This window comes from Miniopterus natalensis, chromosome 21, assembly GCF_054644295.1.
Source record: "Miniopterus natalensis isolate mMinNat1 chromosome 21, mMinNat1.hap1, whole genome shotgun sequence".
Lineage (NCBI taxonomy): Eukaryota > Metazoa > Chordata > Mammalia > Chiroptera > Miniopteridae > Miniopterus > Miniopterus natalensis.
In genome coordinates this window covers 17,707,621-17,850,370 of record NC_142101.1, presented here as the reverse complement: position 1 = coordinate 17,850,370, position 142,750 = coordinate 17,707,621, and the positions used below count along the sequence as shown (strand labels likewise).

At 45.8% G+C, this 142,750-nt stretch overlaps 5 protein-coding genes across 8 annotated transcripts; 3 read left to right on the top strand and 2 right to left on the bottom strand.

The window, feature by feature from the left end:
* Positions 1-45,210: 45,210 nt before the first annotated feature.
* CDC73 (cell division cycle 73) lies at positions 45,211-89,703 on the bottom strand. Its single transcript, XM_087828950.1, has 17 exons — positions 89,573-89,703; positions 86,952-87,057; positions 84,537-84,606; positions 82,124-82,186; positions 81,991-82,043; positions 80,707-80,795; positions 79,383-79,599; positions 76,288-76,386; positions 74,888-74,966; positions 73,271-73,335; positions 57,423-57,480; positions 56,267-56,302; positions 55,908-55,995; positions 53,067-53,228; positions 52,258-52,358; positions 47,847-47,988; positions 45,211-46,971 (listed from the first exon to the last, which is right to left on the bottom strand). Exons 1-17 carry the CDS (start codon positions 89,701-89,703, stop codon positions 46,935-46,937), a joined length of 1,596 nt encoding a protein of 531 aa, XP_087685076.1. The 3' UTR covers positions 45,211-46,934.
* Positions 62,778-69,766, top strand: B3GALT2 (beta-1,3-galactosyltransferase 2). Its single transcript, XM_016221200.2, has 2 exons — positions 62,778-62,863; positions 67,076-69,766. The coding sequence occupies exon 2, from the start codon at positions 67,200-67,202 to the stop codon at positions 68,448-68,450; it is 1,251 nt and encodes a 416-aa protein (XP_016076686.1). The 5' UTR covers positions 62,778-62,863; positions 67,076-67,199; the 3' UTR covers positions 68,451-69,766.
* Positions 89,704-95,136: 5,433 nt separating the features above from the next.
* Positions 95,137-98,457, top strand: GLRX2 (glutaredoxin 2). Of its 2 annotated transcripts, none has more exons than XM_087829014.1 (4): positions 95,137-95,300; positions 96,649-96,712; positions 97,256-97,432; positions 98,241-98,457. In XM_087829014.1, the coding sequence occupies exons 1-4, from the start codon at positions 95,212-95,214 to the stop codon at positions 98,379-98,381; spliced, it is 471 nt and encodes a 156-aa protein (XP_087685140.1). In that variant the 5' UTR covers positions 95,137-95,211; the 3' UTR covers positions 98,382-98,457. The 2 variants fall into 2 exon arrangements, with proteins under 2 accessions (XP_087685140.1, XP_016076642.2); XM_016221156.2 differs by lacking the exon at positions 95,137-95,300 and adding an exon at positions 95,958-95,976.
* Positions 98,458-103,119: 4,662 nt separating this feature from the next.
* RO60 (Ro60, Y RNA binding protein) lies at positions 103,120-113,098 on the bottom strand. 2 transcript variants are annotated; one of them, XM_087828959.1, is made up of 9 exons: positions 113,080-113,098; positions 110,104-110,703; positions 108,726-108,946; positions 108,257-108,403; positions 107,891-108,028; positions 107,094-107,210; positions 106,252-106,365; positions 105,832-105,978; positions 103,120-105,022 (listed from the first exon to the last, which is right to left on the bottom strand). In XM_087828959.1, exons 2-9 carry the CDS (start codon positions 110,681-110,683, stop codon positions 104,870-104,872), a joined length of 1,617 nt encoding a protein of 538 aa, XP_087685085.1. In that variant the 5' UTR covers positions 110,684-110,703; positions 113,080-113,098; the 3' UTR covers positions 103,120-104,869. The 2 variants fall into 2 exon arrangements, with proteins under 2 accessions (XP_087685085.1, XP_016076696.2); XM_016221210.2 differs by lacking the exon at positions 113,080-113,098 and having other exon boundaries at positions 110,104-110,992.
* Positions 113,099-113,486: 388 nt separating this feature from the next.
* On the top strand, positions 113,487-122,731 carry UCHL5 (ubiquitin C-terminal hydrolase L5). 2 transcript variants are annotated; one of them, XM_087829066.1, is made up of 11 exons: positions 113,487-113,596; positions 115,918-115,981; positions 117,521-117,626; positions 117,961-118,086; positions 118,167-118,228; positions 118,307-118,437; positions 118,911-118,974; positions 119,320-119,422; positions 120,242-120,349; positions 121,184-121,282; positions 122,068-122,731. In XM_087829066.1, exons 1-11 carry the CDS (start codon positions 113,521-113,523, stop codon positions 122,110-122,112), a joined length of 984 nt encoding a protein of 327 aa, XP_087685192.1. In that variant the 5' UTR covers positions 113,487-113,520; the 3' UTR covers positions 122,113-122,731. The 2 variants fall into 2 exon arrangements, with proteins under 2 accessions (XP_087685192.1, XP_087685191.1); XM_087829065.1 differs by having other exon boundaries at positions 120,239-120,349.
* Positions 122,732-142,750: the final 20,019 nt, after the last annotated feature.

Below are 142,750 nucleotides of genomic sequence, written 5' to 3'. Positions count from 1 at the left end.
AATCTCTCTTGGAGAGTTTATTCCACATAAGGAGCAGGTCTCTGGGCCAACAAGGCCTCAGGAGGCAAGTGGCCGGGACCAAAACCAAGACAGAAACCCCTCGGACTGGGGTGGCCCGTCGGGAAAGAAAAGGAGGAATCTGTCCACCTTCTCTCCATTTGTGCCCCTCATCTGCGCAGCTGAAAAGCCCCTAGAGCCGCCTCCCCTCCATCTTTCTGTGTCCCCCCGCTCTTTTTCCTTTGCTCGCCTCCTGGAAGAACAGAATTAGACGTCAAACGGGAAGAGACAGAAAGCGACACAGAAAGAGTTCACCGAGTTCCTTCCCCGCTCGAACCCCGGCCCACCCGTCCCAAAGGCTGACACCGCTGCGCGTCTCGCTCGGAGATAAATTACAGGCACAACATGAAACCACATCCGCAAAGAGCAGCAGGGCGGCCTGGAGAGAGACTTCGCCACATGCCGTGTGCGTGTCACAAGCAAGGAGCCCACAGGCCGACGCAGAGAAGCAATTAGGTCCAAACCAGAGGGAAACCATACTGTTTTCAAACGGGAGCGCTAATAAATATGGAAATCCTGACCTATAGCTCAGGGGTGCTGTCGGAGCACCGCGCGGCTCGGGCCAGGGCGGGGGGAACCCGGGCGGCAGATTCCAGAAGCTCTGTGGAAAGCGGGGCAGGATTTTCGGGGAAAACGGCCTTTTCCTCCCGCAACAAGTCCGTCTCTGGGGACCTTCGATGAGGCCCTTTCCACCAGGCCAAGGGCGCCGACGCTGGATACTCACACCGCGGGAAACGTACGTGGAAAAGAGACTCTTCGGCCCCAAAGGACACAGATAAATAAAAGAATAAAGCTTTGAAGCGTAAAAACCCGAGGCTCCTTCGAGTCCCTGTCTCATTACACGTATCCCTCTTCGAGACGGTGGCCCTGATTAAAAGCGGCGATTAAAAGAGAATCGGAAGGAAACTGGGAGGAGGCCGGGGACTGGGGGTGGGGGCAGGCGGGACACAGAAGCAAGGAGGGGCCCGAGGCTCTAGAACAGCAGAAGGGGAAAAGCCCCTGGAAAACACAGCAGGTTTGGGAAACAGAAATTTAGCAGGAACAATGAGTGTGGAGCGAGGGGGGACCATGCGGATGAGACGCGTAGGGGAGGTGGGAAAGGGCAAGAACCGCGACAGAGGGAGGGGGTCACACCCAAAGGAAAAGGGGACTGAGAAGATGCTCCGGAGAACTCATCGAGGGAGGAGGTGCACCTGAGTGGAATATGACGGTCTGACCACCACGCTGCGCAACTGAACCTAACACAGGCCAACACTGAGCATAAACGGTAACTGAAAAGCAAAAAAATATATATATATATTTATTCAGTATTTGTGCAGTTGCTTCTTACTCTAAACACTGACTGAATCACCCACTCTGTTCCCCGCTAGGGGTCAGCACACTGTGGCCCGCAGGCCAAGCGCAGGCCGTAAATAAGATTTTCGCAAGTGAAGTTTTATTGGAGCACAGCCTTGCTCAGTCATTGCTGCGTCTCCACGGCTGTGTTCACACTACCGCCGTGGGACAGAGCAGTTGAAACAGAGATCGCGCGGCCCACAAAGCCTAAAATATTTACTATCTGGCCTTTTATAGAGAAAAAAAAATCGCCAATTCCTGCTCGATGGCATCACTTTCCACCTCTGAAGCAAGCCTATGGATTCCGCAGAATCCTAACGGCCATCGCGTCGGTTACTCTAATCCCACAGGTTCATGCGAAGGGACCGCCTCCACCAAGCCTCACCTTAGAGGCTCCACCTTTTATGTTCCAAGAAAGGTCTCTGGTGGGCTTCTCGGATTCTGCCCCACACAGTGAAATATTTACTTCCCATCACAATAGAACCAACAGTCACCTGCAAAGAACACTTAGTCCAGCCGCCCCCTCAACAGCCAGCCGCTGGTGGGCACCCTGGACTCCACACCAAAAGGTCACTCTGTCCACCTCCCAGACTCTCTTCCTGACCATCTGGACTATGTCTTTATTTCACCACCATTTTAAAGTTATCAAAACTCTTGGACCCTCTCTCCTAGGGCCCTATTCCAATAGCATTTGCTGGGATTTTTTCTTAGGAAAACCATGGAAAGAGAATTGAAATTAAACAACCTGGACGTGACCCATCTAATGGGTGTGTGTGCCATCAAAGTTCTCACTTTGTAACAGGAGGGGACTGTACCAACTGCTCTCGGCTATGCCTTGCAAATTGGATGGTGGGTGATTTCCTGTTCCTTACCTTTACATCAAGGCTTTAAACATCAATTTTGGGTGCTTACTTGGACTGTAATATTTATTTATTGGGGGAATGTAAGTGGATTTTTAAAGTTCTACAACAGCCACAAAAAATACCATACCTGGCTTTCGTAGGCGCATATATACACAAAATATATATACATACACACATATATATGTATATATAAAAAATAGGCAACTATAAATTGACACCCATTGGAGGAAATGGCATCTTTTCTCCCTTCTAAATCCATGAATCCCTGGCAAGTTACATCCCATTACCATTTCAATTCTATACGACTCTGTCACTGAAATGGAGCTAGTGAAATCTGATGATGGCTTGGCCATCGGCTCGCCTGCGAATGACTGAGGTGTCCCCCCGGGTGAGTCCAAGAACGGAGCCAACTGCCTCGCTACCATCATAAATGACTCTCAGGCAGCGCCGGGCGGAGAGGGGAGGGGGGACCCGTGGGGCTCTCTCGGTAGCACAGATCTGGAAATGCCCCAAACCGTCCTCCACCTTTGTTATTTTGCATTTATATAGCACCTTGAATGCAGCTCAAGACCCGTACAAATCGGAGGCACCGGAAGATGCCCGAGAGAGCCCTGAAGGGACAGGACTCGGAGCGGGACACGGGAGGAAAACACGCCTACGGTCTCGCAAACACGCTCAACTGCTTTCCTCTCCTATGTCTAAGTCCACAGGCACATACTCTGCAATAAACCCAGTGATTTCGAGCAAAGGCATCAGAAGGTCGTCACGTCAGACACACAGCAAGGATGGGCTCTTAAAGCCGTGATGAATTGTCACCACCCCAGGGGCCACGGCTTCCTGCAGGTGTCCTTGAGCAAACCGACAGCCGCTGTAGAAGTAGCGGCTTCAATCTATAAACGGCTTCTTAGGTACTAGGCACCATCCCTAGTATTTTGCACACGGTATTTTATTTAAGCCCAAAGTCCCCAGTTGTGGCGATCTGGAAGCTTGGGGGGTTGGAGGTGAAGGCTCTGGTCGCAGTGACGCCGACAAGAGACACACGGGGCCCGGAGCAGACCTCAGGTCCACCTTCTTGGCTCAGGAGAGCGATGATTTTCTTCTGCTTTTAGGGGGCTCGCTTGTCTTTCCCACTCCCCGACCCAGTGTCGCACCTTCTCCAGTGACTCAGCAGCTTCTTCCTAAACGTCAAGACCGATGGATGGATCAATGTGCCTCAGCCTCCCCTCGAGGCCTCTCCTTTCTAATGCCGCTCCACCAGGACCAGTGGGGAAGAGCCGGGAGCTGGGGCTGGAGGCTGGGCTTTCTTCGGAATCAGAAAGAAATAGACAAACCCACAATCCACATTCAGAAAGCTTAAAAAAAAAGGTAAAAACAATGCTATCTGATTTTTCATGGCTTGAAGACTCTCAGAACATTGATTTCAAGCAGGATACATAAATATAATTTTTGCAAACTGCCGTATGGACCTTTTGAGCCAGAGACACCTAGTAATGAGAGAAATGAGGGAGGGGGAAAGCACACACCACATTGTTAGAGCCTGTTTCTAATGGAAAGCCCAGTTTTGACAAGGCGGCTGCCTGCTCTACATCACTGAGCTGAAGGAGGCCGAGAGGAGGACGGGGGTGGAGGAGAGACACTGCTCATAAAATATTTAAGAGCGTCAGGAAGAGCCGAGTCAGGCTTTTAGTTTACCCAGAAATGGCATCTTCTTCAAGTCTCAGCCAGCCAAGATTTACTGTGTTAATAAAATCACCTTCGGATCGTAAAGGTACAGAAAGAGGCAGAAAACGCAGGCAGACGGCCTATTTTTAAAACCTGGAACCAAAGGACAGGACGTTCCAGAAGGAAGGCAACGTGGCGCCTCCTGCTCTGGGCGGCCGCGGTAGGGACGCTGACATCACCCGGTGATGGGCGCTGAGTACCGATGCTCTAAAATCACCTAGGAGCCCTATTCTAACGGGGCGGGGACGCCCGCGGGATGTTACCGGAGATTCAGCATCATCCTTGGAGCAAACAAACAAGCAGAGGTGCCAGCGTAGTTGAGAGTCTGAACCGCGCGCCTCCAGGGCCATTGTTGCTATTGGAGATGGAAGACGGATGGCTCCCGGCGCAGTTTCCCATTTTTCCAACGTGCGCTTTGCCCGAGCACACGCGAGTAACGAGGGTCCCGGAGAGCCACGTGACGGCCGATCCGTCGGCATTTTTCTCTGCACCTGACTTGCACTCCTCTGCACGTGGCCGCTGCGGAAATGATGGAAGCGGAGTTGAAAATACTTTTATTCCCCAGGTGACTCTCATTGGTGACCGATAAGCAAAGGCAATTTCCCCCGTTGCACTAACCAGGCAAAGACACCCCGGGACATGAGCGAGCTTGATAAATGCAGGGGAGGGGGACCCCACTGGGGGCGCCAGCCGACTCCAGGAGGGAGAAAGGGGCAGCTGGACAAGCGGAGTCTGTCTCCCCCCCTACACATCCTGAGAAAGTTACTGGGCACCCTCTCTGAACATAAAAAGTGTATTTCATTAATTCTGGGGCCTATTTCCTCTATGGCGGGATGAGATTAAGGGAAAATTCTGTGCAGTGGCCTTGCACTAATGTAAAGTGCTGCGAGAGGCCCGAATGGTCACCTCGGGACCTCTCAGCTGTCGCCTCCGTCGGCCTTCAGCCCACACACCAAACCAGTCGGTGTTTCACAACGGGCCATTGTTTTCTTTCGGGTGCCTACTATTTTTCACCCACTGCGGAGGGGACTGCGGAGGGAAATTCTTAGGAGTTTTGCAAGAAAATGTGAGCTGTCAGCCTCACCCATCTGCAAAAGATCCTTCCTCAATCTCAAACTATTTGCTCTTTTTCCGGGTTGTTTTAAATGGAGAAATAACGAGAAGGGAAAATGTTTTAAAAACACAACCTCGGGTTTCTTTCACGCTGTATTTTTTTTCTCTCTTTCTTTTTTCTGGCAAGGAAAACTTAATTATGTAAAGTGGTGACCGTTCCCCCCCAGATCTCTCCTGGATCCTCAGCACAGATAAGCAATCTGGGGGCTGTTACACATTTGGGGAGGACACTGCTCACCACTAGCCCGGGAACCGCCCACAGAGAGAGGGCTCTTGGCCTTATTGGATGCACCTGCCAGTGACAGGGGTTTGCAAACACTCCCAAGGGCAGAAGCTGGAGGGAAAAAATAACTCTCAAGGGCAACCATGCAAGACTGACGCTCTTTCCTAAACCACGATACTAGCGGTGTGGTAATATCCTTAGAAAATAAGGGAGAGGCTATTCTTATCATTTCAGAAGAAAAGGCGTAGGAAGCAGGATCTTAGACGAGATGAAATCTCTACACATTAAACCACGTCGCTGAAAAATATCTGAGTATATACACCGCAGCACTCTTTAGAAATAATAACGCATCCTAAGAGTATGTTTGACTCGGGCTGGAAAAAAACGCTTCCCCGCTTTTGATCCAGCTCATGGCAAACATGGTCTCAGGTTGGTCCCTACAGGCACAACGTTACCTGACTTCTTCACACTATGCTTGAGAGCTCAGCTCTCCCAACTTCCAAGTCAGGAACGTCTTTGGACCACCTAACATTTTTAGACTTTGAGGCACCTTCTTGCAAATAATCACTCCCCTCTCTTATGAACTCACTACCGAGGTTAGTGCGCTGACCTTGGCTCCGCTGTCCATATTTTGAGCTTTCTGACAGCCTTATTGACCGGATCTCTACAATAATAGGGGACTCATTTGTCCAGGAGACGCTACAGGGAGAGGAAATAACCCCCAGGCTCTCCTTTTTCACGTCGGAATGTGCAGAGCCCAGGCAGCGCTGAGGAATAGGAGGGCCCCCAGGCCTGACGGGACGCCCACCGAGAGCTGTGGATTCGGAGACAGCACATCGACCAGGCGTCTGACGCCGGGGTCTGTGCCGTCCAGCCCAAGGGGAAAGTGTGGCTACAAGTAAAAGGTGTCAGCGAGGTCACCAGCTGTGATCGCGGGTTTCCAAAAGGGATTGTGACGGGGAGTGACGCATCTCCTTAGCATCAGTTCCCGGGAACGTGTGGCCAAGCATTCACCTCGGTAAGATTCAGGAGAGCACCGCACACATTTCCGTTAAGAGTCACATGCAGTTTTAATATCTAGGTTTGCCTGGGTTTCTTTTTTTAAAACATATTTGCTTACTTGTTATATTATGTGTTGCCAACAGAAGAAAAGTTAAAGAAATGGGCACTTTCAGGAAGTCCTTTCCTAAAATAAGGCTTTATTCCAGCCATCACCTAGGTTTCCAACTCTACGAGGAAGGGTCCGAATGGATAAAATTAAACAGTTCATGCCCGGCCAGCGTGGCTCAGTGGTTGAGCGTCGACCCGTGAACCAGGAGGTCACAGTTCGATCCCCGGTCAGGGCACATGCCCGGGTTGCGGGCTCGATCCCCAGTAGGGGCCGTGCAGGAGGCAGCCCGTCAATGATTCTCTCATCACTGATGTTTCTCTCTCCCTCCTCCCTCCCTCTCCCTCTGAAACCCATAAAAATATATTTCTAAAAAATTAAACAGATCGTGTATGAGAACAGCAGCAGCAGGGCCCACGGACTTGGGATAGATGCCTGGGTTTAAATCGTCCTGTTGGCACTTAATGCTGTGTCTGTGGTAGAGTTATGTAACTTATCTGTGCCTCTGTTTCTCTAACTACAGGACGGTGATAATTAATAGTACCTAATTATTAGTAGGATTAAATAAGTTTGTTTTTAAAGTGCTTAGAACAGCGACTGGCACCTACTAAGTGACATGAAAGGTTTGTTTAAAATAATAACTTACACCTGCTCAGTTGGGTCAACCTGGGGACACATTAGATTTCATTACCATTTAAATGCTTCCAGGCAGACGGTGCCCCAGAGTAAGGTGACCCAGACTGCCGCCAGGTGAAAAGATAAAATAGGCCGTTTGGTTTGTCAAAACCCTCCCTCCCCCCAAAAAAAGTGTATGAATATTATTAGAAAAGTCTTTACGTCCTACTCACCCCCTCAAGTAAACCTGTGAAAACCTTAAAAAAAAAAAAAAAATTCGTTTTCCTATGTCTAAGAACAGAAAACACGAGCACAATCCACCTCCTTCATTAGCCGAGATCCACCCTCAGGTGAGCCAGCCTGAGCCACTCCCCCAGCCACCGATGCTTGTGTATTGGGGAGTGCGGACCAATTAATTAACTGGAGCAAACACGAAGAAAACGGTCAGTCTCCCGGGGGTGAGAAACCACACAGCCTCTCCAGAGGGATTACTCCCGGGATGAACCGTGATCCCCACTGATCCCCCCCCTCCCCTTCTCGGTCCGGGTGGCCCATCGAAAGCTGACCGCACGCAGTTTTTATATAATGCTCAATGTTCCTGAAGGATGTGAGAGACGCACAGAGCTAAATATGGTCCCGTTAAAATAGCAGCCAGGACGATACACCGCAGGAAGGAAGGCGATAAATGAAAAAAAAAAAATATGATGAGGAATGAAAAAGATTTAAAGATGAACTGAAACAAAAACCACTTACCCGACTGGAAAGTGAAAAAATAGCTGCAGTCAGGAAGAGCTATGTAATTTGCGGGGTCCAGTGCAAAAAGCAGGGGCGGAGGTCCGTGTTCAAAGCTCATTGAAAATTTCAAGACGGCAACAGCAGGGCCCTGAGCCCGGCCCGAGGCCTGCGACGGGTGGGGCCAGGTGAGCCGCACAGGTCTCGCGCCCAGGTGGCCAGGCCTGGTCAGGAAGCTCACGGGTAAAATGAGAATGAACGAGCGCCTGCGTTCAGGTGAAGGGGTGGGGTGTTTGACGTAATGAAAAGGGGGCCACTGGATGACCTAAGAAAAGGTGGAGCACTGAACAGATAAAGGAGACCAGTGAGAAGACGTGTCTGGCCCTGGCCGGCCTGGCTCAGCTGGCTGGGCACCGCCGGGTGCACCGAGGGGCCACCGGTGGGATTCTCGGTCGGGGCACATGCCCAGGTTGTGGGCTCGATCCCCGGGAGGGGGCGTGCAGGACGCAGCCAACAGATGTTTCGCTCTCACATCAATGCTGCTCTCTTTCCCTTCCTCTCTCTCTAAAAATCAGTAAAAAATTTTTTTTAAAAAAGAAGACAAGCCTGAGTCAGCGCCACCTGCCCATGGCACCATCGAGATCTGGACCCACAGTAGCAATTCCATACTGGGGCCTCCTTATCAAGCGACCAACAGGTAGGTACTGCGCCCCGTCGCCCCGAGGAAATGACTCCGGCTACCCAGGAGCCTCGTCAGAAGCTGGGGAGGAGGGATTGAGAAGGGGGGGGGTGACCAAGCCTCCGGGAAAAGCTCTTTCAAAGTCGCCTGGGCAGGAAAACATCTGAATGCGGGGTCGATGTGTTTTTCAGAATAAAGAGGGCGCCTGACCGTGGAAACCACCCTCTCACAGCTGGCTTTTCCAGAGATGAGAGCGATAAGGCTCTTCGGCACGAACAGACAAAAGGATTCATCGTGCAACACGAGTTGACAGGGAAATCGGGAGCCAGCTAGCCGGCTGTTACAGAACGGGGACCTCGAATGGCCCGCCGGCCACTCCACGCCGCCGGGAAGAACAAAGGACAAGCTCGCAGAGCACAGTTGGCTCGCGCGTGTTTGTGCTGCGAACGGGAACCCAAATAACCGCCCGCTGGCTGAAGCAGGGGCCTTGATGCTGAGAAAAACCCCAGCGTACGCGTGTGCGTCCAACGAGCTGGACCGTTGCAAGTCCATTGCCGTGAAAAATTATACCTGCAGCCCAATAAAGCTGCAATTGCTCAAAAAATGTTTGGAGTCATCTTTTTTCCCAGATTATTTTTAACCCCCAAGAGTTCCTGAGTCGTTCTTTTTTTAATCAAAATCCGGAGGGTAAGCTGTCAGCTGTGAAGGTAAGGCAGAGCGAGAGCTCACCAATGGGCAGGAGTGATGGCACGGCTATGGAGTGAGCCGCGAGGCTGACCCGCTCGGGTGCTCATCACATAAATCTATAGGCAAAACTTGAGAACTGCAAGCCGTCTTAAAGACGATGTACTCCAGCCCTGGCCAGCGCGGCTCGGTGGATAGAGCATCGGTTTGCGCACTGAAGGGTCTTGGGTTTGATTCCAGGTTCGATCATCGGCCCAGGCCCTGGGCCTGTCGGAGGCAACCAATCAATGAGTCTCCCTAACATCAATGTTTTTCTCTCTCTCTTTCCAACCCCCCTTCCCTCCCTCCCTCCCTTCCACTCCCTCTAAATCAGTGGAAAAAAATATCCTCGGGTGAAGATTAACAAGACAAAGGTGATGCATTCCAGCCTGTAGTTTCCTATTAAACGGATGGAGAAACTGAGGCCCCAATACACCTGCCTGAGGTTCCACACTCGGCTCAGGGGGAGGTCTGACTACACCGTAGCTCCCGTTTCTTCCCACCCGGTGGTCTTTCCACACCACTGGGAACCACTCGCCAAACCTGTGCGACCTTCCAGAATGTCGCTGAGGGCCACAGGGGTCGGCTGCCAACAGCCCGGGTCCTTCCCGTTGCTGAAGGGCAGGCTGGGCGGCCTTGGCTGTCATGGCAATGGCTCTCACGCTCACAGCCCGGCGCCGACCCAGACAGGGTCAGCCCGTCGGAGCAGCGTTCTGAACATGGCAGGCCTCACCTGGCGCGCCCGCTCCGGGTTCCAGAACCCCGGCGGCCACTGTGATGTAAGTTCAGTTCAGGTCTCTCAGCTTAACCAATCCGGGAGATGTTCTTCTTCGAACTGGGGGTGCAGAAAAATACAAGAGCGGTTGAGAAAAACTGAACCCAACACTATCAAATCGAAATTTAAAAGGTTACTGTATGTGCATTAGCGCAATCACACACAAAAAACCCTAGAAATAAACAGTGAAATTCTCATATTAAATCCCCTCGCTAAGAATCAATGCCAGTCCCTAGCCTCTTACTCCTGTTCACCCTCCCCCCCGTTGCCCACTTTTCCCTGACCCCTGCTGTCCTTTCCCCGTATGCGGTGCGTGTCGTGGCCTTTCCTGCACGCGAGCACCGGCACGGCTCACGTCCGCCATCACTCAGAATTCACGTGCAGAACCACAGAGCTCTGCTGTTCCCTACGGAGATATTTCGCCTTCCAAGGTGCGATCCGGGGGGGGGGGCCGAAAAAATGCCTATAACCAGCTCCTAGAAATGTGTCTGGAAGGCACTGCTCCTGACTCCCACCTTGCTTCCACCCCTCGAGCTTCTGCAGCCACACGGATGACTCGTCCAAAACCCGGGCTTGCCAGCTCTTGGATTTTCCTTTCACACATTCCCTTCTACCTGAGCCACCCACTCCCGTTGTGACGACCGAGCAGAAACGGTTTGTTGGTATAAAAACCTGCCAAGCACCGCCCTGGGTTATGTACGGTGAGAATTCTACTACAAAGCCAGCTCAGCGCTTCCACCCAGGAGTGTTCAGTCAGCTCGAATGGGATCTAAAGAGAGAAAGAGCTGAATTCACAAGAGGACCGGGGAGGAGAAATCCGTAGGCACATCTGTTCTCAAAACGCTTGCACCTCGGTGCCCGCGGGGCTTAGGGTGAGGCTGTGGTGGGGCCTTCGTGGTCGTCGATGATTTAGATGGTTTTTTACGATTTAGTGGTAAATTTCATTCATGCCCCTAACAAGCTAGTTGTTTCGAAATATTTTTAGCGGCGTAACGGGAACCGTATCTTGCTCACTGCAGAACAAGGAGGGATAGCTCGTGGGCTCCAGACGCCTTCTCGGTCTTTACATCATCGTCTCCCCCACTGTCAAAGCGCGTCTGAGGTGGGTATTTTTAACACTCCAATATCACAGAGCGCTGCTTAAAGCCCCGGCCTACGCCTTGCTCCACAGACATCCCGTTTTTTATGAAATGAAAAACTGAATCTAGGGATTTGCCTGAGGCAGCAAGATGGGGGAGCTGGCTGGCCTGGGTCTGTGAATAGAAATAGAAAGGATCTATAGGCACAACCCAGGGACCCGGACAACAGTGTGGTGAAGGCCGGGGGCAGGGGCGGGGGGAGGGGGTCAGTGGGGGGCAAGAGAACCTCGGCCATGCTCAGGAGCCTTTAACGACATCAATGAGCGCAGAGGAGCCTCCATCTAAGGCAGGGGAACATCACCTGTGCTGGATGGTTTGTGGAAGGCAGCCATCGGTGGGAAAAGTAACATTCTAAAGATGCTGCCAAAATAAAATTATGACTCAACAGCCTTGACCTGGAGCATTTGAAAGCAATCAGCGGCAATAAAGTTAATTAGGTGGTTAATGGCGAAAGATGAATAGCTATTTATATTTAATGCCAAATAAAGTGGATTCGTTGGCATCTAAGAAGTAGTATATATTATATACTGCTCAAAGAACTATCCAGACGGTTCCAAGTTCACGGTCTGATTCAACAGGCATAAAAACCAGACATCTCCCTGGCGTGCCTGTAGGTGTACCGGCGGCTCTCGTGAATTGCCTTTAGAGACCCGGCTGCTGTCTTGAAGGGCGTTCCTTTCTTACTGTAGTTATTACATCCTGCCTCCTATCACCAGTTACCCAGGGGTGGGTACGAGGGGGTTTACAGGTGTGGGTGTGTGAAACACAGAGTTTATTCTTATATTATTATTTATTAATTACTGTATTATCTATAATGAGGACTATTAACCTACTTTTATATTTTATATTAATATTTTTTATTTTATATTAATATTTTACCCCTACCCTTTCCCCCTTTGGGGGCTTCATGACATCAGCAGCACCTATTAAAATGCCTTCCCCGGAGCAGTGACAGAGCCGAGAGTCCAACTGAGTTGAGTAGGTCCTTTCCACAGTCAACCGAACAGCACCTCGATGCCGGCTGCAATGCGACAAAATTTCACCATGCGCCCCTGAGCCACCTTCCCCTGATCTCCTGGTCTCCATGATGAGCTCTCCCTGTGGAACCATCATCTCTGGATGGCAAGGACGGAGCTCCGGTTTTTTCTGGGTGTATCTATGCAACCAATTTAATTCCTGTTATTAAAACCCTACTACTCTCTGGCCTTCTGGCCTCCCAATGGCCTCGGTAACCTGCGCATTTGTAATTTTGATTAGGCTTGAACCCAGGTGGCCTGGATATGACATACAATTAAACTTTATTAATTTGGATAAACTATTTCTGATTCTGCCTTATTCGGGTGGACAATTAAGCTTGCTCTTTGGCGCTTTAGGAGGAAAGATTTTATAAATAACTCCAACTCTGACCTACATCACCTAATTTGTATTTTTTACAAATTGGTTTAAGGGACAGACAGCTCTCCAAATCGCCAGTCTCCTCGCCCAAACGGGGAGCTCATTAGAACCATCTGGGCAGATTTTTTAAAACACAGATTTCCTGCCTCCTGTCCAAAACCTACTGAATTGGAATAAAAATCTCGAATTGATCCGCGTACAATGTTCCCTGGTACATCTTGTAATTAACCAAGATTGGGAACCACTGGACTAATTTTTTATTTTTATTTTAAGCTCCTTTATTAGTCAAGGTAGCCTAAGTTAAGCTGTGGTAACAGATTACCCCCAAATCTCAGTGACTTACCAAAAAATAGTCTATTTCTTCTTCGCTGTGCATTTACACTGGAGTCCAGCTGAGGCTCTTCTCCTTTGTCAGCATATCGGTGGAGCAGCCTCACTGGAACTTGGCTGCCCTATGGCCGAGGTCTTTCCCTGCCCCGTAGAGCGCTATGGGAACCACGAGCCAGGTCACAGAGCCTGTGCTGGGAAGTGACATATGTCAGTGGCCACCCCCAAGTTCCACAGCATAGGGGCTGTACAACCTTTGCCACAGGGAGAGGAAACCAATAATATTGACCAATAACATAATCTACCCCGGGCCCTTCAACTCTAGAAACTATAGAATAAAACCACAAAATGGGATTTGGGTTTGGGGAAACCCTAATGTCAACAAGAGAGGCTCCCACAGCCTTAGTGATGGCGTTAGTGCCGTATGGTCTCCCCACAGGGACACAGAAATCTAAGAAGACGTTCAAGGATGGGTTTGAGTTGTACCTTGCTCTTCCTTACCTCCAAACTCCTCATTGGGACCTCGATGTTCTTGTCTCTGTGAATCATGAGCAAACCTGTAGCAGAGATGGGCACCCTGCCCATCTCGCCCCTTCCTACGTTGACCGGTCAGCAGGCTCTGGAGGAGGGAAAGATGGCATAGCCTCACTAATTGTTTCCTTTTCACTAAAAAAATAACTTTTGCAGCTTCCCCAGCTTAAATTTTTTTTAATAGAGGAAGGGAGAGAGAAATGGAAACATCAATGATGAGAGTGTCGTGGATCGGCTGCCTCCTGCACGCCCCTCTTGGGGATCGAGCCCACAACCCTGGCATGTGCCCTGACCAGGAATCGAACCGCCACCTCAACCGCTGAGCCATGCCAGCCTGGCCCCAGCTTAAATTTTTTATCTCCAATTTGAACATCAGCGTCACTAACCAAATGTTGACCAGACCTGGTGTAGAGATGCTGAGTGTAGCTCTAACTGATTTAAGCGAGAGTGAACTCCGGGTCTCCTGGGGCTGACCCTTCCTGGGCAGGCGTTCTGTCTGCGGCCCTGGCCTGGTCCCAGCCTTTCTCCTTCCTGTCTCCCATTCCTTGACCCTTAGTCAGCTTAGCACAAAAATTAGACCAAACGGCCAACCCCCAGGGAAAACCAGATGAACGTACCCTGCCCTCTCCCACGGAGAAACGCATCTCTGACTCCCAGGTCAGAACTCAGCAGCAGGGGGCAAAGAAGAACATTTTCTCTTTTCCACGGGAAATGAGACCTTAAAACTGTGGAGCCCCTGAGTGCTTTCCTAAGATGACAGGTTTACAACCCAGACATCCTTTAGCCAAAAGCAACTTCTTAAAAGGCTCAGGAAATCTGACGGCGTGCGAGATGAATTTATCTCAGCTCTCACCGATGACATTTAGATTATGCAAACTTCCCTGAGAGAGGCTCTCCCGTGAGCACCGAAGTGCTGTGGATCAGAAATCACCAGGGGCCTGTGCCCGGAGTCAGAGCTCCCCCACTGCGTAACCTTGGCCAAGCTCTGCAACCTTCCACAAAGCAGCAGCGTCTTCATTTGCTCCATGGGGATGATGGCTGTGTAAGTTAAACATTTAAATAAGAATATATAGATTTGGTGCCTGGCTAGATTTGCCTTCAGCAGAAAAGCAGAGAAACACTCTGATGTATAAATTATAAAGGTCAAACAGAAGGCTGAGAAAGGACTTGAGAAATTAAAGGATCAGAAGTGCTTAATTTAGTCATTGCCACATCTTTAAAACGTGGCCCCCAGATTCTTTGAGATGCCTCCCACTGCGAGGTGGGGGTCTGTGTCCCGCAGCACCGCCTTGATCAGGAGTGGGCTCATAACTGCTTTAGGGCAGAAGCGACACTCTGTGACTTCTGAGGTCACAAAAGGCCATACAGCTCCTGCCCGGCTACCTTCAAGTGCCCGGCTGGGACCACACCCCTTGGAGATGCTCCCCTTGGGAACCCAGCAGCCTCAGAGCAGCCCGGGCTCCAGGCCCTCCCAGCTCACAAAGGAGAGTGAAAGGAGCCCCCACAGATTCAGCCCAAGTGTTGTTTCTGAGTATTTCCAGCTGAGACCTCGTGGAGCAAAGAAAAGCCACCCCACTGTGCCTTGTCCAAACTCCTGCTCTTAGAATCTATGAGCATAATGAGAGGGTGGTTGTCTCTGTCACTAAGCCTGGGTGATTATGACACAGTAATACATAACACGAGCAGCAACACCAACAAAATAACAGAAATAGTTCAAAGGCAGCAGGGGCCTGGTCTCAATCATAGTCGATACTCAGAAGTTAAGGGCAGATAACACAAAATCATCAAGATTCAATAGCTCAGGTCTTATAAAATGGTCCCACCCCAGTTCTGGAAGGTTTTCCTCTCACGCTCTATAAATCATCGCCTGGGTTTCACTGGGGACTCTGCTCCAAAGCCTCACCATCGTCATAATTCCCTTTTTAGGTAGATAAGTTTCAGTGGTGTAGGTTACAGGATTAACATTTACGCAGTGAAGCAAAGATTTCAGTGTCTACACTGCTGGTGCCGATTTGAGAGTTTTAAGAATCACCTCGGACGCCTTTTGAAAGTCTGACTCGAGGGCCGATCTGCAGGAATTCTGATTCAGGAGACGAGCGTCTTCGATGGGAGATTCTCACACTGTTGGGATAGGAGTCGTTAGGAAACGACTCCTGGGGGGAATGATGGGGCCCACAAAAGAGGTGTGTTTCTGCCCCCGATAACCTCATGTGAATCAACAGAAACGGTACTTGTGCAAAACAATATGGAGGCAGCAGTTTGCCTTCAAGTTGTGTTTTGTGTCCTAATTCTCAAAAGCCAACACTTTTCTGCTTTAATTTGAGCTGCCAGTTGGGAGAAAGGGCAGACCCAAGACTGTGAGGCTTCTCCACCTGGCAGGAGAGCTGAAGCAATCTACTTAGTGATGGATCTAATTAACACAGTTCGCTTCCAACTTATATGAGCCATACATCCAGTAGATTAAGTGAAGCAGTAACTGTCTCAAAGTTTAGTGTTACTTTCCACAAAGATTAAAGGACACTTCTGTGTTTCACACCGAAGGACTAGCCCAAGAAGAGCTTTGGACTGAACTTCCAAATGAGCCACATCTGTAATGGCCCGAACACAAGAGGCGTGTATAACTCACACAGAAGCTCGAGGAAGGTAGGACCCCTTGCATATGATGATTCGGTGTCCATGACCATTCCACCTGCCAGTTCTGCTGTCCTCTGGTTCACCACTGTCATCCCCAGACCTGTGGAAGGAAAAGGAAGTATCACAGAGGAAGCACACCTGTTTTCCTGTTGCGAAGAAATAAAAGCTTTGGCCCCAAAATAGTACTCATCACGTCTGCTAACATGACACTGGTGAGTATTAGTCCTGTGGCCATGACCATTATCACAAAGAGCTGGAAGGTAAGGTTTATCATCTATCAGCTTTTTCCCAGCTTCAGGCCCAAGCCGCACAAGAGAAGGATGGATTTTGGTGGCCACCTGGCCACCACCGCCACACACTAGGGCATATCACTGTATTTCCAATCACCTGAGATAAAGAGCAGACTCTGAAATCTTCCAGAGAAGGAAAAGGAAGTCACTTACAAAGGGCCCGTCATCTGGATGCCATCGGAATTCCCAAGAGGACACAGAAAGACAATGGGGAGAAGCCTATATGATTCCGAGGGAAAGCGGTGGTCAACCCAGGATTCCGTACCTAGCCAAACTGTCCTGTGTAGAGCTACATTTTGCAGACTTGCCCAATCTCAAAAGATTTACCTCCCAGATGCTTTCTCGGGAAGTTACTGGAAGTGTGTTCTACAAGTAAGGGAAGAATCCAGAAAACAGAGGATCCAAAATATGGGAGTGAAATGGACTGAATTCCAATCGTGGTGTTGAAAAGACACTTGAGTCTGACAGCTGAGCAGCAAATCTAGAGAGCAAATTCTGAGTGGGGCGAGAAGATGAAGGTTTCCAAATAAAAAAACAAAAAATAAATAAAAGTAAATTTAAAAAAGAGAGAAGATGAAGGTTTCCAGGAAGGAAACACCCCACGCACACACACACACACACCCCGCGTGCACACACACAGGCATGTGAGCACACACATAAACTAACGGATTCTTTGGTGTGTCTGACTCCACTGGAAGAAGTTGCAGTGCTTTGTCAGAGAGCATGAGCTTATGAGCTCTGGTCTCACTGCTGGCATCAAAGATTTACCTGTTGCACAGAAATAAAGTTAAAAACACAAAGTCGGGAGATAGCCAAGAGCGTGCATGGAGAGGCTGTGAGACATGCTGGACGTCCTTGTAGTGGGGATGAGATGTTCACCACTTTATGGGATAAACCACAAGGAACCACCGTGGATTCTTAAATAGTAAAGTGACCAGATGAGGGGCACGTTTTAGGAAACTGGCTTGGTAGCCGCGGTACAAAATGATCGGGGAGGGAACGGATATGAAGGTAACGTAAGGCAGTGTCTCACCAGGATCCCACAGGTTCCCTCCCCGCAGAATAAGTGAGTCCCCTGCTGGATTTGGACGAGACCCATGCAAGTGTAGGCACTTGTCTGCTAGGAGTCCAATCAAGACGAGGGAGGCCACACAAATGAGCGTATTACCTATTCCGTATTTAACCAAACACGACACTTCTCACCTTCCTTTTTGGCTCCAGGCCCTCCTGCTCTTCCATTGCTCACAAGCTTTTGTTCTCAAGGGCCTGTTTCCCAGCCTGCCCGCCCTTCTCAGCCCAACTCGTGCCCTGCGAAGGGGGAATATCTTTTCTTTATTTCCGATTCTGTAACTCTCCATGCCTGCTGAAAATTCTAAGTGATAAGAAACTACTTTGTAAGACTTTCCTCTGCTAGGGGAAAGGAGAAATGGAAAAGCCTCACGTCCCATCAGGGCCGGCCAATCCTCCCAGACACAGCAGTAGTTATCTACGGCTCTTTGAAGATAATGCTTCGATTTTAGTGATAGAGAGAGAGACAGAGAGAGAATCGGGGGTCAAGAAGAGAGAATTAAATGAAAACAGGACGGAAGCCATATCTTTACCATGCAGCCTTGGAAAAGATTAACAAGTCAAAATCACAGGGACCTTGGAGCTGAAGCTCGCTGGTCTGTCTGTGTGCTCAGGACGCAGAACCAGGTCAGGGTGTCCTGCTGGGGTTTATCTTTCCTGGAGTGAAATTACCCTGGGTGACACTAAAGGCGTTTCATGAAGGGTAGAGACAGGCAATGGTAGGAGAGGCGCCTCCGGTTCGACCCTTAATTCAGCCAAGCTAATTAAATTAATAGAAGATTATCCGGAGCTGTCCCTGTGAAAGGCACATTCAGATTTCCCTGCCTTCTGGCTGCAGTTACACCGGGAAGTGGAAGCTAAGAAGACTTGGGGGTGACCCATCCTGTGACAGTAAATCTCCAAAGGAAGGCAGCAGGCCACGGAGTGGGCACGAGTACACTGGAGTGGGTCAGCGTTTTTCCTAGAGCGTAAAGGTGCACGTCTTTTCTTAACTGAAATGGAAAAGGAGCACTCGGATTCAGTTCAAGGGGGTGTTATGATGAAATCTAAAGTTTTTTCAATGCTGCCTAAAATTTTGGGATGAAAATCCAAAGACAGGAAAGACCAAAAAGCTTGTTTGTGTGCTGACAGGATTGGGAATGGCCCAGGGCACAGGGAGAGGTTGACAGGAAGCCTGGGGGTGGGGGTGGGGGGGGGACGTCCAGAGCACAGGTAAGAGATAGAACTTGAGGAAGGGCCAGACGGGAAACAAGGTGGTGTGGACACAGGTCAAGGCGCAGAATTACTGCAATTGCTTCCTCTCAACCTCAGAGTCTCTGAGCTCCTCCCTCATACTCATTCCTCTTTGCCTCCTGAAGCTCTTTCTAGATTTAAGCCACTGACACATCCTATCTGCTTTAAAGCCCGTAAGAGTTCCCTGTAGATAACCGCTTATTTTCCTAAACACGCAAGCGTTTGCAGAGACTGTACTGCCAATTCAACACAGACAGGTCTTTGTGACAGAGCAGCCCTTTAACTTTGTTTACGCCATAGAATGTGATACGCAAAGCATTTTGTCACGCAAGATAAATTAAATAAAGGTGGCCAAAAAAGGGGGCGAGATCCAGAATCACCGCATCGCGTTTTCCATGCACTGCTCTCCCCAGCGTCTTTCTATTACCGGGGTCTCGAAGCGCATCTCTCCCGTCTACCTCCACCTTTCGTATCCGTGCGGCACTCACGTTGCTTCTTGGATGGAGCGTCCCCGATGCCCGATAATGTGTGATAGCATGTGTCTCTGAAAATGTGTGAATTTATATATTCCTCTACCCCGTCGCTGGCTTCCCATTGCTAAATTAAGAAAGAAATGATAGGAGATGCAGCATAAAGCATGTCACTGGATATGAGAGATCATTTTCAAATACAGCAGCGAATGCTGTTTCGGCACAGAAAAGTGTTTAACTTTTCAAACCCAAATGCGCCGAGTTATTTTAAGCCCTGCTGCCATCACTCAGATGCCGGGCATGGAAGAACCTATAACTTAGATAAAGCTGGAGCGGCCGCAGTGATCACCACAAATCACCGGTTAGAAGGCTGCTAGCGGTGGGGATGCTGGCTGAAAGCCCCCCGCGCCCCCCAAGAAAGACCATGAAGAAGTCGGTGTGGGTGGTGGTAGAGCTAATAGTTCACGGCTGCTCACGCCATCTGTCATCCATCCCACCGGACACGCTCCACACCAGAAGCAGATGAGAAGACGCTCATCTTTCATGTTGACATCACACAATGTCACTCTCATATTTATTTACAGGCACCGGTAAATTTCACTTGATATCAAAATTAATCCCGAAGTTCCTAAGCAAAAGTAGTAGTGAGAGAGTTTCAAATAAAGTTTGAAATATCTCTGAAGGAACTAAAACCATCCAAACCTTAGGGTGGTTTCTAACCTTGGACTCCTTGGATTATCCTCATATCTCAAAAGAGTTGATGACTCCAGGAGGTGTTTTTTTTTATGTTTTTACTGATTTTTTTAGAGAGAGAAGAAGAGAGAGGGGTAGAGAGAGGGAGACATCGATGGGAGAAATGTCATCCATCGGCTGCCTCCTGCATGCCCCCTTTACTGGGGATCGAGCCCACAAACCAAGTGGGAATGTGCCTCGACCCAGGATCGAACCGTGGCCTCCTGGCTCCTAGGTTGATGCTCAACCACTGAGCCACACCGGCCAGGCGAGTATTTTAAGAAGAAACACACTGCCTAGGCTTGCTGCTTGAACCATCCAGTCTCTATGGGACAATTCTCGTTTCCTTCCTATTAGAGGCCTTAACTATCCGGACAGGTTCAGGAGCCACCACCCCCCCAAAAAAAAACCAACGCGTGGTGTCCACCTCACCGTGGTAAAATGCACTCGCCGGACAGAATAGAGTTTGAAATCGTCGCTGCTAAAAGCGCTGACTCCCATGCGTGGGAGGCCGTGTTCATCTAAGACATGACCTTCTGTAGCTGCACCAAAGCTTTCAGAGGACTATGCTCCGGGCACGTCCCCCTGCCCCGGGATTTCAACGGCGGAACCCTGAAATCCCTGCCCTCAGATTGGCTCTTTTAGAAGCGATTCTTCCTGGCTCTTCCAGGGAAAATAGATGTTTAAAATCCGTAGTCATTTCCCCAGGTACAGAAGGAGCAATCCTCCCAGAGCATGGGGAATGCAGTTCATGGGCACGGTCTCCCGTCTACTGCGACCAGCGTTCTCTCTCACATTGTCTCTAGACGGAGGCAGAAATAAATTATTAGAATTAAACCCAATCACCAATCCGTAAACCAAATCATTAGAGGGAGTTTTCCGATGTCTCTCTAAGCTGGATATTTAGATTCCCTTTGTTCAAAGTCACTTATGTTTGAAATGGTTTAAACACGTTTGATTTCACAGTCCCCACTCTGAGACACACGTCATTGCTCTACCAAGCTATAGAGGCTGATATATAAAACTGTGTCGCCTAATTAATTTGGAAGCCATCAGAAGGGTTGTTTTTTGTTTAATTTTTATTTTACTTTTCAATTCAGTTGACATTCAGTATTATTTTATATTAGTTTCAGGTGTATAGCGTAGTGGTCAATTACGCATTTTATGGCGTAATCCTCCCCGAAAATTGCCGTACCCACCTGTCACCATGCACAGTTATTACAATATTATTGACTATAGTCCCTGAGCTGTACTTTACATCCACAGAGGGTTACTGTTTAAAACAAGAGAATTACACCCTACGAATGGGGCTTTAACTTCATCTAACGCAAGGGGAAGCCACCTCCTTGTAGCAAGTACAGGTGGAGGTGGGCTGGGAGGAGGCCAGGAAGGGGTGACGGAGAGAGAAATGGAGCCACCACCCATGAGCTGGAAACCGGACAGAATCAGCCAGGTGGGGGTCTGTTTTGGAGAGAATTAGTGGCAGGCGATGATGCCTTCGATCAGTGAGAAACCCTGGAGAGGAGAGAGAAGCTTACACAGCTCAGGGTGACAGAGAGATTTAAAAGAGAGGAGACGGGGTGCCAAGGAGAGCCGGCGATTTTTAAAGCCGTGGGCGCCGGCGAGCGCAGGAAGCGTGATCAATCTCTCACTCCTCACACCTCATTCGGAGCTTTCTCCGCGCTGCTGGAACCACCATGTTACTTCCCAGTCTCTGAGCCAACCTTAACGATGAGCTATTTTTAAAGCTGCCCCTCAAAGACTGAGATTCCAGTCGATGGCATAATGGGAATAAACGCTGCTAAAAGGACACTCTTATAATGAGTTTGGAAATTACATTATTTCTCCCCTCCAGAGGCAGCCGTACTTGACAGTCCAGATGGCAATGCTGACCCTGATTAACACGAATAAATTGCACATATCACCTGAAGAAAAACAATGAGCGTTAGGCAGCCCAGCTTCACTCAGAAGTTTCTTCTCTGATCAGAGAAAGAAAACTCACCGGAAAAGATCAATCTAACCCTCCCGCGTGGAGATCTGAATCGGCCATGTCATTGCTGCATGATTATAAAAATATAATTTTGTATCAAATACGTGTTGGAGAAAACCCAGTTAAACTTACTACTCGGATTTGAACTGCTTTGCAGAAAGATGTCGCTAGTACAATAGGACGGCTCAGGACGGTCAAAATTAATCCAAGTGAATAAAGGGTGGTATGTTTGAGATACTTCATTCGTGAAACCCAACAAGTGAAAGTTTTGTTTAAAGTCATAAAGTTCTCTTTATTTCAAATTTTTAAAAACACACTTCAGTGGGATAATAATTATGCTGCAAATTATTCCTTACAGAGTCGGAGGTGAGAAGCTCTAGAGAAAGAACAAAAGACGACAACATCTACACAATTAGCAACATGAACATCTCAGAGTCAAGCCAGATGCAAAGACAAGTAATTCTAACTATGTAGCCAGTTTCACACACAAGTCAGGAAAGTGCCTTTTTCCGGATCCAACCTGCTGTACCTATGAAACACTGACAATATCTCGGGACAGCCTTTCTGACGCACCCACGTTTTTTCTTTCCCTCCAAAGGTTGAAAGACAATGCAGTATCCTGCGCACACTCTTTTTCTTAGAGCTTTACTTTTCAGGTGCACTTTGACCAAACAAGAAAGCGTGCCAGTAATTTGTTTTTATTCTTGAAAGAACAAAGGGTTTTTAGCTAGATGATTTCATAATGGAGTAATAAGTCTAACATTAAACGTATAAAAATAATTGACCACTGTCTTCCATCACTGTCAAGTTACTTAGGGCAGGTAATGTTTTATGTAACGTTGGAAAGAATGATTTCTTGAACACGCCTGAAAGCAAAAAACCAGTAGAAACCTCTGCGTGCAGGGGCGCGCACACACACACACACACACAGGCAGACTTGGTCAGAAGTACACATGTCTGGGTGCAAAAAAAACTTGCTACACTTGACTGATTACAACTAATCTGAACAAATAACAGATAATTGGGATCAATTTCTCTCTAACTAGACCGGCCAATACCCAGAAAGTAAGTAAATTTGACTCATGGTTTAATAGGTTGTGTTTATCCAACTGTCCATAGCAATAAGGTTAAAAAAATATTTATAACACTCAACTACAAAAGTACAGACCAGTTATCATTAGAGTCAGTTCTGGCGCTGGTGAATAATTCTCTATTTTATCTCGACCAAGTCGTATTGATCCAACAAGAGCTGAAATTTAAAACCAATCAACGCCTGATTCCTTTGTTCGGGGACCCACAATAATGTGGGTCACTGAAGTGAGCGGATGTTTTGTCTTAAATTCAAATTCCTCCTCCACTAAACCTTTTTATCAGAAAAGCCAATAAGCCAAACCACAAGACAACCTGAGCTACCCCCCTGCTTTCTGGTTGAGATGCTTAATTAGGGCGCCCTAAATACAGAAGCAGAAGAAAAGGAATCTGCACCATCCAAAGAGTGCCCTTAAGCTAACAGCTAAATTATTGAAAATCAGCTACATTCGTCAGAGTATGAAAACCACACCACTTTAACAGAATAACTATCAAACTTGCAGAAAACCACTGAGCTAGGTCCAGAATAAAGTGAAACCAGAAAAACCACTAAATTTCACTTGGTTTTCGTGGCGGAGTGAGTTTTAACTCCATAAACTTCGGCCTTACTTTCCTCACACATTTCCTCACCTGCATGTGTTACCCCCAAGTCAAACTTTAAGAGTACACACAGCACTGACACACGTTCTGCAGAATTACACCGGCCCACAACATGGTTGTTTTTATTCTTTTAAAGTATGTTTTATTGATTCTTTTAGCGAGAGAAGAAGGGAGAGGGAGAGCGAGAGATAAAAACATCAATGATGAGAGAGTCATTGATCGGCTGCCTCCTGCACGTCCCCTACTGGGGGTCGAGCCTGCAACCCGGGCCTGTGCCCTGACCGGGAATCGAACCTGTGACCTCTGGGTTCATGGGTCGATGCTCCACCGCTGAGCCACGCTGGCCGGGCACAACATGCTTTTTTAATTCCGCGGTGAAACATCCCTGTCACGTCAGTTCAGAGAAGATGTTCTGTGACGATTTCCCTCTGGCACAGGGCCTCCGACAGTGGCCGTCCCCACTGCCTCGTCTGATGTAACGCGTCCTGACTGGTGTGATCCAGGAGGATCATCTCCGGGGAGCACGCTGCCAACAACGCCCCGTGGGAGGTCACTTTCTTCATGGGTGATGAATGTGTTGAAAACATAAGCTACAGTTCATGTTCGTCCGCATGACACAGCCTGGAGCCACGGCCTGCAAACCTTCTTTGTCCAATTATTTTATTTTTGCCATTTGGCTAGTGAGTAATTCTATAAAAATATTCTCCCGTCACAGTTATATAACTGTGCAAAATAAGTAGGGCATGGGTGTGGAGTGGAGGGAGAGAGAATTATTTGAAAAAATAGTGTATGTTCAAAAATGTTGTAAAATGCTTTCTAACCCCTCAAAGACATTTTATATAATATCTCAGACAGTTGGAGTCAAACAAGCCAAATTGCACGTCTCTGTGACCCAAATTCATCAATAAATACTCAGATCTTCCATTCATCCGCTGTTTTAATTATCTGTTGCTGTGTAACAAATTCCCCCACAATGTTAGTGGCTTAAGATGATTTCATTATCTCGCAGCTTAGCCAGGTGCTGCCTCTGTGGGCGTCACTCATGGCCTCAGTCGCCTGGGGGTCCAGCTGGGAAGGATTCACGGCCAAGCTCGTCTACGTGGCTGTTGGCAGGACTCAGGCCTCCGCTCCTCATGAGCTGCTGGCTGGGGGACCCCTCCATCCCGTGCCCGAGGGGCCTCTCCGCAGAGGACCTCACGACAGGGCCATCAGCAGGACAGCGGGAGAGACTGCTGGCCACCCAAACCCAGAGGGATGGGGTGTCATTTCTGCCTTTTTCTGTTCAGAAGCAAACCATCAAGTCCAGCTCAGACTCAAGGGGAGCAGCGAGGGGGTCACGATAACATGAATATCGGGAATTGGGGCCTGTCGGGAGTCGCGTCGGGAGCCGCCCACCACGTGCACTCGCGCCTTTATTATTAACACGAACAGGCACGCTCTAGAGTCCAGGGCTTGGGGCTTGGGCTAACCGACATTTATTTATTTCTGTGCCATTCTCTGAGGCGCTCTGCACTTCCATGTCCTCGTGAGCGGAGTCGGGACAGTGATCACGCCATCTGCACGGTGCTGCTGTGAGCATTCACGCACGTCCCGCCCCGTCCCATCCAGCAGCTCGTGATCTTCTCTGCTCACCAGGCCCAGACCGGTTTCTAGGGGATGGGAGGTTCCCAACACCCCGTATTCTCCCTCCAGGTTTTAAGCACAGCCCTGCCAAGCATTCGCTGTCCCCAGTCGCAGTTACTTCCTCAGAGGCAACTCTCGCTGAGCACAAGACGACACCTCTTCGTCTTTAGCCCCAGGTCTAGCACAGAGCCTGCTTGAGAAATGAAATCTCAAAAGCAGAGAATAAACTCTTAGGAGTCTTGGGGGCGTTTTCCCTTCTAAGGGGCTTATTACATTCTTGTTGGGGAGTTTGCAGCTCTTGGGAAATGTCTTTTTCTTTTTTTTATTTTCTTACAAACTATGCCAAAGAAACAACTCAAGAGCTGAAGAACAAACTAAATTGGAACTTAAGGGGTTATAGCTAATACTCAGACTCAAGATTTTTCCATAGTCCTTCTACTCAAAGTAAAATAAAATAAAAAATAACTTTGGACTCTTGATACCACAGAGTTCAAAGCACAGCACGGTTTGGAAAAGCCGTACTTGACAGAGGGTTTCTAAACAGTCTTTCCACCCCCCCTCCTTGTGTAAATAGGCCGTAAGTGGCTGCCATTCTCCCTCGATGAAAACAAAGGGCGGGCGATTTGTTTTGCAGACAGAAAATTGCTGAGAGATACTGTTCAGCTGCGTGAGGTGAGGGCGCCGAGCCGACAGGCCACACGGCAGGTGGTCAGCAGCGAAAACAAGCGCCAAGGACGGGCCCAGGAGGGGGCAGGGCTCTCGGGGGTGAGTGGGGCGCGGAGATCTGCCCTCTGTCGGGTCACTGCGGTTCAATAAGCACTTCGAGGGCCTGAGTCACCCCCCATCAACAGGCGCAGAACATTGTCACAGCTCCAGCCGTAAAGAGAAGCATTTTTGACCCAAGACGGACCAGGCCGCTTTCTGAAAAGATGGCTTGATTCTTATCTTCTAGGAAGACACACTCTGATTTCCAGCTGATTTTGCCGGTTTTATTTCGGATGAGCTTGAGCTTCACCCCACAATCATGAGGAAGACACGGGGGTATGAGCGGCTCCATTTCACGGGGACTGGGACAGGCTGACCGTCACGCCCGGCGTCGTGTTTTAAATTAGTGCTGGGGCCTGAACTGGAGACAGATGTGACTGGCTTCCCCTTTATTGTCGCTCGCCTTCAAGACATGTAAGGCTGTCGTCTCCCCCCAGTCCCAAGCCCTATCTCCCTCCCCCTCCGCCCGGGCTCTGGAAGGCATTCCTGTTGCTAGACGCACCCCTGCAGTCTGGCCCCCACCCTCACCACTCGTCAAACTGTCTCAGAAATCACCAATAATTGCTAAGCCCGCAGCCTCCCACCATCCTTCTGTGCTTGGCCCTGTTAACTACAGTTCGCTTTTTCTAAAAACTCAGACCTGCTGGATCTTCAGCAGACAAAGGCTTAGGAAAATGACAGGATCCGGAGACGTTTCAGGCTTCGAATAACCCTGGTAAATTATTTTCCGAGGGCGGTTAGCATCGTCTTCTGTTTTCCAAGCGAGGGCTAGGTGATTTCACCTGTTCGCTCCCATTTGCGTTTCACAGTAACCCTGGGAAGCAGACACTGCCGTCTGATTTTACACCTGAGAAGGGCCGGATGCGGAGAAATCGAAAAGCCGAATCCGATGCAGCAAAGCTGATGGGGGGCCCCGCATCCCCATCCTGGTGCTTCTACCTCCGCCTCCCGGACACATCCCCCTCCGTAGCCTGGCAGGGGATGGGGTGCTTGGTAGAAATTTATTTTCCAGAGAACAGAAGTTTTCCAGCAAAACAAAAATTTTAAATAAGAGATTTTTTTTAATCTTTTTTTTTTTCAATTACCTTTCCCAAAAACGTGTTCTTGTTGCACGACCGTGAATGTAATTTAACTTCTGAATGCCGCAGTCCCACTATGAGCATCTGTTGTTATATTTCGAGCAAAAAAATAAAGTCCTGCGTCCACTGCTTGTGTCTCTGCTCCCTTGTTCAGCACGCGGCTCTTGTCAGGTCCTGCAGACGTTCTCGCTTTTTATCATGATTTCACGCTACATCTATTCTCCATAGTTGGTCTTTCAAAAACCAGTAAGCGGGTAATAAAATAGCCAAAGTATTAACAACCACTTGGAAAATAGAAGTCAACCCCCTTCTGCATGAGAACGTCGGGGTGTTGTCTGCTTCTGGCTAGGGGCTGCTCCGAGATGGGTTTTGGGGGGGTTGTTAGTTTGGGGAGATGTGTTTTGCCCTGTTTGGCATTCCTTGGGCACTAACGCGTATTCCGTGAAACAGGAATTGCACGTGCAGATATATTTGGAAAATGCTGCACACCATTCCTTAGCCTTAGACGTTCTCAAGACACTGGAGCTGCTTTTTTTAACTGTGAAAAACAGCCCAGGGTTGCCCAAACGTACGAGACCGCGGGACCCTGTCCCGTCTCCCAGGAGCCGTGCAGGAGATGGTCTTCCCCCAGTAGGGAGCTGTTTCGAGGCCGACCGCTGGCTACGACCGACACGAGAAATTCAAGCCATAAAGAATAGTTTTAATGCTTATGTGCCTTCCGAAGGAAAAAAAAAAATAAAAACAATGTCTTTCGAGCTCAAGTAGCAGTTTCTTGTTATTATAATCAGTGAGTTTTGCCAGATTTTGTCCCTACGTGGTCCATTCCAAGGGCCTCTGCGTGTTGAGTGGTGTACAACTAACTGTCTGCCTCGCTATCAGTGGCCGAATGGGTGACGGGCGGAGACGTCCGCGCAGACACGGTCGCAGACATTAGGGCTCCTGTCTTACTGCCTCCTGGGAATGGAGTCTCGCACGTATTTTAAAGTCAATAGATGCTAGTTACAGATTTATATTCGATCACCACCGAGCAACGAATACTTAGACCGTTTTTCACAAAGGCAGCGAGGACGACGTTTGAAAACATTTTCTAGCCATCAAACCCGGCCAGCCCCCGGCGTGTCTGTCACCTCAGTACCCGCCACTGTCCTCCTGGCGCCGCGAGGCCTGTTACACGCAGGCCTCCGAGGCCAGAATATCCATCGTCCAAGTCGTCCCACGAGCAACGACAGCGGGTGACTCAGAACAGTGACTTTCCCACAGGCCGGCTTTCTAGATCGGATCTGAATGGAGTTTTTTCTTGTTTTTTTAAAGTGAAATTCAAAACGACACACACTACCATTAACTGTTTGAAACAAAAGAAAAAGAGACCGATACAGGATCGGACTTCAACTGTGCTTCGTCCAATTGATGTGAAAACCTTGCAAAACACAATGCTTTTTGCAAAGGACATGAAACAAAAATAAATATTCTATTTGCACTTCAAATGACACTCGGTCCTTTATCTTAATTTTGCCAGGTGAAGCCAGAGCTGGGCTGTGATTCTTCTTGTTCCGTGCAGCCTCGCGAATGAAAGGCAATTACCTGTTCCATAAACAAGAAGGCCTCGCATTAAAGGGATTACACTTACTGACTTTCTTTACTGAAGGCATAATTGGAAAATTGGAGGTTTCAGGAAATTCTAAGAATAGTCTCTTCAAAAATCCCTGGGCCTGAAGTTCACCTAAGTGCTCATTAGCCCTCTTTCTAATTTGTTCACCCAAACCTCACGGGTGTTTGCGGCCCAGTCCCCAGACGCCAGGCCTTTCTTTTCCCAGAATCTACAGGGGAAGACGGGGTACAATATGGAGGCAGCTGGAGCCCCAGGGCCTGGGAACACCCCGCGGCGGCCCCGGGTGCAGCCTGGGCCCTCTGCACGGAGACTCAGGTTGGGGTCTTTGTAAGGCAGTCCGTGGATTCCTGCCAGGTAGGGAGGCCTGGTGCACATGGTCACCTTCCAGATGGGGCATGAGAAAGATGTAGGTCTTGGAGATGGCATCAAAGGTGGCGGCCTTGGCAAAGTTGCCCAGGGCAACGGGGCAGTGCCCTGTCCGAAGTGGAGTAGTAGCTTCTTGGGCCCCAGGAGGCAGAGGCACCTGCCAGCACAGACCCACGGTGGCCCGTCACCTTGCAAGGGACAGTGTGGGGCTTTCTTATCTTGTTTCCCCGGTGGCCTTACCGCACAGGGCGAATGGATAGCTTGGCCAAGATGTTGACAACCTCCTTGGAGCACTTAACACCCAGGTCAACGTGTCTGCTGTCAGCCCCGACTGTGACAAATGCCTTGATCCTGGTCAGCTGGCCGGCATGCTTTTGCAAGGGCATAATCTTCAAAACCTTGTCCCCAGGAAAAAGTCAGTGATCTCAGATTCCCTGATGAGCCGAGAAAAGAGATGGGTCTCCTCCAAGGACTTGATCTTCATGTCCTTGACCGGGTGGCCCATTTGGGTGACAAGGACCCACTCATGTCCTAGGCGTTGCCTCCACGAGCTCTGTGGCCTCGGCCCCAGGCATTCCAGGGCCTCCAGGGCCTCCGGGATCTGCCCACCATCGGCACCTGATTCTTATTTGTGAGAGACATGAAATCACCCAACTTGCTTGGTCTTTCCTTACATAAAGAACAAATTTGGGGGGCTTTCTTGCTCTGTTTTTGGTCACTCCCTTCCCCCACCCCATTGGCTTGTTCAACTGATCCCGAAACAGGTTTAATTACATATTTATTAAATAGCCTGCATGGTATTTGTGCTTAAAAGTTCACAAAGGGAACAAGAGAAGGTGACCATAAGCATTAAGAATACAAAATTTAAATAGAGGAAACCAGAGTTTGGCCTCATGGGTGGTATTAGCTGCTCCTGAGGCATGTGAAAAAGGGGGTGGGGGTCCCCCCTCATTGCTAGAAGCACCTGCAGGCCCTTGGGGTAGGCCTCCCTCCACGCTGCATCGGATGCTGGGTTCCGTCCCATGTTTTTTTAACTCCTGTGTTTTCATTTACCTATTTTCAAGCTGAATCTAAGAAACGGTTGGCCGTAGAAATAAGAGGCAGTCTCCGATTCAACCCCGATTCCCAAGAGATTTTTTTTTTTTTAATTAAGTCAGGATCGGATGAAAGTAAGTTCTTTTTTTGACAGACACAAGAAACAAATTAGCCACTTTTGCAGTAGTTTTAGATCAGATTTAAAACATGAAAAACAACCTTTCCTATTTCCAAGCATTTTGCTTAGTTACTTTTCTGGGCAAGATTTCAGGATTTTGTAGCATCTATAAAACTCCCCTGACACCAACTTCATTTTCTTTTAGTTACTTAACTTTTTAAAAAATCTGATGCAGTTCTCACTTGACAGAGTCCATGTATCACTCCAGCCGATTCTGCATTTATTGCTTTTACTTCCCACCCATTTGCTTCCCACCACCTCACTTTGCTCTCTGGTTTTCCACGACCTTTCGAACCTGCTCCCTCTTCCTTTTGGGGTGCCTCCAAGCCATTCTTATGGACAATCTGTCCTGTGGTCTGATTCTACACCCCCCACCTGGGTCCAAGTCTCATTTACCCCAAGGTCGCTCAAGGGCAGTAGAACCTGCGATTGAGGGACTTCCCGCAGGAAAGATCGGGAAAGAGGTAAACGACTCAGAACTTGAAACCCAACGAAGCTTGATAATATTGCACCGAACAGTGCCATTCGTGCCAAATAATACTTTTCGGGGAGAGAGGCCATCTTTCGGTCACCGGGTTAATCTTTCAAAGAGATTGCAGAATATAAGCTTTATAGAATTATTTACAAATTGTAGTTACGACTACACATTGAGCGTCTTCGCCTGTGAGCCTTTTGCAAAGCACGACCACAGAGGATTAACCACGGGCTGTGCATCCGTGTCCTGAAACGCAGAGGGCTGCTTCGTGCTCGGGAAAATCTAGCCAGAAGACGCCTGGCTGAGAGATACTCCTAATTAATGTGGAGTCGTCCCAACTGTGACAAAAACACATGAACGAGAGTATCTCAGGGTAAAAGCCTATCACAGCTGAAACCGATGTAAGTGGGAAGGCAAGAAAACAGCCACTGCTTCTCCTGGAAGACGTAAGGTCACAAATGTTTAGGAAGAGGCTGGCTGCAGGGGAAGGTGCGAGCATTGCTGAAATTCCCAGAGATGCAGTTAATCTGCCTCTCAGTTTTGCAGTCGGTGCGATACACAGAGTGAGGCAAAGTCCATTCCCAATTGTCCCAGATTGTTCTAGGAAGGGGGACTACCGGAGGAGGCCACCTGATTGCAGGCGTGAGGCACAGGGATATGTATGAATCCTTCGGCAGAAGGAAACCATTCTACTTAACCCCATTCTGTTTCGGGGATGTGGCTTGACATGGCTAGCTCTTTGCCAATGAATAATTTATGAAGCTCCAGTAGCCTTTGAAAAGCATAATTTAAACCAAAGTCATTACGGAATAAAGGGAAAAAGAACTCCCTCTGAGTTCTTCTCATTTCAACGTGAATTACCGCATAGTTCTGATTTAAACTAATCTAATCTCCATTTTGGTTCACTGCACGGGTCCCAGGTAAACCGCCGAGTACGCGGCCAAAGGGCTTCATAGAAGTTGGAGTTCAAAGGAGCTTGGTGTGGACAAGCTAATCCGAGCCAAGACCCGGTGCAAGTCCATCTATGAAATGAGTTGTATCAGACGTCGGTGCGTTTTCTTTCTAGGACACGTTCTGATTCGAGATCAAAAGGGAAGGCTTAAGTACAGACAAGAATGAAAGCGGCCAAACCACCCAAAAAGCCCCGCAGAAAACAATGGACTCTCATCATTTCTGTTTATTCTGTCAGAGGGAACCCCCTTTATGGCACCGACATTCTCACTTGAAAGCTACACTGGAATCCCATAGATACGACAGTCTTATCATTGGTCTAGAATTTTCCCTAACAGGCCTGTGCCCTGGCTTTCTACCCTCTGACAAACAAAGCAAGCCGCGCCAAAAATAGAAGCAACCGGTCGGTCTAGCGCCTCCGCAGTCCCCCTCCTAAGTGCATTTCAGCATCGCCTTTCAACATCTCGCAGGGGTTTAAGCAGTTTTTTTGCATCAGTGCCATCTCTGCCCCTTCAACATACTTCAATCATCACACTTGGATACTGTATGAAATTAAATTTGCTTACACGTATAGTATCTACCTCGATTAAACACCTAGAGGTACACAGTACACAGCAAGTGGCACACTCGGAGCCGCCTGTGAGTTGAAGAGCTAGTCTTTCTTCTGGAGGGTGGGGAAGGAAGGAGTGGGGAAGGAAGCGAGCCCTCGAAGACCCCGAAGAAGGCAGAAGTGCCCAGGCCTGAGCGAGTAATAAAAATAATTTCCAGGCCATCTACTGGCGGTTTATCGGTTGGCTGCTGTCTTGGGGCTGTTTTTATATTTATGTGATGTGCTCCTCCCATATTAAGGCTGTTGGTGCTGGGTTTCTTTTGACAGATCCCAAATAACTACATTATTTACTACATTATTATGACTGCTCTACAACTCCTGTCACCCTCCGTGACTTCCTTCGCTCCCTTCTTCTGATGTCTGCGTCACAAACCAACCTCAGAGAACAGGAAATAAGTTCTGGAAAGGAAGGAGAAGGGAGCCTGTCCCACCGCTAGGCTCCCCGCCGGGGCCTTGGCTACAGCCCCCAACTCAGACCTCTGGCAAGCGCGGGGCTCTCCCTCCCCTTTTCCAGTTGAAGGCGAGAACTACAAAGGTGAGGCCCTTATAATGGAGGGAAGAAAGCCTGAGAAGGGCCTCCATCCCACTAGAATTCAGACACCGAAGCCTTTCAGTGAAAGAATCAGGAAATTAAAACCTTGGCCTGGTACAGGCCCCGAGAATGTAATCTCCCCGACCCACCCGGCCTCTCCATTTCCACACCTTCTAATTGTGGAATTTCCTTTCACTCCAATTCTCCCCCGGGCCAAACTCTGATTAAACCAACACGTAGGGTTTCTAGGATTTTGAAACTGAGCTCCCAGGGCAAGAGGCTACTTATACAGTAAACCAGTCAGCCCCCCCATACACATACCCCCCCCCCCCCCCGTTTTCTCTGCCTGAAATAGATGGGGCAGCACCCGGGCAGGCAATTAACGGACCCAGACTCCCTTGCAGTTTTCTGTCCTGCGCAAAGACGGGACAGAAATCCTCCTCTGGCAACTGCGGGCTGGGTGTCGGTTTACAGGGAGCTCAGCACATTCCAAGGTAATGCACTTGGCCTTTCAGAGTGGAGCGCGACGTTGAGGTATTATTTACATCTCGAAGATCACCTTACTTTTTAAAACTTATTTGAAACTTCCACTTTTTTTTTTTTTAAAGAAAAAGCACTGGTTGCCACTTAGGTAAGATTTATAGAAAGCAGCCCTTTCAAGTTGACACCCTGATGTCTGGGAGGGACGGCAGCTGGCAGGGAGGGCCAGGGACGCGGAGACTCGCACGTCCATAGAAATAACAAAACCACTCACGCTGGCGCCTGCCTTCCTCCCTGGTCACTGGAAACGGACGTTTCCCTGCCTCCCTCGGCCTGTCCCCCCGCCAGCCTGGGGCTCGTGAAGCTATCGGCCTCCTGCTTGCTTTCTTCTCCCTGGGTCAGCTGGGAGATGGAAAGGTGCAAAAAGTGGGCCGATTGAAGAATTTTCTTAGAGGCAGAGCTGTCTGGACCAATGACGGATTGCATGCAAGGAGTGAAGAAAAGAAAGACAACAGGGACCGAGTAACCACTGACCTGAGAGGACCAGACACAGATCTGACTCAGAGCGGAGTTGGTTGGAGAAACCAGAGGTGTGCTGGGGGCGTGTCAAATATGAGATTCTTGTTAGACATTGGTGGGGAGCAGGAAACCCCCCTTGACCGTCCTAGGTTCGTTTGACTAACCTAATAATTAAATCTACATGAGACAGAGTAATAAAATAACCAAATTTCATTACATACGTACATACGGGAACCCAACCTACGTGAGGATAGTCAGAGGCCGCCATCCATGAGAGGGTCAGAGGCAGGAAGGTAAAATGAACATATGGGGGAGCTAAGCAACTCCCCCTGAACCACAATCACGTATCCTGGTAAAGTAATATCTACACTTGAGGAGACGTATCCATATTTCCACTTTAAAGTTTAAATGTACTTAAAAGTCAACAGGGTACGCTCTCAAGATATTTTGCAAATTTCCTCATTTTATTAATCTTCCCAGATAAAACCAGGAAATAAGAAAACTTTTCTTGCCGCTAAACACCTGTCCTTAGGCAAACCCCTCTCTCTCAATGTTCTCAGCTTCGTTTACCAACATGGTAATGTTCCTTTACTTGCTTCCGGGCTAAGCAGACCCGCCTTAAAACAACACTGAGGCTGGGCTTGTAGACGACACCCCATTAGTCACGTCCCCAGTGGCTGTAGGGACATGAAACACAATACGCACCTGATTGACCACAAAGTAAAGAGAGGTGACAATAATTCTGAAAGACCATTAATCTGCTGCTTCAAAATATCAACACACTTAGAAACCAAGATGTCCAAAGTCAACCAACACTGAGTAGATTAGAAAACCGTCAGGTTTCTGTGCCTCCTTTCCTTTTGTTGAAAAGGTGGGACAGCGCTGAGGGGCCTGGAGAGGATGCTGCTGAGTGAAATAAGCCAGGCAGAGAAAGACGAGTGTCCCAGGATCTCACTCACCTGTGGAATCTCATGAACAAAATAAACTGATGAACAAAATAGATCCAGAGACGCAGAAGCATGGAGCAGACTGAGGGATCTCAGAGGGAAGGCGGGGCTGGGGAGAGATTAACCTAAGAACTTATATGTTTATAAGCACAACCCGGGGACACAGGCAATAGTGTGGTGAAGGCCTGGGAGGGCACAGGTGGGGGGGTGGAGGGGGTCAATGGGGGGAAGAAAGGGGACATCTGTAATACTTTCAACAATAACAATAAAGATAACTTTTTTAAAAAGGTGTGAGTCAGGCCGGGCGTGGCTCAGCGGTTGCGCGTTGACCTGGAGTCCAGGCGATCGGGGTTCGATTCCTGGTCAGGGCACATGCCCGGGTTGCGGGCTCGATCAATGACTCTCTCATCATTGATGTTTCTCTCTCTCTCTCTCTCTCTCTCCCTTCTCCTTTCCTCTCTCTGAAGTCAATAAAAATATATTTTTAAAAAATAAAATTAAAATAAAATAAAATAATAAAATAAAATGGTGTGAGATCCTGCAGGGGGTATTTGTCTTTTTCTGGCTGACTTTCACGCGGTATCACGCCCTCTCGGTCCATCCAAGCCGTACACGTGACATTGTTACCTGAGTCCGCCCAGCAGCCGGCACTGCTGCCTGATACCTTTCAGGACGTGTGGTGTGTTCCTCACAGGTCCCTCTCTGCCTGGAGACCAGATGGACCAGGGCAACGGCCCCGTTCGATGGCACCCTGACATTCCCCTCCCCTCCCCGCCCCTCCTTGCCCCTCCCTGGCCCTCCCTGCCCCTCGAGGATCTGTTCCTGGATTAGCTTTGACCGATTCCTTTCTGAGCAGGAAGTCGCAGCCACCAGACCACTGGTTCCCCTGCACCAGCACACCCAGGTTTACGCTCCGCTGGCCTCCCTAGCAACTGCCCCACCCCGTGCCCGTGAATCCTGTAGCCCACAGGCCTTTGAGTCAGAGCAAAGATTGAGCAGCACTTGGATTATCCTGTGAACTGAACAACAAAAGATGCAATGCGTCAAGGAGTAGAACCAAAAAGCCCAGGTGCCAACCAAGGCCACCCTGCCCTTGAGTTCGAAGGAATAGACTGGAAGACCCCAGAGCACCCCTTTCTCTTGCCGCGGGGAGGCCGGCGGCCCCACGTCTCTCTGGGGAAAGGCTTGCTTTTCTCCGAGCCACACCTGGCCCCAGCTTCCCCTACTCCCTCCATTCGTCCCACTCGGGGACCTCGCCGCACAGCATGGGGCCTTGTTCTCGCACACTACACCACCCCAGTCTTTACACTCCCCAAAGTGCCACCAACATGACGTGCCAAGGGCTTGCTAAAGGCCGGGAAGGAAAAACAAGGGAAACAGACGATTCAAACCAGGCTGTGAGCCATAGTGACCACACAGCAGGCGACCGCCTTAGAAAAATAGCAGTGAAGCCCTGGCCGGTGTGGCCCCGTGGTTAGAGCGTCCGCTAGGGCACCAGTGGCTCGCAGGGTGGATTCCCCGTCAAGGGCACGTTGCAGGTCCCATCTGGCCCAGGTCAGGGCGCGTGCCCGAGGCAGCCAGTCAGTGTGTCCCCACATCGATGTTTCTCTCTCTCTCTCCCCCTCCCCCTTCCACTCTCTCTAAAAATCAGTGGGGAAATGTCCTCACTCCTCGGGTGGGGGTGAAAAAATAAAAATCAATGGAAAAAGAGATCCTTGGGTGACGATTAACAAAACAACAATAAAAATCCCAGTGAAATATAAATAAAACAGCCCATCTTCCTCTGGTTGTCCAAGGCTGGCCCTTTGAAGGTTTCTATTTAGAAGCCTGGAAATGTCTGACCATTTAAACATCGTGTGGTTTAAACACCTTACAATCTTATTTGTCAATTACACCTCAATAAATCGAGGGGGAAAAGATTGGGAACATTTCCAGGATCATTAAAGAAATCCCGTGTTTGAAAAACTGCCCGAAACTATAAATATCCTTATTTGTACAATAACACCAGGAGAGGTAATCACTCTGAGGTGAGTAAATGGCAAACGGGAGATTGGTAGAAAGTTCCAGTGTCTAGGACAATGACCGACAGCCTCTGGCCTGTGGTCTGTTCGGCGGGGACACAGTTGCACCCTTTGGGTACTGGTTATAGCCACCTTCCTGCTACAAGGGCAGAGCCGAGTGGATTAGAAAGAGACTGTGATACTCCACGCCAATTATATTTACTACCTGGCCCTTTACTTCTCCCAGGGCCTTTTCCACTCAGCGTTTTCTGTATTACATCCTAGGAAGGCAAGATTACAACGTGCACAAGGTTACACGGCTGCACCCTCAGGTTTAGGTCACAGGCAATGCCAAGCTCACAGCAAGTACAGGCTGAAGGTTTGTTGAATGAATAAGCGGTTATTTTTCGTCTATTCCTTCAAGGCAGAAACCGTGTCTAATTAATTTCTACAGTGCCCAGAATTTCCTGCACTAAGATAACCGAACACCTATCTGATGTGTGCTCATAATAATGTGTTGAAATATATGAAAATTATAATTAAATTAGATTTGGTGGGTATGCAAAATAATCAGTGGATTTAAATTTTATCCCATTATTCTAATAACCTGCGTTTCTCATTTGATTGGAAAGCTAGCTTTCTGTTATAAGGTGAACGCAGAGGCACAGAAATGCTCTTCCTCGAGTCTACTGCAAATCAGAGGCTGGCTTCACGTTGTGTTTTCGTAACGCACACATACGTGAACTTACTCATCGGGTTCCTTAAATATCATTACTCAGGATGAATCAAGCATTTGGTTGTTCTGACTGACTCCTTGTTTGATAGAAAATTGAATTTGTTAAAAAGGCTGTTGAATTACAACTCAATTATTTCCTCGGATATCGTCGTATGAACGTTCTTAATTTTAAATTGCCAGGCATTGTATTAAATGACAACAATAAAATTAATCTGAAATTGGCGAACGCTTCCAGATTTTAAAGTAAAATGCTCCTTTCAAGATAACCTCCCCGGGTATTTAAACTCATGAAGGGAGTGCTTATTTCAAAAGGACAAAGAGCCCTGGCGGGCGTGGCGCAGTTGGGTGAGCGGCTTCCCATGAACCGAGAGGTCAAGGTTCGATTCCCAGTCAGGGCAGAGGCCCGGGTTTCGGGCTCGATGCCCAGTCGGGGGCACGAAGGAGGCAGCCGGTCCATGGCTCTCTCATCATTGATGTTTCTCTCTCTCTCCCTCTCCCTTCCTCTCTCTCAAAAAAAAAAAAAAGGAAGGAGGGAGAAAAAACCACAACTGTCTGAAATGTTGCTCCATTACCTAGAATATCCGTTCGCCTCCTGAGCTGGGGGAACGGCTCAGGATCCTGCTCGATAAAGCCGGGTGTTAGATGTGTTCCCATCTTTTATCTGCTCTTCTGACACTTAGCGCTTGTGAGAAATGTCATAACACAGGAGGCATTTTATCGTCAGTGGAAATTTAAGAGGAACCGCGGGCACGGCACTGAATCCCATTACGTTAGCCTAGGAGATGAATTTTCAAGTAAAGAAAGAAAAAAGGTAGACACAGGAATGAAATGATAGAAAAGCAATAATAGCAATTTTCTAGATGAGCGAAAAAGGCAACACTTAGGCAGCTGACCTTTGGTAACTACTTTGTGTGCTGGGTCTGACGCTTCTCAAAAGTCCCTTTTCATCACTTGAGCCCCTGGTCCCGGGGGCCTCCGGGCCCCCCCCCCCAAGGGCCAGGCAGCAAATACATTTCCCCGCAGGTCACTGTCCCAACCACTCACCTCTGCCACGGAGACTGCACAGCAGCCATGGGCACCATTGTCAACACATGGGCGTGGCTGTTTCATTAAAACTTTATTTACAAACATTGGCCCAGGCAGCAGCCTGGACTCGGCCTACGGGCTATAGCTGGCAGACCCCGGACTTGTAGGCGAAAAATAAAGCCCAACAGGACTTCTTTTCTCCCGTTTGAACCAAGTTCTGCTCATTTCGGCATCGTGCGACCTCCTAATGACATACAAGGCACAGCCACACATGGGAGAGATGACTTTACCTTCCAGCTCGCAACACCGCGACCGAAACCACAGTGAGATGCCCGGCCAGGCCTTTGGAGCCCACTGGCCTCGAAGGAGCAGGTCCACGAATCCTCGGCGCCCATCCGGATGACGACCGGCCCCAGCTTTCCAGCCTGCGGGAATGAAGCCCCTGCATCCGTTTTTACCCGAGCCAATCACCTGCCACGCCTGGGACAGGGACCGTACCCAGGGCGCCCGGAGCCCCAGTGACCTCGAGGCCCACACCTGTAAGAGCCAGCGTTGTGCCCGCGGGCCCTGGCCGCGGCCCGGCGGTCTCGAGCTAGGGTACCTGCGGCTGCCTGGCCTTGGTCTCCACGCCGGGCATTCCGAAACGGAACGTCCAGGGAGGTGAAGCCGGGCAGCCTGCCAGGTGCAGCTCGGCCAACTGACACAGCCACCAACTGACAACTGACGACCACCAACTGCCCCACCCACCGCAGCTCTGTCCTGCACACGCCGGGAGGGGCGGGGCCGCAAGGACGCGCCGGGGACACGCTTCACGCAAATACTGTTGGGGTGGTTGCGTTGGAATATAATTGGTGAAAGTGTTGGTTTTTTGTAAAAGCAGCAGTGATAGGGTTTTGTCGGAGGTTTTCTGGGTGTGTGTGCTTTTTTGTTGTTGGTCTGTTTGTTCCTGTTTTTCCTATTTTGCTATTTCATTCCGTTCTTGACCAAAGCTTCTCTTTTAGCTGTTTATTGTGGGAAATTGTCACACCAACTTAAAAGAAGGGGTGGGGAGGTCTGGAAATGACTAAGAAATGAAAATACTGGATATGCAAATAAAAAACACACCTGGCACTTGCCAGAATGGCCGTCATCAAAAAGACAAGAGGCGAGTGCTGGCGAGGGTGTGGAGGAAAGGGGACCCCGTGCGCTGCGGGTGGCAATGGAGACTGGTGCAGCCACCGTGGGAAGCAGCATGGGGAGTCCTCGAAAAATTAAAAACAGAACTACCACACAAATCAGCACGTCCACCCCTGGGTACTGATCCAAAGAAAACAAAAACACTGACTCCAAAAACACGCCTGCGCCCCCATGCTCACAACAGCAAAGATTCACAATAGCCAAGCTATGGAAGCAACCTGCGCCCACCAACGTAGGAGTGCACAGAGGAATTTTGGAATATTTAAACATACATATATATATATACATATATATCATTCAGGCATAGAAAAGTGAAATCCTGCCATTTGCTACGGCGTGAATGAACACTGGGGGCATTATGCTAAGTGAAGTAAGTTCAACAGAGAAAGGCGAGTACTGTATGGTCTCACTTATGTGGAATCTTAAAAAAAAACCACCCGCAAACTTACAGAAAAGAGGTCAGACCGTGGTTAGCCGAGGAGGAGGGGAATTTGGAGGCCGGGGGTGAAAAGGTGCCAGCTTCCGGTTAGAAGACAAATGAGCCCTGGGGAGGTAAAGCACCCCGACGAGAGCGGACACTGCTGTGCGCAGAGGGGAGAGCTGTTGAGAGCAGAACCTCGGGCTTCTCGGGACAAGGAGAATTTTCTTTTTTTTTTTTTCGGTTTTCTTCCTTTTTACTGTATTAATCTGAGAAGACAGATGTTAGCTGGACCCACGGCGGTCAACATTTCTCAACGTGTGTAGATCACACCGTCATGATTAACCTTCCGCAGGGAAGTGTGTCAATTATTTCGCAACCAGCCCGGGGGAAAGTTAAACGTGGGCTGCAGGGACGAATCTGTGCGCTTGGGAAATCTGTTTCCACAAGGGCCCGCTCTTCCGTTCTCTCTCCCACCAAAGATTTCAAGACCTATCTCTGTTTTAACTCCCTTCTTCAGGACAGAGGAAGGCGACTTTTCTTTGGAACGACGTTCCCGGCACTTTCCAGTGGCTTCGCTGATAGGTGTGATTCTTGACGATTGCAGACTGGCTGCTGCTCCATAGTCTTAAGTCTTGATTACGTTTCTTCCCAGAGCAACCAGGGGGATCACCTGGAATACTGCAGGGAGGGCACAGGCCACTCGGCTTGCCGGTTCGTGCCCAGTCACTCCCTGCAAGGCCGCGGAGGCCCCGGTGCATTCGGGAGTTCAGGTTATTTTGTTCTGGATTTGAGAGAATACGGTGCCTACACTATTCATGAGGTAACACCCGGAGCGGGGCCTAGAAAAACACCGCAGAATGGAACTCGTTAAGGTTTCTGCAGCAAAACATAGAAATATTCACACCAACCGTGATAGATAAAAAACCCGCCCGACATGACCTCAGGCCAGCTCGGGTCAGGGCTTCATACCCAGACGCAGGCCGGTGCCAGACTTAGTGAAACACTCGCACTTTTAGGGGGCTTCTAAGTCCGGAGCCGCAGGGAAGCCACCGCGAACCTTCCTGGCCACGTGCTTTTTCCTCACGGAACCGGAGCCTTTGGACGTGGGTCGAACGCGGTGTGAGAATCATGCAGAGCCGGACTGGGCGTGGCTCCGAGGCTGAGGGTTGACCTACGACCCAGGAGGTCACAGTTCAGTTCCGGGTCAGGGCACAGACCCCAGTCGGGGGCGTGCAGGGAGCATCGCATCATTGATGTTTCTCTCTCTCTCTCTCCCTCTCCCTTCCTCTCTCTGAAATCAATAAAAAAATATGTATTTTTTTAAAAAAACTCAGAGGCTCTCACCTTGGTTCCAATTCTGGATTTTCTACTGAATAGATGACCCTGAACACACACTAAACTGCGTGTGGGTGCCCCAGGCAGCCCACAGGCTGGGTGTGAGGACCACGTCAGCTACGGCTTAGAGCACTCAGAACTGAGCCTGTGTGCAGCGGTCACTCAATAAATGCTGGTTATGATGATCAAAATGTATCTGGAGGTGCCTAGAAAGGGCAGTTCTGCATATAAAGCATAAATATATTAATTATATATTTAATTTACATATAAAAATATATATTTATGTGTTGCTTATTAATATAAGAAATATCTCAGAGCCTACAACCCCTGAGCGGTGACTCTGGCTGCGTTTCCTAGGGTGGTACAAATCCACGTTCCAGCCCTGACGGAAGTCACACGTTACTTCTCTGCGTGTGCCCGGCGCTCGCTCGGCATCTCTCTTCTCCTGAATCTAGAATGGAACGATTCAGAGGGTGGTTCTCCCTAGAACGGCCTTTTGTAGTTCCAAGGTTGATCCTTACTTAGCCTTTTGGACTAAAGCTGACGCTTCCTCCAAGAAGTCTTCATAGATTCCCCACCCCACGAGAAAGAATGAAATCTTCCCCATTTGCGACATGGATGGGCCTAGAGGGTTTTATGCTCAGTGAAGTAAGTCAGAGGAAGACAAATGCCATGTGGTTTTACTTATATGTGGAATCTAAAGAAAATAAGCAGAACAGAAGCAGACTCATAAGACACAGACGGTTTGGTGGCACAGCACAGGGCACACGGTCACCAATACTGCGGGGACCATGCATGGTCCCCGGTGGGTACTGGAAATATCGGGGGGACCGCTCTGTAAAGTAGGATTGTCCGACCACTGTCCCGTGCACCTGAAACTACCGTAAGATACTACTAAGCGTCAGCCGGGGCTGAAAAGTGAAACCCAGGTTAGACGTGTTGGCATCAGACGCTCAACTGTACGCATCAGGTAGCCGCCTGCCCATGGCGCTCTCGCAAGAAGGGGACCCAGTGCACCGAACTCGCTCGTTTTCAGGGTGAAACCGTCCATGGCACTGGCGGCGGCCCGGCACAGCCTGGGCCCGCACCCCCTTTCCCGGCTCCGTGGGGACCCGTCCTCCCCGGCCGGCGGGCGCGACAGAACCGGTGACCTGTGTGGAGCCTTAGGAGCGACACCCCCCGCACCCCCCGCATTGTCCAAGGATGAATGTGTTTCCGAAACAGCCCTTCTGCTCCTGGAGCACCCCAGGGCCCCCCTGTGCAGACCCCATCACACACGTCGTGCCCCATGGCAGTGCCCGTCCTCGGGTGGACGTGGGGCTTAGCCCGCTGCTCGTATCTCATGAACTGCGGAGTGTTTCACCTACAATTAGGGCTGGCGTGTAAAAGGCACTAAAACGGAACCAGCGTTTATCAGGCCGCACGGCCCAAACCTCGCCTCCACGCAGGACTGCTTTTCTCGAGCGGAAACTGGTGGGTACACAAGCACGTGCGGTGCCCACACCACGTACCGGTTCAGCACCATGATCAAACTTGGACGTTAAGTAGCTTTCAGTGAATTTAAAGTGAATGAAAATGTAATTCAATGGCAAAACCCCAACAAAACCTCAGATCATTTACTCAAATTTGACAATCACCCCATTTTTAAAAAATATATCTTTATTGATTTCAGAGAGAGCAAAGGAGAAAGAGAGAAATATCAGTGATGAGAGTCATTGATTGGCTGCCTCCTGCAGGCCCTCAACTGGGCCTGTGCCCTGACCGGGAATCAAACCCTGATCGCCTGGATCCCAGGTCAATGCTCAACCGCTGAGCCACGCCCAGCCAGGCAATCACCCCATTTTTAAATTTTGGTAATAAAATCAATTTATTTCATTAACTTTGCTCATTTAAGTGGCCGACATCTGTAACTCCCAAGATACTGCTAAGAACACTACCTAAAATAATACACAGAAACCCAAACAGATTAAAACCCTCAAAGTACAATTCCCTATCATGCATTTATTGAATAGAATTCTTTACACACTCATTATACAGTTTCAATTTTTCCTTAGTTACCCCAGCTTATGGATATAAATACCATGCTGGGGTCAATGTGCACCCAAAGGCGTCAATGACCGGGCCAGGACATACAGGCCACGGCATTTCAAAATCCGTAATCCAAATCTTGACTCAAATCCAGTCATTTCTCCTCCTTTTTACTTCTAAAGTGAACATACTATTGTTAGAGTAACAAGTTGAACATTTGGTCAAGTAACAGTAAGGCTAATGTAACTTATTTCTCACGTTTCATTTTCACCAGCTTTTGTAATTGTTGTATTTGCAATATTATAAAATATACCACTGGTCACAAAGAATTTTATAAGCTAACTGGCTTAACCAGTGAGCCTCAGATCACAGGTGTCTGACGAAGGGGCACTTTATCTCGGGCCACAGACCTATATCCTGCCACCGTGTACCCACAGTTGACACCGATGAAATGCAATTGTCAGAGTAAGAAATACGCCAACTGAAGACCCCTCCCCGCCCTCCAAGAAAGAACGTCATCACTTTCATTTGGTTAGGAGTCACAAAAATTTTTATTTAGGAAAAATATTTCCTTCAATGTTCATCAGATAATGAATTTTATTTAAATAATTTACTTTTACTTCTCTGAGCAGACCAATGAAAAAGTATGCCTTTCCTTCCATAAGCAAGCTCTGATTCTGCATGGCAGATAAGAAATCAACACTCTACTTCTTTCTACCTTAAAAATTACCAAGTCTTCCTCATTATGAATCAGTTATCTCTGTGTGGACCGTTGTCATGCTGCTGTTAAAAAAAAGTCAGCGAAGGGTATATGGACACATGGGAAACAAATCATAAACTATAATACTAGTTTATCGTGAAATATATTAAACATTGTTTAAATATTAAACAGCAAGATACTCCTATATTAAATAAATAAAACAAATTTGTCATGTGGAATCATAGGCCGATACCACCAATAACGGGGATGGTCTAGTGCAAAGGGTGATTAAAAAAAAAAAAAATAGATGAAAAAACAGAAAACACATTTAATACTGGTATTGTTTTCAGTAACAAATTAGACCAGTGATTCTCAATCCTTTCTGAACCTGAAGCACTTTAGAAAAATACTGATGACCAGGTCTCAGCCCAGACAAACTAAATCAGAATCAGAATTCAGACAGCGGTGTCTGTAAAAGGTCCCCAGAGGACGCCCAGCTGAGGTCAGGGTTGAGCGGAGTGCTCCTCACGGAAACCTCCATGCTCCTCACTGTTGCCTGGCTCAGGAGTGTCCGGTGAAGAACGAACTGGGGCTTTCTTTTACTGGCAGGACGAGACAAGGGGGTCCCCTGCCAACGGTCACTTACGGTAAGTCAAGTGTATTGCTGGGCATTTCATGTCCATTAAAATATCTCCTGTGCCTCTTCTTTCCCTGTGATTCTGTATTTTCAAACTCCAAGACCAAGTACAAAGTGCTTTTTTGGATACATCAGTTACATTGAAAATACATCACTGATTCATGTATGGAAATGTCTACTGAATGCCTACTATGTGCAAGGCACTGTGGTAGGTGCTGCTGTAGGACTCGGAGTCGTGAGAGCATGAATAGTGATTGGCTGTGAGTTGAGCTTTTAGGGTTTTTTTTAAGAATTACTGGCTATAAGTTAATTACATGGGCCTAAATAAGGGATTGAGCTGCTGAAAAAAGAAAGTACATACTAAGGGTCTGAATTTAAAATACAAGGCAGAGCACATCTGTACTTTTCCTAACGTCCCTTACAGTATTTCCAGGAGCCTCTGAATACATATAAGGCAAATTCAAGATAGAAAAATAAATCCCGTTTAAAGTAGATGTTCCCCATTTTAACCATACTCTGTATCAAGTAAATTTCATACATAAGTATAAATACTAAAAATCTTTATAGAAAGGTAGCTCGTGTCCACTGGTAGTAGTCTTAACAAGTAATCTTACATTAAAATATTACAGATTCTAGACTGTGACTATTTCACCATGGAGAAAGTTTACACAATACATAATTTACTCTGGAAACAGACTTATATGCCGAGATATTTTAAGGTGAACAAATTTAAGTTTTCTCTTGTTTTTAAGAAGAGAGGACAGAGAAGAAAAAGGGGAGGGGAACCTGTTCAAACCTTATAAATGCCCTAAGATATAATAATTTCAGATGCTGACTACTTCTCCTCTGAAAAAACCCAGTGACTTCCATGAGTACTTCCTCTATTCCCTATTGGTACGACTTTCATGGTTACTTAAAGGGTAAGTAAGTGCTTCTCATTTTTATGACAGCATTAAATTTCAAAACGAGGCTAACAGAGGAGCTAATGTTTACCAAAAAATATGTCAACCTATAGAGATCACTGGGGGGAAATGGAGGGTGCGGGTAATGATACAAGTGATCAGCAAGGATTCTAACAGTAACAACTCTTCTGGGGAATAAAGGTCCAAGTTGCTTTTAAGTAGTAAAAGGTGGAGTTAAGACTCAAGAAAAATGCTCACTCACTGGACTGTGGATGCAACACTCTGTCTAAAGTAGAGAAGTAGTAAAATATTTTACTAAGTTAAAATATAGGTTTTATATCTCATACACTATTGACTACACACATAAAAATACCAGTGTTTTTATCTTGTTTCTGTTCAGACACTTACGTAAGCAAATGTGTTCTTTGGTGCCCACAAGAATTTACTGATATTTAGGGACAATGGAAGATAAGGACTCCAAGGTCAACGTGCCTAGAAATAGAAGACTCAAAATCCCACACCCTGCAAGTTAAGAATCAGAGGTGGACACACGAGCAAAGATAGGAAGGTGAAATCACACTGCAGTAGGACTCACACACTTCCTTCCCCCAACTCACACTCTGGCCCCCCAAATACAAAGGACTATAGCCTACTGGGATCTCAGTCTGTGTTCTGAGCTTTTCCGAGTGGAAAGATGTCACAGATAAAAATATATCCTTCTAAGTTTAAAATCACCAAAGTCAGTGAGAAGGTACATTCATTAAATGGATTCCACGTAAGTTATGTCTCCGAAAGCTGGAGGACGGTTCTTGGTTTTCCCTTTCCCTTTTAAGTACAGAGGAGGACTGGAGCTGTATCACACAGGCTGCCACTCTGATTCACTCAAAGAGTCACATCTCTTTGCTTGGTTTTGCAAGTTCCAGAAACTAAAATTTAATACCATTCAGAACACAGTAAGAGGAATTAAAGAGCAATGAAAAATCAGAAACCAGATGGCTTAGAGAACCTTATAACCTCTAACTATACACACATTAATAACCTGTATTTATTTTCTAAAGAAACACATTTTAAGTAATGCTATTTTAACCAATGAAGAAAAAACTTCTATCAAAATATACAATTTCCATTACAGACTAGAAGGCTAATATTAAAAAAATAGTTGTAGGCCAAAAAGTTTGCATGTGTGAATGGCAGGCATCATCCCTCTGACATACAAGCGGATCGAGTGAGGTCGTGGCTCTATCCGTGACCTTCTTTGTTTGTGAGTTTTTGATAAATTCATAAAGCTGGACTCTCGGTCAGTCTTTAGATCAAGGCAGATCCACCTCCTAATCCAGACTTCCAGAAGGGGACCACGTCACTCAGAATCTCAAATGGGATTTATGCTTTACCATGTACCTGGAAAATAGTAGAACACGTTATGATGACAAGAGTTTTAGAACTTTTAGAATATTACATATAAAAATAGGCTGAATTTTTAAAAAACTTAAAATGGACAGTGAGCCCGGCCACTGTGTTCTCTGGAGACTTGTGTGACTATTTCGGGGAGCATGAGGGCTTCCGAAGGAACGAGAAGGAACCTTCCTCTCAGTAAAGTCTATGAGAGCATCTGGCTAGAATCCTAAACATTTCTCTAACATAGTAGCCGTTATAATCACAGGTTCCCTCAGTGCCCTCTGACCCTGAGGAAACCCAAAGCAATCAGTTGGGGACTCAGACAAAGAAAGACTTTACAGGGCACATCGAAGAAAATAACAGATTCAGTGGTATTAACTGGATTATATGCTGGTCTTAAATTTTTCAGTTACAAAACTTGTAATTGTTGTGAAGGACCTTAACAAAGCTAACTCCATACTAGTAATTAAAATAAATCCAGAAACTAAACTCCTTTCATGGGCTGCTACCTGCACTCAAATCCGGTCAGAAGCCCTTCTGTGCTCGCAGGAAACACGGGGCTCACTTAGCCCCCGCTCCCGGGCAGAGCGCCGGGCTCCCGGGCTGCCAGCCCGCAGCCAGCCCACAGGATCCGACTGGCCAGGTCTCCTGCCTCAGGGCTGATGTGCTTTCTACCGTTAGGAGCCCTTTCTCCAGCTGTTTCCAAAGTCAACATAACAAAGACAGTTGTAAATTATCTTCTGCAGAGTTAGACAATGTTCGAAGAAAGGGAATTGGGAGGCACGGTTTGCAACTTTAAGGAACTTAAAATCTAACTGAAGAGGCAGGAAAATTACTACGATAAAGCAGAAGCAAGCACATTTTAGGACCAGAATTACCTGTCCAAGGTTTCCCAGAACCGCAAGAAAACTGGTCTGTCCAAATGACGTTTGTGGTAGCTGAGTTCTAACACAGTCACGTCCCATTTCTGAACGTTTGGATCTAGACGAACTTCATCATATTTGAGATGGAAGGCTTTAACTATATTGGGGGAGATAAAATTTTTTATTCAAAATACAATCAAAATTATTAAAGTATTTTATAAAAAAATAAAAATGCCCAACACAGACATTAGGCAAAACCCCCCCAAAATACCTAAACTAAAAACAATTTTTCTTCCACCAACCAAAGTGATCTTTTAAAAAGGTGCTAAAAAGTGTGGTATCCTCAAAAAACATTCCATTCAACGAACATTTACTGAGGGTTTACACATGCCAGCCAACTGGGACTGAAATGAGTACGATAAGCTGCATGTGGTCCAGTGGAAAATGAGGAAGACTGCTAGATACAGCGAGATCCCGCTGGCGCCACAGGACAGAAGAGTTCAGAGAGGGCTGGCACAGGCAGTGAAGTCTAACCTAAGGCCTAAAGGTGGGGTAGGAGTTAGGCTAACAGAACAAAGTGACCCAGTTAGTTAGCAGTGAGAGCATGCTCACAAGGAAAACAGTTTACTCTAGAAGCTCAAGAAATTGAATGGAACCACACATGCAAAGGAATTAATGGTGGGAATGAGTAAGAGGCAGGACCACAGAGGAGTGGAGCGATTCTGGCTTGCAGGCCACATGAAGGAGTCTGGGCTTTTGTCTACTGGACACAAGGAATCATGACCAAGTGTTTAGCAGAGAGTAAGGACACAACATAGGAATCAACTGGGGAGAAGGCACGTGCATAGCAAGAAAAACATCTAAGAGATAATCAGGGAGTGAGAACTAATGGGAATTGGTAAGAAATGAGGAAAGGAGGAAAAACAAACAAAAACAGAAGGCCTCTCGAGAGTTACCCTGAAGTAGGTAATTAGATGGTGGACGCTCAGTGGAACTGTCCTTTTACATATGCATGTGACATGGAAGACGTTTAGCTTTTCTTTCAATTTTTCTAACACGTCTGAATTTCTCTCCCCATCATCTAGTATCAGGGTTTTCTAGAGAATGGCTGACTCTCTGAGCTACTTTACGGACTGTTTGCTCCACTGCTTGTTCCACTGCTTGCTGGCTAATGGCTTTTGATGTTAAAAACCAATAAAGGTCTAATTCTTGATGGAAATCCCAAATGAATCATTTGTGCTCACAAAAAAACGCATAAACATTACTTCTAAATTATTTGCTTTTATAAATCAAGGATCTCTCATTGGACACATTACTCATTTTGAATTGAACTCAATTTAATGAATTTAAAACCAATTCACTATAGAGGCTTTATGCTATGGTTTCAGGAAACCCATTTTCAAAATGTTTTTATGGGTAAAAAATACTTTATTAAATTTTAAAAATAGATCAACATCTCAGTACTTCCTATTCTGCTTACACACCTTACTCTTCTAATTTTCTCAACATGACTGCTTTAAATCATTCTTAAAAATACATACTAGTTATATTTTTTAAATGATTTACCTAAAGCCACAAAGACACACAGTAAGTATACAGTCCCTTTAATAATTCCAATGGATTTTGTTTACACAATATTTATTTTCCAACAGAAGAGACAACTTTGTAAATTAAAGATGAAATATCAGGGTCCAAAAAGTTTAAGCCATGATGAAGAAACATAAGGCTTCTCTCTTCATATAAAATATTTTACTAGCATGAAGCCATCATGGCAAGAAAACTCACACCAAGTCATTAACACAAAACATCGTTCTTATTCAGAAAAAAGACTTAAAGGTTTTAGGCCTCAGCAAAAAGTGGAGGAAACAAAGTTCTTTTGTCAGAAGCTGGTCATCTGGTGGCACAAGGATGACCAAGCAAAACACTTCGCACGGCTCAGAAGTGCTTTCTCTGCCAACGGCACGCATCTGGTCAACAGTTTTTTGCCGGAACAAAGAAGCAAAAATAATTGAAACGGTGCTCCTGAGTAATACTTAGTCGACAGAATGACACAATGTCAAATGGCAAAAGGACAACATAATACACAATTAAGTGAAATTTTTTCTAAATAACAAAAATTTGGAGAAATCATCACTTAAAAATCATGATCACAAATGTATGCAGCCACCTCAACCATAAAAAGTAATAGTTTAGAAAAGTGATGTCCAGTTCTAAGCTCAAATTTCTCATAATACTGAAAAGGTTTTATTTGGCAATTTTATACAATGCAATATTTAGTATCTTCTCTAAACCTTTGTACTTTATTACCATGCAATATAAAGAAAACATAATTTTTCACCAAGGGCCACAGAGATGCTCCAATGCTCTCATTTTCTCCCCCATGCTGACAGGTATTACCGTCCCCAATGTGTTGTGGGAAGAAGCGGGGAAGCCAGAAGAAGAGCAGAATCAGCAAGGAGACCAACTAAAAACTAAGAGGGAATATATTCCTAAGTTTCTGGCCCAGGTAAACTACTTAAAAAACAAACTGAGGAAAGGGCAGTTTGGAGCTGAGGGAGCATATAGGACAATCAGCTCCACTCAGAATAGTTTGAGCCTGATGTCCCAACAGGACCTCACGGGAGTCACCTGGTCACCAGTGAGATGCGGAGGCCAGAGCACCATGCTGCAGACATGCTTTTAGAACTGAGGACACAGATTAAGGGAAAGCGATCGGGTCTCGAGAATCTTTACAATTAAAGGAGAGACTTGGGAACATAGATATGTGGCTGAGGCCAGAGGAAAAGTAGCTAGAGTCTGAGAAAGAGTGACCAGTCACAGGAAAGTAACTTTAAAAAAACAAACTTTATTTATTTGATGAGAGACAGAGAGAGAGAAAACAGATTTGTTGCTCCACTTATTGATGCGTTCACTGGTTGATTCTTGTGTGTCCTGACCAGGGACTGAACCTGCAACCTTGGCGTATTGGGATAGCACTGCAACTGACAGAGTTACTCAGCCAGGGCAAAAATAACATTTTATAAAGGAGCAAATGTGGTCGAGAGACTCACATTCGGATAAGGGGGTTGAAAGTATCCAATACTTGGGTCCCTGGTGAGTCTGATGGGAATAGTTTAGTAGGAGGCAAGAGAGTGAGACTACAGTGGACTGAGAACTGAACAGAGGGAAGCGAGTTAGTAGAGACATCTCTTCCGAAAGCCTGGCTGTAAAGACAGAAAGAGAAGAAGCTGGAAGGAAAGGAAAGGTCAGGTCAAGGGGAAGGGTTTTTTTCATTTTGTTGGTTTTAAGACAGAAGGGGCAAGAGTGCTTTCACTTTAAATGCTAACCGAAAGGAGTCAGTAGAGAAGGTTGAAAAGAAAGAGATTAATTCCTGGAAGAAAATCATTACTATAACTGTTTTTTAAAAGTCTCCAAGCTCTTACTTAAAGGTCAGAACCTAACAATCTGAACAAAACGACAATGAAAACAGTTATATTCTTTAATGAAACACAGAGCATTTAATGAAACGCAGATATTGTAATCATTTTTGCAATACTCGTCAGCAAACATGCGAGCAGGTGAAGCACAGCCTTCCTGTTCACTCGCATTTTACTTTCACCAAAGTTCTCACTCTCTGTACATCTTTCAGCTTCCTATTTATCAACTCTATGCATCACTCAAGTTTCAGAAATAACAGAAAAAGCAACCATAATGTTATTAGATTTCATTACATGAGTAAATCTTTCCACTGTGGGCAGCTTCTAGCCTGGAAGAAGGGTGGAACCACTAACAAAAATGCTAAAAACAGGTGGGATTTCACCACAGCATAATCTAACTCATAATAAAGTTGCCGTGTTTAATAAACATTTGTTTCATGAGAATGCTCTTTATAAAATAGTCCTACTATGCCACTAACTGGGTACTTGAATTTAAGTAATCATTGAAATATCCCTACCAGCAAAAAAAAAAGAAAAAAAAAAAGGCCAGGCTAAGTTCATCTACTTTTTATTGACCAATGTATGGTCACCAGAGGCTGTAGCCACATGCAGTCAACATGTAACACATCCACTGACCCCTTCCCCGAGCACACTGTGTGCTGACTATATGCATAAGGCAGGTGAGGATTCTCCCGCCAGGGAACTGCACTGTAGACACGGAGACTTTCAATCAAGATAGAAACTGGCACTGATTTTAGTTCAGACATATGGACGAGCAGCAATACTAATGATTGTAAAGTGGCCTAAAAAGTAATTATTAATGTTGGGGAATATGTGATGTTCAAAAAAAGGCTTTAAAGATATTTCACAGGTGCTTAAAAGTTAGCATTACCTGTGTGAATGGAGAGGAACCATTTGATGTCTCACACGCAAACACACGATGGCTCTTTCTCTCAAATAAAGCAAGAGCATCCCCACATTGGGTCAGTAGTAAAAAAAGAGAATCTTACTTTTAGCAAATATGTCAACGGGTGATCCATCAGGCAGAAGCCACGGCCAACCTTTGAACTGCCATGCAGGACCCTGCACGAAAACAGCCACCACCCGGTCCCTGTAAACAGAAAAGGGGTGGGAAGGGTGCAGAGTGAACGGGCAAATGTGAGCTTCGGTCACTGTGAGTCCCTGAGGAAGGAGTATCGTGATTACTCATGTGATACAGCCCATTAACAGTCTATGAGGCACAGAGGCACACGACCATGACTTTTCACTGTAATGCTGCCACTAGATCACTATGCTTCCATGCACCTGTTCTGCACACAAGTCTTCTAAGTATCATTACTTACACACACAATCTTATGTGATCTTTTTAGCCTTTTACCTCTGCCCCTCTAGTGACTACATAAGAGTCCACTTTTACAACACAACAGGGAACAGTAGCCGATCTAATCAAAAAAGTAGGTTTTAAAAGGAACTCATTTAAAATTCAAAGCTAATTTCCAAAGTGAAAACCTAAAATGCAGGCCCTCAAAACATCAGTCTGCCTGAAGTTCTGCTCTAAAAGCTGATCCAGAACCAGTGGGTGAGTGGGAAGAATTTCCACTAAGCTTTCCAAAAGTTAATGTTTCTTCTTATAAGTAGAATTAAGTTTAGCCACCCGAAATACAGAATTGATTAGCTATCACTGGACTGTATGACTGCTGACCAAGTTAGGCATTAACACTGGTTTCAAATATAGGCTCTACTTATAACTCACAGTAAAACTTAATGCTTGTTCATTATACCAGAATTCCTGGCTATGTAGGAAATACAGACATCTCACCAGTCCTGAGGCATGAGTTTCAGGGGCTGGTCTACGACTCTGTAGGGAACCGTGACACTGAGAGCAGTGCCCCCTGGCTGCATCTGGTCTTTTCTCCTCTGTATCAGCGTTTCATTTTCTCGTTGGCAGCCTTGTTTCTTCTTTTCATCTGATGGGACAAATCTTTGAAAACAAAGAGGAAAGGTCAAATGATTCAATGTGATATAAATGAAAAAATAAATCATGCTTTGAAGTTATTTTTTAAACACTGAGTTTTAAACCAAAAACATTTATTTTTAAAGTACACCTGTTCTGTACAGAGTATGATGCCTGACGAGCATGGGTTTTTCCCTTGCACGTCGAGCAGAATACAAGCTCACACCAGCGATGTCAGTATGTGTCTCTCTTTCACAGACACACAATTTATATTCACCCAGCCCTTAGCGATAAAGCTGATTTCTTTCCACTGCCACACTAACAGCAGACCTGTCCTCATCAACAGTGGGAGCTGGAAGAGAGTGGAAAGTCCTCAATGTGATAAGAGTCTCCTGCACTGTCCCCAACGTGGCTGAGTCACACTGCAGGGCTGCTGGGACAGGAACCGCCCTGGTCCAATGTCAACTCCAGCACCCGTCCCCCTGCTTCTTCCCTAGGCACGTGCTTAAGCAAGGGGAGACCCCTGCATGCCACTGGGGCCCCCTTCCCTGAGCATCTCTCCTCTCAGGAACCTGCCCTGTGAGGCTACATCACAGCCAGAATGACAACTGCCATCCAACCAGTTTATTCTGAATAAAGTTACAGACCCACTAAAAGGTCTCTCAAAATCATGTTGATACATGTAAAATGTGCTTTTAAATTACTTCCACCTGTTACCTTAACTTTGTTATTTGGGATGTTAAAGGTTATGGTGGGTTTTATTTTGTTTTGCTTACTTTACTTATTGTAGGGCTAGAAAACTGAAGAATCCTCAGGTTTACATGAATCCAAGTAGAACTCATGCCAACTCGCGCCATGGGTCATGGCCAGCACTGTGACTGTGTGGAGGAGGCTCCAATTATGCATTAATTACACAGCAGAGCCTCCCACTGACTCAAACTGTAGGGGACATGTCAGTTGCAATGAGGTGTTGAACAATGGAGTGTTTCAAATTCAGAAGAACTCTAGGCAGGGTCGGTCCCAAGAATGCGATCTGCTCAACTGCTGCTTCTCGGCAGTGTGGGGAAAGAGAAAGATGCTAAATGCACTCTGTGGTTTTTACACTATTGCTACCTTCTATTAGAAAATAATACCTAAGTATTAGATCTGTAATATATTCAGAGGAAAACCACAAAGGTTCAGAGAATGAAAAATTAAAGACAGAATTGCTTTAATAACATTTCAAAAACTTACTGTGGATTTTCTGTAACCATTCAGACACATTTATAAAAGAATTCAGTTGTCAATCACTAAAAATTATGAGAACTGTAAATACCAAATTCATAAATCATAAAAATCCAAGAGCTAGGAAAGACCATAAAGATCCAAATACAGTAAGTATAAAAAAATCCAACACCAAGTATAGTGACACTTCCTGGGAACTAAAATCAAGTCACAGGTGCAGGTGTGACTGCCATATATTACAACAGGGACTTAAAACTAGAGATAAACACAATAAATTCATGGCCGGAACACATGACACACAAATTCAGTCTACCATTCTCTAATTTTCTCAGCGTGCCCCCCCCCCCCCTTTTCTTTTTCCTAAACATTTACTCAATACCATTAGGCAAAAACTGTTTTAAATAATGGAGATACAAATAAGAATTCACAACACAGCTGGAAAGATTGGGTGCCAGACTACAAGAAACTGAGCCTGCAAGCCTCTCGTATTTCACAGACTATGAACAATGAACAACCTACTCCTGTGTGCTGATTAGACGGTGAAAAACAGATACATAAATACTCAAATAAAAACATTTTAAAAAGCAATTACTGAAAACCATTTTTACACGCATCTGACAGTCTTATATTATCAATCTATTTCAAGAGGTAGACAAAAATGATTCTGTTTCTGATCCACCCAACTGTAGATTACGTGAGGAACTGTAGGTTACCAGGGGGATTGCCTGAGTAATCCACAACACGGTCAGAACAGCGAACTTCACTACAAAGCCTAATAAAATATAAAAATGCAAAACATAAAAATTCCTCCTGTACCCTTGAAACCTGTAATTTTATTAACCAATGTCGCCCCAATAAATTCAATTTAAAAAACTCCTTCTTTCCATACTGTTCATGGGGGAAAAGTTTGTTGAAAATTTCATTTAAAGGTACTGAAGAAAAAATACTTAATAAATGGATATAATTCTATGAGCCAGCTTACAGAGACTTTTGTACGGCTATTTAAGTCACAGGCACATAACATTCAACTCTGCAGTTGGTAAAACCTAAAATCAGCAAGTACCACAGCTTATTTTGCATCTCACTTTTAATGAGAAGTTGTTTAGAGCAGTAGGACCTCCCTTTTTTCTGTAAGAACTGCCATCGCTCCCTCACTGAGAAAGGGAGAGTACCCGCTCACACTCCTCCTATAGATCTTAATTATGTCACTGAGTGAATCTATTTTCCTATTTGCCACTAAAAATATTTAACAAGCATTTTAAATGTCATACCATTCAAATTACAAAATATTATCATTATCCTAACAATGAATGTAAGGATCCAGATATAAAAGCATATACTTTATTTTGAAAATTGTATCTCAGGCTTTCTGTGAAGCAGAAGTGGAAATTGTTTCCTCCAAGTGAGAAACAGAGAATGGTGACTACTATTTTGCAACAGCACCTCCAGTCCCATAAAAGAAGGCTGACCCAAAGGCCTTACTTCAGGTCCTGCAGAAGGTCCTTCGCGTTCAGCATGGTGATCAGAGAGGTGGTGGCTGCTGGGATGATGATGATTGGGGTTCGGGATCCTGCAAAGACAAAATTTTAAAGGTGGCAAATATGTTATTAAAAGGAATTAAAATAATTACTTTCCCAATCAAGAGCTTATAAATTTAACACTTTGTCAGCAGTGATGTTCAAACTACTTAATAATCGACATGACCTATACACTGAGTAACCTGACAGATGCCAGGCACAAGCACTCATGTAAGTGCACAGGCTCAGTATCCGCTGATTCTGCAATCCAGCTTATTCATGCTTACTCTTTAAATAAGTTTAGAGTCATATGCACAATCTCACCTTTCTTCTGATTAGGGGGAGGTCTTGCTTGAGAAACTGTAAGAGAAAAATAAAAAACAAACTTTTGAATGTTATAAAAATCACATTATTTTCAAGCTTGAAAGGCAAGTAAAGCCTAGAAGTTGTGTGTAATTATAGATGACTAGCTTGGCCAAGGCCATTAACCACAGTCTGCACTGGAGCTACTTAAAGTATGAGTGGTCAAGGATGAGGGTTTGTTTTTTAGTTCCCAATCCAGGGTCAGCTGAATAAGGCAGTGCAATGAGCTGCTGCAAGACGGCGGTGATCCTGGATGCTGTGAGCACCGTGCGCTCCACCTCCAGGTGCATCTTGTAGGGGACCAGAGACTAAGTCACAGACTGACGCTATACGTAATCAATTTAAAGCTATGGAATGGGGCACTCCCATCCACGCCTAGGTTATGCAGTGGGGGACTAAACAGCGTAAGAAACCCGTTGACATACACAGAGGGCTAACTCTCAACCTCACATGAGCAGTGAGCAGGTCACCTAGAGCCGTACGCGACTTCCCCATTCCGGAAGATCTAAGCAGTGAGGTTAGGAACTAGAGCTAGAGAACTGGAGTGTGTGTGCGTACGTGTGTGTGCACCAGAAAAAGTGGGAGGGGGAGTGATATGGGCGAGAGCAGTCGTCTGGCTGAAAAAGGATTACGACTAGTCACAGGCCTGTGCTTCTTAATCCACTGGAAACTGTGCACCCCGTTAGTTACAGCCCCTGCCTTTGCTTGACACATTTAATAAAAAATGATTATAGAACCTTGTTTTTTAAATAACACAGACATCTGAAATTCTAAGCCTCAAAGCTGCATACCAGTCTATTAAAATTATGGCTTTATGCTTTTAGTAGGGGAGAAAAAAAATCACATCCGCATGCCCCATCAGGGAGTTCAAACAAGGAATTGGTGAAGGGATACTACATATACACGACTTTTTAAAACATTTTTCTAAAATTTTAAAATCTTTTTCTTAAAAATTTTCTTTAGTTCTTCAGCTATACCCATTGTTAAGTAAACGTTCTTATGATATTACTTCAGAAGTATTTTAAGTAAAATTTCAATTCCTTCAGAGCATTATAAATATAAAAAAAATTTCACTCTTGTGATCATTTAGGAAAAATAGAAAGGTTTATGTCTTCACCTGGTCTTGGCACTGGCTGTGCCGCAGGAGTCTGAGTCTTGCGGGCCGATGCACCCTCCTTTAAAGAATGAGAAATGACATATGGATATATGACGGCGAAGTCTCTTCACATAATAAACACTTTCATTTAATCACTGCAAATAAATTTATCTTTTTTGTCTCTAACTCAGTCACCCCAATGAACATGCTATAATTGATCCTAAGGGTTTAGTTTAGTTTGTGTGTTTTTTTGTTTTTTTTTTTTAAAAAGCACCTTTCCTTATGTTTTATGCTACTGGTCATGAAATGGAAATAGAAATCTTAAGTGGGAAATGAATTTAAAATTGTTACCATACAGTAGTTATTATGAGCATGTAGTATTTCTCAAATACTCAATGATTTGAGTAATTGCTGACAATTTTAACATCTCAGAAATGTCATTATCATTTTTTAAATCAAGTCAATCTTTTTTCCCTTAAACAGTCGCAAAATGAATAATACATAACCTCACATTAGAAAGATGTAAACAACATTACTTTGCATTAAAAACCACAAACACAACACATTAAATGCCTCTAAAATATTCAGGGAAAATAAAATAATCCCATTTATAAGGATGGTATTTGTTGTATTTAAGAGTGATTGAAAATATATTAAGAACTGAATAAAAAATCTCAACTAATTACTAAGCATGTGATATATACAAGACAATGCGCTAAGTGTTGAATTTTACCAATTATTTACTCAGGAGGAGATGACTCCGAAATATTTAAGGCACTTAAAAAGTTGTCCATCTTTAAGTGCATTAGTTTCAATCACATTCACACTAAATTTTTCATCAAAACAGTTTCCTTAAAGAAATTTTTAAAAATGTATGATAACATGTATTTCAATCTGTGCATCTCAGACCTGATTACACCAGGAGACTAGTAAAGTGATCAGATACTAGCACCTGCACATAAACCAGAGTGAGTTTGACAATCACAATGCCCACAGGTTTCTGAGCTGGTGGTTCCTTTACCATGAGCATCATTCCCACAGGTAACATGGGTGATCAAACAGCCAAGTTCAGAGCAAAGTGAGATACACTCCTCCCTCCCACCCTCCATATACACTGTAGTAATCCCTACAAAACTTTATGAAATGGATGCTGTATCCCCATTATGTTTTAGTTTGTTTAAATTATGAAGGCCTTTCGTCCACACACGAGTATCTACTGGTCCTGCATTTACTATTAGATCTATACCTGATTCATCATGTAATGACCACTCAAAAACTATGAACTATTCTGTATCCAGGAGAAACTGAGACCTAGAAGGCGTGAACATGAATAAAGGAAACCTCACTTGAAACTGAAGTCAGAAGGCCCTGGGGGGGAGGGCTCACACACGGCCACCCACAGCTATCTGCCACCACCCTGGACTCCCACTTTCCTTCAATGGACTTGCATTGAAAGCACCCTCTCCCAACTTCCCCTTTTCCCTGTAAAGTTCCTCTCCTTGTTCTCTGGATGTGCCTATGGTTTGTCATAGTTTTCATGTCCCAAACTGCAATTCTTCTGCCATTCCAGAATAAACTCATTTCTGCTAGTAAAATAGCTTGCTGTTTTAGTGTTAAGGGTGACAGAGGCACTGCATGCCCCGTCTTTAAATCTGACTCCTTGAGGGCTATTCTAGACAGGCCCCAGAAAATCCTAAAACCAACTGGGACAGCTCTGGCTATTACGCTGTAGAAATGACGTCCCATTTTCCCATAGGGGACAAGTTATAGATTAAAAAGTAGACATATGCAGGTAAAAATTACAAGACAGTTATACATAACTATAAAACTTAACAAAATAGCTGCCAGTTTGCTGAGTCTCACAAAAAACTTGTCACATTTACTGAGAAAGTTTAAGCATAGAATTCAGATGTTAAAGGGAACTAGACTAAAAGGAAACGTTTGACAAGCTTGCCTGTCACAGGATTTTTACAGATTTTCTTGGCTAGAAACATGAAGGTTGCTAGAAAAAGTCACTAAAGGAACCTTTATCTCGAGCCTGCTCTGTTTTCTGTACCAGCGTAACTTAAACTTAGACAACAGAAGGCAGGTGTGCCCAAAGAGGAAAGTAAATTCTGATCACGCACACGGGCCCCTTTTATTAGTTTTCAGGAGTCTCTCTGCTGTATAAACACTTGCCCCATAGCAAGCACAGTTGATTGACCACCTGCTGGGCATTTAGGGGCTCTGGACAATACTGAAGGTTCCTAACTAGCCAGCAGGTAACCTCTGGAACTGACTTAATAATCAAGATCCAAAATAATCCCAGTGGGACATCAAAAAAGAGTCCAATCAAAAAACTGGCAAAAAAACCTGTTTTACCCTTCCTGGAGGCGGGCCAGGGAATGTGGCTAAGCCATCTTTGTATCCCTAATGTAGTAAGTTGTGCCTCCTGCAAATGCTGACATGGTAGTTGATAAATGTGTTTGCTGAACAGATGAATGGTACACCTATGAATGTTTCTGGGAATGCTGGCCCACCGTCTCTCCAGCAGTGCCATGCAGCACGGCATGAAGGTTGAGAATGGAGCTTAAGGACTGACATAACCTCGTCTTAACCCCTAGCCAGAGTTTTCCTCATCACTGCTTAGCTATTATTTGGGATAATTATTTTATAACTCTAAACACGGTTCCTCATCCTCAAATGGGTATTACAATGAAACTATTATGAGCAAAAAAGCCATTTATATAACATCTCAGGTAGCATCCACTCTGACTTTGGGTTAACATTCAGTAGGTCACTGCTGCTGGCTACACAAAGCCTGTGTAAGGGATTCCTGATACAAATGATCTACTGAAATCAACTTCTACTTCTGTAAAGTGAGTTATTCTTTTTTTATATATATAAACAACAGAAATGTATTTCTCACAGTTCTAAAGGCTGCAAAGTCCAAGATCAAGGCACCAGAAAGTTTAGCATCTGATAGAGCTCCTTCCTAGTTCATAGATGACCATCTCCTTGTGTCCAAAAATGGCAGAAGAGGCTAGGAAGCTCTTTGGGGTCTTTTTTTTAAAGTTTCTTTATCTTTACTGTTGAAAATATTACAGATGTTCCCTTTTCATCCCCATTGATCCGCTCCACCCCGCATCCATCCCACCCCGAGGCTTTCCCCACAGACACTGGTATGGGGAAAGTAATTCTAAGTAGGCCCTGGAGCATGGCTCTGCTACGCAAATTAACCAAGCAGTGTGAACATGTAGTGTGGTGGACAGAAGAGCTAAGTGCAAAAAAAACCCCACGGGTTTAGCCCTGGCCAGTGTGATTCGGTTGGTTGGGCATCATTCCAAGCACCAAAAGGCTCTGTTTGGGTTCCATCAGGGCACATGCCCAGGTTGTGGGTGTGATCAATGATCAAACCAATCAGTGTTTGTCTCTCACATTGATGTTTCTCTCTCTCCCCCTTCTCCCTTCCTCTCTCTCTAAAAAAAAACCCAATAGAAATACATCCTTGGGTGAGGATTTAAAAAATAAAATAAAATCTAACAAAACATGACTCTTTCACATGCCCTATTGTTGTTCTTCCTCCATGTCACTGTACTTCCTGATCCTCAATCACCACCCTTAGAAATAAAATTTAATAAGAGCGGCTTTCAGATTCATTTGAACACTTCTTGTATCTGAATTTTATGTTTCTGAACAAAATATGGGAAAGTAATTGTGTAACTAAATTGCTTGTGGACTTTAGATTCTTTTTTGATACTGAAAAGTAATAAAGTGACTAAAATTAATCTCTAGCACCTCAATTTCCTCATAAACTGACATGTGACAATAAAAAAGTACAGGGAATGTAAATTTATATTTGAAATAACAGACATCACTGTGGGATGACAGGTGGGATCAAGGGTATATATGACCACAAACATAGCTTAAGCTCCAAAACTAAATTTCTGGGAGTTAATGCCCCTAAAGTCTGAGAAAAACTGACAATTCAAGCTATTAAAAAACAAAAACCACAATGCTCAATACTCTGCAGAAAAAAGAGAAGTAAGGTGCCCAGGAGACTTAACATACAAAGAACTATTTGAATATCTAGTGCTTACTAAAAAATCTACTTGAGAGCCAGTCACTACCCCATCCTGAAAGACCAGGACAAGTAAGTATGATTAGAAAAAGCTAACCCCCCACTCAGAAGACCCTACAGAAGTGTGCCGTGTCTACCACGTCATTTTGTTGAATGCTGTCATACAGGTAATTTTAGAGGGGAAAATAAAAAATAAATGCTCACATTAAAAAGTGATTGAAAGTAAAGTCTTGCTTCCTTCAAGAACATTAGAAGCCACATAAAAAAAAAAAAAATAGGTGAGCTGTATCCCCCCGTGTCAGTAAAGTAACCCAGGGCAGCTGATTTATAGAACCCCCAGAAGATTGAGGAGGGGGGCTGAGTTACAGATAAAAGGAAATGGCCCATGAGTCTAACCAGGTATTAGTAAAAGCAAGGCAACTTGAGGAAAAAAACTTCCGGGGAAGGAGTGCACTGAAGGGGTTAAATTAGATCCAGTTACACATAAAAGCTTACACTCTTATGCCCTATAAAACCATGTAAAAAAAAACACCAAAATCAACATCCAACACTGAAAACATTTAGAAAGCCTGTGCTTAAGCATAAAGTTAAAAAAAGGAAAAAGGAAATAAGATAAAAAATAAAACTATAACCACCCATTTCATAATCACCCCATTTTCACATTACTCACTCATCACTACACTGGACTGAACACCTAGCACACAGAAGCAGAAGCCCTGAGCTTCCCCTACCTTAGGTTTTCAGTCCAAATTAATGCAAACAGTCACGTGGGACTGAGCCAGGCAGTGACGCTGAATTCTGCTCTGTCAGAGAGAACATCTGTCAAGCCCACATCGAAACTGCCGCTGCCTGGCCAGCAGCTGAGGAAGCGTGCATTTCATATCACAGGCTGAACCCCAGCAAAACGGCTCATAATCCTCCCTGCAGCTGCCAGGCAACCGCGAGGGAGCCTCAGCCTGTCCTCCCGGCACGAGGGAAGCGCGCTGCTCTGCTGAGGCAGCTTCCCACTGCAGCTCCGTGTCGCCACTGGAAACATGGATACTGAGCAGGGAAGACAGCTCTGCATTGTCCGGCCCGGCAGACAGCAGCTGTAGAGCTTCGACGCATCAGCGCCGGGAAAGTCAGCCTGCCCCCAACAGAGCAGACGACTACAGCCCTTTTGTTCAAAAACCGAGAAAATGAAAGAAAGGGAAAGCCTCAGAAGACAAGCATCCATATGAAGGAGGAGGGTGCCTGGAAGGCAGGAGACAGGTAGGACCTTGGATTCCGAGAAAAGCAGTTGCAAGAGGCAGACCACTGGGGGATGTGCGCATGGTCGATGGCACCTTTTTGCTGAAGGGATGGAGTCAAAAGTGTGTTCAGTGGGCATCACCCTCCACACAGAAACGGCCTGACGAGGAAGGTATGTCCATGTCTGTGTGATAGTCTCTTAAATGTCTGCTACCTGAACTGTGCAGCCCTGGAGGCACCTGAATGGGCTTCTGAATATACGGTTTTACAATGTGTCATTGTTTGGAAGACAAGCTGCCACTGCTTTATTCCAGGGAATATGCAGCTTGGAGTCATTCTGGATTATAGGCGTACAGGGGAGGAAAGGCAAATAGTAACAGGATGTGCTTTATTAAAGGGTTCTATGAGAAATTAAAACTTAAAAAAAAATCTGTAGCCCTCTGAGAAAACACGGCAACCCTCTGCCAAATTAGGTCAGACGGGTCCTCATCTACTGAACTCCAGGGCTCCCTCAAAAATGGCTATCGGCAGACAATGCAGTGAGGTTACACTAAATAGTATCAGAGACGGGCTAAACATCAAGAGCTTTCTTCAAAGTCCTTTTAAAACAAAATCTTAATAAATAGCAGCTTGTGGTAACAAAGTCTTCCCTCCAAAACCCATCTGCCCAGATGGAGATAATGACCCGAGGGCGTCAGCAATGTGAAGTGTCACCAAGCCGTGAGGACTGAGTGTGTGCTTAGCAGAGCTCCACAGCAGATTTGCATGTCCCAGTGCCCGTGAAAACAACTTTGAAACAAAGAAACACCAATGGTGGCTGCAAATTCCCCATCTAAAACAGTGGGCTTGGATTTTAAGTAACAGACTGATTCTAAATGATCAAATGTAAGGTTGTTCTTGGTGGTCATTTTTAAAGTGAAATTCCAAAACATAGTATGAAAACACTTTGATATAAAAATATCCATAAACAGCACTACAAGGTGAAAAATTAAATATAAATCCAGCCACTGTGCTTCCAGGCTATGCCATGGCCCATTTGCAGGGCAGGAATAAATCTAAAAGCAACCACCACAGTTACAGTAACAGTTCATGATTCAGGAGCTAAAAGGTATTTCTAAAATTTTTAAAGATCCATCAAAGATCTTAATTCTTGCTCACTTTCGCAGCAAAACTCAATAACCTATTATTGCATAATCGTAAAAGGCAAACATTTTAAGACATATGTAAGCACGCCACTCTAAAACTAAGATTAAACAAGTTTTATCGGGCCCTGTTATTATTACATCTCAACATCGACTCTCATTCATACCATGAATTTTTATTCCACTTAAGAATGAAGTCAGATGGTATTAAAAAAATATGGTTGTAAAAATCTCTAGTCTCTCTTAGTGCCTTTCTCTCTCAATGTTTAAGTCATCAATTAAACATTCTTATAAGCTAGATATCTCAACAGTGCAGAATTTTCTACTCAAGCTCTACTCAAATCTAGGACTGTTTCAACAGACTAAAGACATCAACACTTTTAAAAGACAAAAGATAAAAACTGTGTGTGTGTACATTAATAACTTGAAAGTATTATCATAAAAATCACATAGGAGATAAATCAAAGCTATTTCTATGCTGGAAACCTAAAAATGCAAAGCCATTTACTGTGCCAAACCATTTAACCTTCTCGTCTCGTTTCCACTCTGTCAGAAATAAAATACAACAGGCAATAACTCGAGAATAATTTTACTATGTAATAAAAGGGTGCAATTTTACTTTATTTTTAACAGAAAAATTATAACTCGAGAAACCTAATAAAGAACATCTAAGGCTAGACACACGACTTTTATCAGTGGGAGGATAACAAAGAGAGGGGTGACTCCAAGCTTGAGCAGCTCGGTATTTACAAACACAAACCCCATGAATTTACATTCAGATGCACCTCCATCACCCACTGCTACAAAACCACAGAGAACCATAAACCATGCACTTATGCTAGGTTACAATGTATAATAATTTGCTGGTTTCTGCAACAATGAAATACTTCAGAGATATCACTTCAGGTGTATTATACTCATAAAAACACAATTTCTCTATCTTCACTCCCTTCTTCAGTCCTTTACTCAAACATTCATTCAAATATCTGGCTTTATATTTATTACTTCTTAAACTATCAAATTCACACTTTAAAAGATCTCAATGATTCTTCAATCAGATTCCAAGCATTATTATAGCAACAGAAAACTGATATGTTTACTCTAACTTTGGAATATTTAAAATAGATTATCAAATAAATTTTAAAGGCCAATTTTGTCTCTTTTAAATTTATACCTATACCCCTTCTATCTGCTAGCTTAATGGAATGGAGAAAAATCCTTACTATTTATCAAATATTTCATTTTAAAATAAAAACTCAGAAAGATTTCTCAGTCTGAACAGACTGGCCAACTACTTACAGTACAAGGAGGGGGAAAGTGAGTTTCTAAATCAGAATACTCAGCTCTGTTATTTTCTGTTAGCTCACTGCAGAAGTATGTTTTACTGGTAAAATGAATAGCCTTGGTCTTCATTATAGTAATGTAAGATTAAAATTCATGTAAATGAACTCTAATAAATAGCAAACTAAATTGTTTTTAAAACCCCAAACTTAAAAAAAAAAACCCACAATTTATATCTCACAAAATGATTAACTTCCTACCATAACCTCTAAAAGTACTACATAATTTTAGATAACAGAAATTATCAAAACCTGGCGTCTGCGCTATAATATTACACTTTAGAAATTTGTTCAAATTCCCAGCTACTTTGCTCCCCCTAGTGGTTGTGACTAGGTGTACTTTCATTCATATATGTATGTCTAACACTTTCCATCAATATTTTCAAAGTACTTCACATTATATATGTTAATTTTACTCTGATTATTGAGTTATATAAGGACTTTATTTCCCCCAAAATAAATAAATTTCATGTCAGAGTTAAGCAGATTTGGTATTAACCATAAATCTCTCAATATCACAGGATAACAGAACACATATATCTATGTCTACATTATCATTTCAAATAAAACAAATGGCCCTAGATTAAATTTTTAACTGACTAGTTTTATTCTGCTTAAAGAAGTAACTTTCACAATTAAAAACTTGAAAAAAAATTAAAATTACATATTTATTAGTCTCCTCAAGAAGTTTTTTCTCTTACTACAATTCAAGCTACAGCTCCTTTATCTATCCACCCCTACCCCAGGCCCTGATTCAGAAAAACTAAGGACAAGCTGAAACCTTGATCCAAGATAACACAGCTGGTTCTTCATGTGCGGTGTCATGAAGCTCCCACAGTGACAACCATAATCTTGTCAAAAATCTAGAGCTTAAATGTCATGCTAGCAAGAGTCCTAAAAACAGAACAAATTCTCAACATGCAGATTCAGAACACAGCGTAGCCTGAGAATCTCTAAAATGCATTTTGTGAAATTTAACATTTTAAACAGCTAGATGTGACAGTAAGTACCCTGTAGTGCCTATATTTTGTGAAAAGACTGTTCAGAGTAGTTCTTTGTTTGGTTCTAACATGGAGACTAAGTGGGACATGTGATAGTGTCTGCCAAGGCCACAGATAACTAAAGATATAACTAGTTGCTATATTTTTAAAAAAATCAATCTTAAGTCTAAGTAGGGATAATGTCTCCTGAATGCCTCATATTTGAAGTGAGGCTAAAACTAGGAAAGAGTGTTGGCACTGTTCATCATTTATTACTGTCGTAAAATCCTGCACTGAAGTTACTGGACCCTGAAAATGAATTGTGACAGGTGCATCTTCTCATTGACTTTCTCAGCACAGTGGGGGCCGATGGAAACATGCCAGGCAGTGTACTGTGACTAACAGACCTCGGCCATAATCAACCTTGCACTGTCTGTCCCACGACTGTTACACGACCATTTTACACAAAAGGCCGCTGACTGTGCACAACCACCAATAGTATGTCAAATCAGTTTTAATTAATGCCAATACAGTTTCCATCTGCTCCCAGGCCTTCTTTCATGGCCTCTCAGAAATCTAGTAACAATGCTTTCTTCTGCATGCATACAACTTTTAAACCTTTAACCTAGGTCCACAGTTCATCTGGCCAGAGCTACTGAGATACCGAAAGGGAAGATTAGTTACCCATCACCTCTCTTTAAAGTGCTCGCTGGGTTACAAAGGTATATTTTTAAAGAGGTTAAATCCTGCTCTCAGTGATGCTATGTTGCCAAGGGAAAACAAGTCATAATCTTTGTTCCTCCATGATATTTTCACAGCTTCAAAATTCTTATCTGCCCTAATCTTATTAGCACCCAAACTCTATTTTAGGCAGTTCTATAACACTCAGCATTTTGGAAACTCATATGCTTTATCTTTATAGAATGACTGCAAGAGGGACAGCGTGACCGGACTGGAAAATGATGACCAAAAAAGAGGACTGACTCAGTGGAGGCAAACAGTGCGCTCGGCCCCAGGGTCTCCTCCCCACCTCGGTTGTTTCCAACATGCTGCAGTGGAGGAGGCGGCACTGCTGCTGGGCCAAGCGGTCTCTGCTCAGGACCCCCCTCATTGGTGCGCTTTCCCTGCTGTTTCTTTTTGCCATGTTGCTGTTCTTCAATCACCACGACTGGCTACCAGGCAGAGCTGGATTCAAAGAGAACCCTATGACCTATACTTTCAGAGGATTTCGTTCTGCAAAAAGTGAGACAAACCACAGCTCTCTTCGCAACATTTGGAAAGAAACCATCCCTCAAACTCTGAGGCCTCAAACTGCAACCAACTCCAATAACACAGACCTGTCACCACAAGGAGTGACCGGGTTGGAGAACACACTCAGTGCCAATGGGAGTCTTTACGATGAAAAAGGTACTAGGCACCCAAATTCTTACCACTTCAAGTACCTTATCAATGAACCTGATAAGTGCCAGAAGAAAAGCCCATTTTTAATCCTACTAATAGCTGCAGAACCTGAACAGATAGATGCTAGAAGAGCTATTCGGCAAACGTGGGGCAACGAGAGTTTAGCCCCTGGTATCCAAATCACACGGATTTTTTTGTTGGGCATAAGTATTAAGTTTGATAACTACTTTCAACATGAAATACTAAAAGAAAGCAGAAAATATCATGATATAGTTCAACAGGAATATTTAGATACCTACTATAACTTGACCATTAAAACGCTAATGGGCATGAACTGGGTAGCAACCTACTGTCCACATATTCCGTATGTTATGAAAACTGATAGTGACATGTTTGTGAACACTGAGTATTTAATACACAAGTTACTGAAGCCAGACCTGCCTCCCAGACATAACTACTTTACTGGTTACCTAATGAGAGGCTACGCGCCCAATCGAAACAAAGACAGCAAATGGTACATGCCACCGGACCTCTACCCCAGCGAGCGCTATCCTGTTTTCTGCTCTGGGACTGGCTACGTTTTCTCGGGAGATCTGGCTGAGAAGATATTTAAAGTCTCTTTAAGTATTCGTCGCTTGCACTTGGAGGATGTCTATGTAGGGATCTGTCTTGCCAAGCTGAGGATTGATCCCGTGCCCCCTCCCAATGAGTTTGTGTTCAATCACTGGCGAGTTTCTTATTCGAGCTGTAAATACAGCCACCTAATTACCTCTCATCAGTTCCTGCCCGGTGAACTGATAAAATACTGGAACCACTTACAACAAAATAAGCACAATGCTTGTGGCAACATAGCAAAGGACAAAGCAGGCAGGTATCGCCACCGCAGAGTACACTAGAAAAGACGAATTGTTTTTCACACGTGCAATCTGTAAAATACTGCTCAAAGCATGTAGAGTTAAAACTGATTATTACCATAGGACAAGTTTCAGTCAACACTCATCACATGAAAGAATTCCAAAAATATTTTTTAATTTCTGAAGAGGGTAATTCTTAAAAATACATTATATAACCAAAAGATATCCCGAGGGGATCTATACAGATCCGTAGGGGATTCTGTGTATTAACATGCAATAACAAGCATGCATATGTCAGTGGTTTGAGTCTCAAGTCGGGGCCAATAAGATGCATTTACCTACGTTTTCCACAAAAATTTTAATTTAAGAAATGCAGACAGTCAAAAGACCCTTCATTTTAGATTCAGTTTTACATCTCGATATATAATTGAATGTAAATAAAACATCTGTCAATTTTAAGGAATCTGCAACTGTGCAAAGGACAGATCTTCCGACCTGGCTGCTCTGGGCTGTAAGGACTATACTCCATGCAGTAAGATTCAGTCGAGTTACTCCAGAAACACATTTATAAAGTTCAGATGTTTCATCAATGCAGTTCTCATCTAAGTACTTATTTTCAAAAACACAACTGAGATACTTCTTTTACTAAGGCTCATATATATTGGGGGAAATTATTTTGACATGATGTGATAAAATGTGAAAAATCAATGTGTCTCAGGCTCAAGTTTTTATAAAAACAAAAAGTTAACTGTTTTGAAATAGATTTGTTTCTTGTTGGCGTGAGGGCCATGCTGGCATCTGAATGAGCTGTTCCCCCAGCTCGGTTCCTGCACTCTCGAGCAGCACTTCACCTCACTTCGAGCACATCTATAAAAACGTATCACGTGCCTGTCACTGAGGCAAAAGTGATCACTTCAGGCACAACGAGAACGCACTGCTGGAAACAGATAAAAGGTAGAGAGTGCAGCAGCAGCTCCAGTCAATCCATTTCTAAGATGCACGTCTGCCAAACTGCAACATATGGAGGCTTATTTCCCGACAGCAGGTGTATACACGCCAACACTTAATCACTCCACGGCACCCACTTCTCTCTGAGCGCCAAGTTTACAAGCCTGCAGTTTTTAATTCGGTAGGTGACAAATATTCTGCATCACCAGTTAAAAACCTTTGGGGGAAATAGCGGAAGCTACAAATGTTTGATGAACACTTGATTCAAGGGTGAACAATGTATACGATGCACTTTTATCAAGTTTTTAATAAAAAAGATCAACAAAAAATCTTTACTGAGTTGTTATGGTACAAATACTTCCACAGCAATTTTGTTTGGTTCCACTATAAATTTTAAAATCAGGAAGTACTAAACCTACTAACTCTAAAATGGTATTTTTATTTCATGCAAGTATGTAAATCTGTTATTCTTAATTTTGTCAGGATGTTACTTATCCTAATTCTAGTAACGATCATTTTTATCTTTGATTCTTAAGATACTGCATCAAAACAAATTGTAAAATTTGGTAAAGTTCAAAATCTCAGAAACTGTACTTAGTATCTAATATGTTGGATTCTATTTATACTCAATTTATCTCCCATTTTCAATTCAGTAGTCTAAGTTTTCTGTTCTACACAGAGTAACTCTGAAAGCTAAGCTATCTAACACCAAGCTCTTAGTTAAGTCTGCTTTTCATTTGATTTCACTTCCATTACAAAAAGGCTACTGAAGTACTAAAAGTCACACGTAACAGGACACCACCACCGAAGTAGGTAAGCTTGATGGAAGACAAAAGGAATCCTTCCCTCAGAGTAGAGCAATTCTCTCATTTCTAGTCCTCAAGTTAAAAAAGGTATATGCGCATGTACAGGTGTGCGTGTGCAGGTGTGTGTGCACAGGTGTGTGTGTGTGCATGTTTGTGTGCAGTATGCACAGAAAGAGCCTCCACACCATCTGTCTGGTGTCTTCTATGGTCAAAGTGCAGAATCTTTAAAACACAGTATCTTCCTTCCAGAAAACTTCTAGTTTAAAAACTTGATTATGAAAAACAATTCTTAACAGACAACTAAATTCTTCATATCACAAGCATCAACTTAAAATCATTTCTATAACCCTGATATTATCTTGAAAACTGATGGTTAATTGATGACACTTAAGTTCTCAAAGAGCACTGGACTAAATAATAAAGGGTCTTAGTACTGCTAAAAATCCTTATTTTAAAATAAGACTTGCCCGGCTGGGCTTGGTCCGCGGTTGAGCATTGATGTAGGATCCAGGAGATTGAGGTTCAATTCCTGGTCAGGGCACATGCCCGAGTTGCGGGTTCAATCCCCAGTACGGGGAGTGCAGGAGGCAGCCGACCTATGACTCTCTCATCATTAATGTTTTTATCTCTCTCCCTCTCCCTCTCCCTTCCTCTCTGAAATCAATAAAGACATATATATTAAAAAAAAAGCTTACTTTAAAAAAAGAAAATAAATATTCTAATATTAATTTATTTTCGACCTTCCACTGTCAACAATATGCAAGTTGGTTTCTTCAGCAAAAAAATGAATTTTTACATTATATTTTAAAATATTTAAACATTGCACCAAGTACTAATTGTGACTTACTCATACCCTAATATTATGTAATTTTTATTATACACAAAAATTTAATTTTAAATGACAACCCATTTGATCAAAAAAAATTACAAAATAATTTTTATGCTCAGTGTTAATACTCTAGAAGATAAAAATACCACACTTTCGATACTTAACTAGTTTATTTTGATCAAAATTGTAAGTAATGAAATTCTAATTCAAGTAAATAATTTGTCACCTCTTACTACACAGCATAATCCCATGTCACGTCACCTGGAATATTACTACTGTCTATTAGCAAAACCCCCATGAAAACAGTGACAGCGCAACAGGATCTCTTTCCTGACTGAGCATACACCGTGTGCCTGGTACTGTGTTAAAGCACTTTACATGCATGATCTCACGTGACCAAAAATCACACTGGGAAACAGGAGAGTTTCTTGGTAGTGATAAGACCACTGATTTGGATATGGGCTCATCCACACTGAAAATAAAGCATCGTATAAGCAATTATATATTGACCAATAAAAGTACAAGTACTATGGAAATATTAACTGCAATTGGTCACAGACTTTAATCTCTCAACCATCTTGGACTATACAAAAACGGGCTCGCAAACCACCTGCTAGAACTATATCATGAGTAGGGAAGCAACAGTCAGAGTGGTAATGACCAAACTTCCCCAGAGCCACCCGTTTTCAGGTCCTCCATAGCACAGCACATGTCTAAGCAGAGAGTGCGATGCTCAAGATCAAGAAGTGAGGTGCTAACTTCAACATAAAATCAATGCAGGTGAAACTGCCAGGCACCATTCCCAGGTAACAGAGAGTAGACCAGGTTACCACGCTCAATTCTCAAACACTAACATCAGGCTAGCAGAACCAAGGAAACACCCAGAGTGCACTCACTGATAAACATTTACTGAGAGTCTAGGCACTGAGACATGAGCTGCAGACACTACCAGGAGCAAAAACAAGCATTAGGTTGTTGAGATGACACTCCTTCCACAAAGAAAGCCACGGATCCAAGCTTCCAGTAAGCAGTAAGGAAAACTGTAATACCTGGGGCCATCAAGATCAGCACAGCGAATGCCGGGCACCGGCACCTGTGAACGGACAGGAAGCATGGACCTTTAGGAAGACACTTGCCTCTCGGCACCATAATATCCGCACCATAAGCAGTCCCTTTCCAATCGTCTACTTGTCATGCTCTTCCCACCAGGACACCGACTCCTGCTTTTCCTTCACCGTTTTGTTCCTGCTCCAACATCAGGCCTTCCTTCAATTTTACCTCAACAAGCCAGTCTGACTTCTACAAAAACTTCCAGTTTTAAGTTCTCATGGCACAATATACCTCTACACACTTTTAGATGTGACAGTCCCAATTTTATATGTGAGTGGCTGACTGATGTGTCTCTTCTCCAGGAGACTGTAAGTGATCAAAGAAACTTCAAAGCATTCGAGGTCACACTTCTCTAAGTGTTCTAGAAGAGCTGCTAAAACGACTCAGGTCATAAACAGCAAAAATTCAAAATGGGTCTGAAAATACTAAAAGTACTCCCAATTTGACCATTTTAGTCTTTGTCGTGGTTACTTCTGTAAATCGCACACCGTGAATGTGCTTCCACATGCCTCTTTTGCTAGTACACGCAGGACCAAAGTCTCCGACGAGGAAGCAGAGCCCACCATTCTCATACTCTTACTCAAGACCTGTCCTTGGCTTTGTGAAAAACTGTCCTGTAAAAGAATCACTATAAAAACTACCACAGATTTTCACTATTTGCACAGAAGCTCAGTAACGAAACCAATCGAACGGCATTTCAGACGAGACAAAAGTAAAAACGACAAAAACCACGAAAGACTCTGATGGCTACCCAAAGAAAACAACTTCAGCTCCACAGTAACTCCCTTGGGGAATGGCGGGTAGGCAAGCTCCTTCCCCAAGAAAACATCAGTAACAAATGAATCTTGATGTCTTTTGAAAGAGCGTAAGGGATTTCATTTGAAAAAGCCTAAGATACTACGGCAAGAAACTCTCCAAGTTGACCTTGTGACCCTTGCTGTCTTTAAATCCTCTAACCAGGTAGCATCCCACCTACGTACAGTTAATCACAATAGCTTTACACACAACTCAGTTTTAAGAAAAAAATAATCTCCACACAGATCTATTGCACAACTGGTTATTACAGATGTTTCAACTAGAAAATACTGAAGAGTAAAGATTTCCTCCAACATCTGCTACTCACATAAAGTGGCTTGAAAAAGAGCAGCTCTGTGGTTGAAGGAACTTACCGTCACAGACTTCAGGGTCATGCCGTGGTAGGTGCCCATCGTGTCGATTTTGAAGCCTTCCGTTTCTACAAAAGAGAGTTTTGTATTAGATTTTATGTATTTCATGATCAATCACAAACCTAAAGTAATAAACCACAATATATCTTAACATGGTAACAGTATAACATAAAGCACACACTTGTGAAGATAAAACTTTATGAGGGTGCTAATCTCAAAAATACATTCAACAAACACCAATGAGCCCAGTGTGCAGAAGCTGGTTAAGACTCTCTCTACAAGTGTGTTCAAAGCTCATACACAGTTAGCTGGAAGTATCAAAAACCAGACTGAACAAAATTCTTTAAAATATAACCCCCAAATTATTTACACCCAACACTCAATTAGCGCACTACTAAAAGCATCTATTTATGGTGAGAAATCCTTAACATGTAGAAAAGTCATGTTCCTGAATTACAATGACAGGCACGATACACTGTAGAAAAGGCTGTCATAGGGATAAGGGTTCCAGGAGAGTCCCAATGTGCCTTCTGTAAACTGTCACATATTAACCATTCTACACAATGCAAGCCCTACAGCCTCGGTCACAACCACAAGTGAGAGAGACCTGTGGGCATGGTGAGGGTCAGAGCTTGTCTGTGGGCTGTAACCTGCCAAGCCCTGGTTTACATAATTCATCCACAAGAAAAACGCTGCAGTGAATAAAAGGATGGACCGCTGTCTACACCACGTATTTAGTGAATGCCTTTGTACAGTAAAGGAAGTCAACGCACAAAATTCACTGCATCCAGATGATCTATCCTTTAGTGAAACTTGAGATTTCATATTATGCAGAAAAAAATGACATATGTTAAACTTCCACATGATACTACCTCATCTTTTCATGAACCAAGTCAAGATAAAGTAGTTTACATGACATCAGTCCCACTTCACTAACCACCTCGCTAACAGGTAACTGATCCCTACAGCGGTAGCCAGCACACTACACGGGCTTTCGGGAAACATAGCCGTGCAAGGCGACTCCAATCCACACTTCCCAGTGCTCAGTGTACACGGTTATAATCGGGGGACATGGTCTGATGTGTAGAGCCTCCCTCTACGATAAACTTCTGAGAAGCAGAACTAAACACTAATAACAGCAAATATGATATATATAAATATAACATACATAATAGCTGATACACACCAGCCACTGATCCTCGGGATTTTATATTTAAGTAGTATGATCCCCACAATAACTCTGAAAGATAGGTACTGTACTTCTACTGCTATTAGTACTGTAATGTTACAAAGGAGGAAACAGACAGAATGCAGTTCAAATAACATCAAAATTCACAGAGTAACTGTGACACAGGCAATCTGGCTCCAGAATCCAGGCAGTTAACCAGGGTAGGCAAATGCGTTCTGTAAAAGCCCAGGTGGTATCTTTGGGCTTTGAGACCACAAAAACTCTGTCACAACTCAGTAGGGCGATAACAGCACCACGGGAACCATGAAAAGTACATAAATGAGTATGGCCCTGCCGCAGATTTGGCCTGCCAATCCCTGCTCTAACAAACGTCAAGCTCTCAAGTTGAGTTACAACCACAGGAAAAGAAAGCTAAAAATTAAGTAACTTACCTTCTTTTCCTTTGAACCTTTCCTGGTCATATCTGTTGTAGGCAGCTGGGATGGGCTGCTTGGTACGCAATGTGGGATCCTGTAAAAACATTAACCATGACTTAAATGTTAATATTCTAAGTTGTTACTTAATACTCATCATGAAAACCACAATAAGGGTATTGTTCTCTAAGCTTCTTTCTTGCTGTAGCCAATAAGACAAAAGTGAGAAGACAAAAGTGGGGAGCCGTGTCATGCTTGTTTTCAGATATTGTTCACTATTAGAAAATTACCTTCCCTGTTGGACAGGGGCAAAGGACAAGCAAACTCGCACTAAGGCAACAAGCAAAACGCTCAGACATTGCAGAAGCAAAACGGGTGTGCTCAGTGTTTTCACGCAATTACTTCAACTTCTTTATGAAATAAGATCCCTCCAATTATGAATTTTTCTCTAATACAAAAAATCTTTTAACTCAAAGTTTATTGAGCTGACATTTTAGAGCCTTTTAACTGAACTATTCTCCAAATTGTTAATCTTTAAATTAAAATAATGACAACTATGACAATAAACCCATTATAAATGTACAGGGTAAGACTAGTTAGTAGAGGTGTCTTTTTAATACTTAGAAAAAGTTGCCAACCTAATGATGGGTAATTTAATTCACAGTGGTCAGTGACTCTCCACTTAATTTAATACTTTACTTAAAACTCACAGTCTGTAATAATCGGAAAAAGCATATTTAAAGAATGTTCCCAAAATTTCTTGGGAAATTCATGACATTCAGGAAAACTAAAATAGTCTTAATTCTGTTACAATAAAATGCTATCCCAAGTATTAGTCCAAATAAAAGATACTTATTCAAGACTGTCACTAGGTATACATACTGGAGGATATGTCGGAGTTTAAATTTAGGTTCTGTCATATATGTAATTTATTTTGGGAGGGTCCTAAGTGGCACCTTAACCAAAGAGGCAGGCAACAGCTAACCAGCTAAAACTAAGGCACAATGAAAGGACCAATTGCCCCGTGATCAGGAGAAACACAACACATTCACCATGAAGTCACGGCTACCAATGGTTTACACAGGAGCCCCCAGTGAACAGTGATGGGGACTTATACTTCTAACAGTGATTGGTGAGTCTCCTAAGCAACGAACAGTAGGCCAGCTACAGTTTACCCAGTGACTCAGAGGGCTTTTCCTAACTGACCCCTCTGAGATCCTGACCCCAGTATGAATTACTGCTGAAGTAACTTTTAATGGTGAGAAGGGTTTTCATATCCTTCGAGTATGTTGAAGCAGCAAAAGGTTTAGAACCCACTCACTGAAAAACTTTAAGATTAGATGTCTTCAAAATCACACTACTGGAGACTAGGGGTCCTTTTCAATAAAATCACTGGAAAAGCAGTGAATCCCTCTTACCACAGGTGCTGCATTTGGGGCTGGCCGCTGTTCAGGGGCACGTCCTTCTTCTCTGGCTTTCACAGACTGAAGAATCGCAAAAATATTCTTGGAAAAGTTCTAAAATATAGATGGATTTTAATTAAGCCCACTTAAAATTTAACATTCAAAGAGAGTAGGTTTACTCAGACTAGGTTTTCTATCAATTCTTCCCTTCTACTTCATGACAAGGGATTAGTGATTGCTACATACATGTAAAATCAACTACTGTATGGAAATTGATCCAAAGACCAATTATTATAAACCTAGTGTTACTCTTTTACTTTCACTTTATTTAAACTGTACAAATGGCTTTTATTTATTCATATTCTGCATCTATTCAAATATGTAACCAGGAAACAAGTTAACATTTAAATAAAACAGATTTGTTGTCAAGAGAGATTTAACTCTGAATCAACTACAACAACAATCCCCTTATCTGAGGGGGACATGTTCCAAGACCCCAGTGGATGTCTGAAACCGCAAATAGTGTAAAACCCTAATCATTTCTTCAACTCTGCCAGAAATGTGGCAGCAGCTTCCTCATCGGCCGGCATAGCTTCTCCAGGAATTTTTACATCTTTCACTCCAAACCTACTCCTGGGTCTGTGTAAGCATCCCTCTTGCAATACATGGCTTGAAGTCACTCGTTTCAGGGGATCCCTGGCTGAAGTCTTTGTATAAGCTCAACACTTTCTGGAGCAACCCATTGTTTTAAAAACTATTTTCCAAAATGCACAAAAAGTAATGACAAGAAAGAGTGGCACTACTTTAAATTTTGGCAAATCTCAATGTATGGCTTAACAGAAAATAGTTGCATTTTCATATCTACTTTCATATCTATTAACAAATATCACAGTTAATATTTGTTGTGATATCTTGTTTTGTTTTGGTCTAAGTATATGAAAGAAAATCCAGTCTCACATGGACAACTGGAAGAGGAGGAGCATTACAATGGCTTTTCAAATGACTGTGGACATTCTTTGATATCATGCCAAACACAATAAAAATCTCACCAATGACATATCAGTAGTGAGAGCACAATGGCCGGCTGCTAGCAGGGTTTGGAGCCAATGCCTTGTTCATGCCAAAAAGCCAGCAGTGAGCCAGCCACTCATCCCCACCAGCAGTGCAAAGGTCAACACAGTGACAGGTGCAAATGACGTCTTAATCCAATCCTATTATCTATCAAGTTATGAAAATATCCTATTAAGTGGTGAAAATCAATTCTCACCACTGTAAAAATACAGTATTGTGTGAGAGACACAACGTTTAGCAAAACCAATCAAATATCACCAGCTATTTTCCTATGGTAGAATTACAGGTGATTATCTTCCTGTAATAACCTCTTTATCAACTTTTCAGCAATGGACACAGACCAATTTATACACATTTAAAAATGTGTTTTTAATGGCATTATAAAATCAGCTGCTTTGTGAGGGGTGCCTGCAACAGTAATATAACTAAAAGAGGAGACTTATACTTTTTATGGAATCTTCAACCTTTTACTCTAAGAACTCAGAAACTAAGAAGGTCTGTCTAAAATTTTAGGGTCATTTAGGGCTACATGTACCTACAAGGTTTTTTAGAGTTTAGCAGGAAAAAAACAGTATACAGAGAAAATACCAGTCAAAATAGTTCTTATTTTTAAAAATGGTAATACAAAAGCAAACCTAGCTACCAAACAATTCTTAAACTAACCTATTTTTAAAATTATAAGTGGTAGCGACAACACAAAATTAAATGAGAACACTAAGTTTTCAAATGATGGTTCAATCCTGCCACCTAGAGCTCAATAAAAATTGTTCCTCTCAGTTATTTGAAAACTTAATGTTTGGTCCAAGAGTAAAGTGGGTTGTTCCACCTCTGTTTATTCCATTACTATAAAATTCAGATTTTTCAACATTTATAATAAGCATTGGTAAAGCAATGTAAATCCCACTATTTAACTATGAGCCCCACATTAGGCAGTAAAAATGAGTATTAAACAGAGTTTTACTGTAAAGACAAAAACAGAAGTTTACTCACATTCTCAGATTTCTCTATAATCTAAGCTCTGGAGAATGGTTCTTAGTCCTGAGCTCAAGTACTTTGTACAACAAGTCAAAGCACAAAAACATTCTCTCCTTCACACACTCTTTTCTAGCAGCGTTATTCCTACTAAAATGGACAGTAAATCTGAGGCCAGAATCCAAAATCTGCAAATGAAACCCATGTAAAAGTTCACTTTTATCAATAATCTATCTCACACACTTCTACAACTTTCTTACCACATCATCACTATTAAAAACTGGGCATCAGTAAGAGAACTACTAACACTTAGGAGAAAACTGGGAGGTGGGGGAGGAAAAGACAGATAAAAATAATTAAGTGAAACAATGCAATCTTTCTGGAGAAACCATTAAGACAGGGACACATCCAGTGTCTTTCACAATTTAAAGTACACATCTCCTTTAACCAGCCATTTGCTGCTAGAGTTTAAATCTTTTGCAGTATAGACATAAATGCAGAGGTTTGTGTACAGGGATGTTTTTGATGCACTGCTTGTAATCGGGAACAGGAAGGGGAAAGGGAGAAGAGGAAGGAGGAAGAAAATACCACAATCCGGTAGCAAGAAACAAAACAAAAAAATGACTCATTAACAAGAACAAATAAATACTGCTACATCCACAAACCAGAATATAATGTATAAAATACATGCAATAAATGTTTGCTAAGTTCTCTGCTTTGTGGAGAAAAAATTAATGATATTAACAACCAAAGAGCTTGACTACTCCTGTTCATTGGGTTTAAGCAAAAACCTGACCAACAGGGAAAGTAGGCCCCCCCTTGGATTGACAAAGTAAATCCAAGAGCTGCACTTGGAGTCAAATTTTCTCATCAGCTTCTTTGGTGACCAACAACCAAGCACACGACAGGACACAACGCAAATATGGCCACTTAGAAATCTATGCTCTCCTGACCTTTCAGAGATAAAACCTGAAATCTCCCAGAGCAAATTCTAACCACTTCTGTAACCAATGACAGGTTAAATACTCACACTCACAGTTAACGAATGCGCCAAAGGTTTCGATTACCTTTCCTGTGCTCTGTAATATAGTTGTCCGTGTCCTCCACACTCTCTCTCTGCTGACAATATCTCGAGTCACATCTACCTCAGCGTCCACAAAACTCCTCTGTTTAAGGGCAGTTATATCATCATCTAAGTCAGTCTTGATGGTCGATCTTTTCTTAGCCATAATTTTGGCTTTGATCGCAGCAATTTTTTCCACTGACATAGCTTCAGACAAAGACCTGAAAACAATTTATTTTTCAAATTTTCACAGCAAGGATCTCTTGAGCACATCAAAATATACTGTTACCTTTATAAACTCACAGTAAAAATACTTTAAGTGGCAACAATTAAGATTTTCTTATCTATAAAGTTACATACTCATATTTCATGATCACGTAAGATTTTATAAAGAGCCCATGTAGAAACATTACTCTACAAGCAAATTAGTAATTTCTTAGAAGTGTCAATGCATCAGAAATCTTCACCTTTTTCATGTCTCCCCTTCCCCCAAATAGAAGAACTCATTAACATGGGTGGCTTTAATTTATATTTTTTCTGAGACTTTTATTTGCTTATGTCCCTCTACTTATGGAAATTACACACACACACACACACACACACACACACCCCTCCCCCCCACCCCTTGGAAGGGGTGGTAGTGAAAACTTCATTCTGTAAAGAATTCAAAACTTAGGTTTTCCCTGAAATTTACTTCAAGGTTTCAAACCTGTATGTCATAATGTACACCATATCAATTTTACAGGTGATAGGAGGCTTTTCTGGGCCACATAAACATATACTCCTTTTAATGTCTGGAAGATGAAACCATATTTTGAAGTTTCCTTTTCTTTACTTAATTTTCAAGTAATAGGCAAAACAGTAAACAGGCTTTCAGAACTATAAAAAAAAAGACACCGCGAGTATAAATTTAAGATAACAATCTTAACCTTAGTGTCATTTTCACAATGAGAAAAAGTGCTTGGGTACCTTAACAGTTGATAAAATTATTACTCTAATCACAAGATGACAATCTTGAGATACGTTTAAACAACATCTGGAAAAAGGACAGGAATTCCTACAGGTTTAAATAAGGTAATATTACACAGTATACTGGTTTATTTGTATTAGGATGAAGGTGGTTTATAACAGATGCTCAATATGCATCTAGTATTTGACTCATTTTATATGATGCTGTGCAACTTTCCCTCACAATCTAAGGCATACCAGCATACCTTGAGCCAAATTCAGATACTTCTCTAAATTACAATGAAATGTGCATTAAACTTCCTTTCCCCATACATTTACACACACCTAAACTGTCCACTTTCCACTAAAGGAAATCTTACCTAATCTGCTCAGTCTGCACAATGCCTTCCTTGTGGCCCTCAAGGCGAGCGGCCAACCTCTCTTTATCAAGGCGCACACACTCTTCATCCTGGAAACAAGCGCAGCTCAGTGACTATTTTAAAGCTTTAATTTTTAGAATGAAATAACACTGCATGTTTATGAAAACCTTCACCACAGTCAAAATTTCACTTTGGATCTGGACTGTTTTCATTTGCTGCCATAGGTCCTGAATCCATCAGATCAGGTCAGAACACCAGAAGTGAAGCTGAAATAATGGTTTTCAAAGCCTGTTCCTCCAAACATGAGGAGATGCCAACAAAGTGTCCCTTGGGCTACTTGTCTGAATTCAACCTTGGTAGCAGCTTTTTACCTAATCTGCGTATTAGAATTTCAGGTAAAACTTAGTCTGAAAATGTTTGGTTATTTAAAAATAAAACTAAGCCTGGCAGAGCGTGGCTCAGCAGTTTAGCATCAACCTGAGATCCAGGCGATCGGGGTTTGATTCCCGGTCAGGGCGCATGCCCAGGTTGCAGGCTGGATCCCCAGTCAGGGGTGTGCCGGGGGCAGCCGATCAGTGACTCTATCATCATTGATGTTGCTATCTCTCTCTCTCTTTTCCTCTCTCTGAAATCAATAAAGATATATTTTTAAAAAATAAAAATAAAACTGAGCCTGGCCGGGTGTGGCACAGCGGTTGAGCATTGACCTAGGATCCAGGAGATTCGATTTGATTCCCAGTCAGGGCGGATGCCCAGGTTGCAGGCTCGATCCCCAGTTGGGGGCATGCAGGAAGCAGCTGATCAGTGACAACTCTCTCATCATTGATTTTTTTTCTATCTCTCTCTCTCTCTCTATCCCCCTTCCTCTCTCTGAAATCAATATATATATATATGTTGTTTCCTTTAAAAAAAAAAAAAAAAAAGTAAAATAAAAATAAAATTAAAACTAAGTAACTCTGATCTAGTTTAGGCTCCACATTCAACAAATGTGACCTGAGTCAGTGTCTATGACGAATGGAACAGAAAATCGTATGAAAAGCATCAATATATGTGAGGTCTAAAAAAATGTTACTATGCTCCAATTCACACACTAATACTCATCCATCATGTAAAACTCTTAAAATAGACATACCGCTGACATGAATGCAGGGATAATACTTTAGGAAATGCAATACATTTTTCCAGAAAAAAGCTCCTAGGATACTATGAGCAAAGAATTCTTATTGCTACAAAATCCCAATTTCGGTAACAATATGAATCACCTTTAAAGTAAAATTCCATTACCTCAATTCGTGGTTTCTTTGCTTCTGCTAAAACTTCATCTGCAGCTCGTTTTACTATAAGAAAAAAAGTGAATAAATGTCTAGTTTTGGAACAGGCTCTTGGAAGTTCAATATAAACACTCGACAAGACATACCTTGCGTAGATCGCTGGAGACCTATTTCTAGAGGGGCACTTCGGTCTATACTGGCCGATGTCGCTGAAGATCAAAAAAGATTTACGTGAGGTCAATAGCTAAACATATATGCTAGATATTACAAGTGAGAAGCTCAAAATTTGTTACATTACTTTATATACGGTGATTTCCCTAGGTAAGTAAGTTTTAAAGCAGCTTTGTAAATACATTTTATTTTATTTTTATTGATCTTCAAGAAGGGAGAGAGGGAAAAAGAGAAACAGATTGGTTGCCTCCAGAACATGCCTGAACTGGGGAATGAACTCACAACTTGAGTATGTGCCCTGACTGGGAATGGAACCCACAGCCCTCTGGTGTATGGGACAACACTCCAACCAACTGAGCCACACCGGCAGGGCTGTAAATGCATTTTCTTACAGAAGATTAATGCGTACTAGAAAATCTATTCGTAGGACAAACTATTTTTAACAATTTAACTTATAAATTATTGAGAAAATCTGACTAAAATCAACTGGTCGCTCCAATGTCATAACACGTGCACATGAAAGTATAGCTAATCATAAATAAATACACATCCATATATACACACATATGAGAGAAAGGGTTTTAAGTTAGCATTCAGTTTGTAATGCAATTTTTATTCATAATTGGTAAAAAATATATATTTTTAAATTAAACCATGTGATTTTTGAATGGCTGAAAATAATGAAAGGATAAACCAGGGATGTGCCTGTCCCATTCATCTAGTCCCCACTACCTCAGGTAACTGCATGTAGAGTTCCTTTCTGTGCAGCACCCAGTACTATGCCTTTGAGACAAGCCCTCGGTAAGTGCCTGCTGAATGCTCAGTGAGGACAGCACAGGAGGCCCACACTCCCAATGACGGTCCTTCCATCACACATGAGGCTGTGCAAAGCAACCGGACTGTTAAAGCCGTGGAGCAGAACACGTGACAAGACACCTAATAAGGACTTCAAGATAACAAACCCCACCTCAGGAAAGGTAAGGCAAACAGTTCTATATCAATTGATTCATACTGTGTAAGATGCAAATTAACAACTCACTTATTCAGGTAAGCACCTACTATTTACCACTGTTCTAGATGCTGGGTAATTATCAACCGCCTGCCCCCTTAGAGTTTTACCCTCTACTGGTAAAAACAGACAATATATAAGTAAACAAATAAGTGCATAATCTCTAGTCAACATAAAAGATTTGCTAAAAAATAAATCAGGATGGTACTGTACATAGACGAGGGGTGAGGGAAAGTGGTGTTGTTTACTTTAGAGGAGTTGGGTAAGTTCTCCCTCACAGACCATCTGAGCCCAGATCGGAATGAAGTGGTAGAAAGTGAGCCATGCGACAAACCAGAAAAACAAGTGAATACAGAGAACAGTCATTGCAAAGGCTCTAAGGGTTACAATAGCTAAAGGAGCCAATAAGACTGGTGTGCTGTGAGCAGAGGACGATTGGCAGAAGGTGAGGCTAGAGACTCAGGCAGAGGTGAGGCCATGCAGGTCAGGGTGGATGTGATGGGAAGCCACAGGATGGCCTCAAGCAGGTGAGTGCACAATCGAGTTACATGCTCTTTCAAAAACAGGTCACAGAAAACAAAGTGTGGGGACCCAGGGGAGGGCCACGCAGTAGTCTGAGAGAAAGCGTGGAACAGGTGGGAGGAGACTGGTAAGGAGCTATCAGACTTTCAAGATGGAATGGATGAGCAACCACATGAGCAGCCGACCATGTACCAAGCTGGGAACTTGTCGAATACACTTGCTGTTTTAGTTCTGTTTCCAGGAGCGAGCAGGCAACAGTACCAAGTGCTGTTGAGAGCTGACGCTGTGCGTAAGAGAGACTGAGGGGTTTGTCCATCCCTAGTCCACGTAGTCCTCACAGTAGGGTTTTAGTGGGACATGAGGACAGAAGCTAGGCTAGAGGGCACTCAGGGAGAAGCAGAGGTTAAAGTAAAGCAGCAGCAGGCATATCCCACAACTCTTGCAAAAAATTCTGCAACAGAAAGGAGCAGACCAATGGAGCAGTAATAGTAGGAACATAGGGTCAAAAAATGTTTCGTTTTTTTAAAATGAGATCTTACTGTCTGTATTCTAAAGTGAATGATAAAGAAGAGAAAACTGATGACACAAGAGGAAAGTGACAATTTTCCAAGGCAGAGCCTGGGAGATGTGAAAGGAGGTGCAGTCCCATCACAAGGGTGCCGGGCCTCTAAGACTGTGTTTGCTTTCACAGGAAAGACAGGTGAGCAGATGGGCACAGGTGCAGGTAGGTCAGTTTTTAGTAGGAATACAAATTCTCTTCCCACTGCTGCTTATTTCACGGGGGGGGGGGGGGGGGACGGGTCGGGACGGGACGACACAATGTCTACTTAAGAGGGATAGCAACTTAAAATACTCACATGCTTCACCGTTGAGATATCCAAGTAGATCTTTTCGGTCAGGTCTTCTAACCACAGGAATATTTTCAGTCTGAAATCACAATTTTAAGTTAGACAGCAAATCAATAACATTACAAGAAACTTGGTAAAGAAAATATCATGTAATATCTGGATTTTACTCCAACATATCTTGACAACATTTATTTAGAATCATATTTCTAAAAAATGATTAGGCTAAAAAAAACCTAATAAAAATCTTGATAAAGGTTTGAACATATTAACTTTTGGTAACTACTGTTTTTTTCTTTAATCACAAGGTTAAGTTTTTTTTTACTGGTTTTCAGAGGAAGGGAGAGGGACAGGGAGTTGGGGAGGGAGGGAGGGAGGGAGGGAGGGAGGGAGGGAGGGAGGGAGCGTGAGGGAGAGAAACATCTATAGGCTGCCTCTAGAGAGGTGATCAAAGTAGATACCTTCTGGTGTGGGGAACGACACTTCAACCAACTGGGCCACATGGCCAGGGAGGCAACTCTACTCTTGAAATTCAATTATGATATTAAAAAGATAGTCCTTAGAAATGAGACAACGACCCAACCCCTCTTTTTAAAATATCAATTTGAGGCTGGTCTGAGTGCAGCGGTGTCTTACAACTAAAATATCAATTTGAGTTTTCTTGGTTTCCTTGGCTTACTCATTTTTATTCACGACGGTTTGTGTATTTGAGGCAAATATTGCTTTAGTCCCACTGCTTGCTCATGTTATGCAATGTTTCCAAAGTGCTTTATTTTTTTCACATACAAACCATACCTCCTCAAAACTTCATGAACTCTTTCAAATAAACTAACAGCCACGAAAACTAAATTTTCATAATAATAGGTATGTGTTGTTTAGGCATGGGGGGAAATTTGGACAATTATACAGCAAAGTGTTAATGGCTGCTGTTTACTTCCTACATTATAGATTTCCTTTTTATTCTTCAACGTGCATGAACTCTGTATGCAGGGGGCAAAGAGTAAAAAACTAAATCTGAAAAATGTATCTATTCTGGTAAAAAGGATAATTTTCCTTTAACCTCCTATATTAGCAATTTGTAAAGAGGTGAGCAAAACAAATAAAACTGTATATTGTAGGCACCAAGTCACCTTTGAGCCATGAATTCAATAAATCCTATAATTGCCACCGTTTCCATACCATTGTTATAAACAAACAACAGGGTACAGGAAGAACTGGTCGCTGCAGGATTATGAAGTTAAATTTCCTTTGTCACTTTATATAAGCAACAATGACATCACAGGAACCCTTAGCATCTCTGGCTAATGATCTTACACTGAGTACTGATTTAAATTCACTGAGTGCATTCTGCAGAGTCCTGGATTATAGGGATGAACTATGGGTCAGGAAAGCATTTCAGAAATAGTCTGCTCAGACCCTGGCCAAGTAGCTCGGTTGGTAGAGAGTTGTCCTGATATGGCAAAGTTGCGAGTTCGATCCCCCGTCAGGGCACATACAAGCAGCAGCCAATGGGGGAAAAAAAAATGAATGCATAGATAAGCAGAACAAATCGATGTTTCTGTCTCTCCCTTTCTCTCTCTAAAATCAATAAACAAAATAGTCTGCTCAGGAGAGCGGGCAAACAACAGAGGGAGTCAGGAGAATAAAACTGTCGAACCCTAGAATTCTAGAATCCTGCCCTTTTGATCTGTCAAGTATTTAAGAAAAATGAGTTAAATCTTAGGTGTCCAAGGGCCCTAATTACAATTACAGCTACCAGTTATATGCTACAGCTCGTCTCAAGAGCATAATTTCTAAATGTAAACTGAGTATATGGATTATCTTTATTACCCAAAATGAATGGATATAGCCAACAAAACATTCTAATTACTGCCTAACTCAGTTTTTAAAGATCTAGTATGAACTAACATAGGTTTACAGAGCAGTGCCGCTATTTTACTCCTCTTGCCCCAAATCCCTAGTTTCACTCTCTGTATTATTTTCTCAATACAAATTTGACACTAAATACGTATTTCTTGTTCAGAAAAGTCGTGTTCAAAACACTGAAGTGCAGAAATCAGGCAAAACTGGAAACAAATTCATTTATCAATGAAGTCTGAAGTTTGATTAAAAATTAATTTTAAAAGTTGTCTGTGATTCTTAATTCTTTCTGATGTCAAAAAAGTCTTCTAAAGATTAAACTAGAGTTCAGAATACATGGGTCCTTCCACAGACACATACATTTTTCAAAACATCCTTACAATAACCTTAAAACTTCTGTTGTTGTAAACATCACCCACACTTTACACGTAAAAAATCTACATAAATCACAATATTCTACTTACTGCCCACCAAGAAACTTTCATCCTTTTGATCTGAAACCCATTAGGGGCAGTTAACCATCTAGTATTGATTCAATTAAAAAGTTTAAAAATGAATTCTACTTACGGCTGCCCGTCGGACATAGACAGGATGAGAAAGGTGCACATTATTAAGTAGAAATAAAATAGAATCCAACGTGTAGTACTCTCTGGGTTGGCCTTCCTTTCCGGTCCTGAAATAATTACAGCAAGAGTTTTACTCACAATTTTAACTCAATTCTTTAAGCTTAATTACATGTATTAATTCACCTATACCCACTTAGCTCTCTCCAACAGATTTAACATGGCTAACAAAAATACACACAAAGCATGAAATCTAGTAAGTGGAACTGTCATTAGAGCAAAAGAAAGGCAAAAGTAGACAATGACAAAAAGCAAGAAGGAAGGCACACAATATTTACACCCCAAGGTACTATACCCTTTTTAGAATGTGGCCCAAATTAGGTTCTGGGCTTTGCCAATAGAAGAACCTAATCAGCAGCACTCGGGAAGGGATCCACAGAGAAAAGAACCAAACTGATTAGGGGAACTAGGGCCAGTACCTGTGCTGAACTTACAAGAAACTGATTCTATGTCTCCTAAGCAATATTCTACAGTAAATGCAACAATGAGTTTCAGAGGTATAATTCCAATGACATTCCTCAAATCAAAGCTATGTTTAAAAGCAAAGTGACTTCGACCTGTGATAAAACAATGTCGCCTGGGGGGGCAAGCGCTTTCAAGCTCGTCCAAGTCGACCCTTCGTACAACACTCTCCTCATCTAGAAATCTCAGAGTATTTTAATTCATCTGAATACATCCAGTATAATCAGCCCCTAGCCTTTATTTACACTTTTCTTCTAAGAGGATATATTTCAAACCACACATCACTGTCAATTATTGTGCTATGAAATTTAATATATGGGTAACAACAGGGGCTTTTTTATTATATAGAAAAGCAAAATAACAGAATACACTGCAATGAGGGTAGGTACTGTTTAATGCTATGAACGTGTACATGTTTACACGTGCACAGAGAGATTAACGGTAAATGAAAATACATTTGTTGGAGTGCTTCACTGCTGTAAAAGTTTGCAGTCTACTACTCTGAACGCTGCTTTTTCACTTCTGGCTTCACTGAGTTGCTGTCAAAACATTTCCTCCCCAGCTCTCATGCTTTCTAAGCATTCAGTTCCCTGGTCCTGAAAGACCCAACCCATCGTTTCACCCTCAGAATTCCTACCCATTCTTTAAAGCGTATCCATTTGCTCATTCATTTATCCAAGAAATATCTGTAGCGTGTCTACAGGCCAACCACATGTCTTTGAAACCTCTCCTAACACCCCAAGATCCTACTGACCGGTTAAATCAACTTCCTTCCAGGCAGGGGGACCAGGGTCCTAAGCATTTCCCTATTTCTCAGACTGAACCACCGTACTACCCAAGTACTCTTTGACCATATTTTAAAGAAAAAATTTAAAAATCAGCTAAAACGTCAAGCAAATGTCATTGCAAATTCTTTTGAAAACAAAAACGCGCGCGCGCGAGCGGGCGCAGGAAAAGCAGAACAATGTCACTTCATCAACATTTCATAAGCTAATTAAATCAAAAGCCCTGGGGCACCGAAAAAGCAAAAACTAAAAAAAAAACAAAACAACCTGACCGACACGCTCCATCACCTCCCCTGGCTTCTCGGCGACTGTTCCCAAAGCCCACGACTCCCGTTCGACCGAACCGCACGAGGGTGCAAAGTTCTGGCCGCGGCTCCAGGAGAGAGACAGAGGCAGACACAGAGACACAGAGACACACGGGGGGGGGGGAAGAGGGGGGGAGGGAGGGGAAGAGAGAGAGAGAGAGAGAGAGAGAGAGAGAGAGAGAGAGGGAGACGCCCCCTCCTGCCTCTAGATACTTTCTTCCCGGCACCCCACGTGGGCCCACGGCCGCGAAACATTCCTCTTTTAAAAAGCACGTTTCCCGGAATCGCGCACCGCGTCCACTTCCGACTTGGAGCCGCCTGTCCCTTCTTCCTACCAACACCCGCAGGGGCACAGCCCGAAGCGGCACAACCTGCAGGGGCACAGTCCAAAGGGGCACAACCTGCAGGGGCACGACCCGCAGGGACACAGCCCGAAGGGGCACAACCTGCAGGGGTACAACCTGCAGGGGCGCAGCCCGAAGGGGCACAACCTGCAGGAGCGCAGCCCGAAGGGGCACAACCTGCAGGGGCGCAGCCCGAAGGGGCACAACCTGCAGGCGCACGACCCAAAGGGGCGCAGCCCGAAGGGGCACAACCTGCAGGGGCACGACCCAAAGGGGCACAACCTGTAGGCGCACGACCCAAAGGGGCGCAGCCCGAAGGGGCACAACCTGCAGGGGCGCAGCCCGCAGGACTCCCCGGGGGCCCACGTCCCGACCCCGGGGCGGGTCCTCCTCTCCCGAGGGGATGGCGGGAGCACCGGGGCCAGACCGGGCGCCGCGAGGGCAGCAGGACGGCGCGGAGCGAGGGGAGCAGAGTCCGGAACAAAAAGGGGGGCGTCCCGGGGCCCGCGCCGCGCCCGCGCTCCGTGCAGGCAGCTCAGGGGACCGGGCAGGGGCGCGCCGCCCGAGCCCCTCAACTTCAGCTCCCGACGCGGCTCCCCCCGCCCCGAAAAGTGCCGCTTCTGCCCGGGAGGGAACTTCCCCCCACCCCCGGGGCCCCGCCCCACGTACCCCCAGACCACGTAGTTGGTCTTCACGTTCTTGGGCCAGGAGAACTCGCCGAAGATGACTTCGTCCCCCTTCACCACGATCTCCTTCTTCTGGATGTTGTACTGTCGCAGGACGCTGAGCACGTCCGCCATCTTCCGCCCCCTCGCCGCCGCCGCGGGCCCCGCGCGCCGCCAACCCCGCCGCCGCCGCCGCGCCCGCCTCGGGCCGCGCCTGCCGCCGCGCTCGGCCGCTGCTCCGCCTCCGCCGCCTCCGCCTCCTCAGCCGCCGCCGCCGCCGCGAACCAACCGCGGGCGCGCTCGCCGCCGCGCTCGCCGACGCCAGCACAGGGCAGGAGCCGCCCAGGCTGCCGAGGACCCCGCGCTGGGGGCGAGGCCCCGCCGCCGGCTGCCCGCGGAGAACGCCTGACTGCGTGGCCCCGCGCCGCCGCCGGCAGGGGGCGTGCCCGCCGCGCAGGGACCCGCCCCTCCCAGACCCCCGCGGCGCACGGGGCCGACTCCCGGGTCCAACCTCGCCGCGCTGGGGACGCGGCGCCCACGTACGACGCACGGACGCGGCCTCGTCGACCGTCGGGCGCACGCGCGCGCGCCGAGCACGCGCCTCACTGCCCCAGTCCCGCTCTGCCCCGCCCCCGGCGGGCGACAGGTGCGCGCGCACCTGCTCGGAGGGGCCGCGCTCCCCTCCCCCTCCCCCACCCGGAGCGCGCCGCGGGAGGGCGGCCAAAGGCCCTGGGGTCGCTGCTTGGGCAAAAGATTCGCACGCACTAGGATCACCTTCGCACCTGGAATCTCGCAACAGAACCTTGAAATGCAGCCCTTTGGGGTTGGTGGGGAGAAGCGGGAAGAGGGGCGCAGGATGGAAAGAGTCATCACGTAAGGAATTGAGGGGCAAGATCCTACAATTGCCAGGCCCAGGCCTAGCAAGGGGGTTAAGCCCCTTTGGAAGGGTGAGGTTTGGGGGTTTGGAGGGGATTCGCATGGACTGGAAAAGAGCAAGGCCCGCAGAGATGAGCCAGCCACGGGCACTTTTGTTCGCTGCTCTCTGACCTTGGTCAAGTTAGCACCTTATCACAGCAACACTTGGGTATCAGAGAAGATGGAGCTAATGTGAGAATTAGGTGAAGGCGTATAGCGAATCATCATAATGTCCCAAATGTGGGATCCTGCCCCTCAATTCCTTACATGATGACTTTTTCCATCCTGCGCTCCCCTCTCCCGGCTTCTTCCCACCAACCCCAAAGGGCTGCATTTAAAGGTTCTGTTCCAGGATTCCAAACTGGCCGAATTAGAGCACTTTCGGATTCCTTGAATTTTTTTTTTTTAAATGGATGACTTGATTTTTTCCCCCTCCAAATAAAAGAGAAAATCGGAGGGTATCGGTAAACCAATAATTGCTTAGCTATTTCTTTCCATGAATGTGCATTTTATATTATTTTAACAATTTTGTTTGTTCGTTTGATCCGTCAGTTAATCTTTAGATCTTCCAACAGAGGGAAAAACAACAAAGAGAGAACCTGCTGGCTTTAGACAAATATGAATTACCACTGTAAAAGGCTACTTATATTTTCTATGCAGAGAGAGCATTTAGGTGTAGAAATGACCATTTTAACATGCACACACACACACAACGGAGTGTTATTATGGCTCATTTAAAGAATAACTTGGGCCCTCGACAATGTTATCTAGACATACAATTAAAAAGCCCGCCCTTGTCAGCCTCCAAAGTATGGACATGAAGGAGGGGGGGTGTCCCCTACCTTAAATTTAGTTTTTAAAAAATTCTCTTTCCCGTACACAAACAAGACAATTTCCACATGAGGGTTTCTTTAAATTTTGTTCTAAAATACCTCCTAAATGAGCAACCTTGCTCTTGTCAAAAACAAAGTGGCTAGTGTAGTTCTAAACTGTCCCTGGTACAATTGTGCCAGTTAGAGAGATGAGTGTACAAGTTAACATAGTGTAAAAAACGTGAGGGAAGCGGGCTTGTGGCATGGAAGTGGCAGTTTTCCATTGGGAAGACCCTCCGAGAACTGTAGCACCCCCTAAAGATGGTGCTTGTGAAACCTCCTGTCTCTGGAAGTTGGCCAAAGGCTAATCGTCCCCAAACGTGGGTGGGGCAAATCTCCCGCTTTTAAGCAGATGAAATTAAACAGAGCAGGGACACAAAAGACTAAGGAGGAGGTCTTTATATAATTTTAAAATGGAGACTGGAGGCAAAGCAGGTTCCAAGGAGGCCTCCGGGGCCAGCTCAAGGATACACACTTACAGGGCATTTGCCTGACCTTTTCTGAGCGACTTTTCTTTTAACGGACAATCTAAGAAGCAAACAGGCGACAGGAGAAAAATGTCAGAAAGCCAAAAAACAACTTCACGAAGGAACACTTCCCAAAGGATCCCAGGAGACTTTTTGCCTAGGAAAGAAAATAAAATAATAGCTAATGTGAAGAACTTCAACAAAATGTCAGAGCTCAATTAAGCATAAATTTACCCCCCCACCCCCACCCCAGGTATGACGGCCTTAACCAGAAGGAGACTCAAGAGGTTTCAGGTGTCCAAACTAGAGAGTCGAGGGTCCCAGTTGCTGGCGGCGAGGGTCTCTGCTGAATCTTGATGGAAGCTTCATTTCTGTCAACGACCTTCAAAACAAGGATCACCTGGAACACACTGTGGAGCAAGGCCTACCCATCATTACGTCACGAAGAGTTAGAGCCAGTGGAGTAGACTATCACTGCAGCCTTTTGTTTTTTCCCAAATGCCACTGACATCTCTCAATCTTCAGTCTGAACCAGATAATGTTAATTATGAACATGAATTTACTTGTACTCACTATGGGTCTCTATTAAATTTTACCAGACACATGCTTCCATTCCTCTGAATCAAGAGTTGAAACTTTCTATACTATTAAGTGAATTTCTAGTCTCAAATATGATTACATTCACCAGTGAAGTTGAAAACATTCATTCTCTTTGAATCCGTAAGAAAAGAAAGTAAGAATAAAAAATTCAAGGTTAGCCTCCTCTTGACAGGAGAAAATGGACCAGGCAAAGCAATGTTGAACTCTCTAGATACAGCGAAAAGACAAAACCCCAGAATGCAAAGGTTAGGAAATATCCATCAGTGGATGCTGTTTGTTCAGCACCAGGTGGCACTGGAGTTACTAATTTTTCTGGTGCAAAGCTTAGAGACTTTCTGAGACCTTTAAAAAAAAATCACTTGCACTCACTTCAAAAGAAAATAATATTTTCTGCTCTTGTCATCCAAGTCTATTGACCCAGAGACTTAAGGTCACACATTTTATGGATATAGAAATGATACAGAAATGAAGGAGTGCTTGCCAAAAAATAAAAGCAAATGCTTCTGTTAGAATACACCAGCTGCCAATTCTTCAGTGAACTGAAGTGGTCAAGTTACCACATTCTTTAACAGGAGTTCCCCTAATCAATGGCATACCTTTTATTTCCTTCATAAATATTTCCAGGGCATTCTTGATTCAGAAATATCACTCCCAATTCTTTGATAAGTTATAAAAAAAATATTTTTCTTTCCCTTTGTTTTCTGAGCTCAAAGCACTGAAGGGTCTTTCAGTTTGACACTAATCATTAGTCCTTCCCATTCTTACCGTGCAGCTGGATATTATAATCTACCTAACAAAGGTATTTCCTTATTTACTTCATTCTTGAACTAGGAACCTGAACTATATGTCTTCTGAGTATGAGAACTTGAAATAACATCTGACACTTCCATTCATTATAGCTTTTAACCCCTGGGTTTCTATAAAAAGACATTGATTTTTAGAGAGTGGGGGAAGAAGAGAGAGAGGGAGGGGGAGAGAGAGAGAGAGAGAGAGAAATATCGATGGGAGGGAGAACACTGACTGGTTGCCGTCGGTATGTGCCCCGACCAGGGATGGAACCTGCAGCCTTAGTATGTGCCCTGCCCAGGAACTGAAACCACAACTTGTTGATATACAGGACTACGTTCCAAACAACTGAGCCACAGCAGCTAGGGCTTATCTGAAGTAATTTCATTGTAGGAGCCCTTTGTAAATATACGTCCAGCCCTGGCTGGGTAGCTCAGTTGGTTAGAGTGTCGTCCCTATATGCCAAGGTTGTGGGTTCCGTCTCTGGTTAGGGAAGATACAAGAATCAAACAATGAATGTATATATAAGTGGAACAACAAACCAATGTTTTTCCCTCCCTCCCTCTCTCTCAAATCAATAAATAAATTGCTTGAAAAAATAAAAATCTGTCCAATCAATTCTGTCCTTAAGCATAGGCCCGCTCTGCTATTTTACAAGTAAATTATGACATGATTGTTTTACTTCACAATGGGCCTTATTTTGTTAAGCAATTTGAGGCAAATAAAGTAAAAATCCTACTTCAAAACCAAAAGAACACAACGAATTTCCTAAATAGCTATCGTTTGACAGAAACCAAGCGCACAGCACTGTAAGTAACACGCTTAATGTTTCAAGCCAATTTTGGGCTTGGGCAGCCCGGCCTCACGCCTTCGGGGCGTCTGCCTCCGCAGCTTCGCCCTTTATGAGGTCACGGACACGGCCCAGCGCGCTCGGGAGGAGGGGAGGCTTGTCGCGAGCCGAGGTTCTGACTGTAAGCTGGCGGCGTGAACGTTCACCTTCACCGGCTGAGCAGGAGGGTCAGGAAGCGTCTGGATTGTTCTAATAATTGCTCAGAACTTGGGGCACACCGCCTGGCCGGGACCTTAAGACACAGATTCCAGAGGCTCAGCACCCAGAAACGCAGGCCGCCCAGCGCACCTTCCGCAGCGATGCCGGGAGCGGCGGTCCCCGCCCGCGCAGCACAGCCGGCCGGGCGGACGCCCCTGCGCGCCCTGGGGCTTTCCTTTCTAAGGCCACTGTTCTGATGGCCTCCCGGGGTGGGCGTTCCACGCCCGGCTGCTTTCCTCCTGGTAGCCGGGAGTGTGACGCCCAGCACACCCGTGGGGCGCGACCGCGGCCCGGCTGCCAGGCGACCTAGTTAGGCTCGGACCGCGCCGGCCGCGGGCCTGTCCGACCGGAGGCGGCGACGACGCCGTCACCACCCTTAGGTACCACCCTGGGCGCCCGGGGCAGGCGTTCTTCTTCTTCTCTGCCTCGCCAGCATGGTGGCCACACTCCCGGGCACCGTCCCCACGCGCCCGTGAGCCTTTCAGAGCGTCCCCAGCGGTGAAAGGAACAGGCGCGGGGCTTGGACACCACCCGGAGACCAACAGGTGAGAAGCTGGCGGCGACCAGGCGGCCGCGGACCCGTGGCAGGGACTCGCCGGGACTCGGCGCGCTGCGGGGCTGCCAGGTGCGGGCGGCCGGGCGCGAACACCTGCGCCCCAGCCTTCACCCCGAGGGGCGGGGCCCAGCGCGGAGCAGGGGCCTCCCGGCGGAGGCGGGGCCGAGCGTGCGGGGCGGGGCCTCTGCGGGGGGCGTGGCTGGTTGGTTATGTGGAGGCGGGGCCTGCCGACGGAGGCCCGACCAAGCGTGCGAGGGCGTGGCCTTGCGCGCAGGGGCGTGGCCGGGCGTGCGGGGCGGGGCCTCGCGCACGGGGTCAGGGCCCTGCGGGCGGAGGCGGGCTGTCCCGGGCCGCGGTTTCCCGAGTCTCTTCCGTTCGCAGCGGCCCCGCGCTCGGACCATGACCTGGCGCCGCGCGGCCCTTGCGGGAACGCGGCTCGCCCGGAGCGGGAGCGGCTCTGCGGGCCGGCTGGGCGGGGCGGCCTCGAGGTAGGGGACGCGGCCGGCCGGCGGGCAGGGCGGGCTCAGCGCGGCGCGGCGCCCTCGGCCTCCCCTCCCCCGCCCCACCCCCACCGCACCCCGAGTCCCATCCAGCTGGGCCCCGAAAGGGCGCGGAGAGCGCGGTGCCCGAGCGGCTGAAGGGCCCTGTGGCTCGGGCGGGGGCTCCTGGAGCGGCCCGCGCCCGCCGTGGCTGCCAGGTGGCCCCCAAGATTCCCTGGGACCTGGGTGTCGCTCTTCCCTCCGCGGGTGCCCCTGGCGTCGCCCGGGACGGCCTGAGGCGCCTGGCCCGCGGCGTGCGGCGTGCCTGGGTCCCGGTGTGAAGAGGCGTCCCGCGCTGGGACTTGCGAACGCTGCGGGCGCCGGCGGCGGCGCTGCCCGCGGGGCCTCGCCTCGGAGGACCGGCTGGGACGGCCCCGCGGAGGCCGCCCCGGGGACACGGGGACACCGGGGCCCTTGCCTTCCCTGCGCTGCCCGGCTGCCCCTACTGGCTGGCACCCGGCTGGCCTGGGAGACCCCCTCCAGGTGGCGCATCCGTGCAGCCCGGGGTCCCCCCCTTAGCTTTCACCCCTTTGCAGGACCCGAGGCGGCGTCAGCTTTCTCCGCTGAGCTGGGAGGTGCTGAGCGCGCTGCCGCTAAGCGACCGCCTGGTCGCCGGGCCCCCGAGGTGTGTTTCCCACCCTGGGGGTCCCCAGGGCAGGGAGCATTTTGCCTGCTCGGCGCCTAGCTGGGTGCTACGCTTACTGGGCACTGCTCCCCGTAGGCCCCTTTCCTTAGCAGGGGCCACCTTTGCCAGCCCCCCTGGGATTAAGGGGAAAGGTGCCTTCCGGAAGCTTTCCCTCGCCTTCGGCCGGGGCGGGAGCGGGACTCCAGGGCGCACCTGGCACCTGCTCCCGCTGCCCAGGCGGCCTTCTCCGGGCAGGTCCTCCTGCCACCCGGCTGCTACCCGCCCGTGGCAGCAGATGGTTTAGGGAAGCCGGGTAAATGCTGATGAACCTCCTTTCTTTCCCACGTTAGGCTCCAGGAACTCTGCCTGTTTTGTTTTTTTTCCCCCTAAGAATGCACCCTCTTTGCTAAGTTGGCTGCAGTCTCCCTATCCCCTAACTAAGCTGCTTCTCCGCGAGCCCCTCTCTGAGATAAGCACACAGGCCCTTTTGGTTTTAGTAAACAAACTGGTGTTCTGTATTGATAATAAAACTGTTTTTTCCGCGCGCCCCCCCTCCCCCCCATTTCACAAATTTGGATAGATACCTGCACGTTTGATTTTCTTCCGGGGCATCTCGTCTGCTATGTTACCTTTGCTGTGTAATACACCGCTGCCTTTCACAATTCCCTGCAGGATGGGGAACGGCACATCCTCAGCTTTGGGGGAGCCAGTGACCACGCCGGTAAATCAGATCCAAGTGAGTGACGTGGGCATCTGGGGGGGAAAAACTGTCCTGTGTGGAAAAAAGAATCATGTCTCACTCATTGAATATGTTTTTTTGGTATCCTGATGCAACGTTCAGCAAAGGAATTGCTAGGTTAATGCGTATACTTTAAAACGGGCTATCAGAATAATCCATGGGACAGAAAAGTTCTAGGTGATGTTGGTGTCAAAATGGATGAGACCTATTCTCAGCGGAGTCTTCACTCCCCGTAGCTGGGCCTGAGGGTAATGGGTTGAGCCCAGTGTGCGGCACACTGAAGTGTCTGCTGTGTACACACTGGCTGCGGTCATTGTTGCCACTGTTATTACTTGGTGCCAGCACTTTCCACCTGTCACACCCTTTTTTTTTCCCTAACCCCTTTTGTTCCTTTGAAATGCATATTACCCTCGAGCTACGATGGGAAAATAGGGGGTGGAGACTTAGTTTGAGCCCTGAATCAATCCTGAGATTCCCCAAAATTCACACCCTTTCCAAAAGGTAATGTCTCACATTAAAATGATGTTTCTTTGGCTTCAGGAAACCATTTCTGATCATTGTGTGGTGATTTTCTCAAAGACATCTTGCTCCTACTGTACCATGGCCAAGAAGCTTTTCCATGATATGAACGTCAACTACAAGGCGGTGGAACTGGACACGCTTGAGTACGGGAGCCAGTTTCAGGACGCGCTTTGCAAGATGACTGGCGAGAGAACAGTGAGTCCGCCCTCGGTGGGGCTTCCTCCCCTCCCCTCCCGTCCCAAGTAGGTGGTGGCCTGAGGGGGTCACCTCATGTTAGGAAACCAGACCCAGACACTCTCTGAGTCTTTTGCATAGATAAAGAAATGGCAGATCCGGGAGCCAGGTTTATAGAATAGGAAAGAGCAGGGTTGGTTCACTTTATTTTTATTCTTGTCCTGTGACTGTGTGTGTTTGACTGGACCACGGGACATGGGGTTGTCCTCAGTGCTTGTCTGTGGATCTTTAAGGTCCTCCTGCACTCCCTCCCTTCACATGGGCAATACAGACCAAGGGGTCAGTCTTCAGCGACTATTCCAATAGGAGTGACCATGTTCTTAGATTCTGGAAACTCATGGGTTTGTCCGTAATATGCATCCTCAGAAAAATATACAACATGCTCATGGAAGAAATGTGTAGTGTAGTCTTCCTCTTTGGTAAACAACTATAAGGAACTTAAACATTATTAAAAATTAGAGACTGCATTATTATTTCACCTTCTATATGCCACAGTGATTAGGAGGAAGGGCTCGGAGGGTCAGATGGTCCTGCGTTTAAATCCCAGCTCTGTCACTTACTGATTGTGATGTTGGGCAAGTACCTGTGCCTCGTTTCCCTCCAACCAAGGCTAAAAACTGTACCTCACTCGGGGTGGAAAGACTTAAGTAGGTAATAAGGGAGAGCCTGGCCGAAAACAGTACCCAGGCTGTGAGCATCTGTTGTTACTGTGCAGTGGTCTATTACTGCTGACACTGGGGTGACTCACGGTCTTTTGTTTACCCAACAGGTGCCGAGAATATTTGTCAATGGAACTTTTATTGGAGGTGCCACCGACACCTATAGGCTTCACCAAGAAGGGAAGTTGCTTCCGCTGGTTCATCAGTGTTATTTAAGAAAAAGTAACAAGCATTTTAGTGATCATGTTTGAGGGTGTCTGAATATGTGAGTAATCCTCGTGAAAAAGTTGCTAAAATAATGAACAATAAATGGCTGTGGCAACGTCATCTTGCTGAATGCCAATTTTTGAGCAAAAGAGATGATATTTAAAATGGGAGGAATGGAGCCTGGAGCCCTGGATGGTATTTAAGCTCTGCTTCCCCTATACGTGCACACCAGTCGTTTAATTTGTGAACAGGCTCGGGGACGGTCGGCAGTGACTAACAGGCCATAACCTTGTACTGTAGTGCCTGCAGGCCTTCCTGCCCCGCTCACCTTTTCACGCAAAAGCTGCACTTTCCCGCTTCTCGGGGGCGTGTGCCACCCGCCAGCATCCCTGCTCTTGCTCGTGGGGATACTAGGGGCTGACTGAGGGTGAGATGCCCACAGGCCACCTGCCCAGGGATGCGGCCAGGGCAGGTGGGCCTGGGAGCAGCAGCTGGACACCGGGCCCTGGGTGCTTGGGCTCGCTCTGATTTTCCACTCAGTCTTCTGGGCAGGGGACTGGGACTGCAGATGGGGCTGGGTGGGGGGTGCTGTGGCTCATTGTCAAGATGACTTTGTGGGCGACTTCCCTTACTTCTCCCCAGGTCCTTGCACGGCTGCTGTAAATTACCATAAACGGGATGGTTTAGACAAGAAACGTTTCTTTCTCACATTTCTGGAGGCCAGGAAGTCCCAGGTCAAGGTGCCAGCTAATTCCTGCTTTGCAGGTGGCCGTGGTCTGTCCCCTCACCAGGCAGAGGGGATAAAGGAAGCTCTCACATCTCACAGGCTCCGGTCCATCACTAGGGTTAGGGCCTAATTCCCTCCTGAGGCCTTACCCTCAGAGACCATAAGTTGGGGGTGAGGGTTAATGTAAAATTTAGGGAGACACATACAGTCCATAACACCTTACCTTACAGTTTGATAAAAGTAGTGTCTAAGAAAAAACTAGGAGTGCTTCAGCAGCCTGCTTATTTTTTCAGAACCCTGGGCTAGAAAGAAGAGAATGGCCAGTTTAAGAAAAGTGTTATCTTTTTTTTAAAAGTCCTCTTTTGTTTTTAAGACTTGAAAGGTAAACTGTTTACTGGAGCCCATTAATATTAAAAAAAAGGCCATTTGTTTTTCGCTAAACAATTTACACTTAAATGGCCAAATATCTATTTGCATAGTTGACTTTTGTGTTAATTTTTCCCAACGGGAACTTTAGATATTTCCACACACAAAAACTCTGTTTTAAATGTCTTAAGAATGTACGTTTTGATTAAACCCAGTAGTTTTGATCCTATAATTGAAATCCACTGGGAAAGAATCCCCACCAAGTATATCTTAAATAGTTATATACAATAGTATATAAAGGGGCACTGTAAGACCAATATTTATCAAAACCTTTTCATCTTACTCAAACATAACAGATCACTAAGAGCCTTCGATTTTGTAAGGTGTATTACAACCTTAACATTCTCGCTGCTTTATAGAAATAGACAGTCATTTGAAGTGCACAGACTTTATTTGGTAGTTCTGTCAACTTCTACAATAATACAATTGACCAGCAACAGCTCGAAGAGTGCCCACCTGCATTCCATGTCTAAAATAATTTTTCCAGTATGGTATTTTGCAAGGACAGAAAGTCAAGATTTCACAGTATGGGTGAAACCTGTTTTATCATGAAATAACATTAGTATTTCTTCCATTTCCTGTAGGAAAACAGCTAAATTACATTGTTAGGTATTTTATTTACACTGGAGAGTCGGACGACTCAACAAAGCATCAGTGAGTTTCTCAACAGACCTAGGACCACCCCCACCCTGGGCCCTTCAGGGTCCTGCCCTTTAAAATGACACTTGTTATGAATCAAAATTATATACTTTTAAGCACCAGCTTGACAATTTGAAGTTTTCTTTCAGTTTTATAAGACTCCTGCTTTGAAAGGCAAAGTGAATGTAAAGTTGTGCCTGTAATGAAATAAATCACTAGCCTGGATGCTTTTTATTTCAACAGTCGCAATGTTTTATGACTACATTCACTCCTTTGAATGAAATTTGCTTATAGGCTTGAAACAAAGTATTTTTGTCTTGAAAAACTCCCTTAAAAAATGAACCATTTTTAGAACAGTAAAATTGTATTTTTCATTGTGTTTAAATATGCAACTTGGTCCGTAGAGATGTTACATAAAGTCCAGCTTCTTGGATAATTTGTTATACAAAACAATAAAAAACCCTCAAACTACCACAAAATAGTATTGATGTTAGGTCACATTTTATGTTACACTGCAGTGTCCCAGATTATCCTGTTAATGGTACTTCAACTACTAGAGTCAGGTTTTAAAACTTAATAAATTCCCATTCGTTAAATAGGAGTGAAAGCTCCATCAGACACTTGGAGTTCTGTACTTCAGAAGCACTCACACGATTAAGGCATCACTTAATGAGCAGACTCTGGGAAGAACTATGCTGTGCTGGAGAGCTAGTCCGTCATGTTGTAAGGCAGCCAAATGGATTGTGTTTTTCACTTTAAGGCTCTTGCCTACTCGAATTTTATTCTATGCAGGCATTAGTCTGTGTAATTTAAATATTCCTCCAGTGGTCAATCATGGAAATCAAAGCCTTTCTATAAAGCTAAAGCACATTTAGAACGAGGCAATGCCTCTCCTCCAACCAATTAAAAAATGCTTTCATGTATCTCATCCCTTTGGACGATGTTTTCCTCATAAGAAGCTGGCAAGGATGGAAATAAAACTCAAATGCACTTTAGAAGTTGTCTGGTCACACTGTACCAAATAGTCTGTATTTAGAATAGTGGAAAACATTTTTTCTTGGCTATTTATCAAATGTATAACATTTAAAAATTTAACTTGGCTGGTATGGATTCTAAACAGTTTACATTGCAAATGAAGCCTAACAAGTAATTTAAACAGAAGTTCCCATTCAGTGTTTGTACTGATACAATATCCACCAGTTGTGTGGCGATGGTATATAAAATACCAAGCCTTTAGCCTGTCACTACCCTTAGTAACCCAAGTGTTCATTAAATGAAACCAGCAGCAGCATAACTGGCTTATTTTTTGTGTGCAAGCCGATTCTGAGAACTTCTAAAAGAACTAGAAGTACTGAAATGTATTTTTAAGTTAAATATTACCATGTACTCGTAATGTTAATATGATGCACGGTGGTGCTGAAGAGAAGCAGAGGGAAAATCGCTTTAAGTTCAGAAACAGCTTTCGTGTTTTCATTGTATTTACAAAATTCATTCTCACTGAAAATTATCACAATTTTAGTAACAGTTTTGTAATGTAACTACTCTAGTTTATGCTTCTTTCTACCAATTTCCAATATAATTTGGTATTTTCAGGGTTTAGGGAAATGTGCCATTTATTACAATTTTATTCAAACAGTATGCTTAATTAACTCAATTAGTTTTCGGACTTGGAATGTATTTCTTCTTTCTCTTGACCAGAGAATAGTGACTTCTTAGTCAATACTCACCCTCACTGTGAAAATTTTTCTTCTACATTTCCCCCCACTCAGGAGCATTTTTAAAAAGTATCGAGCCCATTAAGCTATTTCCCTAGAATATTGTATCTTTCAAAATACATATCCTATTAAGTTCTAATTTGTATTGTATGCCCTCCTAAACTTTTATAGACATTATTGATTTTCCTAAGATCTAAGCATCAGATGTTACTTTGTAAAAATAGCAAAACTGAATGACATAGGTTAAACTGGGCTCTAGAGTCAGTTAGATAAATGGAGTTTCCAGAGGGGTGACACTGAATTCCACTCGCTAGCATCTGCCTCAACAATATACCTATAAAAGTTACTAAATAAAATATGAATGTTAATTAATGGAATTTCCAAGAAATGTCACCTAACAAGGGTAGGATTTCATAAGTTTTTGTTTTACTAATCACTATTACGTCCTGAAAATATTTACATATTTTCTAGGAATAAAGTTTATTAATTTTTCTTAGTTTTTAAAAGTGACATTTCCCTAAATACTCATGTAGAAGTAACCCAAAAGTAGCTTAGAGAATAAAATTTCTTTATCACTCAAGTACATTTTATTCAGTGAGGTAAGTTTCAGAACCATATTATATAGCAACGTGGGTTACTTAAACATTGTGCATGAGGATTACTATGAACTACAAAACTATACGCTCACAACTTGTTTTTCTACTCCTATGGCAACCATGTATATACATTATTTTCTAATACCTAAAAGTTAAAAGTCTTGAATAATTCCATTTTCAACCCTACTCTTGTGAGTCAGTGTTTTCCCATTTCGTGGGGATATGAAAAGGAAATTTCTAGATCTAATGCTCCAAAGCCACCCTTTCTCAGACCCTGGCTCCCTAACCTAAACTTAAAAAAAAAAAATCAAAAAATCACCTTTTTATATTTCTCCGGTTTTTTCCAGCTCTAAAATTCCAGGATTTGAAAATAAAGTTATGGTCTGTGGTGGCTCCTTTTAGTGTGCCCCCCCCTTCTATGTTAAATGGCACCCTAATCCATTTAATTCAGCTTACCTACATACTTCAAAGAGGTCACATCTGATCCTACTTCTCTGACGGGTTTAATGTCGACTCATGAATATACCTATCTGAAAACACTGTAGGATAGTACATAACTGAAGAAAACACACTTTTATACTGTATTTCATTTCAATTAGGAGTAAAGTTACATCATATTATGACTTTTAAGTTGAGAAGATCTCGACTTTACTTAAAGAATTCCAGAACTATAACATAATTGTTAGGTTCTTTAAACTTCAAATTTAATCAGAACGTAAAAGTGAAGATGTTAAGTCCAAAGTCTGCCAGGGGATTAAAGACAAAATGACATTAGAAGCAATGTTACTTTTTGGGTGTGGGGGGGTGCTACTAGTCTTGCTGACTAAAAAATCTAAGATAAATCACAACATATCTACACTGCTATGAGTTGCGTCAAAGTCTACATCCCAGCGCTATTATTACTATGTCAAATAAGTGTAAAAGGAACATTTTCTTGTCACTCCCAGAGCCCAAATTTCCCATGAAACAGAAGACATTATTTACATAAACTCTTCCGCCACTGAAGCCACCCTAACCCCCGAAACGGAAAACCTCTAAACCCCAAGCATGAGAAAGGCTACAATTTACAGTTTCTAGTCTGCCTTTTTACATAAGCGATGAGATTTATAAAAACCCCCATAAAGCCTCCATTACTATTTAGAGAATGCATAAAAGCTGAAGTTTTATGTTGAAGGTGTCGGTAACCATGACGTAAGAGACATTACTGGCATTGAAACAGGTTAAACCTCTCCACAAAGGGGTATTATTTGCTCAAAAAAATAATGCACTTTAGCGTAATGAAAGGAAGTTTAATATACACAAACAAAATAGAAAAAAATACTCTTACAGACTAGTTAGTGGTACATGCTACTCAGAAGTTGCCTTTCAGACCTGAAAGACCTAGCCAGCCTGCTTTACCGTATTTTACTTTCACTCTATCAAAAAAGAACGTTTTGTCGCAATGAAACAAAGAAATAGGCCACTGACGTGTTTACAACTGGAAACACCTAGGACCCATGTACAGTTGGCTAAAACAGTTAAAAGTAATTAGAATACTGACTTTACGCTAGTCAGATTGTAGTTGAGATTCTGTCATACTTTCAGATTCTAGTGGGGGAGGCAGATGCTTGAGACACTTTAGGTTTTCATTTAAGGGCATGGAAAAAAGAAAGAGGAAACTGTCAGGCCCTCAACTCCCAGCAATAAAATTCACCGAAACAGACTTTCTCAGGTGACAAAACTTTATAGTCCCCTCCCAGGGGTTTCCTTTCTATGCTGTTTCCGGTTAATGGCAATAATTCCACAAGTGTAAATAAAACATAAGAGACAAAACATCTTTTTTACTGAGTAAGAAAGCTGCTATTTATGTGATCTTAGAAAACTCTTCACGAGATTTGTAAAACTCACAATTTAATCAACTGCCTTGGTTTTCGCTTTGCCACCTAGCTATAAACGTTGACAGCTGAGTTTTATAGGCCATCACAGTTACGTGGTCCAGTGCATTTCAGAATAGATGGACATTATCAACGCTGTCCTTTCCCAATAAAAACATTTAAGAAAACTTGAAGCACTTCTCCAACAAGTGACATGATATGGAACTACTTATAAATTTGGCTCTTCTTTTAAATAACAATGTGATTATTTAGCAAAGCAAACCTGTAACTACTTTACAGTCTATGGATAGGAGGTTCTCTATCAGAGGGAGCTACAGTGTATTCCGAAGCTGCTTCCCAGGAGCTAGTTTAGTGGACAAAGAACTTTGGGCTTATTTTCCCTTCCTTTTTTTTTTTTTTTTTTTGGTAAGGTAAACTTTCCATTATACACACACTATGCCATCATTTTATCACCATTCGTTCACTGGATTAAGATTAGCTGGGAAGTAGCTACTGTTTTCAGTGAGATCACTAATGGCAATGGATTGCCTGAGTCGTGCTGGTGCTTATGATTGGTTAGATCACATCCAATGTGAAATTTCGAATTACATCCAGAGCTCCAGTGTCAAAGCCACACACATCCAACATGCCTCTGTCATCTGGGTCTGCAATGGTGAAGCCACTCGATGTCATTCCACAGACAATCAATTTAGCTGGGACGCTCATTTTCTGTACGAAAAGATAAAAATACATTAGAGAAAGCAAAAGCAAATAACTTCAAATATTGAAACACTTTGAATTTTATCACAACCTTTCATTACAAAGTTCTTTTTTTCTTTCTCTACATAAAATATGTCAATCTTTCAGAGCTAGACTGTGGTCTTCAGAAGACTACAAAATAAAATTTTGTAAACAACCTGCCTGAAATTCCTGCTTCTCTGATCTGTATTACTTGCTCTGTGGGCCACAGAATACATTCCTGAGCAGCCTAGGACTCTGTACTTATCAAACCTGTCATGATGTTCAGGGGCATTAGATATTTTTACCAACATATCAAACAAGGGCAGTTTAGTGTGGGGGTGGAATAAATATAGGAAGATATTCCCCCAAGATTAACTTTGCTACACATAATATACGCGTCACATGTAAGAACCTGTTCTCTATGGTAGTGACTTGTCAAAACAGCTGTTTTTGAGAAACACCCATGTAACTTAAACTGTAGCTTACAGCTTTGCTTTAATTTTATGTAGCCCTTTAACAAAATTCACAAATGAAACTTTTAATTTTCCAAGGAACACACTGAATCATTAAAAAATTTACAGTTAAGGTAAAATAAATGGTCTGATTATTGTAAAAAAATACCACTTATAAATTGGAACTGGTGGAAATATATGTGTAGCCCATATGTTCTTATTTCAAGTACTGCTGAGTTCATTACTGGTGCTGTACACCTTCAGTATCTTCTTTTTGGGAAAACATAGTGAATGTTTGAGGTCTGAGTCTAATTTGGAGCAAGAGAGAGTATCAATTTGCTTTACCTTTCGATACTGCCTCAGAGCAATGGCAGGGTGGACACCCCCAGCAAAGGTCTCGTTGTCTGTGAACACAATGAAGACATCAGCAGCGGTGTTTGTCTTCTGAGCCCAGATCATCGGAAGAGAGCAATCAGTTCCACCTGCTGGGATCTAACTCAGAACAAAAAAGAATCAGACTAAAAGACAGTTTCCATAATGATACATCTGAAATAATAAAATAAAGTACTATTTTTTATATTATCATTGTGTTTAGAGCCAATCCTTAGGCCTTCCCAAAGCCTGTAGAGATATTTTATTTTACGCTCATGAGAAAATTGAGATAAAACAACTTGTTCTCAGAGATTTATTAATGTCAGGTATGACATAAATAACACAATTTTTACACAATATACATTAAATAAACTTAATAAAATAGTTTTTTACCTGATTCATAGCCATTAAAACCTGTTGTAAAGTCATATCTCTAGTTACTGGACATCGTACCATTTCATCAGAAAACGCAACTATGTGAGAATCTTTTTCTGTTCGTGCGACAACCTGAAAAATTCAATGGTAGTAATTTTCAGCAGATTTGGGAGAAATAAATACAGTACCTGAAGTCCACTAAACTTCATCTTTAAAAGAAACACACTGTGATACCTATTTTACTTCTAAACTTAGTGTTTTGGAACCACACAGCAGCAGCAGGATAGTTTTCCAAGTACTTTCACAAACGCTTACAAAAAAGCTGCTTTTCACAACAATCCTGTGAAGCAATTAGTGTGTTTTCTTCTCATTTCATTAAATAGGAATAAAGCCAGAGGAGAAGTTAAGCAGTTCGTCTATGAGGCACTTCACAGCTGCCCAGTGACAGGCAGGCTGAAACTAGTCTCCTGACTACTGCTGTCGTTCCTGACCTTTGAATTTCCATATTCATCAGTAATTTCTCTAAACATTGTCTATGTCCTCAAAGCATTTGACTTTTAGTTGTAAAATTAAAATTTCTATCGAATGTTCTTTAGATGTGCTTTTTCAATACACCTATAACACAGTCTATACCTAAGCATAAAGTATATGTAATTATACGTACTCTTGAGTACATATACATATAATTTACTTAAAACTTTGCTTGCTTTTAATTATTTTTGATATGGAACAATACTTAATAGGCCAAATTCACAAAAACAAGTGGAAACCTAATTCCTGATCCCATCTAAGTCTATAGTTTTGCCCACAGTAAACATTTCCTTAGGGTGGCAGAGGTAAACTGCCTCAGGTGCTCTCACCATGCACATCGCTGCGGCGACTGTGCTGGCATTGAGGACACTGCCCAAAACTCGTTGGTCCATAGAAGCACTGACATCCACAGCCAGCACAAAACGCTTTCGAGTTGGCTCAACTGTCTAAAGAGAAAACAATCATTAAAATCAATCACAGAAATTTTTAGTACATTAAGTTTCTAACAAATCATACTAACTTATCCCCTTCATTTGAAAAATTCTCTCAGATAAAAGGCCTCATTTTTGATTTACCAATTGAAAATTAATTAAAAACGCTTAGCTTTGATTTAACTATGTACGGTGCCAGGTGGATACTTGAAATATTGGGAGGCACACTTTGTAAAGTATATAATTTTCTAACCACTATGCTGTACATCTGGAATTAACAAAAACTAATATTGAATTAAAAAAAGAAAAAAATTGAATGTAAAACTATAATTGAAATATTAATTAAAAAATGCTTAGCTTCTACTAGAAGTAAAACTAAGGAAATAAGATAGCCTATTTAATTTTATTTAAAGTTACCATCTCTCTGTTTTTAACAAGTTTTCCTCATGAAGTAAACTAGGTATTTCTATCAAGAAACCTTTATTGAGCCCTGGCTGGTGTGGCTCAGTGCTAGAGCGTCGGCCCAAGGAGTGAAAGGTTACGGGCTCAATTCCCAGTCAAGGGCACGTACCTCGGTTGCAGGCTTAATCCCCAGCCCCAGTTAAACTATTAATATCTTTAAAATGTGTTTTTACACAAGATACCAAGTCCTACCCTAATTGGGTCATTTGTTTAATACAAAATCAAACCATCACCTTAAATGTTTTGTAAAAAGCGGCATCCAAAGCTTTCAAAATTTCCTCATCAGGACGCCACTTCAACTTTCCTCGGAGCCCGTGACCTGCTCTGTAAGTCTCTAACGCGATCAAAACATGGAACGGGTGTATGCGAGCCTAGAAACAAGACAGAGTAAGCTTACAATTCAAATGGAAACTGCGATGTGCCTCCGATAACGTATTTCACAGAGCAAAGAGGAAAGTGATGGCACGTAAATTTTAGATTCAGAGTCAAAATGCAACTTGGTCTGACAAGTCTCGGTCCCTGAAATACATGACGGCGGCATTTCCAAAATCTAGGAGCCAGCCTTTTCAACCAGCAGTAGCTAACAAAGGGATGCTTACCTTTTTTAACAGTTTGTCATTCCGTAGTTTTTCACACACCAAAGACACTTCTGAATTTCCTGGTTCAAGCACTGAGTTGGCTGTCATCTTCCCCAGGTTCCTTAGCAATGCGGCCAGAGGCATTTCCCGTAGCAAAGCCTTCCACACCTATGGCCACAACATGGGCAGAAACAGGAAGGCATGGATCAGTGTAACACACTTGGGCCAACAGTAACATTAACAACATATCCTCTAAGGCTTTCTTTGGGGGTTCAGAGCACTTTCTAAATAAAAATTTGTGCAAATTGGCCAAAGGTTTACCAAATAGACTAACTTGTTCTTAACACATTCTGAATGCAACACCGGGGCATCGTGCTAGGTGTTTTTCTTACAAAGAATTAAAGAGTACAGGGACCCATAGTTTATCTTTTTAATACATACCATAAATCACTGTTTACCCACATGCTGTAACATATTACACTTTACTTACCTCTCTAGACTTTAAGTGATTTGTCAGAAGCTGTTCCCTAACCAACCTGTGCTCTTCTATCAGGTGAGTCACTTCCAGCTCATCCTTTGTGCGCTTCACCTTTTCCACAGCCTCCAGGTACTTTAACAACTTTTCCGTCTCCGCAGAAAGTGCTTTTTCCTTATACAATTCCTGGACCTCTTTCCAGCCCTTTGTAATATATTTGGTGACAATAGTGAGTCCTTTAACAAAATAAAGAATTGAAAAGGCAGGTAGGGTTAGTAAGTAAAAGACAGCATGTGTTTCTGTGAAAGCATCAGGTGAAAGGCATAAAAAAGTAGATACCCAGGAGCAAACTGCTTGAATCACGATGCTGTTTTCCGTGATGTCACACACATTTAAAGAGTCAATTAATCTCGCTTATTCCATAGTTGCTATAATATGAAACTTTGGAGGATAAAACTCCTGTTTTCATTTCATTATAGAGCTGTATTTCTGGAAACACCAGCATTAGAAACTTCGGCAGACAGGCCTAGACTTAGGTCCATAACCTCAGAACACTTCTCAAATGTACTGATCTATCTCAATTAATTTCACACTCAATTGTCCCTTTTAGTTGATGATTATGGGTGTATGAATAGTACAGATAAGTGGAATTGGCAGGCAGGTAGGTACTTTTTAATTTTTTAATAGCTGAGAAAGTATTAGAGGCCAAATACTAAAATAAGGAATAATGTTCCCTACTACAAAGTAATGGGCAGAACTGAGAGCTGCACCCATCTGAGTGGCTGTCTTCAACTTTCACTTCTGGTGTAAAAAAATGTCAAATTTTGGGGCATGTCCATTTTTGTGGAAGTTTGCATTTTAAATTATTCTTGACCAAAAGTTATTATTTCCTTCTAAGGACTAAGTAATTATTGTAGACATAGAAAAGTTGGCCCAAGTTACGTCCCCTGGCTGACTGCTTGGAGACTATCTTGAACTGTTAAGTTCAGAGGACTGTGTCAGGTAGCCTTAGGGTTCCATGGAATGTATGTCCTAAGAAGGCAGGGAGGGGAAAAAATGAGAAGGGGCCACAGAGCTGGGCTGCCACCTACTGGTTAGGAGCAGTTTGGATCACTACAACTTAAACACATCCAGGCTTCTTTTCATAGACCATAACCACTTGGATGAGCATTCCAGTTAGCATGGTGACATTTTAAGCTGTAAATCTGTCATTTGATCCTTGGTTATTAATGTCTGGATTGCCTATGGTAGGTGTTTAATTCCAGCTGGCATTAAACGTATTTGAATTGTTTTGAGAACGGAAGGATCTTTCTAGAAAATATTACACAACTGTTATCAAATACATTTGTGATTTGTTGGATATCTGTGCACCCGCCCAAGATGTTATGCTTACCTTCGCTGGAGGGTTTGAGATGTGACAATCTTAACAGATCTTTGTGAGACCAGCCATTCCTTTGTTTGTACTTTGTAACTGCCAGAGCAAGGGCCATGCCGCCCTTTCCATTGTACCAGTCTGCTATAGCCTTCCGGAGGGCGCGGCCCCATATGCCACATTTCATGCTTTCCTTCAGATCTTTCTTAAACTGTATAAAAGTGAAGAGATGTGTAGGAATGCGACAAACTTCAGCCACAGCTTTAAATGCCGCTTGCTTTGTGCTTATGTCGGAGCACTGGGAACAAATGGCCAACGCAAAGAGTATAGGCTCCTGCCTGGCGGTTCTGCCTTCTTGACTAAATGCTTTGATTTCCTGTATCACCTCACATCCTCTGCCATCTTCAATCAATCTAATCAAAGCTTCGGCATTTTCAAGGCCCAACTTCTGCTCTTTGATATAGTAAGTCCCACCCTCAGAACCAAAACACAAGAACCGGTGTAGGCGATTCATATCCGTGACTTGCCATACATATCCATCTTCAGAATTCACTACCTGCTTCTCATTCAGGGGTTGCATTTGGTTTAGTGAGTCCTCCATTTTTCTATCTTTTAGGAAACCTATCAAAAAGCAAAATGTTACTTGCCACATTGACACAGTAAAATTATAAAAAGGTAAACATTTACTAATCTATGCTTATTGAAATCTTCCATGAAATCTTTTTTGATATAGAAGTATTTTTTAAGCTCAGTGAGTGATGCTGTGATAATCAGAAGCCACAACTAAGAAGTCACTTTTTTCAGTTATAGTTTGTTGCCTCAGAGAATTTGTAGGCAGCTCAGCATGGGGTCTGAAGTTCCCAGACTGAGAATCAGGTGGGTACAGGAAGGGCAGTTACATCAGCTGACCCTAAGGAGATCTTAGGACCTTTATTCCCTGAATAACTTGGTAGACATTTTTGGTTGCTTAACCCACATCCATTCCTCCCCCACCCTCACCCCCGAATAATCGAGTGTTGTAAATCCAGATTAAAAAAACGTTAATTCTTCTGTGGGTTGGCTGACCTCTCCAGTACTCTTAAAGCACGCCACCCCAAAGAATTTCACACAGCTGAAGGTGTAAAAAACTTCTCTAAGGTAAAATTTTTGGAAGAAATTAAACAAATCTCAATATTAAAAACATGGCCACAACTTAAAAACTAGTTGTGGATATTTTAACACTGCCTACTCTTTCTTAATTGCTTAATTTTGAATGCGCAGGCAGTGAATGCCAGTAACACACAATATGCAACCACACTTCTGCTCCCCAGCCACTAGAACTAGGACAACACAGACGTAGTCATGGCATCTTCTAACAATACCGGTAACACGTTATTCCTACCGATGCCTACGTTTCCCTTAAACATGAATTCTTCCCCATCTCTCACCACCTGTTAGCTGAAAACGCCACCTTTCACCCCGCAGGTCAAACAAGTCTGCAGCTTATCCCTTTCAGATAAGGTCAGAGCTGACTCTCGTCCATGAAAACCACAGCTTAGCAGAAACAATACTGCAAAACCTGGGGCCACACACTCGGAGGACTGCATCACTCAGATGGCCAAAGGCATGAGTGGACTGCGCCGAGCGTGCCATCCGACTGGCGGGCTGTGGTGTAGGCCTAGTATTGCCAGACTGATCCTCTCATTTTTCCTCCAAGACCCAGGAACCTGGATTTTTATACAAACTCTTAGAATCAAATGTTAACAACAAAATTAAAGAAAATTTAACCCCCCCTTTCTGGTTATTTCTAGGTTGCGTCAAGGTCTAACTTTCCAGTCTGGTGTTTCCTCAATAGGCACCATGTTAAGTTGGGTTTCAAATACATGTTAGTTTTGATGCACTTATTTAGCACAGAAAACACTTTCGAGTTCACAGCAGTATTACCAATTAAAACCCCACAAACGACTGCCCACAGCTTGGGCTCTGATGACACTCATCCGTCCCTAAGGCTGTAACGGTGGACCCTGTGCCTTACACATTCCCCACTGGAGTCCCATTCGCAGGGCAGGGCAGGCTCCTAGCGACAAACCTCAACAGAGTTCCGAAATTTAAAAAAAAAAAAAAAAAAATCTAACACTTGATACACATTTTGGCTTCTGTTCCACATTATACCCGTGCTTGTTTTCATATGAAAGCTGTTCTGTTGCTTCTATCAGTGAAATTTACCGTGATTACTTCGCTCCCTGTCACTCCACGGCGCAGGTCACCTGTTTGATTAGCGAGGGATCGGACTTTTATGCACTAAAACGTGTTTTTTTGTTTGTTTTTTCTTTTTCCTGGAAGCTAAGGGCCCTTCTTGGAACTCAGGAGGTTTAAGAAATTATGCACAAAGATAGTTAAAAGTTTTTCTCCAACCCCAGCCGACATTCAGTGTTCTTTCGTACGGTCGGGTATTATAGAGTCACGCACTTTACCCAGGGCCCCCCAGAACCACACACAGCTGCACGGATAAAACAAGCCCTTGAGACGAACACCCCGCGGGGCCCGTGGAGCGAGAGCGGCCTCGTGAAAATGGCCCCTTGGGGGTAACTGATGGCCGAGCCGTGGGGCCGTTACAGGTGCTGTTAGACGAGCACCGCGCGTCTCTGCGCCCCGCTTTCCTCGGAGGCGCCCCTCCTCTGGGCCCCCGCTCCCCACAAAGACCCTCCTTCCCGAACCCGGGTCCGGAAAAGGCCTCCCGGCAGAGGCCGCGGGGAGCGGGGGGCGGGGGCGGAAGGCGGGCCCTCGGCGGGGGCCGCCAGGCTCGCAAGGCCCGCCCCCGGCCCGGCCCGGCCGAGCGAGGAGGGCCCACCGCAGGGCCGCGTCCGCCCGGGGCCTGGGCGGGGCGGGGCGCGGACGACGACGGCTCGGCCTGGGCCGCGGCTGCGGGAGGGGCCCTGGAGGGCCGGCCGGAGCCGCTCGCCCCGCGGCCGCCCGGACCGCACAAAGGGCCCCGCCGGCCTCCCGCCGGCTCCTCACCTGGGCTGGGCGGCCGGCGCTCCGACCGGGAGAGCGCTGCGCGGCGCGGGGAGCGAGGAGACGCGGCGGCCGCTCGGGCGAAGGCTGCTCGACTGCACGCCGCCGCCGGGGCCTCCAGCTCCGGCTCCCAGAGTGGCCCCGCCCCCTCGCCTGCCCGCCCTCGCTCCGGATTGGCGAGAGTCCCGGATGTGGCCTCCTCCGGCGACCGGAAGCACCGCCTCTTCCAGTTCCGGCGCGGCCCCGGAGGAGCGTCGCCGGCTCCTGGGTGGCTAGAGCGTCCTCCCGCGCTCCGAGGCGCTGCGGGCGCGGCGCCCGGGGGCTGTCGGGAAGTAGGCGGGGTGACGTGGGGTGGACGAGCTCCGCGGCGGGTTGGCCGGGGTCGGTGGCGGCGGCAGCAGCGGCGGCAGCGGGTGCCGGTGGCGGCGGCGCGTGGCCGGGGCCATGACGGGCAATGCCGGGGAGTGGTGCCTCATGGAGAGCGACCCCGGGGTCTTCACCGAGCTCATTAAAGGATTCGGTGAGAGCCAGGGACCGTCCTGGGCCCGGGAGGTCACGGAGGAGGCCCGAGCTGGGCACGGGGGGTTCCCTGCGGCCACCGCCGCCCCGCGTGGAAAAGCAGGCGGCTGCGGGGACCCGGAGGGACCCGGGGAGGGGAGACGCCGCGCCCCGCCCGGTGCAGCCGGGTTTCCGCAGCGACTTTGAGCCGCTGCACGAGGGCAGGGGCCGTGCGCGCCGGCGCCGCCGCCGCCGCCTCGGGGTCCGGCCCCCGCTCCCCGCGGGATTGCAGCGGGCGCCACCTTCCCCGCCCCCCAGTCCCCCAGCCCCAACCTTTCCCCGCCCCGCCGCGCGCTCCCACCCCGGGCAGGTGCGCCCAGGTGCCCGTCTCAGGCCGCGCGTCCCGCAGGAGAAGCCGGGGTGCCTTCCCGGGGGTGGGGTGCCCGAGGCCGCAGCCGCGCGGGGGGGAACCCGAGGCGCCAGTCACCCTGAGCAGGACGCCGGGGGTGCGGGCAGCTCTGCGGGCGCCGCACGGGCCCCTCGGGCCGCCGCTGCCCCGCCCGCCCGGCTCCCGGGGAGGCGCGTTTCCTCGAGCCGGGCTCGCGGCTGGGGGCCCCCCGCTTGCCTCGTGGCTTCCCCCCGGCTCTGCTCCTCGCCTTCCGCCCTAAATAACCAACACATTTCACTTCTTACCCTTTTCCTGTCCCTCTTGTTCCCAGCCTCTTTTTTGGGGGGGTGGAGGGGCAGTAAGTTTATTGTTATCCTTTACATTTAATTCTAGCTATTATGTTAAAGCTTGTACTCGGGGTAAACGTGAAACGTTGGGGCTGATACTGGCTGTTGTGCATAGCTGGGCATTTGGAGTGTCACTGATCCGGTGTATATAGATAGGTCCCCTACCATATGTCAGGCACACTGGTAGGGTTGGGGTTTTTTTAATGCGCATGAACCGTGACTGCTGTGTGAAGAACTGACAAACCATAATGGGGTGTATTGATTGCTGCCTTAAAGTATGGACAAAATGTAGCAACACAGGCAGAGGGAAAATGAAACAGCAGTGATGTTACAGTGAGTGGCTTAGGGAACAGCGAGCAAAGTGACTGAAACAATGTAACAGCTGGAGGAGTCCTGGCCTCCCCAGCTGAAAAGTAAACAGGTCAGGTTGTATGCTCTGTTCTGTCGTTTGTATTGCCGTGTAGTCTCTGGGGACTTCACTGTCAAAGATCCTTGAATGCTGAAATGACATTTTTATAACTAAGAAAAGTTTACTTACTGTGTGTAGTATGCAGGGTAGATTGAGAAACTAGAAATCTTTTAAAATGGTCAAAGCCTGAGGTGACCGGCACGACGTAAAGTATGGGTTAGAGAGGAGGAGGTACAGTAATCAATTTTGCCGTATCTGAACCCACAGGACTGCAGACAGGATGTAGGGAGAAAGGTGAAATGGACTCCATGGTTTCTAGCCTGGGTGGCTGCAGGAGTACAAGAGAACGGGCTTGACGGAGCAGGAAATGGGCTCAGTGTTGGACACACACTGAGTTGAGACGTCTGCAGGGAATGACCCAGATCAGAAAGAAGAGATGATACTACAGACTCTATAGATATTAAAAGGGGGGAAGTAAGGGGATATTGTAAACATCTTTACAATATCAACAAATTTGACAAATGAAATATACAAATTCCTTTCAAGACACATGTTACCAAAGCTCAGTCGAGAAAAATAATCAGTATAACCTTATATTTACTAAAGAAATTAAAATGGTAATTTTAAATCTTTTCACAGAGACAACTCCAGCCAAAATAGTTTCACTGGTAAATTCTATCAAATATTTAAGGAGTAAGCCATGCCAATTCTACACAAACGTTCCCCAAGAAATTGGAGAGCAAGGAATACTTCCTAACTTACTCTGAGAGGGCCAGCACTATCCTAACACCCAAACCTGACGACATTACGAGATAAGGAAACTATGAGACCTATATCCATTATCAGTATAGATGCAAAAATTGTAAAAATTTAGCAAACCCAATCCAATACTATATTAAATGGGCAACATATCCTGACTGAGTAGGGTTTATCCTAGGAATTCAGAGCAGAGGTGGAGCCGCGTGTCAGTGAAAGTAAACTCCTGAAACTTAAGTTGTAAAGGCATTATACTCCCATTGTTAATAATCAGAAAACAGGAAAGGATGTGGTATTTTACTGTGAACTTGATCAATTTTACTATTTTAATTTCTCATATCTTATTGTCCCAAATGTGCTTTCTTTTTTAGTTAATATTTAATGGTGAAGGAGAAAAAAGAGTTGTGTATTTTGCTTTCTGAAGAAGTAATTTTTCATTTCAGGTTGCCGAGGAGCCCAAGTGGAAGAAATATGGAGTTTAGAGCCTGAGAATTTTGAAAAATTAAAGTGAGTATAGTTTTAGTTGTGTTAAAAATTGTCTACATTTAAGCAGACTCCCATCCATTTATTTTACTTGGACAACTCTGGGCTGAATCCATGGTCTCCAAGTTTTCTCTCAATCCTGAGAGAGAGGAGTTGTTGTTATTTTATAACCAAGAACCTAAGCCTTCCAGGTAAGTAGCTTGCAAGGGATTTGAAAGTAAGCCCCTGCAGTTCCACGTCAATAAAGTAATTGATTGGTTTATTGTTTACAACATTCATTCTTAGATCATGGATTAGAACATGGGACACGTTTTAGCATATAAGACATGAGTCGGGGTCTGTCCACAAAAACATATTTAATAATGTATATTACCACTAACTCAGACTTGTCTATACATCATCCCATTGCTTCTGGGGTGGCTGCGTCCAGATTCCAAGTGTAGGTGCCAGGAAGTACCTTCCTCTTCCCTTGTCCTTCCGAGTAGAACCACCCGAGCCCTCCCCACCGCCCGCCTCCATGTCCCCAAGCGCTGACCCTGTGTTGCAAAGGGAGGGCCAGGGGAGTTCTCACTGGTGGGAGAGTTCTTGGGATGGAGGCCTGTTGGCTCTTCACAGGGACAGTGGGGGCCATTGGATATGGCTCCTGTTTTCATAGAAGGGGATAGTGTGCTCCCCCCCCCATCCGCAGTCACTTTAGGTGGAATAAGAGACCTGTTTTGGCTGAGTGGTCAGGGATGGTTTATTAAAGATGGGACTTGGAACTGTCTTTAGAGGATGGGAGAGATTTTTGCTTCATGGAAGGCAGTTGTGGAAGAGACTGGAGAGGATCGTAGGGGGTCGAGTTGACGTTTCCTGGGCAACAGCAGGAAAGTGGTGGCCTCCTCGCCTAGGAGACGGCAGCTTCCATTCGCACTGTGGTGCGAGGCTGTTCGCGCATCTGAGGATTGTACGAAGCGACTCCCTGTATTTTGTGATGCACACGCTGCCAACCTTCATCTGCAAACTCGCCCAGTGAGCTGGGTCCTGTGTGTTGGAATTCAGTCTCCCTCAGCAGCAGCTTCTAGTTTCGCTTTGTTCTTTCTTCTCTAAGTGAAGTGATGTAAGGTAGAAATGAGTAATCCGCAGATTTGAGAATAAGCCTTTCATTATAATTCTATCCTAAGTGATGTAATTTTTAAGTTTTATTAGCCTGTCTTCGGTAACATTCTAGCAACTGAATAGCAGTACAATCTTTAAAAAGAAAATTCTAGCCCAGCTGGCGTGGCTCAGCGGTTGAGCACCGACCTCGGATCCAGGAGATCGAGGTTCGATGCCGTCAGGGCACCTGCCTGGGCTTTGGGCTCGATCCCCAGTAGGGGGCGAGCAGGAGGCAGCCGATCAATGACTCTCTCATCATTGATGTTTCTATCTCCCTTCCTCTCTCTGAAATTGATAAACAATTTTTAAAAAAATTGCATGTACGTTATTTGCACTGTTTGTTACACGGTCGGGTAGAGTTAGTGTGCTGGCCGTGGTACAGGAAGGGCAGGGCGTGCTGTCACTGATCTGCATTTTATCCCATAGGCCAGTTCACGGGTTGATTTTTCTTTTCAAGTGGCAGCCAGGGGAGGAACCGGCAGGCTCTGTGGTTCAGGACTCCAGACTCGACACGATCTTTTTTGCCAAGCAGGTATGGCCCCTGGGTACCCGAGAGCCTTGAGAGCCATCTCTCTTACAAACAGGAAGGACTCTGTCCCCGCTGTGTGGTTACCCTAACTGGGTGGGTGTCGGCACTGTCACGAGTCCATGTAATTAATGTGGTTTACTGGAATCTTCAAGCCCAGAACTGCAGAGCGTACCTGAAACGTTTATGATGACAATTAAATGCTCTATTATGTTCATGCTAAGACTATAGGAAATAACATTGGGAAACTACTAACTTTGTGTTTTGGGGGGCACTGTTTCCAGTTGAAAGCTGCTTTTTTCCTCTAACACCTTGATGACATCTTCGCCCCGTCTTACAGGTGATTAATAATGCGTGTGCGACCCAGGCCATCGTGAGTGTGCTGTTGAACTGTACCCACCAGGACGTCCACTTAGGAGAGACGTTGTCAGAGTTTAAAGAATTTTCACAAAGCTTTGATGCGGCCGTGAGTAGTCTTCTTATTCCTAAAACGCCCTTTTTGTGACAGTTCTTACTTTAATGGGTGACTTCTAAAAATATTTTCAGATGAAAGGTCTGGCGCTGAGCAACTCGGACGTGATCCGGCAGGTGCACAACAGCTTCGCCAGGTGAGGGACCTGTGCTGAGGGACCCCGCCTGCTGCTTTCTCTGCTTGCTTGTCTCTCACCGTGTCTCCTTCACCGCAGACAGCAGATGTTTGAATTTGATGCGAAGACGTCGGCCAAAGAAGAAGATGCGTTTCACTTTGTCAGTTATGTCCCCGTGAACGGGAGACTCTACGAACTGGATGGATTACGAGAAGGACCCATTGACTTAGGTAACTGGTGCCCCTTCCTGCTGCTTCACTCTTGACCAGGGAAGACGCCGGGGAGGCACCTCTGCTTCAGCCTCCGTGCTGCAGAGGCTGGAGGGGAAGGGGACGACGCGGGCAGTCTCGGGACGGCCCTAAGCCCTTCAGCGCTTCATTCAGTTAACAGACAGGAAGGACGCGTCGACCGCCTCTGCGTCACCAGGGAAATAAGAACGGAACGTGGGGCGGTGAACACAATACATTGTGCAGATGATGTTATAGAATTGTACCCCTGAAACCTGTGTAATTTTGTTAACCAAAGGCAGCCCCAATAAATTCGAGTAAAAAGTAAGAACTGAAGCTGAACATGGTTAAGCCAAGAGGATTTTCAGTATTCTGAATTTCCTAAATTATTTATGAAAAGAGATGGCTTTGGGCCAGAGTTTGGAGGTGCGCCGGTGCTGGTTCTCCCTGGTGGAAGTGCGTTTTCGTTTCCCTAGGCGTGTGCGGTCAGGACGACTGGGTGAGCGCCGTGAGGCCGGTCATCGAGAAGAGGATGCACAAGTAAGCCCTCCGCTCGCCTCGCGCGCGGGGTCGGGTGGCCTCAGCTGCTTTCCAAACTTTCATTACATTTTTATTTTAGCAAAATTACCAAGTATCTGTCTACCTTTGATTACGTGAGTGTGTTCAGGGAATCTACTCTGGGAAGTCTCTAGATTCTGCCGTCTACATAGGAGTTAAGCTCAGATTTCTGTTAAGTGAGGTATTTTGTAGAGTTTTGTTTTGAGCATCTGTGTTTTAATTAAATTAAACTTGGACTTCCTAGAGAATTATGGGGTAATCACAGATTATCTTAATTGTAATAGTGTTACAGTTTCCTTATTGCATTATAAACTTTCATTTTTTTAGGTACAGTGAAGGTGAAATTCGATTTAACTTAATGGCCATCGTGTCCGACAGAAAAATGATATATGAGCAGAAGATAGCAGAGTTGCAGAGGCAGCTTGCTGAGGTTCGCGGCCGTGTTTTAACGTACAAAGTTCTAATTTAGTTATCTTCTCAGAAAGTATTTACTTTTCCCTCCCTCTTCTGTCTTTCCTTCCTCTCCTTTCCTTTCTTCTTTCAAACTTAGACTGAACCCAGTGTCCTGAGCGGTGGTTAGAACACGCTCGGGACTCAGGCTGCCTGGCTCCAGCTCCTGGCTTTCCTGCCTGGTGGATGCGTGAATTTGAGTGCATTTCTTTGTGCCTCGGTTTCTTAAGTAAAATAGTATTTACCTTATAAGGTTGTTGTGAAGATTAACTGAAATAATATGTGTAAACCACTTTAAACAGTGACTGACAAGCAGTATGTGCTAAATAAGTGTTAGCAATTAGTTGCTTACTGTCCTCTAATTAAGAAGTCAGACTGCAAGCCAGGATCAGTTGGGTAGATCCAGATTCACATATAACCTTCCCTAGTCTTTACGATGGATTATCCTGTGGTAAGTAGGGTTGGACAAGAACATTAGTAACAGGCACAAAGACCTTTCACATTCCTTTGGGCACATTTTCTTAAGAGTATATTTAGGTGAATTGGCAGCTGGCTGGAAGGGTAGAGCAGCGACGTGTTAACAGCGTAGGCTGTTTTTAGGTGAACGTTGGTAGGAGTGTAGACTAGAGACGGAAGGTTCCCCTCGGCTTTCTCCTTTACGGGTGCCTTCATTGGGCTCGTGTCCTGTTCCCGTATTAAGGGTAAAATTTGAAAGGCATTGTACCCTGTTTATCACTTGAGAACATCTTGACCTAAGCCTCAGTTTTTAGGGTGTTACGTGTCGTCTTTTCCCAAGGAGGAGCCCATGGATACCGACCAGGGTGGTATGCTGAGTGCCATTCAGTCAGAGGTCGCCAAGAACCAGATGCTCATTGAAGAGGAAGTACAGAAATTAAAACGATACAAGGTGCTTCTCAGAGTTTGTTCCTTTACTGTTTCAGGGCAGAGCGGTAGGTTCCGACAGGAAGGCACATGGGACGCTTGGCCCTTTTCCGCCCTTATTTTTAAGTGTTATTATGGACAGATCTTTAACCTATTTGGTGTTTCACTTGCCTGCAGTTAGTGCTGATGCTCAGGTTATCCCCCTTTTGGCCAGTAGGAGCCACTGCAAGCTGTCTCCTGAGTCCTGACCTGGCTCCCCAGCCTGGTAGCTTCTGTCCTGGAGGACAGGTGTTCGGGTGGATCCCGGTGTGGGGTGTGCAGGAGGCAGGTGTTTGGGTGGATCCCGGTGTGGGGCGTGCAGGAGGAAGCCGATTATGTTTCACACTCATGTTGATGTTACTCCTGCCCTCTCCCTTCCAGAGTCCACAGGGTCATAGCTCAGGTTGTGCTATATTAGAATGAAATGTAAAACGTTTTCCTTTCTTTAAAAACCCAGATTTTAATGTAAATCATTGAAAGAATGATTTTTATTATTTAATTCAGCAAAAATTTGAATTATCACAGAATTTAGAACTAGAATGGCCATTGACGGGCAGGGTGGGGTGGGAGATGTAGCCAAGACTAGGAAGTAGGTTTTCTTGTCCCGAAGCTGGCATTCCCTTCACTGACGGGAAGCTAGCACGTTTAGTGAAACGCTCCAAGACACTCTCAGTGGGAACAGAATCTCGTTATCTCTGATTTTTCTTTTGAGAATGGAGGGTTTTCCCCATTTCTGTTTCAAGTTGTATGCAAAATTGAAATGTCAGAAACTTACCGGAAATGCAAAGCTAGTGAGGTTTGATGTTTGTTTTATTACCAGATTGAAAATATCAGGAGGAAGCATAACTACCTGCCCTTCATTATGGAATTGTTGAAGACGCTAGCAGAACATCAGCAGTTAATACCGCTGGTCGAAAAGGTAAGGCTTTTACTGCTGGGCTTCAACTGAGCATTAAATGTAAAAATTACCGCAGACGAATGCTAAACCCTCTCTGTGATACACATTTTTCTATTCATGTATCTCAGTGTTTTCAAGTTACGAAAGTCCAAGGCAGGAAACTGATTTTTAAAGTTTTAGATTCACAGTTGGGGTCTCGTGATTCTCAAAGTTGCTCAGTTAACAGAGCATCCGGCTGTGTGTCCTCTGTATGAAACTGAGAACGCTCCCCATTAAAAATAACTGAAACAATGTAGACTGTTGTGCTGCACCAGGGGGTATGTGCTACATCAGATTTTTGTGTAGATACATATTAAGGAGCAGACAAATGTTAGGAAAATTTTAAATGTGTGTTTCGATTCTAAATTGTTCTGTGAATAAATACTTTTGTGCACATTAGGAAGACGACAAGTCTGGTTTGGTTTTACTGACAGTATAATTCCAGAGGTTTGTTGTTTTGTTTTTAAAAGCATAGTTAGAGAACCATAGCTTTTCAGATCTTGCACCAGAACAGCAATTCCGCAGCTCCCCCTGTGGACACAGGGTGGCAGTCTGTGAACGCGTGTGGACGGAGCAGGCAAACTGACTATCTAATTGTCCAGGAGTAGTTGCAAGTCTCCAGTTATGAAAGATAATGCTCTAGAAATCTCACAGACAATACGTTACAGGCCTTTTAGCTTAAGAGTCCCCTCTTAGGCACATTTTATTTTAATGTGCTCTAAAACAGAGCTTTCAAGATTTTGTAATATACTATCTTTAATTTCTAGGCAAAAGAAAAACAGAATGCCAAGAAAGCACAGGAGACCAAATGAAGAGGGTGCTGTGGTGTGCGCACTTCTGCTTCTGCGCTTGTTTCCATGGAAACCACTGAGTCCGAGGAGCGTGGAGCAGCACCCTGACTGCCTCAGTGCACATCGGGCAGTAGCCCCGTCTGTCTTGTCTTTACTGCATGGATTCATAAACGCTCCCTACCTGCATCGTGTGCATGTAGTGCCTGTTAAATAAAGGTGATGTCAAGAGCACTCGCCCATATCCCATTATTTGACATTGGATCTGAGACCTGTGATTCCTGCACATACAGCTACTGTAATGAACCTAGAAAACGCACAGAGGATATTCTGTACCTGTAATTGTCACTAATCCTTTGTTGTAGCTCAGTTAAATGCTTAAAATTTATAAATGTCAGACCTTGATTAAACTGGATCTCTTGTTCTCATCATTAATGGAAAAAAAAAAATCAGTATTTCTGTCTTTGATATCTAAATATTTTGAGGATTTTAAAACTGAATTTTATCTTCTATATCAATTATTTGGAAAAGTATGATTTTAATGCAGATTATCTGAAAAGGGCAATAGGACAGTTTCTAGTGATTTCATTGCTGCCAGTAGAAAAAAGTAATAAACATCCCAATTTTATTTTCGCAAACTCTCTTTAAGTGTGTGGGGTTTTTTATTTGTGTGTGTAAAACTGTTTTGGGAAGGTGTCCTGTTTTCAAAGCAAAATTTCAGGTGAGGAACAAAGTGTAAATTTTAGAGACTTGTGGTGGCACAATCAGCTGGGCAACATTTTTTCAAGCTGTTAAGCTGTAATTTTGTAAAATACTGGAGGTTTGACAACGAAGGGTATCCGCGGTTTTAAACAAAGGGGTGATGGTGATGGTGAAGGATCCTTATGTGCCAACTTGAACAAAACCAGTCCAGCCCAGTAGTTCCCAAGAGCCATGTATGGTTTGCCCACAATAAAAATTACCCTACCCCCATTGTTTGGGAGTTGCTTTGTTTTCATTTTATAAAAATAACTTTATTCGTGCTCCTGATCTTTTCCAAGTTAAACTTAAAAGAATTTTATAAAACTTTTGTGATCTACTTTTTGGGGCACATTTCTGAAATTGATACACGACTTTCTAACATTTTATTATGGAAAAGTTTAAACGCATATAGGGAAAGTGTGTGCCTGTCTTCTAGCTTTACACACATGAATTTTTTTTTAATATGTTCTTACTGATTTTAGAGAGGAAGGGAGAGGGGGAGAGAAAGAAACATGGATGAGAGAGCGTCACAGATCGGCTGCCTCCTGCATGACCCCCTGGGGATCGAGCCCACAACCAGGCACGTGCCCTGAAAAGAAGGCTGTTCCATTCTGTTTCGTGCCTTTTAAATGAGCTGATTCCCAGGGATATACTCCGTTATTATAAACAAACAACAGTCGCCAACAGCAGGGCGCGGGCTCCTCTCCCCTCATCTGTTTACTCCCCAGACAGGTGCCCTTCCCCAGCGAGCAGCTGGGCAGAGCCTTGAGCACAGACATATTCGTCCTGGGGTCGTGAACTCTGGGGACGCGCCCCCCACTTCAGACCACGATACATCCTTGTGTGTGTTGGGTGTAACACACTCAGACTAACACCTGCAGTGAATCCTCTTGGTTGCCTTGTCAAGATACGTCCAGAAGTTTTTTTTCCTGTGAGATGGTTTTGTTTCTTTTGTTTGGGGGAAGAAACGGCTTTTAAGGTTTTCCCTTTTATAAAAAACATTAAAGAAAGAGAAGTGAAAAAGTGCAAGTTGCCCTTCGTTGCACCACCGGGAAGACCGGCCACATCAGCATTTCAGTGTCCCCAGTGGCCCTCCCCCGCGGGTTTACACACGTGGGTCAGTCTCGAGTGCCCCCCCCCATTCTGAAATAGATGTATGCAGCACACATTACTTTCCAAGCGGATAGTACACAATCTATCATTTTCTGCATCATCGACGACTTACAGGAAACAAAGCCACTCTAGCAATTTTTAAGAGGAAATGGGATTAATGTTGGGAATTGTGAAACTACTTACTTCCTGTCAAAGCACTGGCAGGTTTGGCGGAGCGAGCTCAGGTCTGAGTCTCCAGAAACGACTCCCAGCGGGAGCCACGCTACAGGAACCTGCCGGGGCTCCCCGTGGGCACCTGCAGACCACGCCGGAAGGCGGGAGAATTCAAACTGAGGCTCAGCGTGCTGCTGGGAGCAGCTAAAGCAACAGGCGGACGGTCTCTGCCCTACCTTTGACTTTCAAATCTCACGCTAGCTTTTCTGCAGAAGAATTACACACTTGTCAGGTACCACCCTAGGTACTTTTGCACATTAACTGTAATCCTCAAAAGATGGGAAGTAGATCCTATTATCCCATTTTCCAGATGAGGACAGTAAAGCACTAAGTAAGTAACTAGCTCAAATCACACAGCTAGTAGCAGACCTGGGATTCAAAGTCAAGCTAACTGGCTCCTGCCTTCCCTCCCTTGCTCCTCTCTGGCCCCTCGCCCCCTTCCTGTTCTCAGAGGTGCAAGCTGCACCATGGACAGGATCCTACGGCGGAGGCGGTCGCGTGAGAACACGAGCTCTGGGGTTATTAGAGCTCTGTAGGAGACGTGGGTGACCTTCGCTAAGTTATTAAGGAATGCACAGGTGAGCTGGTAACCAGGCGCTCAGGAGCTCCCAGGGCTGGTCATTATAAGGATCATGATGAGAAGCTAACAAGCCCTCAGGTGGGCCTCCCAGGCTGTGTCTCCCAGTGAGGTTACCAAGGCCCAACATCTGACCTTTCAGCTTATGATGGGAGGCACTGAGAGTCCACTCAATGAGGGCCATAAGGGCACTGGATCACCGAGACGACTTAATAAAACCTGCAGGGGACTAATGAACTCCTGAAAGGCAATTTATTAATTTACTTTACAATTTCGACTGCCAAGCAGGCCAGACATTCCTATCAGCCTATCAGTGCGTTCTCTCCCTGGTAGATTAACTTACCAAGGCAAGCTAATTAAGACCAGAAGGTTGGTTGACTCTAGAACCAGTCCAAAGGAAATTGTTTTCTTTAGAGATATTGGCTGTGACAGACAGCCTGTGACCTGTTTTGCCATATTAGGCACTGACCCAGTCTGCCTGGCACACGACACACCTTGGTCAAAAGGTTAACTGCCTCCCTGTACATACGAGTAGAGACGACAAAATTTCAAACAGCGTAACAATCACTTTTTGGGTTGTTTTCTGACTCCCTTTCTCATTTCAGCGAATGTTTTCAAATACATTGTCTTACGTTTACATTTATTGGAGTTTGATTTTAGTCTAATCTGTCGTCTTAATGACGTTTGGGTAGATAGGCTCCTTAATTTTTTAAACTGTCTCCAGATAAAGGGAGTCTTTCCTATAACCTAAGGGGCACCTATGTATGAGAAATCACCATCTCTGTTCTAATATTGCCAAGGATACTGCCTGGCATAGTCTGTCTCCGATTTACTCATTCGTGGTGCCCTGTTTCCTCATTATGACGTGGATCCTTTTCTCTTTTCACGTGATCGTTGCTGGAGTAGTTGTATCGATAATACAGGGAACACCTTAGTTACACTTCCTAAAGTGTCGTTACATTTTAACCCAAAATTTACTTGAATTAACATTTGTAATAAAATAAAAAAAGGTGTGTCCATGTGAGTAGCCTTGTTGTATCTTCCACTAGTAACTTGGTTACTTGGTAGCCTCTACCACTCTTCTAAAAACTGTACATAATTTAAAACTTTTTTTTTTTTGATTTCTCAATTAAGTCGACATTCAGTATCCCGTTAGTTTCAGGTGCGCAGCATAGACATCTATGTAACTTACGAAGTGGTCCCCCCGATAAGTCTAGTATCCGCCTGGCAGCAGGGCGCGGTTATTACAATGTTACTGACTCTGCTCCCCAGGCTGTGCTTTATATCCCGTGGCTGTTCTGTATCTGCCAACTGGTACTTATGCACCCCCTCCCCTTTCTTTCCCAGCCTCCCTACCCCGCTCCCATCCGGCAACCGTCAAAATGCTGTCTGTATCTACGAGAAAGGGTGCATTCTTGCCATCTTTCAATTTGGTCAACACGACGTCACAGTTAAGACACAAAACTTTCTGCCTATTATTTTTTGGTCACACTGGAACCCCATCGTGCCGAACGCTGGAGGGCAGGCTGCCGGATGTGGGCGCAGGGGGCCTGGGAGTCTCGTCCTGCTTGGCTGCTACCTACTGAGTCCTGTCGGACTGTATTCTATTATCTCCTGAAATGCAGCCTGTCCTTTGTTGTAGGTTCCAAGTGGCACTTACAGAGCAAACCGATGGCTTTCCTGTCTGTTTATGCGGCTAACCCTTAAAACAAACACTGCCCTGTTAGAGCTTCACTGTATCAGCCACGCACGCTTCCCGCCGGCGCCTGCTCTCCTTCGCGGTTGAGTCTAAACGGGAGAATCCGGCGTATAAGCTTCTCTTCTTCTTCTATTCTTTTTTTATTTTTGGTACAAAAAGCACATGATTTTAAGAAAAAAGTTTTAAAAAGCAGCTTTCAAGGGCTCTTCTCTCTCGAGCTATTTTTCCTCCCTACCTTGCTGGAACTTCGTTCATTTCCCCCAGTTACTTTTTTTTAATTGTTGTAGGCAAGAGATTGAGTCAACCACCAGGATGGCATTACTAGACAACGGAAGCTCCTTCGGGGCTTTCCTGCATGTAAAAATTGTCAGGGTTTGCTAGGAGTTCTTGTTGTTTTTTTTTAATTTTTTTGGGGGGGGGTTTCTATTAGTAGTTCTTAATTATTTTAAGAAAATTGCCTGGCCAGTATGCTCAGTGGTTGAGTGTTGACCCATCACCAAGAGGTCTCTGGTTCGATTCCCGGGTTGTGGGCTCGATCATTAGTAGGGGGCGTGCAGGAGGCAGCCGATCAAAGACTCTCTCATCATTGATGTTTCTCTCTCTCTCCCCCTCTCCCTTCCTCTCTAAGTCAATAAAAACATATTCAAAAGAAATGCTGGTTTTTGAGGGAAGCTGAAAAATGTCATTTCTCCACCATCAGGTTACTCCATCAGTAATAAGGAGAAATGTTGATGTAGATGGCTTAGGGCTAGTGATCTTTAATAATTATTTATTGCGTATCTACTGAGCTCCGGGTACTGGAGCCCTCATTTCCACGGATTTCACCACTTTTCCACTGTTGCCAAAGGGGCAGCATTTCCCTGACGTTCTCCCTCCGCCCCGGGCTCGTCCCCAGCTGGGGTGACTCTGCGCCTCTGCGTCTTCATCTGTATCTTCTTGGTGGCCTGTGTCTATCACGGCTGAGTTATGGCTTAGTTGTCTTCTGAGTCACGGCGCCCGGCTACCTGCTCTTCCCACGGAGTCCTCGGGACGGCTCCCTGTTACCCTCTCGCATCTGCCCCCGCACGGGGGAGCCGCTTCCAGGAGCAGGTCCACCCGTTTCCCATCGAGTCCCAGAGCAAACGCCTGGGTCCAGCGGGATGCCCGAATTTGTGTCCAGGAAGGACCCAGGCTCCTGCACAAGCTGCCGGGAAGACGGGACCCGAGACGCCCGCCCCCAGCCCCCAGTCACGTCTTCCCTGAATTATAACCTGCTCTCAGTTCTCTCCCACACACTTAATAAGCAGGCAGTGAGGCTTCGATTCTGTTGGCGTGAGAGGGAACAGAAAAGGCTGGAAGGCCGCTGAGGACAGTGACGCTGCTTCTGTTCCCCTGGGGTCGTGCTTTCCGCTCTCCCGGGTCCGCGCAGACGCCTGTAAACAGGGCTCCCAAGGGCTCCTTTCTCTCCCGGGGTCCTATCCAACCACCTCCTGAACTTCTCCCTCTGAATATTCTTCCGAGTCAGACAGAGAAAGACAAATGCCATACGATTCCACGTATATGTGGGATCTAAAAAACAAAATACATGAGCAAACAAAACAGAAACAGACTCACGGGCACAGAGAACGGACGGATGGCTGCCAGAGCGGAGGGGCTGGGGGCTGGCTGGGTGAAAAGGCCAAGGGGCTGAGAAGCCCAGGTTGGTAATGAAAAAACAGTCATGGGGGATGTAAAGCACGGCGTAGGGGGTAGAGACAGTAATGCTGTGATAGTATTGTGATAATCACTGTGCTTGGGGCCAGGTGGGTAGCTGAAATAGAGGGGGGGCCACTCTGTAAAGTATGTGACTGTCTGCCCACTGCGCCGTACCCCTGAAACTAATACAGAGAGGAACAGAGCGCTGAGTGTCAGCTGTAATCGAAAAATAAAATAAAAAGCACATTCTTCCGTCATCTCAAAGCCTTAACCGAGGCCCCAGGTCAGCTCACACCTTTCCTCCTGACTTACCCGTTCCCTTACTGGTGAGGAGACACCAAAACTTGAAGGAGGCAGTCATCCGGGTTCCCCGGGGCCCCCCCACGCGCCGCGGCTGGCTTCCCGCGGAGCTAGTTCGCCTCGGGGATGAGTCACCGCCGACGCTCGGCGCTCTCGGCCCGCCTCCCTTGTCGGCGGGTCCACCTTACCCTTCAGGAGTTAGGATGGACCTTCCCTGGCCTTCACTGGTCTGCTGAGGTTAGCAGCAGGCCCGTCCCCGTGCAGGTGCCGAGTCAGGAAGACCAGCCCTACGGCTTTATTCTCGAAACTCAAAACTCCCATTTCTCCTCTCTGGCCCCTGGACGACGGTTCATCAACCCAGCCCAGATTCTCTTTCTGTCCAGACCAGAATCGAGCGCCGCAAAGAGATTCTGTTTTTTAAAAAGCAGTAATGAAAACAAAACAAAGCCGGAAACCAGGAGTGCCCGTTTTGTGATAGTATTTCTCAAAGGGAGCCGGGGAAGCCGGGTGTCGTCGCCGGGGCCGCGGGGGGGGGGGGGGGCGTCACTGTCCGGCTGCATCCCCGTGTCACCTGCAGTCATTTGAAACCATAGAAACGAGTCAAAGCTACTGCTGGTGTCTGCGTGGAGCTTGCCGGCACGTGACCCTTTACACCGCCCAACGCGGTTAAGCGCTTTCACCAGCCCAAAATAGACGCGGGGACGTCTGTCCGGTGTCCATGCATTTATGGAGGCCGAACGGTCTTGACATTTACGCAGCCACCTCTCTGGTTTCCTGACGTGACGGGGAAAGTGACATCATTGGTCCCTGAGGGTCATTCGAGTGGGGGGTGAGGAAGGGTGAGCTGAAACAGGACTGCCCAGCTGAGGTGCAGGGTGACCAGCTGTAAGACAGAGCCCTGGGCAGGGTGACGCCCGGCCCTTCGGGTCCTGTGGGCGCCTGAGCGCAGAGTTGTTCAGAGAGGAGATGGAAAGCAGCCGTCTTCAATGCACTGGATGGAAAAAAAGTATATTGAATTCCCCCTCGATCCAGTACCACTTGAGTCGAAAGGATGGCGACGATTGAATTTCCTGGGCATTTAAGACTCTTCCTCGAAGAGGGTAGTGAACACGGAGTGTGGGCTTTGGGTGCTGGGCACGCAGTAAAATGTATGGGTGTCGAATTATACAGTTGTACACGTGAAATTTATATAATGTCATTAACCAAGGGAACCCCATTCGGTTTCATTTCTTTTTTAAGCCTCACTGGAGGATTTTTCCGTTGCTTTTTCAGAGGGTGGAAGGGAGGGAGGGAGAGGGAGAGAGAGAGGGATGTTGTGATTTGTTGCTCCATTTACTGGTGAATTCATTGGCTGATCCTTGTCTGTGCCGTGACAGGGATCGAACCCACAACCTTGGCGTATGGGAACGATGCTCTAACCACCTGAGATACCCGTCCAGGGCCTCATTTAATTCTAACAGCAGCCCTGTGAGATAGAGGAGAAGAGGGAGATGTGAGAAATGGGAGTTCAGAAGGGCTCTGCGATTTGACCAGGATCCCAAATCTAGAAAGAGGCCAGGACTTAAGTCTAGGTCCTCGAACCCTAGACCTAGCGCTTTGGACAGCTGACCACAGCTCGAGGTGGGAGTGAACCCACGGGCTACGGTGACGGGGAGTTTAGGGCAGAGCAGCAGTCGGTGGCTCCTGACCGACTGCAGGGGCCCGGGATCTCCTCCTGGAGCGTCATTCACCCGCCGTGAGGTCTGTGAGCCGTTTGGGCCTCAATTTCAAGGAATTCCATAGGCGACCTGTGTGTGCTTCCAGGTTCTAACACCCTGCGGATCTGCAGCCGAGAACTGCTTATGCAAATAGGTACAGATCATGCTTTCCTTCCAGCTACGAAGCTCCCCTGGGGGCTGCGAGGGGACACCCTGCGCCTGTCCTGCTGTGGTTCTCCTTCAGCCACGGCGCCCACGCCCTGGGCGCACCTGCGAAAGCCTCAGCTGTTAACAGGGGGGTGGAGCACCAGCGCCCACTGGCTCTGTCGTCAGGGTCGTGGGCTCTTCCCTTGCACGCTAATTTTACTGCAGAAATGCAAAAATAATTTGTTCGTGAGCTGATCCTGCCCCCGGATCCCTGGAAGGCTTATAAAAGCCGGCCCTGCGGAGTCTCTAAGCTGCATTCACTAGGCAGCTGAATGTCAGATTTTCATAGTCAATTGTCCTAGGACTGACTTCCCTTCGCTGTTTTAATGAGGCGCCTGCTATCTGTTGCCTGAACAAATTTAGGTTTGCGAATCTGGCACCGAGGAGGCTGTCCTCTCAGCCACATGTCCGGATGTGAGGAAATGGCCATCGGGGAAGTCACGGCGCTCTGGCTTCAGCTTCACGGCCCAGGAGCTCATCTTCAGTGCACAGGCTGTTAAGTCACAGAAAATGTAGTAAACCAGGACGCGCGGCTCTCGAATGGAAGCTGGGGTGTGTCAGAAAGTGGGGGACTCTTCGCTGTGAAACCGTAGTGCAGGGCCGACTAAGATGGTCAGGAAGGTGGCCGGAGCGGGACGGAAGGAAAGGTCGGAGAGCCTCTCGTGGAGTGTGGACCACGCCTTTGTTTTTAGAAAAAAAAAAAAAGGTGCTGGGAATTGAGCCTTCAGGGGGGTGACTGTGAGTGTGAAGAGGCCCAGTATGAAGAAACCCAACTCCCGCTAGACAAATAAAGCAGGACCTATTGGCTCAGGTATAACTGGGAAACCCGAAAGGCAGGCCAGGCCCCCGACTGTAACCAGGGATGGGAATGAGACTTCTGTCTCTGGAGCCAGCATTTATCACCTCTCCTTCAACCCTGAGATAAAATAACGACCAAAGAATAAACTCATACGACTTACGAGAGGGAACCAGGCAGGAGCCACAGGAAGACCGGGAGCTCGTCAGTGCAGCTGACCTCGGGACCAGCTGCACTGAATGCTGGCCCGGCCCTGGCTCGGCCGATCAATCAGTGGAGACATTAGCATCAGCTGCCTCACGCCCAAGCTCCAAGGGCCCTTCCTTTGCCTCTGTAACCTGTTTCCTAAGCCCATTTCTTCTCGGAATTGCTTCTTCCACCTCTGTGATTTTACCAAATAAATGTCCTCTTGCAGTTCGGGTCTCGGCTCTGAATTCTTTCCCAGCCAGAACCCGAGGTTGCTGAACCCACGTTTGGTCTGGCCCCACGGGCCTAACCCGGTGCCACTCCGGCCGCCTACAACACTACCATGCCCACGATGGTGGCACAGCCTCCTGTAAGCCTGAGTTAGGACATCAGGAGTCTCTTCTCTAAATAAACGGGACGGCGTCCCTGCCACCCCCACAAACGACCTCGGGATGGTGTCATTTCGGGACGCCAGCACAATGGCCTGTTCCCTCAGTTACGACCTTAAAGCGAACGGCGCCCGCTGGCAAGGCTTCATCCATACTCACGAGACCTCGGGCCGGCGTGTGGGTGCCTGTGCTCAGGAGTGAGCAGAGGACAGGGGTCACGCCGCAGACGAGGTAACACTCCAGCGCCAGTGGAAAATAAACAGGCAAACAGAATGTCCCGGAGGAAACGGAGTGCGCGGAACAAAAGAGAAACACTAATAAATTCTAATAAGTATCCTCACAGGAGGGGTAAAGATGCCACGAGCAAGGCCGTTCAGAGAACAAAAGAGAGCTCTTGGAAGTTAAAAATCCTATTAAAGAACCGGATAAAAGAACTGGAAAGTCAAGCTGAGGAGTCTTCCAGCGAGTCTCTTTCCTTACCCGTAACCTGGGGACGCTGAAAGCCCCTACCTTACGGCGTCATAAACAATAAACAAGGTTACCTAGGTCTGCATTTATGTATATAAACGTGTGTAAAGTTTTTGGCACAATGCCTGCTACATAGTATTCCCTGACCGGCAGTTACTAGTAACCCTGACTTAGGGAGCGGTGATACTGGTGTATTTTTTCACCGTGGGCCTCGCTGCTTAACTTATTATGTATCTTTCCGCCACACGTGCTGAATTTGCTGAGAAACTGGCTTCACTGGTAGCTGCTTCAAGACCCTCCAGAGAGGAAGGGTGCGCGGAGCTCTTCTTGGAGTTACGTTCGGTGGGCGAGTAGGCAGCACTGAAATAAAGGGAGACTGACGTGTTTTGCTAAAAAATACTCATGGACTTTTAAAAACCATTGATGGTGAAACTTTGTTATTTGTGTGTTAAAAATAATCACTGAGAAGAATACAATAGCGGCATGCACTCAACATATCTTACCTGGCAAAAATAACGTCCATTTCTAAACCCTGCATGCGCAGCGCTGAACTTTATCTTTTCCTTTTATTCTGAGGAAGTAAATAAATTTACTGGGTTTTACAAAGCGCAGGCGCTGGCCCCCTGAAAGGTGCCGTCTGAGCTGAGGATCTGTGTTGACTCTCCGACCTGCCTCCCCATCGGCCCTTCTAATTTCTACTCCCCTCGTCTCGACTCGAACATGCCCTGCCCCGCGCTGGAGGCAGGGGGACCTGATCTCGATTATGCTCTAGCACGGGGGGAAAGTGAACTATGCAAAGGCTATTTCCACTCACATGGCAGTAAGTTCACATGAGACCTAACTTGATGTTTAGCTCAGGGACAAACTCCCAAGACACGCCTGCTTGATGGGCTTGAAATTAAAGCCACTAATGGCACGCCATGGCCTGTAAATCGGGGCTCAGGACGGTGGGGCCTAAGGTCCTTTATCGCTCTTTGTGGGACAGAAACGTAGGTAAACACACTTCCTGGGGCCTGCGGGCCTGGGGGCCCTGCAGGGACACACGCAGAGGACCTCCAGGAGCTCGACAGCCCGCAGAGGAGAGAATGTCACCAACCCAGAGGCCAAGTCGGGACAGATGCCCGCGGGAGAGCTGATGACTATGGGACTGAGGCGAGAGCGACGCTGAGAAGGATCCTGCAAAGGACAAGTGAATGGGGAGGGGAAGTTCCCCGCCAGTCCTGTGCCAACAGATGCGCCTTTTCCCTTTGCCAGGAACACTCCCCATGCCAGTAAATGCCCCCTCAGGTCGTCACGCCCCACAGGCGGCCGGCACAGCTGCGTCTCGCCTGGGCCTTTTCATTCTCCGCACAGTGCCTGGAATACCTATTAGCTGAACAAAGGACAAACATCCCCCAGGTGCCTTCTATCTGAGCCTGACGGTCAGAGACGCTCAGGAGCCCGGCCGTGACCTTGGCCGGCAGCCTCCGGAGGAGAAGGGGCCGGGGAACCAGAGGGAAGCGGTGGCTGCCCAGTGACTCATTGTTTTTGTGTTTAATGTCCTCTCGGGCGCGGAGCAGAAAACAGCGGCCGAGAAATGAAAGATGTGGTTTCACAAAACATCATCACCGCCTGCTAACTGAAAGACAGCGTGGCAACGTGTGATTATGGGGGCTCATCCGGCGCCCAGATGACAGGCCCCTGACGTAGGACACAATGGTTGCCTTCGCCAAAACACTGCCTCGGCCGAGGGACGGAGAGCTCTGACATCATGTTACGGAGGAAGGCGCGAGAATAATAAATCGATTGGGGAGTTTGTCTAAATCTGTGCAGTGAGCATTAGGTGCCTGGTGACAGGCATACAACCGGGAGGGACCTACCTTCCAAATGCCCAAGACGGGCTGGTAAGGCGACGGGACTCCCCGGCCAGAGCCAGGAAGGCAGAGAAAAATCCCCTCGTGCAATTTGCCCTCCCACAGCCGCCCTGGCTCTGCTCCTCCTGACGTCTCCTCCACACCCACCTCCATCCCCGACGTTCAAAGGAACCTCCCAAGTAGCTAATGTGCACTCGCCGCCATCTCTCGTGTGAGTCAACAGGGCTAATTGAGGGCCTGGTGGAAACGCAGGCAGAGATCTGGTCGGCGTTACGCTGAAACACAATGCACGGTCCCTGGGAGCTGGGCACCTGTGTCTTCCCTGTAAGGGAAATAATCGGGGGTGAGGCCGAGCCCTGGAGCCCTGCATGCTTTTCCCCACCCGGTGTAACCAGGGTGCGCCCGCTTCCTCCGCACAGGGAGAGGTCCGCACAGGGAAATCCTCCACCAACAACCACGTGAGCGGATGGGTAAATTTTGACTGGATGCACTTTTACGTTGGCCTCCCAATCTCATGGGTAAGTATCTTGGAAATAGGGTATTTCCAAGTCTAAATGTCAGAGCAAGTTCAAAAATAGCCCGCTGGAGTGTTTCCCTTAAGCAAACCAAATAAATCACCCGCCAAACCCAACACGTCAGGGGTGTGTGAAGTCTAAAACGAGGGTGGATATCTCTACACAAAAACCAAAAGTATTGGCAGCCCCGTGAAAGGTTTACGATCCACACCCGACGAGATTCCATTTTCAGCACATTCCCCCCCGAGGAGGGGACTTTCTGCACTTGCAAAGAGCGATCCCAAAGAGTCATCGAAGAGTAAATATCCCGAGTAAAGATTTCCAGAAATAAAAGTATAGTTTTGAAAACAATAATCTAAAAGAAAACAAAAACGCTCAAGATAATTTTATCTGGCCGCCACTGACCCGCAACGGCTTTCCTGTTTTCCTTTCCTGCCTTTTCAAGGCCCAAACTTCTGTGTCTCCCCAAGATCCACGGTTTCACTTCACTTTGGACCTCAGCACCTCCCCTCCGAGTCCGAAAGGGTCTCGGGGGCCCTTTACCTCAAGCCTTTCATCTCATTGCATGCCCAATTTTGCAAACTGTACGGAGCACCTGTTACCTGAGAGGCGACGCACCAGGGCCGCAGGAGAGAGGCTCGTATGAAAAAACACATGGCACCTGGAATCATCTTACAGAAATAACTTCATTTCTGCCGTAAAGAAGTTTTATATCTATTTGAGGGAACGGATCATGTATTCATGCGGAATAAAGCAGAGACACGTAACTGCAGAAAGACTGATTTGAACCACACGCATGCTGACTGGTGGGCCGTTGGAGGGTAACCGCATCTGGCCTAGATTTTGAGGAATGGGCGGATTTCCACGAGATCTAAGGGCACCACAGAGTTATTTTCCACGGCTGGAACAGTGCTGGTAAAGGCTCACCAACAGCAGAGAAGACCTGTGTCCCCGGAGCTCTGGGATCTGACTCGGAGAAGCACTGAGAGGAGGCCTGAGAACGGACGGGCACAGGGCGTGGCCGGGCGAGGCAGTGAGGAAGGGCAGGACAGGAGCCAACTCCCCGTTCCGCGTACCCACAACTATAAACCTGCTTTCGCCCACCCCGGTGTCTATCCGCACGGCTGGAAAAAACACACAAACATACTTTAAATTCGTGACCACAGACTTGGCCGTTAACTTCAGTTGGGCCGACGCGGTCCCCGGTTACCTGGTCCATTTGCTCTCTGTCTCCCCCGGGCCCCTCCTCATGCTTTGTAAGGGGGGATCCAAGGCCGAGACGCCAGGGCAGGCGGCTTTCCCACGCTCCTCACCACGGCCGCGTTCCCTGCTCTGTGCCTTTGCTCTCTGCTGTCCCCCCGGTCGCACTGGATGAGCGACGACAGGCCTGTCGCGGTCTTTGGAGTAAAAAGTCCCAGGTGATAAATGGTGCTTGAGGCGAGGGAGGCGGGTGCTCTCGCTTCAGGCCCCCGCCCACAGGCAGTGTGGCGATGGCCTTGCCGTTCGGGGTCCCCCGACTCCCACGGCTCTATCACACCTGTGCAGGTGGGTGCAGCCTGCGTGGAAACCCGAGGGCCCGGTGCTGCTCCTTTGCGTCCCTTTAAGCAGCAAATCTGTGAAAGAGGGTTCACTTTAGTTTACTGATTTCTTACATGTATGAAGCATGTTGCATGGGCCACGTGCCGTGTTCAGTGCTGTAGGGAGCCCAGAAGTACATTAAGTCATAGGTACCTCGTGAGGGGGGACGTCTGTGTTACTATCATATGTGTAGCAACATATTCTTACAATGTAGAGGTAGAAAAATGTACTTATTTGCAACTGACCTATAGGATATAAAACATATAGAAGGACGCTCTGCACTTGGTCCTATGCTCAGGTTTTTTTCATATTACAAAGTGCATCACACACATATCTACAGAACCATCCTGCCTTCCCTTGGGTGTCCCTGGACGTGACTAAAGCGTTTCATCGGTTATAATTTTTATTTCTTCCAACTCCGGGGCTTCTTCATTCTTGCCCTTTTAAGGCCCTTCTCTGGCCAGTACTAGCACGTCTGGGCCCCAGCCCAACACCTCCTGGATGGGTAAACATTATATTCCCATATAAGAGGGATGAGACTGGGCCTTAGCCGGCTGCACAGCTGCAGAAACCGTCCATGAGGTCCTCCGGGCAACCTGCGCTTCAGGAAAGTCACAGGGTTATGCTAAATTATAAAACGACCCCGCTCCTTATACCCCGGCGCAGAGGAGCCTGGCCTGCTTGGACTGGGCAGGGGGAGGGGGATGCCGCTTTATATGCCCGTAAGGGGCTCAGTTCCAAGGAGCTCTCCCCGTGATGGTGGCGTCTCCCATCGCCTTGGCCGACCTCCAGTTGGTAGTTTCCCCTGAAGCAGATGGGACCCTGCTGACCAGCTGCGGCCCACTCTGTTCTCTGCGGTCCTCACGCTGGAGCCTGAGGGTGCGGGCAAGGTGCACCTGGTGCACCTCTCGGGGACACCTGCCCCCATGTCCCGGGGCGGATCGCCCATTCTGGTGGCTTAGAGGACAGCCAGTTGGGAGACTCCGTGCCATTGTCACCACCTCTCAGTTACCCCAAAACTTCAAAAGCAAGTCTCTTCTCTTGAACTGAGACCACAGTTTTTTTGGTGCAGAAATCATTTGAAAGGGTCTCCGAAAGGCTTATAAACACAACATCCCTCCTCCCTCGCCCTATTTTCAGGAGCACAGAGTTGGCTCTTCAACTTCTTTTGGGTAAAACCTGTCAAACCAGATGGTTCTCTCTCCCACCCAGGACACAGCAGGGCCCTTCTCTGTATGAACCGAGCCCTCTTTGAACTTCAATCTCTGGGTTGTCAACAAAACACCAACTCTTCTCTAATCCCCGCGATCATCCGGTAATCTCCCAGGGCAGGACAAGATCTTAATTAGCTGACCTCACAAAATCCTGTTATTTACAGGAAGACATCTCCTTCTGCAAGCTCAGCGATGCGCAGACACGTCAACATCGCTAATAAATATTTATTTGGTCTCCGTAATGCGCATGATATTCAGGGAGATTCTGCGTGAGGCACAGTTCTTATCCCCAAGGGCTTTTCGCATGAGCCGGAGCGAAGAGGCGCAGACACAACACGCATACGCGAGCCCAGTGTGGGCAGCGGTGAGCCGGAGAGGAGAGAGCTCCCTGGCCAGGAGGGCTGGGTGACCTGGCGCGTGGGGCGTGCACAGCAGGGCCCTGACGGTTGTGTAGAGGTTAGAGGGGCCGTGAGGAGGAAGTGCTCTTCAGGGAGGGAGAGCGGCTGAACAAAAGGGCGGAGCTGGGATTGCTAGTGGCATCTGAGGAATATTCCACAGCGCAGACCCTCCGTCCCCTTTCCTGTAAGAACGCCCAGCCCCTCCCGCAGGGTTAGTCTTGCCCTGGGAGCCCTTCCTGCTGCAGGTGCCCGGCAGGGACACAGTGACGGGTCATTCAGCGCACGCAGTCCGCTACTGTGATGCCGGGTCCTGCTGGGCCCTCCGGCCCGGCCTTGAGCATTTCCCTTCGAGGGTGCAAGACACAAGGACAATCTGTCGTCAGCATCAGCGGCGACCCAGCGGGCCACACTCAAAGCCCCCCGCGGGCACAGGTGCGCGGACACACGGACCCAAGGACGGACATCACTTCTCAGACACAGTGCAACCCGGACACTTGCCCAGGAAATAGAATCATTTCCTCGAGTCAAAATATCGGACTCCCCGAGGCAGGGGGTGAGCCGGGGTTGGGGCTCCTGGGAGCTGCTGAGGGTCAGCTCTGCAGAAGGAACCTCAGGGACTGAGGGGAGTGGGGTAGAAGGGGGGTGGGCCCGGGAAGGATGTGAGCTAAGGGGAAGCCTGGCCCTGGCCCCACCCCGGGGGTGCAGTGAGGAGCTGGGGCAGGGCCCCGGAACATGAAATCACACTGCTGAGGGGTCCTTCCTTGGGGTCAGGGGGCCGGGGTTTTGTAGGCCGTGTCTGACGGGGGCTGTGGTTCTGTTGGGAGGACGGGAGGGACTAAGCTCTTGGCACGGCCCCGGTCAGAGCAGCAGCTGCAGGAGGACGGCAGGTGTGAGAGGCCAGCAGCCAACGCTCCTAGCGGCCGGCGGAGGGGTGCGTACGCCCAGTGGGCCAGGTCTGTGCAGAGCCGGGCCAGCGCCCCGCAGCGTCTCCTGTGGCACCGGCACAGGCCTTACACAGTCATGCAGCTCGGGTCGCTTTTCATCCAGTCCCACCGCCCTGGGCCACCGGCGCCGGAGCCAGGAAGGAGGCATCGCCAGCAGGCGGCCCAGGAACAGGCCAGAGCTCTGACGTTTCTTTTCCTTGCCACAGGCCAGTGGCTGTCCTGGGCAGGGCAGGGTGTCCTGGCACCCTCTCGGCAGACCAAGTGAGGCAGTTACGGTCCTTCAGCTCACACAGCCCCAGGGGTCAGGCGTGTGGAAGGGCCTCCTCTTACACAGGAGGTAACGTTGGCCCGCAGATGGCAATATCTACGATTTATGGGGTGTTTTGGGTTTTTTTTTTGGAAAATTGATTCATACTGAATCGCTTTTGTAGGATCAGGTGGCCAACTTCTTCATTAAATGGAAACACAGACCATGACGGATCCGTCTGAGGCTCCCAGGTTTCCTCACTGTCACTGAACCACGAGGCTTTTCAGGTTAGGGGCAGAAGGAAACGGAATGAGACGGTTTCAAACCTGCATCGGTTCCGAGAAAGACAAAGGGAGCGCGGCTTTTGCAGAGCGGGGTGGGCGTGCGATGCGGAGGAAGAGGGAGGGGAATGAGTTTTTCCAGATGACAGAACAAAATAAAACAGTATCACGTTAACATTCTTTTTCAACAGGACGCTTTGCTCAAAATCGACTTGAAATTTCCAGTGTGGCCCATTTTTAGAATTTTTGTAGGCACAGACTTACAAAACGAGGGCCACTGGGTGCAAATATTCGGTAACCTGCTTTTTAATTAGTCATGACTGTTTTCATTTATACGAGTGTATTTTTCCTGAAAAGCATCTTTACGTGGACAGCCTTCCATACGTGTTTTATGAAGACTCTATTTTACGTTTATTTCCAGGGCAACGACATTAAAAATAAAATGTTTTTACTGATTTTAGAGAGAGGAAGTGGGGGGAGAGAGAGAGAGAAACACTGATCAGCTGCCTCCTGTATACCCCCTACTAGGGACTGAGCCCAAAAGGAGCGGAACCGGCGACCCCCGGGTGCAGGAGAGGACACTCCGCCAACTAGGCCACACAGGCCAAGGCAGGGCAGTGGCATTCTGACACGAGTTATGCAGAGAGCCAAGCAACGTAATCACGAAGGCTGGACTCCTACTGTTTCGTTACAGGATTTCTTTTGTCGCTGAACGAAACCTGTGAAAGCGCATCTGCATCTCAGAACCACACGCCTACCCAACGGTTCTTGATGCAAGACCAGCGGTATTTAAAAGTGCAATTTTATTTTAAAACTATCCAACAAATACGTACTCCCACAAGCGGGATTTTCCCCTCCTTCCGAGGCTTTGAGGCAAAGGAAGTGGCATGACCCTTATTTCCACAGTAAAATTAAAACAATGCCACAATAATGTCATTCCACGGAGCTGTCAGTGGCTCCCAGAAATGATATTTAATTAGAAACAAACCAACAAATGCCATTTAATCACTAGCTTTTTTTTTTTTGTAAGTTATTCATTACTGAGAATATCTGAGAAACACCAGCTGGTTTGAAAGTTGCTACAAGCTCAGCACTGCTCAGGCTGCCGGAAGCCCCGGGGCCCGCGATGTCCCTCAGCACCGGGCGCCTGTGGGAGGTGGGGTCTCATACGTTTTAGTGTAAAAACTGAGCAGAGTGCCACTGGACAGTCTCTGTGGTTCCTTCTGCTCTAGGAACAGAAATTCCAAGGACAGAAAGATGCAGAAATTCACACAGACTTAGATCCAGGGCACAGGGTGTGCATGCCTAGGATTTCGATCTCTTCAGATCACACACACACACTCGATTTAAAACGAAAGAGAAGGCTGGTGTGTGGGAGGGGCGGGGGCAAGGCGGAGGGGGTCCATGGGAGATAAACTGGGGGACATCTGTAATGCTTCCGACAATAGAGGTAAATTTAAAAATAAAAATAGCAAAGACTCCTTCGAGTTTGCTTTCTGTGCAGCTACGATGTGAGGGCCTAACGCGAACAGGTTTTAGATTCGAAGACTTTCAGTCCTAGAAGGTTCTCTCTGGAACCCACGCGGGCCCTTCACTCTTCACATAGGAAGGTACCTGCTGAACCTGCCCAGGGGGGCGGCAGAGGCAGGACCGCGGCTCAGGCCCTTTAACACCCAAGCCCCGCGTGCTCCCCGCTGGCCGCCCAGCTCCACGGCGACGCTGCTCTGAAACGTAGGGATTTATGACCATCCGACTGAGAGTTTATTCTCTGAGCCTCATGACGAGAATCCTTTCAACATGTCACTTTCAAAAAAAAAAATTTTTTTTAGGTGGCTTATAGTTGCCAATTGAGCTCATCAGCGTTGAGTGCTCTCTGAACCGGAGAGGCCTGTGTTACTGTTCATCCTATGAGAGTAAATTTAAAACCGTCATCTGTCTTTCCCGGAGTCCCTATCAGCCTGTTCTGAGACTCAATCCTGCGGCTAAAAGCACGGCCAAAAATAGCAACCCAGGAAAATAGATACAAACAAGCGGTAACAACGGGGTAAGCAACCAGCGGATGGCAGAGCGGCCTGTTCTGTTTATTAGATTCGGGTCTTAAAATAGGAGCAGGGAGAGTCCTGCGGACACGGTCTTATTTTGAAATAAAATATATTATTTCAAACACCAGCTGGCCCCGGGGGACGAACGTTAACTCAGTTTTGCAACAGGTCGCTCTGCAGGACGACTGGCCTGCGGCTAAGCCTTCCAGCGAGTCCGAGCCTGCAGACGGCCGGGAGCTTCCGAGGCTGCCGGTGGGCGGGCGGGGGGAAGGTGTTCCCGGATCCGCCGTGACTTTCTGATGCGGGCCTTGTTGGGTGCATTGAGCGTTATTAGCGGCTAGAATCAGCCCTACGGCCTAGAAGGTAGGGGTGGGGTGGCGGGGAACACGCAGCCAGCTGAGACCTGGAAACTGTGTGGTCCCGCGAAAGCTCACCGGGAGTGCGACCCCAGGCCGGGGCGGCGCTTGTTTCCCCATCACTCACCCGGCTTTTCCAACGGCGCTCCTGGGCCCGGCTGTTCCAGGGCTTGAGCACGTAGGATTACCCCACGCCCCTGTTGAGGGTGAAATTTCCTCCACCCCGCTCCAATGTTTTTTTTTTGCTTTTTTTCTTCTCGGTATTATGGTAGCAATGTGAAAAAATTAAGATCATATCAAAGGGACATCACAGTTTGCACACACACACACACACACACACACACACACATGCACCCCGCACACTCTTATAAAAATGTGATACAGAAAGTTCTAGTCAGAACAGGGCAACACAGTTACCAAGCTTCATGGTGATCGAAGCTGCAATGTCATTATGTGTTTATTCTTAGGAGAGCTACTTTTTCTTCAAAGCCAGCAGCTATCGCATATTCCCCCCAACCCATGTGAAATACAGTAGCGAAGGATTTCATAATCTCCTTTAGGAATTGCTCTTTGCGTTGAGCAATGCCCTGCACTTAGTGGGAGAGGGGAATCAGCTTCATAAACAGGCTCAGGTCCATCTTGTTCCAGTTAGGGCTCCTACGTGAAACAGAACCGCCAAACACAAGGGGTTTTTTTTTTTTAAAAAAAGACAGGCTTACATTCAGGAACTCGTTCGTTACTGATTCAGGCACATCTGCAAAACCCTACGTGCCGTGCCCCTGGGGCACGTGGCCTCTGTGGGCTGCTGCGCTGTACAAAACCCCTAAATAAAACATCACCATCTCTCTCGCGCCGGCCGGAACCGTGAATCACGGCGCTGGTGTCCGTAAGCGCCCGGCCAGTGACGCGGGTTCCTTCTGCTCTCTTTTAACGTTAGGACACGAGGTTGGAGCCTTTATCACCAAAACCAGCCTCCAGGGATCGTTCCGATCCGAGGACGGCCCCTGCCTCACACGCCTGGTCTTCCCCAAGGGCCGGAGGGGCAGGGATCACCCACGTCACCCGCCCAGCTACGATCTGCCAGCGCCACAAATAAAATGCGGGCCCCCCACGCCTCCATCACCTTCAGCCGCCTTTCCAGTCCCGAGTTTCTGTCTCGGGCGTGTCCGCGTGG

Bases quoted from the DNA above. Each gene is read 5' to 3' on its own strand.
- UCHL5 (XM_087829065.1), top strand. From the start codon at position 113,521: ATGACGGGCAATGCCGGGGAGTGGTGCCTCATGGAGAGCGACCCCGGG. The intron at 117,627-117,960 runs GTATGGCCCCTG...CCCGTCTTACAG, and splicing joins CGATCTTTTTTGCCAAGCAG to GTGATTAATAATGCGTGTGC. The intron at 121,283-122,067 runs GTAAGGCTTTTA...TTTAATTTCTAG, and splicing joins TAATACCGCTGGTCGAAAAG to GCAAAAGAAAAACAGAATGC.
- GLRX2 (XM_087829014.1), top strand. From the start codon at position 95,212: ATGACCTGGCGCCGCGCGGCCCTTGCGGGAACGCGGCTCGCCCGGAGC. The intron at 95,301-96,648 runs GTAGGGGACGCG...AATTCCCTGCAG, and splicing joins CTGGGCGGGGCGGCCTCGAG to GATGGGGAACGGCACATCCT. The intron at 96,713-97,255 runs GTGAGTGACGTG...CTTTGGCTTCAG, and splicing joins CGCCGGTAAATCAGATCCAA to GAAACCATTTCTGATCATTG.
- RO60 (XM_016221210.2), bottom strand. From the start codon at position 110,734: ATGTGGCAAGTAACATTTTGCTTTTTGATAGGTTTCCTAAAAGATAGA. The intron at 108,404-108,725 runs GTAAGTAAAGTG...TTGTGGCCATAG, and splicing joins ATCACTTAAAGTCTAGAGAG to GTGTGGAAGGCTTTGCTACG. The intron at 107,211-107,890 runs GTGATGGTTTGA...TTTTCTCTTTAG, and splicing joins CTTTTTACAAAACATTTAAG to ACAGTTGAGCCAACTCGAAA.
- CDC73 (XM_087828950.1), bottom strand. From the start codon at position 89,703: ATGGCGGACGTGCTCAGCGTCCTGCGACAGTACAACATCCAGAAGAAG. The intron at 84,607-86,951 runs GTAAGTAGAATT...TTGTGATTTCAG, and splicing joins TCTATGTCCGACGGGCAGCC to ACTGAAAATATTCCTGTGGT. The intron at 47,989-52,257 runs GTAAGATTCTCT...CCCCCAATATAG, and splicing joins CGTTGACATATTTGCTAAAA to TTAAAGCCTTCCATCTCAAA.
- B3GALT2 (XM_016221200.2), top strand. From the start codon at position 67,200: ATGCTGCAGTGGAGGAGGCGGCACTGCTGCTGGGCCAAGCGGTCTCTG.